Source organism: Molossus molossus, unplaced genomic scaffold, assembly GCF_014108415.1.
Source record: "Molossus molossus isolate mMolMol1 unplaced genomic scaffold, mMolMol1.p scaffold_m16_p_15, whole genome shotgun sequence".
NCBI lineage: Eukaryota > Metazoa > Chordata > Mammalia > Chiroptera > Molossidae > Molossus > Molossus molossus.
Window position 1 is genome coordinate 33145387 of NW_023425350.1, and position 144179 is coordinate 33289565.

General features: G+C 39.1%; 1 pseudogene; it reads right to left on the reverse strand.

Annotated features, from left to right (window-relative positions):
* Positions 1-11643: 11643 nt before the first annotated feature.
* Positions 11644-77049, reverse strand: LOC118631155 (annotated as a pseudogene).
* Positions 77050-144179: the final 67130 nt, after the last annotated feature.

A 144179-nucleotide genomic window follows, 5' to 3' on the forward strand; every position in this document is an offset into this window, starting at 1 on the left:
ATCTGAATCCAAGACTACTCTACCCAGCAAGGCTATCATTCAAAATAGAAGGTCAAATAAAGAGCTTCCCAGACAAAAAAAAAAAGGCTAAGGGAATCCATTAGCACCAAACCAGCACTGCAAGATATGCTAAAAGGACTGCTGTAATTAGTAGAAGAAATAGGAAGAAAAATATAAGCATACTAAACAAAAATGGCAATAAATAAGTACATATCAATAATCACCTTGAATATAAATGGATTGAATGCTCCGATAAGAAAATGTAGGCAACATTCCAAAATATATAGAGTACTCATACAGCTCAACAAAAGGAAGACAAAGAACCCAATTAAAAAATGGGCAGAGGAACTAAATAGATACCTCTCCAAACAGGACATACAAATGGCTAAGAGAATTATGAAGAAATGCTCAACATCACTAATCATCAGAGAGATGCAAATTAAAACAACAATGAGGTATCACCTCACACCTGTTAGAATGGCCGCTATCAATAAATTATCAAACAACAAGTGTTGGCGAGGGTGTGGAGAAAAGGGGACTCTAGTACACTGCTGGTGGGAATGCAGACTGGTGCAGCCACTACGGAAAGCAATATGGTGTTACCTCAAAAAATTAAAAATTAAATTGCCATTTGACCCAGTGATTCCACTTCTAGGAATATACCCTAAGAAACCTGAAACACCAATCAGAAAGAATATATGTACCCCCATGTTCATAGCAGCACTATTTACAATAGCTAAGATCTGGAAACAGTCCAAATGTCCATCAGTAGACGAATGGATAAAAAAGGTAAGGTACAGCCCTGGCCGGTTTGGCTCAGCGGTTGGAGGGTCGGCCTGCGGTACAGAGAGACCCGGGTTCGGTTCCCGCTGGGGGCACGTACCTCGGTTGCAGTTTGTCCCCGGCCCTGGTTGGTCGTGCGGGTGGCAGCCACTCGATGTGTCCCTTCCCGTCGATGTTTCTCTCTCTCTCTCTCTCTCTTCCTCTCTCTCCCTCCCGCTCTATCTGAACAAAAAATGGAAAAGTGTCCTCGGGTGAGGATAAAAAAAAAAAAAAAAAAAGGTAAGGTACATATACACAATGGAGTATTATGCAGCTGTAAGAAAGAAAGATCTCTTATCCTTTGAGATGACATGGAGGGACCTGGAAAGTATTATTCTAAGCGAAACAAGCCAAGCAGAAAAAGACAAATACCACATGATCTCACTTATTTGTGGAATATAATGAACATAACAGTCTGAGGAATAGGGTAGACCCAGAAACACAGAAGTAGGGTACAGACTGACAACCCTCAGAAGAAGGGGTGGTAGGGGGAGGGAAGAACTTATATGCATGTACACATAACCAATGGACATGGACAACAAAGCCGGGATGGGGTGGGGGGATGGGGAGGAGGGTGTCAATGGGGTAAAAAAGGAGAAACATCTGTAACAAAAATAAAATAAAAACAAAATAAAAAAACTAGAGTACAATATAATAATCAGGTTATTGAAATTAATAGTCAAGATACAGAACATTTCCATCACCACAACATTCCTCATGTAGCTCCAGCCACTTCTTTCCCATCCCCTCATGTAACTCTTCTTAACACTTCCTTAACTCCTAGCAACCACAAATCTGTTCTACATTTCTATAATTTTGTCATTTCAGGAATGTTATGTAAATAAAATCATGGAGTATGTAACATTTAGAGATTGGCTTTTTTTCACTCAGTGTATCTCTGTAGAGATTCATCCAAGTTGTTCCATGTATCAACAGCTCAACCCAAGTATCAATCAATAGACAAGTGGATAAAGAAGTTGTGGTACATATATACAACAGAATATTACTCAGCCATAAAAGAAAGAATGAAATCTCTCTACTCACATCAGCATGGATGGACCTAGAGGGTATTATGCTAACTGAAATAGGTCAGTCATAGAAAGACAAATACTATATGATTTCACTTAGATGTGGAATCTAAAAAACAATCAAGGAACAAACCGAATTGAAACAGACTATTAGGCACAAAAAACAGACTGATGGTTGCCAGAGGGGAGGGAGTTGAGGGACTGAATAAAAATGGTGAAGTGATTAAAAACTAAAAGTTGGTAGTTACAAAGTAGTCACAGGAATGTAAAGTACAGCACAAGGAATTTAGTCAATAATATTGTAATAACTAAGTATGGTGACAGGTGGGTACAGTACTGGAAAAATCGGGGGGGGGGAGTACATTTTGTAAAGTATAAGATTGTCTAACAATTATACTTTATACAATATAATATTAAATGTAAACTGTAATTCAAAAATAAAAGAATGTGCTATCTTCAAAACAATAGCTCATTCCTTCTTATTGCTGAGTAGTATTCCATGATATGAATGTACCACATCCATATTTTTTTGACCACCTATCCATTGAAGGCCATTTGTGTTCGTCTAGTATTGGTCTATCATGAATAAAGCTGCTTCAAGTATTCATGTGCAAGTTTTTGTGTGAGCATAAATTTTTATGTCTCTGGGATAAATGCCCAGACAATCGCTTGACTGTATGGTAGTTGCATGATTGAAAAAAAAAAGAAGTTGCCAAATTATTTTCCAGAGTTGGCTGTACCATTTTGCATTTCCATCAACACAGTATGAGAAATCCAGTTTTTCCACATCCTCATCAGCATTTAATATTGTCACTATTTTTTGTTTTAGCCATTCTGTTAGGTATGCAATAATATATCCTTGTTGTTTTAATTTGCAATTCCTAATGGCTAATAAAGTAAAACATCTTTTGATATATCCTTTTTAGTAAAATTTCTGTTCATGTCTTTTGCCCATTTTCTAAATGGATTATTTGTTTTTCTACTGTTTTTTTTTTTTTTTTTATCCTCACCCGAGGACATTTTTCCATTTTTTGTACAGACAGAGTGGGAGGGAGAGAGAGAAGGAAACATCGATGTGAAAGGGACACATCGAGTGGCTGCCACCCGCACGACCAACCAGGGCCGGGGACAAACTGCAACCAAGGTACATGCCCTTAGCAGGAACCGAACCCGGGTCTCTCCGGACCACAGGTGGACGCTCTAACTGCTGAGTCAAACCGGCCAGGGCTCTACTGTTGTTTTTTGAGAGTTCTTTATATACTATAGATATTGTCAGATATATGTTTTGCAAGTATTTCTTCAAGACTGTATCTTGGCTTTTAATCCTCTTAACAGGGTCTTTCACGGAGCAAAATTTTCCATTTTTATAAAGTCCCACTTATCAACTTTTCCTTTTCTGGATTGTGCTTTCAGGGCCCTAGGATGGGGCTATGTTATTGTCTAAAAGTTTTTCATCTTTTCAGTCCTTGGCTAGAGTGAGCAAGCTTTTGTTGGAACTTTTTATGCCTGCACTTGTAGGCATTTCCATATCGCCATCTTCTTTAGCATTCAGTTTGAGATACATGAGACAAAATAAAATTAAATAAATAAAAAATCAGGGAATTCGCTACTATGTTATCCCTTGGGTCCTGAGGTCCCTATTCAGTTTGCCTTCTTTCTACCATTCAGAGTTCTTATGTTTTTATATATAATGTCCAGAGTTTTTAGTGAAAGAGTAGGGAAAAGTATATCTACTCTATCTTTCTCAAAGCAGGAGTCCTGTATTTATTTTTCATTAAGGATTTAGGGATAAAGTCTGATAAAAAAAATATGAGGCATCAGACTTTTATTTTTACTGATTTGTTTTGATAGTAAGGCCTTTAAAGTCAAAGACAGATCCACTGACCTGGGTATACATGTAGAGGATTTACAGTCCAATTAGGCATGAGTCAAACCACAAATAAATAGGAAAATGTGTGTGTTAATGCAGGTTAAGAATGATTGCCTTTTAGGGCAGGTTGAACTGTTATATACAGGATGGGACAAAAGTAAGTTTACAGTTGTTTGTGTGGAAAATAATACAATAATTAAAAAATAATACTACAAGAATAAAGTCTGTGTTTCATGTACTCACAACTGTACACCTACTTTTGCCCAACCCTGTACACACTGAAAAAGTGCCATGAGTAGAGCTCTTGGAATCAATCTGGGAAGGCTGCTTAAAGGAAATGATGTTTCAGGAGTTGCTTTACAATGTGGGGAAAGGGTTTGCCAACTGGACAGTAAAAAAAATGCAAGGTATAGTGTTTTCCAGTACATTTTGGATTTCAAGTCTAAAGTTTCATTTATATGTTTTTATATTTTCTGCTAATCTCCTCATTTTGTTCATGTATTTTTCCTTACCTTCTTAAAAGAGTGGAGCATATTTATAACAACTGTTCTCTGTGGAAAAGGTACAGAGTGGGCAATGGACTGTGGAACAGCTTTGAGGTGAGTCAAGGGGGGTGATTAGAATGAAAAAATGAGAGAAATAAGTAAAATCAGAGTCTTGGAATTTTTGAGATAGAAGAAACTGAGAGATCATCTAATCCTATCTCTTCATTAAAAATGGTAAGTGGCAAGGTGCCGAGGATTGCATGCACAGAGGGCCATTTTGCTTATTGCAAATATTGCAGAATCATTTGAGAATATTTTATAGACACAATACCATTTATCCCTAAATATTTTAGTTTGTCTTTCCTAAGAAAATTTATATTCTGTTATATAATTCCCATACAGTCATCAAATTCAAGAATTTAATGTCGATACAATACTATTATCCAATATCCAGTACATATTCAAATTTTAACAATTTCTCTCCTTTGTACTATTATTGTTATATATTTTAATATATGTGTTATACACCCAATAATATAGTGTTATAATTATTATTTATGTAATCATATTTTAAAATAAATTAAGAGAAGAAAGAGAACATATATTTTGTACAATACACATTTACAAAAATATATTTCTTATATATTTATTTATTATTTCTATTTACTTACATATTTACCATTTCTATGCTTTTCATTTCTCGCTATGAATTTGATTTAGCATCTGGTATAACATTTTTTCAGCCTGAAGGACTTCCTTTAGTGTATCTTGTATGACAGGTAGACTAGTAACACATTCTCTGAGTTTTTGATCATCTGGAAATGTCCTTATTTTTAGTATTATGGATATAGCATTCTTGATTAAAAGACTTTTCTTTCAGCATTTTGAGTTTGTTACTCTACTGCCTTCTGGCCTCCATTATTTCTGATGAGAAGTCAGTTATTATTCACATTTTTCTTCTCTTGTTCATAATGAGTCATTTTTCTTTTTTGATTTCAAGATTTTCTTTTTTTATTCCTTTGGCTTTCAACTTTTTGACTATGATGTGTCTAGGAGCGAATCTCTTTATCATACTTGGGGTTTGTTGAAATTCTTGGATTTGAAGATTAATGTGTATCATAAAATCTGGAGAATTTTTAGCTATTATTTCTTCAAATGTTTTTTCTGACCCTCTCTCTTCACCTTCTGGTGCTCATATTACTTAATGCTGTCTGTCCCAAAGGTCTTTGAGGCTCTGTTCATTTTTCTTCATTCTTTTCTTCCCTCTATTCTTCATATTGGAAAATTTCTATTAATCCATCTGCAAGTTCATTGATTTGTGTTTCTGCCAACTCAAATCTGCTGTTAAGCCGATTTAGGGAATTTTTTTATTTTAGTTACTGTACTTTTTCAACTCTAGAATTCCCTTTGGTTCTTTTTTTAAATAGCTTTTATTTCTTTATTGAGATTCCTTGTTTATTAGACATTTTAATATTTTCTTTTAATTCTTTGAGCATAGTTTTCTTTAACATTTGAATATATTTATAATAGCTTCCTTGAAGGCTTTGTCTGTTCAATCCAATATCTGGACCCATAAGGTAAATTTTTAAGAACTTATTTTTTAAACATATTTTATTGATTTCAGATAGAGAGGAAGAGAAATGGAGAGAGAGAAACGTCGGTAATAGAGAAACATTGATTAGTTATCTCCTGTATGACCCTGACCAGGAATTGAACCGGTAACCTCTCAGTGCATGGGAAGACCCTCAACTAACTGAGCCACACTGGCCAGGCTACTTCTTTACATTTCTCATAATTTTTGGTTGATAACTGGGTATTTTCTATGATATTTATAGCAGCTCCATATTTTGATTTGTTTTCTTTCATTTGTCTGAATTTAAATGTAGAATCTTTCTCCCCCATGAGTTGCAGGCCACTACTGATGTCTCTGCCCAGATTTTTATTCTTATTTTCATTTTTCATCTTGGCTTATGATAGGTCATCCTGTATCAGTATAGTCTTGTGGTCAGCCAATAATTTAAGTAGAGATGTTGCTCAAACTCCTTGAGTCCATAGGCTTTAATCACCCCTCTTGCTGGCTTATCTATATGTAGATGGAGATGTGGGTACATTCAACTGTTAGCCAGTTCTTAAGTGTGCTTAGGCCTTTACTTTTTAATGGGCTCTCTTGGGTCCCCTCTATGTATGTATGTAGTTTCCCAGTCACCCAGGCATAGGTGGAGGGCTAATTTAGCCTTTCTCCAGCTCTATCATTTTCAGGATCTTCTTGTTAAATTTCTGCCTGATCTGGCAGCTTGCCCCAACTATGCTCACAAACTTAGGCTAGCAGAGTTGTGAATTTTACCTGTTCATTTCCTATCAAATTTTCTTTCTTTCTTTTTTTTTTAATTGACAATGCTGCTATGGCTTTTTCTTCCTGCCCCAAGTCTAGTCTGCTCTCTGTGGCAGCAAAGCTGCTAGTTTTTACAACCTGCCTTATCTTTTTAAAACTACCATTTTCCAGCAATCAATGTGGGGGTGGGAGGATAGGTGTGGACCAGGCAAGAAGGCCACAGTATCCTGTTATTCTTATCTGAGGTTTCAATTTTTAAAAAATTAATAATTGCTTCTCAATTTGATGTTTGCCTTTGGTCATTTTTCAGGGTATTAAAATGGTTATTTTTAAATATTTTGTCCAGTTTACACTTGGTTTTTGAAGAGAAGATTCACATACTTCTTTCTGTCATAGCCAGAAGTCCATGCTTGCTAATATTTTATTGGATGCCTGACATTGTGAATTTTATATTGTTGGATTTTGTTTATTTCTTTAACTAATGTTGGATTTTGTTCTGGTGCACAGTTAAGTTACTTAGGATCATTTGGATTATTTTGAGGCTTGCTTTTAAGCTTTGTTACATCAGGTCTACAGTAGCCTTTAAACTAGGGCTAATTTAGTGCTACTACCAAGGACTTTTTTTCCCCCCGAGGACTCTTTCTAATGCCTCATGTATTATGAGGTCTTTCGTACTCTGCTTGGTAGGAACAGGAACTATCCCTAGATCTGTGAATTTTTCTGCCTATTCCTTTCAGGTGGTTCTTTCCCTGAACTAGGGTTGCTTTCTCTTACTCATGCACAGATCAGTAGTCAGAGACTTGATGGATCCTTCTGTAGACTTTTGGATCTCTCTCTCTCTCTCTCCCTCTCTCCCCTCTAGTACTCTGCTCCACAACTTCTATCAATCTTACTTCCCTGAGCTAGATCTCTATCTCTGCTACCATAGACATGTACTGGCAACTCTTTCCAGGCAGTTAGCTAATGCAATTGTAGGTCTCACCTTGTTTGTTTCTACACTCTCAGCAATCACAATCCTGTACTACCTGTCTGAAAATTGTTGTTTTATATATTTTTGTTCATTTTTCTAATTGCTTTGGGAAGGAGAATAGATCTAGCCTCTGTTATTCTATCTTGGCTGAAAGTGAAAACTGAAGGATTTTAATCAAGAGAGAGAAGTGATTTTATTCATGATTTAAGACACCATGGTAGCTTTGTAGAAATGAATTACATGGGACAAAGCCTGGAAAAAGAGAGATCAGCTACGAGGTTTTAGTAACTGTCTAGGGCAGAGATGAAGTTTGCTTGGTCTAAAGAAGTTGTGGTTATTGAAATAAAAAAAATATATTTTAAATGTAATTTGGACATAAAATAGATAAGATATTTGTATGTGGGAGATTAGAGAAAACAAGAATGACTCTTGACTAACAAGCCCAGTCAGTTTTCATTCCCTATATCCTTTTTTAAACCCATAATTTGGCTTCTCATTCCAATATTACCACTCTGTCCTTTGAGTCCAATCTTGTTCCCATTTCTTGCTTCCTTCTCTGAAAACAGAACATTAATGGTCATCTTTCAACTATGGAAAAAATAATTTATTGATTATGTACCTGGTGGGCATTGAAGACCCATTATAGATAACTTATTCAGTGACCCATGTCAAAGAGGTCCCAAGAGCAGAAGAGAACTTCAGAGAACCAAGTCGGGCAGGCTGTGTAGGATCCACTGTTATAATCTGAGCAGCAATATTTCTGGCAAACACATGAAGATTCAAAACAGGTTTCATAGGGCAGATTTCTTCTGTTGGTTGAGGCTATAGTTGGGGGAAACTCAGAGCCACGTGGCTGGCCCTATCCTGGGGCTCACAGTCATAGCAAGCATACCTTTTCTACATGTGAGGGGTTGTCCTGTTTATCTCAGGCACCCAAGGCATGTGTTTAAAAAAAGAGTAATTCCCAGACATTTAGCTGGAAGCTTTGTCATGTGAGATCCTACAGCATGGGGGTCCAAAAGGCCGTGGAGATATAAACCTCTTTGTGTCAATGCTATAAATGAAGTAACTCAGTCATCCCTGAGGACTGGGCAACAATTTGGGAATGAGAAGGACTGGCTGACTCTGGAAGTCTCTGTACTCATTTTGCAGGTCCTCTAGTGCCATACAGTTAAACTCTGAATTATTCTATATTTAATTAGACTATTGTATTCATTTCCCAGGAGCTTCCTTTACAAAGTACCACAAACTAGGTGGCTTAACAATGGAAATTTATTGCCTTATAGTTATGGAAGCTAAGAGTTAAAAATCAAAGTGTTGACAGGGCCATGCTACCTTTTATAAAAAGAAAAACTATTCACAGACTGGTATATTTGCCCTATTGGACCAATTATGAAACACCTTCAAATGAAGGACCATATTTTCATCTGAAATCTGTAGGGGAGAACCCTTCCTTATCTCTCTAGCTTCTGGTGTTTTCCAGAAATCTTTGGTTTCCTTGGCATATAGATGCATCACTCTAAACTTTGTCTCTTTTGTCACATGACAATAGTCTTTCTGTGTGGTTCATCTCTCTGTTTCTTCTCCTCTTATAAGCATGCCAGTCATATTGGATTAAGGGCTCACCCTACCACAGTATGACCTTGTCTCAACTAATTGCATTTGCAATTACCTTATTTCCAAATAAAGTCACATTTTGAAATTATAGGGAGCTAGGATTCAACATATATTGATGGGGGACAAAATTCAACCCATAAGAACCACTTTTAAAGAAAGGGACTGCGTCTTATACTTTTTTCACTCTAAGGAAACTTACCTTGGGGCAATCAGCAAAGTTTCCTACTTTGGAAGAATGTGAAAAAAAGAAAGACTCTCAGTTAAAAAAGAATGACACTGAGAGGTCCAAAACAACAGAGGTGTAGGAGGACACTGAACTTGTCCCCTCCCATGACCAAACTGAAATATATATGTATATAGAGAACATTTATTTCTGAGAGACAACTGAGGGTTGAATAAACAGTTTCTGAGCAACAACCATGAGAAAGAGACCAAATAGAGAAGGCTGTGAAACTGTAGGAACTCTCTAGGAGCTGTGGGAATTCTCTGGACCAGAGGCGTTGGTAACCACCATTGTTTATTCCCCCTCCACTTTGATAGGGTGAGCAGGAGCTTTATTTGGTGTTTTGGCCTACCTGCAAGATTTCCACAGTGCATTTCCAAGCCACACTGTCTAGAACTCATTTAATCTCTAAACAAATGGAGCAAGCAGGATCAAAAGGAGATCACCACATGCACCTGTCTTCCCTGCCTGGAGTTGCTCCAGCCCTGCAAGCAATGCCCCAGGCATTGTAAGTGCCTAACCAGTTCCACCTGGCCTGCCCAAACTGCCTGTAACACACACTACACAAAAGTTATTGCTACACAAGAGCACTTTCTATATAACAAATGAGAGAGAGAGAGAGAGAGAGAATATAGAGAAGATTGGGATGTACAAGAGGTCTCTGGGAACTTTGGGAATTTGGGGGGTTAGAGGTACTGATGAGTCCCACTGTATATGTCCAATTCTACCTCCATACAGTGGGTGGGAGCTCTATCCAGGTGCTCCTGCCCACCTCAGTGTTGCAGTAGTGCATTCCCAGACACATTGCCCAAACCTATTTCAGTTCTGAGGAATGGGAGCAAGCAGGATAAACAGGGCACTACTACACACAGCTGGCCTCCATGCTCAGAGCTTCAGCTTGGTAGGCCAGTGCCCTGGACACCATAGGCTCAAACAGGCTTGCCAAAACCACCTGGTCCACACAGCCTACACCAGTGGTTCTCAACCTTCCTAATGCCGCGACCCTTTAATACAGTTCCTCATATTGTGGTGACACCCCAACCATAAAATTATTTTCATTGCTACTTCATAACTGTAATTTTGCTACTGTTATGTCTTAGGCAACCCCTGTGAAAGGGTCATTCGACCCCCAAAGGGGTTGCAACCCACAGCTTGAGAACCGCTGGCCTACACAGAGGCTGCTTCTACAAAAGGCAACTTTTTAAAGACTAGGAGAGATATCTATTTTGTTTCATATAAACAAATATAGAAAGTCAAACAAAATGAAAAGAGAAGAGTATCTCTCAAATGAAGAAACAACAAATTTCCCCAGGAGAAAAAAACCCTAAGGAAACAGGGACTAGTAATTTGATGGATAAAGAATTCAAAGAGCCAAAGCTCAGCTGTTAGAGTGTTAACCTGTAGACCAGAGAGTCACAGGTTTGATTCCAGTTAAGAGCATGTACCTTGGTTGTGGTTCAGTCCCAGCCCCTGGTTGTCGTTGTGCGGGAGGCAACCAATTGATGTGTTTCTCTCACAGCAATATCTGTCTCTCTCTCTCTCTTTCTCTCTCTCTCTCTCTCCCTCCCCCTATATCTGAAAATAAATGGAAAAATATCCTTGGGTGAGGATACAAAAAAAAAAAGAATTCAAAGAAATGGTCATAATGATGCTCACCAAACTTGAGAGTGGAATACAGGAACTTAGGAGAACTTCAATAAAGAGTTAAAAAACATAATAAAGAACAAAGCAGAACTTAAGAATATATTTCGTAACTGAAATAAAAAATACTTTAGAAATAATTAACAGCAGATTAGCTAATACAGAAGAATAGATTAGCAACCTGAAAGACAGACTAGTGGAAATCAACAAATCAGAACAGAAAAAAAAAAAAAGAGAGAGAGAGAATAGTTTAAAGATCTCTAAACTAACATCAAGCACACAAACATTCATATTATAGGAAAACAAGTAGGAGAAGAAAGAGATAAAGGAACAGAAACTTTATTTTAAAAAAATAATGGCTAAAAAACTTTAGCCATAATAGAAATGAAAAGAAGGTTGGGATGGCAATATTAATTTCAGATGAAATAGACTTTAAAACAAAATATGTAAAAAACCAAAACAACAAAAAAACAAAAAACACACACAAAGAAGAACATTACATACTCATAAGGGGTCAATCCAAGAAGAGACTACAACAATTATTAAGTATCTATGCACCTACGTACATAAAACAAATATTAGTGAACATAAAGGAAAAAATTCACAGTAATACAATGATAGTAGGACATTTTATTTTATTTTATTTTTTTAGTTGTCAAATGATCTTTAATTGAAATATTTTCCTTTGTGAACTAGTGGGGCATTCTACCGCATTACTGTTGATATCATGAGGGTGGTGGCCATCAACATTGCAGCTCACAGATTGGGCAATCCCCAGGATCTCTTTATGGTTCCAGAGAGTTTTCTAGCTAAAGATTAGTGACACATTTGTCAATCAATGTGGACAATCTCATAAAAAGTAATATTTCCACTGTGCTTAATGTTTCTTTTTGCTTCTTTCTGTATTTTGGCAGTTCTTTGAGGGCTTTGATGATCAGGGCATAGACAGAAGGTACTATCTCAATCTGGACCTGGCTGTTCTAAATGGTCAATTTCATTGTAATCCTCAGACCTTCCCAATCACTGTTTGCTTTGACAATGTGATCATCAACCTCTTTTAGAGACAGACCCAAGGGGTCAATCTTGGGGACCAGGGCAGATGTGGCACCAACTTTCCCACCGTTGCACCTCAGTTATATGACTTTGATCTTGCTGGGTCAAACTTTGGCAGTATGGTAGAGGTGGCTGGTGTCAGATGAACAGGATTCAGGATAATGGAAGAAAGTTGCACCGAAGCCTCCTTGAAGCCAAAAGCCAAAAGCATATATAGGGGACTAATACCCCACTTAAATTAATGGGTAGATCATCCAGAGAGAAAATTAATAAGGAAATGATGGCTTTAAATGTCATGTTAGACCAGATTGACTCAATAGACATTTATAGGACATTTGTTCCACAAACTGCAGAATACACTTTTTTTCCCCAAGTGTGCATGAAGCATTCTCCAGTATAGATCATATATTAGGCTACAAAACAAGTCTCAGTAGATTCAAGAAACTTGAAATCATAAGCATCTTTTTCAACCACAATGGCATGAAACTAGAAATCAACTACACGAAGAAAACTGGAAAAAGCACAAAAAATGTGGAGACTAAACAATATGCTACTAAACAACAAATTGATCAAAAGATATATAAAAAAACTACCTTGAGACAAATAAAAATGAAAGTATAATGTTTAAAATTTATGGAATGAAAAAAAAGCAATTTTAAGAGGGAAGCTCATAGCCATAAAGGCCTACCTTAAAAAAAACAAACAAAAAAAATCTCAAATAAGCAATCTACCTCTACACCCAAAGGGACTAAAAAAAATAAAACAAAACAAAAGACAAACAAGAAGAACCCAAAACAAAGTAAACTGAAAGAAAGAAATAACACCAGAACAGAAATAAACAAAATAGAAATATAAAAATAATAGAAAAGATCAATGAATCTAAGAACTTATTCTTTAGAAAGATAAACAGAATTGACGAACCTTTAGTCAAACTCATCCAGAATAAAAGAGCTAAAATAAAGTCATAAATGAAAGAGAAGTTACAACGAATACCACAGAAATACAAATAACCATTAAAGAACACAGCAAACATTTATATGACAACAAATTAGACAATCTATAATAAGTGGATAAATTTCTAGAAGCATATAACCTTTCAAGACTGAACCAGGACCTATCTTTTATAAAGTATTTTAAAATATAAAAGACTATTTTAAACTCATTCAACAAAGCCAGCATTACCCTGCTACCAAAACCAAACAAAGACATAACAACAACAACAACAATAACAACAACAACAACAACAAAAGATACAGGCCAATATCCTAAATGTACATAGACGCAAAAATTCTCAACAAAATATTAGCAAATCAGATCCAATAACATATTAAAAGAATAATACACAATGACCAAGTGGGATTTTTCCTAGGCATGCAAGAATGGTTTAAAAAGAATTAATCAAAAGGATACTTCACATACATGAAGGATAAGAATAATAAGATCATCTCAGAAAGTGACAAAATTCAACATCCTTTTATGATAACAACTCTTAACCAAGTGGGTATAGAAGGAAAATACCTCAACATAATAAAGGCTATATATGATAAACCTACAGCTAATATACTCAATGGTGAAAAGCTGAAAGCTTTCCCTCTAAGATCAGGAACAAGACAAGGATGCCCACTATCACCACTTTTATTCAACATAGTATTGGAAGTCCTAGCCACAGCAATTAGACAAGAAAATAAAATAAAAGGCATTTAAATAAATAAGAAAGAGCCTGGCCAGTGTGGCTCATTGGTTGCATGTCGACCCATGCACCAAGAGGTCACCAGTTTGATTCCTGGTCAGGGCACATGCCCAGGTTGTGGGCCCAGTCCCCTCTGGGAGGCATGCTGTAGGTGGCCAATCAATGTTGTCTCTCATTGATGTTTCTGTCTCTCTCTCCCTCTCCTTTCTTCTCTCTCTAAAAATCAATAAAGAAAAAAAATTTTAAAAGAAAGAAGTAAAACTTTCATTATTTGTATATCCATGATACTATACATAGAAAACCCTAAAGACACCACCAAAAGACTATCAGAACTAATAAATGAATTCAGTGTAGTTGCAGGATACAACATCAATATACAGAAATTTCTATACACCAATAACAGATAAAAAGGAAAGAAAAATTTAAATCCCATTTACAATTACTTCAAAAAGCATAAAATACACAGGAATAGATTTAACCAAAAAGGTTAAAATACCTGTACTTTGAAAACTATAAGACATTAAAGAAAAAAATTGAAGAGGATATAAATAAATGGAAGGATATACTCATGGATTGGAAGGACTAATATTGTTAAAATGTCCTTACTACCTAAAGCAATATACAGATTCAATGCAATCCCTATTAAAATACCAATGGCATTTTTCTCAGAACCAGAATAACTAATCTTAAAATGTATATGGAACCACAAAAGACCCCAAATGTACAAAAATACTTTGAGAAAAAACAAAGTGGGAGGTATCACACTCCCAGATTTCAAACTATACTACAAAGCTACAATAATCAAAACAATATGGTACTGGCATAAAAACAGGTATATAGATCAATGGAACAGAATAAAGAGCTCAGAAATAAATTCTTATTTATAATCTATGACAAAGGAGAAAAAATACACAATGAGGTAAAGACAATCTCTTCAATAAGTGGTCTTGGGGAAACTGGACAGATACATGCAAAAAAATAATATTAGACTACTTTCTTACAACATGTATAAGAATCAACTCAAAATGGATAAAAGATTTAAATGTAAGACCTAAAAATTATAAAATTCCTAGAAGAAAACATAGGCAGTAAACTCTTTGACATTGTTTTTAGCAATATATTTTTTTAATATATGTCTCCTCTGGCAAGGGCAACAAAAGAAAAAATAAACAAATGGGATTACATCAAATGAAAACATAGTGAAGAAAACCATCAATAACTGGTGACATCTCAGTGTGTGGGGTGATGCTCAACCAACTGAGCCACACCAGCCAGGGCTATACATTTTCATTTTTATAAATGCTTCTAGGTAGATCTTGATATATTGTTTCACAGGATAAGTAACTGAATATTTAATAATTGTGTTTGTATTTAGCTTTTATTAAAAGTACCATAATACCAATAGAACCAAAAAAAAGAAAACCATCAATAAAATGAGAAGACAACCTACTGAACGGAAGAAGGTATTTGCCAATGATACATCTGATAAGGAGTTAATATTCAATATACATAAGAAACTCAGACACCTTAACACCAAAAGAACAAACAATCCAATTAAAAGATGGGCAGAGGAACTAAATAGACACTTCTCAAAAAAGGACATACAGATGGCCAATTGACATATGAAAAGATGCTCAATGTCATTAATCATCAGAGAAATGCAAATTAATACCACAATGAGTTATGTGTCTCAGTTTTGGGTTATTTATGTGTGGTTACCATTAAATGGTTTATGAAAAAGAAAGTTTCATATAAAGATTTTTACTCCCATGGGTACTGTATTCATATAGAGTTGTCACCTCTTGTTTCCATGCATCAGAGTGAGAGTCTGTGGCCAGGTTGCCCCTGCCCAGGCCCCAAGACTACCTGACTGAGGATGCACCCCCAGGACTACCCGGACCTCTGCAGGGTTGAGATTTTTTAATAAAAAAAAAACCTCAACTCTAATACACACACACACACACATACACACACATACACACACACACACACACACACACACACACAGAGAAATTAAGTTTTATAATTAGAACTCAAAATTCCAAAATGGAAAATGTAAAAGCTGAGAGTCTAAGTGTTCCCTCTCCCTGGGTCTGGCCTCCAGAAAGGGTAGTCCTGAATGCCCTCAGGTCCCACAGCTCAGTTCTTTCTCTTTTTCTGTTGTAAGTCTCTGTGGGGATGGGACAGGGTCTAATTTTGGGTCATAAGCCAAGAAGTGGAGAAGAAAAGAAAGGAATGATAACAACTTGCTCTGCATGGAGAATGGGCTAGGACACATAACTTTTAAAAAAAGGAAGTAGAAGAAAAAAGTATGGAATACCACCAAACAAAAACAACAGACAGAAACACAAAGGAAAAGAACCAATGAAGACAGAGCTACCAGAAAACAAAAGATAAAATGGCTATAGGAAATCCTCCTATATCAATATTTACCCTAAATGTAAATGGACTAAATTCACCAACGAAAAGGCATACAGTGGCACATTGAGTCAAAAAACAAAACCCAACTATATGCTGCCTTCAAGACACACATTTAAACTGCAAAGACAAAGACAGACTCAAAGTGAAAGGGTGGAAAATGATTCTCCAAGCAAATAACATCCACAGAAAAGCAGGTGTAGTCATACTTATATGTGACAAAATAGATTTCAAAGACAACAAAGGTAACAAGAGACAAAGATGGATATTTTATAATGATAAAGGGGACACTATATTAACAAGACATAACACTTCTCAATATATATGCACCCAATCAGGGAGCACAGAAATATAACAAGAAACAGACCAAAACACAATCTTAGCAAGGGACCTAAATACTCCATTGACAGCTCTAGATAGATAATCCAAACAGAAAATCTATAAAGAAATATCAATCTTAAATGACACATTAGACCAAATGGATATAATTGACATTTACAGAGCCTTTCATCCCAGAACATCAGATTATACATTCTTCTCCGGTGCACATGGAACATTCTCAAGGATAGACCAGATGATGGGGTTCAAAACTAGCCTCAACAAATTTAAGAAGACTGAAACCATACCAAGCATTTTCTCTGACCACAATGCTTTGAAATTAGCAATAAATCAAATGCAAAAAGGAAGTAAAACCCCCCCACATATATATGGAGGTAAAATAACATATTACTAAAAATATGACTAGGTCAAAGGGGAAAGAAAAGGTGAAATCAAAAGATATATAGATACAAATGAGAATGATAATATGACATATCAAAACTTCTGGGATGCAGTAAAAGCAGTAATAAGAGGAAAGTTTATATCATTACAGGCCTATCTCAAGAAACAAGAAAAATCTCAAGTAAGCAACTTAACATTACATCTTAAAGAACAAGTAAAAGAACAAAAGTATCCCAAAGTCAGCAGAATAAGGGAAATAATAAAAAGTGGAAGAGAATTGAATGGAGAACAAAAAGATTATGTAAAAATTAATACCACAAAGAGCTGGTTCTTTGAAAAGATTAATAAAATTGACAATCCACTGGCTAGATTCACTAAGGAAGAAAGAGAAAAGACTCATATAAACAAAATCAGAAATAAAAGAGAAGTTATCACAGACATCACATAAATACAAAGGATCATACTAGAATACTATGAAAGACTCTATGGCACCAAATTCAATAACCTAGAAGAAATAAATAAGTTTCTAGAAATATGTAACCTTCCTAGACTGAATCATGAAGAACTGGAATATCTAAATAGACTGGGAAGAAATTGAAACAACCACCAAAAACCTCCCCAAAAATAAAAGTCCAGAACCAAATGGCTTCAATTGTGAATTATACTAAACATTCAAAGAAGAATTGATACCTATCCTTCTCAAACTCTAAAAAAACTGAAGAAGAGGCAATACTTCCTAATATATTTTATGAAGCCAACATAATCTTGATATCAAAACCTGGCAAGGATAACACAAGAAAAGAAAACTACAGAACACTATCTCTAATGAATACAGATGCAAAAACCCTAAACAAAATACTAGCAAATCAAATACAACAATACATTAAAAAAAAAACACAAAAAAACACATCACAATCAAGTGGGGTGCATTCTAGGCCCACAAGGATGTTTCAGCATATGCAACCTTCCAATGTAATACACCACATTAACAAAACAAATGATAAAAATCATATGATCTTATAAATAGATGCAGAAAAAGCATTTGATAACATACATCATCCACTTATGATTAAAACACTCAATATTTTAGTATAGAAGGAAAGTACCTCAACATAATAAGGGCCATATATGACAAACCCTCAGCTAATATACTCAATGGTTAAAAAAATGAAAGGCTTTCCTTTAAAATCAGGAACAAGACAAAGATGTCCACTCTTATTCAACATTGTACTGCAAGTCTTAGCTAGAGCAACCAGGCAAGTGAAAGAAATAAAAGGCATCCAAACTGGGAATGAAGAAGTAAAGGTGTCACTTTTGCAGATGACATGATTCTTTATATAGAAAACTCTAAAACCTCCACTATAAAACTATTAGAACAATAAAAAAAAAAAATACAGCAAAGTCGCAGGATACAAAATCAATTTACAAAAATTCACTACATTCCTATATACTAACAATGAAATTTCAGAAAAAAAATTTCTTTTGCAATTACAACAAAAATAATAAAATACCTAGGAATAAACTTAACAAAAGATGTGAAGGACCTATATACTGAAAACTATAAGGCAGTATTAAAAGAGATTGAAAAAGACATAATGAAATGGAAAGATATTCTGTGTTCATGGATTGGAAGAATCAACATAGTTAAAATGTCCTCCATATTACCCAAAGTATTATACAGATTTAATGCAATTCCCATCAAAATCCCAATGACATTTTTTAAAGAAATAGTACCAAAAATCATCAGATTTGTATTGAACTACAAAATACCTCAAATAGCCAAAGCAATTCTCAGAAAAAAGAACAAAGTTGGAGGTATCACACTACCTGACTTCAAATTATACTATATATTAACAATAATCAAAACAGCATGGTACTAGCAGAAAAACAGACACACATACCAATGTAACAATACCAATTTAGACTCCAGAAATATAACCACATGAATATGGACAAGTAGTATTTGACAAAGGAGCCAAAAACATACACAGAGGAAAGAAATTCTCTTTAATCGATGGTGCTGGGAAAACTGGAAAGCCACATGCAAAAGAATGGAACTAGATTACAGTTTGTCCCCACGTAAAAAAAAAATTCAAAATGGATCAAAAACCTAATATAAGATCTGAAACAATAAACTACATAGAAGAAAACATAGGTACTAAAACTTATGGACCTTGGTCTTAGAGATTTTTATGACTTTGACCCCAAAGGCAAGGGAAATAAAGGCAAAATAAATTAATGGAACTATATTGACCTAAAATGCTTTTGCATAGCAAAAGAAACCACCAACAAAACAAAAAGGCAACCAATCAAATGGGAGAAGATATTTGCAAACAACAGCTCTGACAAGGGGCTTATATCCAAAGAACTCATACAACTCAACACCAAGCAAACAATTCAATTAAAAAATGAGCAGAGGACCTGAACAGACACTTCTTCCAAGAAGATATACAAAAGGCTAACAGATATATGAAAAGACGCTCAACTTTAATTGCAAATTAAAATTGCAATGAGATACCGCCTCACACCTGTTAAAATGACTATTAACAACAAAACAGGTAATAATAAGTGTTAGAGAGGTTGCCCTCATTCACTGCTGGTGGGAATGTAGACTGGTATAACCACTATGAAAAACAGTATGGAAGTTCATCAAAAAATTAAGCATAGAATTCCCATATGACCAGCAATTCCTCTCCTGGGTATCTATCTAAAAATTTTGAAAACATTTATTCTCAAAGATATATGCACCCCTATGTTCACTGCAGCATTATTCACGGTGGCCAAGACATGAAAACAACTGAAGTGTCCTTTGATAGATGATTGGATAAAGAAGATGTGGTACAGCCTTGGCCGGTTTGGCTCAGCGGTTAGAGCATTGACCTGCGGTCCAGAGAGACCCGGGTTCGGTTCGCGCTAAGGGCATGTACCTTGGTTGCAGTTTGTCCCCAGCCCTGGTTGGGTTGTGTGGGTGGCAGCCACTCAATGTGTCGATGTGTCCCTTTCAGGTCGATATTTCTCTCTCTCTCTCCCACACCCCCCTCTCTCCCGCCCCCCTCCCTCCTACTCTATCTGAACAAAAAATGGAAAAATGTCCTCAGGTGAGGATAAAAAAAAAAAAAAAAGATGCGGTACATATACATAATGGACTACTACTCAGCCATGAGAAGAGATTAAATACTGCATTTGCGACAACATAGATGGACTTTGAGAATATTATACTAAGTGAAATAAGTCAGTTAGAAAAAGCTAAGAACCATATGATTTCACTCACATGTGGAATATAAAACTGAAACTCATAGACACAGACAACATTATAGTGGTTACCAGAGAGAAGGGGGATAAGGAGTAGTGAAGGATAAAGGGGGTTAAATATATGGTGATGGAAGATGCTTTGACTTTGGGTGGTGGGTACACGATGAAATGTACAGATCATGTATCATGGAAATGTACACTTGAAACCTATATATTTTATTAATCAATGTTACCCCAATAAATTTAATTTAAAAAATCCACAATGAGATATCACATCCATCTGTCAGAATGGCTATCTCCAATAAATCCACAACAAGTGTTGGTGAGGATGTGGAGAAAGGGGAACCCTCATGCACTGGTGGTGGGAATGCGAATTGGTGTAGCTACTGTAGAAAAAGTATGGAGATTCCTGGGGGAGAGATAAACCACAGAACTTATATGCATGTATGCATGAACAATGGACATGGACAACAAAGCTAGGGACAGAGCGGGGAGGGACAGGGAGGGGGAATCAGTGGAAGGAAAAGGAGAAACATCTGTAACAAAAATAAATTAATTTAATTTTTTTAAAAAGAAAGAAAATAAATAAAATGTAAAAAAAAAAAAATATGGAGATTCCTCAAAAAATAAAAAAATAGAGCTGTCATATAACCCAGCAATTCCACTTCTGGGTATTTATCTGACAAAAACAAAACACTAATTTGAAAGATATATGCACCCCTATGTTCATTGCAGCATTACTTACAATAGTCAAGATATGGAAGCAGTCTAGGTGTCTGTCACTTGATGAATGATAAAGAAGATATGGTATACATACACACACACACAATGAAATATTACTCAACAATAAAAAGAATAAAATCTTGCCATTGCAACAACATGGATGGACCTAGAGGGTATCATGCCAAGTGAAATAAGTCAGAAAAAGAAAGACAAATACTTTATGATTTCACTTATATTGTCATCTAAAAACAACAAAACTAATGAATAAATAAAACAGAAACAGACTATAGATATAGAGAACAAGCTGATGGTTGTCAAAGGGGAGGAGGATGGAGGGAAGGTGGAAAAATAAAGTTACTGGCAAATTGCCCTTTCTGCATTCACCAATTCTAAAAGGTGACATTTGTCCTAGGGACCACTCTTTATTTTAGGGGGGCCACTGCAGTGAATTATTTTGGTTATCCAAAGAAAAACAAGTACCTGTACCTTTTTGGGGGGAGTGGGGGGCCTTGATTAAAAATAAGTAAGTAAATAATAAATAAACAATAAAAAAATTACACAAACCATGTAAAGCAAAAACATTAATTTTAATTAAGTAATATTTTGATATTAATTGATATGTGTTCTTCCATAATTCCCTTATTTATCTTATGGCTCTTTTCTCATTCTTGATCTATGGATTGTCTAACTGAAGCTTGTCACAGAAAAATCAGAAAACAAGAGTGAAATATTGCCTTTTGAATTTTAAAAACTTAGGTCCAGAAGAAGTCAAAAGATTTAGGATAATATTTTGTTAATCAAACCAGTTCTTTCCTTATCCCTCCTTTCCACCTGATGTTAGATAGAGTCTACAGAACTGGGGGAGGAAGATGAGAAGTGTCTGAGAGGAAGCAAAAATTATTTGTTTCTGAATAGGCTCGAACCTAGGGTTCAATATCTGGGGGCAGACTTCCGGTCAAGATGGCGGCATAGGTAAACGTGGTATCGCGTCCTCCCACAACCACATCAAAGTTACAACTAAACTACAGAACAACCATCATTCAAAACTGCCTGAAATCGAGATGAATGGAAGTCCTACCACTACGGAATTAAAGCAGCAGCCACATCCAGACTGGTAGGAGGGGCGGAGGCGCAAGGGGTGGAGGCACGATGGGCTGGTCCCACACCCACGTGTGGCGGATAAAAATCAGGAGGACACCTCAGCTGGGAAGGTCCTCCCTGAGGACTGAGGGGTCCCCGTCCACACCAGGCGCCCTGCTCAGGGTTCCAGTGCCAGGAAGAGAATCCCCATAACTTCTGGCTGGAAAAACCAGCAGGAACTGAGGCTCAGGGAACCTGAAGGGACTGGCAGCTCCTTAAAGGGCCCGCGCACAAACTTATCGGACTCTCTCCCTCTAAGCTTGGAGGGGAGGCAGCTCGAGGGGCACCAGAGACATAGAGGGGAGAACTGAGCTGTTTGGCACTGGAGCGAGGACTGGAGAGGGGGCTTTCTCTAAGACAAACGTGCTGTCAGAGGCCTTTGTTCCTTTGGTGAGTCCTTCCCTGGGGCGGCAGACACCCACCATATCTGGGACTCCAGCAACCTGGCTCACACTGGTAGCCCTGCCCTGGTGACTCCCTGAGGCCCCGCCCCACCCCACCCAGCTTTCAGGCCCACCCAAGCTGTTGCCGCTTTCTTAACCATAGGATTGGCCTGTCTTGGATCCTGCTTCAGGTTTTTTCTAAATTCTTTCAAACGAGCAGCATCTGGTCTCAGCTAGCCCCATACCGCTCATTAAGTAATACGCAGAAACAAACACAGGGAGGCAGCCAAAATGAGGAGACAAAGAAACAGGTCCCAAATGAAAGAACAGAACAAAACCCCAAGAAAAGAACTAAGCGAAATGAAGATAAGCAACCTAACAGATGCTCAGTTCAAAATACTGCTTATAAGGATACTCAATGAACTCAGTGAGAACCTCACAGAACTTAGTGAGGGCCTCAAGAGCATAAAAAAGAACCAGTCAGAAATGATGGATGCACAGTCAGAAATGAAGGAGGCATTAACTGAAATAAAGAATAATTTACACAGATTCAATAGTAGAGTATGTAAATCCAAGAAGCAAACCATCAATTTGGAATATAAGGAAGCAAAAAACACCCAATCAGAACAGCAAAAAGAAAAAAAAAATCCAAAAAAATGAGGATAGTGTAAGGAGCCTCTGGGACAACTTCAAGAGTGCCAACATTCACATCTTGGGGGTGCCAGAAGGAGAAGAGCGAGAACAAGAAATCGAAAACCTGTTTGAAACAACAATGGCAGAAAACTTTCCTAACTTGGTGAAGGAAACAGACATACAAGTCCAGGAAGCACAGAGAGTCCCAAACAAGATGAACCCTAAGAGGCCCACACCAAGATACATCATCATCAAAATGCAAAAGATTCAAGACAAAGAGAGAATCTTAAAAGCAGCAAAAGAAAGGCAGCTAGTTACCTACAAGGGAGTTCCCATAAGACTGTCAGCTGATTTCTCAAAAGAAACTTTGCAGGCCAGAAGGGAGTGGCAAGAAATATTCAGAGTGATGAAAAGCAAGAACCTACAACCAAGATTACTCTATCCTGAAAAGCTGTCATTTAGAATCGATGGCCATATAGTTTCCCAGACAAGAAAAAGTTAAAGGAGTTCATCACCACCAAACCGTTATTATATGAAATGATGAAGGGTCTTTTTGAAGAAAAAGATAAAATATATGAACAAACAAAATGGCAATGAATACATATCTATCGACAATGGAATCTACAAAGTGAACAGGCAGACAGAAACATTCTCATAGATACAGAGAACATTTTGTTGGTTGCCAGATGGGAGGGGGATTGGGGGAATGGGTGAAAAAGGTGAAGGGATTAAGAAGTACAAATTCATTGCTAGACTGACAAACCTCAAAGGGAAAGGGGTTGGGGGGGTGTGTGTGTGTGGGAAGAAATAAACCAAAAACTTATATGCATAACCAATGGACACAGACAATAGTGTGGGAAAGGGCGGGAGGGGGGCTGGAATGGGGAGGTGGGAGTCAATGGGGGAAAAATGTGGAACATCTGTAATACATTCTACATTCAACAATAAAGATTTAATTAAAAAAAAATATCTGGAGGCAGTGAAGGAAATAAAACCTTCTTCTGATAACTGTGGAGATTGACAGACATCCCTCGCCACTCCGCACTTTGACTTTTGTGGCTTCACTCTATCATGTTTTTTTTTAATACTGTACTATATTTTGAAAAAACCGCGATGGAGTGAAACCGCAAAAGTCGAAGCACGAAGCAGAGAGGGACAACTGTGTATAAGTAAAGAATCCTACTTCACAGACATTAATTTATTGCGGTAGAGTCTGAAACTGATTAACCTCAATTAACGAGGGCCAACTATAGAAAAAAAAGGTTGTACCTTACTTCCAGGAAGGTCATAGGACTTGTCTAATTTTCCTGTCTAAATGAGATAGAAGTGCAGCTGAATGTTTCCTGTACATCTGGGTATTTCCTATACATCTGAGATAGAACCAGACTGGAGGGGTCTGTGGTCAGAGGCTAAGAATGGCTTTTTTTTAATCCTCACCTGAGGACATTTTTGCATTTATCTTCAGGTAGAGTGGGAGGGAGAGAGGGAGAAAGAGACAGAGAGAGAAAGACATCGATGTGAGAGAGACACATTAATTGGCTGCCACCCACACGATCCCAACTGGGGCTGGGGACAAACTGCAATTGAGGTATATGCCCTTAGTGGGAACCGAACCTGGGACTCTTTGGTTCATGGGCAGACATTCTAACCACTGAGCCAAACTGGCCAGGGCAAGAATGGCTTTAAGACTGGGAACCAACTGAATGATGGACATCTCAACAGATGCATGCCAGAGTCCCCTTATCCTGTCTTCTTTACCCTCCACCCCTAGAGCTCAAGTCAACCCTAAGGATGGGTCCCTGAATTGATGCATTAGGATTTTACTCCTATGTGGAATGAGGCTCATAAAATACATTGTTTGGTTGTTAAAAAATAAAATTTATTTCTTTCAACCCTTTATTTGTGGTCTGAGATTTATTTCAGCTACATGAAGAAAATGATCATTCTAAACATGCAAGCTGCTTCTTATTTGTAGGGGGGCAATGGGAACTGAAACTGTTCTCTGGGCAGCCAGGTACTCCCAAGTGTGACCTTGGCATTTTCCCAGACTACAGAAATTATTGCTGAAATCTCAATGATTGGGCCTTTGGGAAGGAGGGAAAGGGAAGTGGAAGGAGTGGGTGGGGGTGGGGGTGTGTAATTAAACCACAGTTATATTTTAAACTTTGAATTTATTGTTCTGAGAGTGATTCTGGCCCTTTTAGAGGGGAAGTTCTGAGCAGCTCGGAAACTTAATGTACCCAGTTGTTGCTAAGAAACAAGTGTGCTTAAATTGTGGTATCAGTGTCACCAGCTCCTGCTCAGAAGGCAAAAAGTACAGGAAAGATATAAAATCATCGGAAAAGAGACAATTCAGTGGGATAAGCCATGGGTTATCACTGAAAATGATCTCATCTCTGAAAATATATAACCTCACGTTTCAAGGTGTTTCATAATTGGTCCAAAGAGGTACATATGCCAGTCCCTGAATAGTCGTTCTCTTAGATGGAAGAGAAGTGAAGAGAAAAGCTGGAAGAAAAAGAAGAGAAAAAAGTGAGCAGAAGTAATCTGGAATAAATGACCTTGTTAAAGGACATTTTGGAGGGGAGGTCAGAGTCAGAATGAGTCTTTGGAATTAGACTGAGATTTGAGTGTCAGTTTTGCTACTAACAAATGATCTTGGGCAAATTTTTCATCACTCTATGCCTGGAGTTTCCCATCTATACAATGGGATATGTTATGTGAAGACCTCATGAATTTTGCTATTTTGGCTCTTAATGTATATTTTTAAATTGTTCATAATATTCACTTTTATTTCAATAACCCAATGTGGCTGGCAGTCTAATGTGGTCCCCAATGTTCCCCACTTCCTGGTATTCACACCTTTGTGTAATTCCTTCCTAGTAGGTTGGACTTCCTATATTTGGTTATAAAATGACTATGGCTTCTGTCTTTGGTTCATTCTTTCTCTTTCTCTCCGTTTCTCCTTCTCTTGGATAGCTTGAACTGAGGGAAGTATGCTGCCATAGTGTGAGCAACTCTATGGAGATGCTCATGTGGTATGGTGAGGATCTCAGGACCTCAGTTCAACAACCCAGAGAAACTGAAGCATGCCAGCAACCAGGTAAGTGAGTTTGGGAGTGGCTCCTTCATCCTCCATCAGGTATTAAAATGACTGTAGTCCAAGGCAACAGCTTGGATGCAATCTCATGAGAGACCTTAAACTAGAGGTGCCTAGCTAAACTACGCCCAGATTCTTGACCCATAGAAACTGTAAAATAATAAATATTTATTGTTTCCAGTTTCTATATTTTAGAATAAGTTGTTATGCAGCAATATGTAACTAATACATGGCTCAAATCACCTCATAGTGGGCCAATACATTCCCAAATCCACCTTGTGGTTATTTTCCCAATTCCAGAATGCTTAAGTAGAATAGACACACTCAGCAACTGGCAGAATCCCCACAGTGGTTCTCTGACACATGGAATGCAGACTCTTATGGTAGGAAAGACCAAGTGGAAGCCACTAGAGCTATATCTACCTAGAAAATCATTAAACCAAAAGAAATACTGTATTCTTGGAAGAACTGTACAGATTAGTGCTCCTTGAAAGAACCTGAATCTTGGGATTCAACCAGAATGACAATGGACTACCACAAACTTAATCAGGTGGTAACTTCAATTGTAGTTGCTCTCCAGATGTGGTTTTGTTGCTGGATCAAATCAACACATTTCTGGAACATAGCTATTAATCTGGAAAATGCTTTTATATATGTGCCTGTGGTAAAGACCATCAGAAGCAGATGGCTTTCATCTGGCAAGGCAGCAAGACACCCTTCAGTAGGATGCCCTTCACTGATATCTAGTCTGCAAGGACCTTGATTGCTCTTCTTTTCCATAGGAGATCACACTGGTCCATTACACTGATGGCATTATGCTTATTGGACATGGTAAGCAGAAAGCAGAAACTACTGTAGATACATTGCTAAGACACTTGGGTGCCTGAGAGTGGGAGATAAATCCCACAGAAATTCAAGGACCTGCCAATTATATGGGATATGAAGAGATTTATATTCTAAGATGAAGGTCAAGTTGCTGCATTCTGGTTCCTCCTATTATTAAGAAAGAGGCACAGTGCCGACTGGGTCTATTTGAATTTTGGAGGAAACATATCTCATTTGGTCATGCTACCTTGACCCATTTACTGAGTGACCTGAAAAGCTGCCTGTTTTGAGTGAATTCCAGAGTAGGCTCTGCAACAGGTCAAGCTGCTCTGCAAGCTGTTCTGCTAATTGGGCCATATGACTCAGAAGATATGATGGTACTTGAAGTATATTAGTGGTGTATAGATAGGGTTGCTATTTGGAACTTTTAACAGGCTCCTATTCCATAAGTGAATCACAGTACAGACTCTTAGAATTTTTTTTAGCAAAGCCATGCCATCCTCCATGGATAACTATGCTCCTTTTAGAAGCAACTTTTGGCTTGTTACTGGGCCTTAGTAGTGACCAAATGCTTGACCTGGAGCTCCCAAGTTATCATATGATCTGAGCTGCCCATTGTGAACTGGGTATTATCTGACCCACTAAGCCATAAAGTTGGTCATGAACAGCATAATTCCATCGTCAAATGGAAAGTGGTATCTATGAGACTGGACTTTAGCAGGTCCTGAAGGCAGAAGTAAATTGCATGAGGCAATAGCCCAGATGTCTATGCCCCTTACTTCTGATACATTTCCTTTCTCTCAATCACACCTATTGGATATGGATTTGCTTTTACTGCTTGTCTGTTTACAGTGATTTTGTCAAAACTACCATTGTGAACTGAACGAATACTTTATCCAAAAACATGGTATTCTTATCACTTCTGACCAAGGAACTCACTTCATAACAAGTGAAGTGAAGCAATAGGCCCATGCTCATGGAATTCACCATAATTCTGAAGCAATTGATATGATAGAATCGTGTAATCATCTTTTGAAGGCTCAGTTATGGCACCAGGTAGGCAGCAACACCTTGTGGGCCTGAAGCAAGGTCCTTCAGATTGTGGTAAATGTTTTCAGTCAATATCCATTAAATTGTTTCTCCCGTAGTGAGATTCACAAGTAGAAATCAAGGGAGTAGAAATGGAAGTTGTTGCTCTTATTACTACCCCTCATGATTCACTAGTTCAATTTTTGTTTCCCATCCCAACTTTAGGATCTACTGCTCTAGAAGTCTTAGTTCCACAAGGAGCAATGCTTTTTACCAATGGACACAACAATTATTCCATTGAACTGGAAGTTGAGACTGCCACCTGGCCACTTTGGGCCCCTAAGGCCACTGAATCAACAGGTAAAGAAGAGATTTACTATACTGTTTTGGTAATTGATGTTGTCTATCAAGGGGAAATTGAGTTGCTATTACGCAATAAGTATGTCTGGAATACAGGAGATCCTCCAGGGCAAATTTTAGTACACCTGTATTTTGTGATTATTAAGTCATGGAAAACTACAACAATCTCGCCCTGGCCAGTTTTGCTCAGTGGTTAGAGTGTCAGCCTGTGGTCCAGAGAGACCTGGGTTCAGTTCCCGCTAAGGGTGTGTACCTCGGTTGCAGTTTGTCCCCACCCTGGTTGGTCATGCGGGTGGCAGCCACTCCATGTGTCCCTTTCACGTTGATGTTTCTCTCTTTCTCTCTCTCTCTTCCTCCCTCCCCCCACTCTATCTGAACAAAAAATGGAAAAATGTCCTAGGGTGAGGATAAAAAAAAACTACAACAATCTCCAATTCAGGTTGGACTGCTAGTGGCCCAAAACCTTCAGGAATAAGATTAGAAATTAGAAAGAAACTGCAACCACTTGCAGAAAAGAGGACTATGATAGTTATTAATATTTTCCCTTATTTTGTTATGGATATGTTTGCATATATATTAACCAAAAATATTTTATTTATTCCTTCTCTTTCATTTTCTTATCTAATATAAGATGTGCTGAGTGTAAGTAATATATCTCAATATTTAATCTATACGATATCAAAGGGTGACATGTGAATTAGATGGAAGGAGAGTAAAGGTCACTCAAATTAAAAAAAGGATTTTTCATTCTCATTTGATAAAAAGATTAATACAGGGGTTGGCAAACTATGGCCTATGAGCTGTCTATCTGTCTTTGTAAATAATGTTTTTTTAAACACAGCCATATTCATTCAGTTACATACTGTCTATGGCTGCTTTCATGCTACAATGCTAGCACTGAATAAGTGCAACAAAAACCATGTGGCATGCAAAACCTAAAGTATTTGCTATCTGGCCCTTTAAGAAAAAGTTTTTGTGAACCCTGGGTTAGCATGTTTCTGGTTGTATGGGCATACTTGTATTGTGTTAGGCAGAAGAATGACTTGGTTATTATCTTTATTTGGAGATTAAAGGTGGAGATATGCACTGGTACCAAGTTGACAAGAGATGGATTATGGTGGCTTTGTAAGGTGTCACCTTGGCTAGGCTGAACTACATTTCCCAGGATTCCCTTTCCTGTATATTTCCAGTTAGGCTGGACCACAAGAGAGATTCTCCTGGGCAATTTGGAGAGTATAAGTGAAGCAATAGCCATTTTATAACTAACATACAGTGTCTGCTGGCTCTCCTTTTTGGTGTGGGACAGTGGCCAAAATTGGAATTGCTCCATCTTCTCTTGGATCCTCTTTCAGCTTCTCTTACTTTTCATTCAGAGGAGTTATTAGATGTGTTCATTCCTGTTATGTTTACTATTGATTGCTAACATGTACTCAGTGTGTGTGTGTGTGTGTGTGTGTGTGTGTGTGTGTGTGTGTAATTCTGTGACAAAGAGCCCAGGCTTCTACATGACTGAGGTCAGAGGCAAGAACTGACATAGATTTCAGACTGTCCTCACATGCTCCAGCTTGTGCTTGTGGGTTCCAACTTGTTCTTGCTCTTTCCACTTTATATCCTTACTGCTGAGAACTTCAAGTTGCAGTATAAGACACAATTACAATAGCCTTACAGATATTGTTTAAGCAACTTCCATAGCTGCATAAGGTCAAATCTCTGTATATATGAATAACAAATTCATATGTGTATATATATTTCCTAGGGGATCAACCTCTCTAACTAAACCCTGACTGATAGACCCAATAATCATTTATAAAGGTGTTTAAAATTTTCAAGTAGGTAGATTTATTTATTTTTTGCTATCCTTCTGTTGTTAATTTTTAAGTCATATTGCATTTCGGTCATCGAAAGTGTTTGCATGAACACTGCTTTTTGTTTTGTTTTTGAGTATGTGAATATTTTCTATATGACCTTATACATGGTTAAGCATAACTATTTCAACATGTTTCAGAACAATGTGTAATCTCTGTTAAGAGCAAAGTTCTATATAACTTGTTAGTATGCTATATAAATTCTCAATAAACCTAGCTAATTTGTGTCTATTTGGTCTGTTTTAGAGAGAAGTATGTTAGCATCCTCTAATATGATAGTGACCCTGGTCAATTTCTCCTTGTAGTTTTAGCTTTTTTGCTTTATACATTTTTGAAACTATATGGTTAGTTGCCTAAAAGTTCATGATTGGTATAGTTTCCTGATAGAATTTACATTTTATCAAAATGTAATATCCCCAGGAGAGTACCATGCTGAGGAAGTACCAGTCAGAGGAAGACAAGTATTACATGTGGAATATAATCAACAAAATAGTAGGGAACAGACTGACAAACCTCAGAAGGAAGGGGGTATGGGGGCAAGAAGAGATAAACCAAAGAACTTATATGCATATATGCATAACCAATGGACACAAACAACAGTGTGGTGAAGGTGGGTGGAGGGCTTCTCCTCTCCGGAACAAGGTGATGGAAACTCCAGGGAAGAGACGCCTCAGGCTTGGACAGATCACCAGGAGAGTATCATGCTGAGCAAAATGAGCCAGTCAGAGGAAGACAAGTATTACAGGGAAGAGGATGTCAATGTGGGGGAAAAGGAGGGACATTTGTAATAGTTTCAATAATAAAGATAAATTTAAAAAAAGAAAACACCCATTTTATCCCTTTTAATGTTTTTATACTATATTAATATTTGCCATTACTACTTAAGTATTACTACTCAAGTTTATACTTGAGATAATATATAAAGTACTTAGTTTCATGCTTGAGCAATAATATGCAGGCAATAAGTGGTAGCTGCTGCTATTATTATCATTATAATAATTATTATTCTGTGTCCCACTGTGTGCAGGTTGTCTTGCCTCTTTGGAAGAAAAGAGGGGAAAAAAAGGCTGAAGGATTCCTGGCTAAGAAAAAAGGCAACTGCCTCTCAGGCACTGCATAGTGATGCTTAGGGCTTCTCCTCTCCTGAACAAGGTGATGGAAACTCCAGGGAAGAGAGGCCTCAGGCTTGGACAGATCACCAGAAAGTCTGCCAATAAAGTTCTTCTCAGCAGCCAAGAGAATATAGCAGAAACAGATTTTCTTGTTGGATTTTGGCTTTTCTGTTTTGAGGCCCAGCTGAAACTAGGAAGAAAAAAAAGCAAAACAAGGTCAGACCCAGTAGTAGATGTGTTCCTGTGGTTGGAAGATAGAATGATCTCTTCAGAAATCCTCTTGGATTTTGGCTCATACAAGCCTATGAGAACAATGCCCACTGCAGTGATAATTCTCCACCTTCAGTGGAATTCTCAGCTCTGCCAAATTTATCTAAGGTTCTGGTCTTACTACCCCACTACCCACACCTTATCTCTCAGGTCTGTCCTGTAGTTGGGCCCATCTCTGTTTTATTAGATGCCCTCATTTCTGTTGTGATGTTCACTACTGATTGCTAACATGCACTCAGTGTGTGTGAGTGAGTGCGTGTGTATGTGCGTGTGTGTGTGCGTGTGTGTATGTGTCTATCTTTGGAACCCAAAAATCAGGGCAGCCTTGCTAACTGGCCACTTGATTGCTTAAAATCCCTTCACCCTAAATCCCTTCCTCCACCTGTCTGAAAATTTTCACTCCTCTTTACCTTGCTACCTGAAATTCACAGAATCATAAAAGGTTAAAGTTGTTGTTGTTTTTTATCCTCACCCGAGGACATTTTTGCATTTATCTTCAGATAGAGCAGGAGGAAGAGAGGGAGGAAGAGAGAGAGAAACATCAATGTATCTGAGAGAGACACATTGACTGGTTGCCACTCACACGACCCCAACCAGGGCCAGGGGCAAACTGCAACCGAGGTATTTGCCCTCCTTCGCGGGAACCAAACCTGGGTCTCTCTGGTCCAGGGGCCGACGCTCTAACCATTGAGCCAAACCGGCCAGTGCAAAAAGTTAAAGATTAAAGGTGCCTTAGAGATTAATTAGTCCAAGCATCTCATTTCACTGAAGTGGGAAGTCGAGTTCAAAGAGGTGAAGTGATTTGCCCAAAATTACACAACTAGTGAAAGGCAAGGTGGGACTAGAATTCAGCTCAGAGCCACTGTGCTAGGAAATGAGATTTGATGGTGGGATGGTTGCAATCTGTGACTCCAAGATGCTGGATGTCAAGATAAGCCTAAGTAGAAGACTAGGACGAGGTTACTTTAGGCAGCGTGGAGTGTCTAGGAGTGGGAGAAAGTGGGTTCCAACAGGTGGGAATGGATGAAGTGGAGCAGGCACACAGTCTCTGCTATTCTGGCCCTGCTACTAACCACACAACATACTTTGAATAGTAAATCCCAAGTACAGCAGCAGCACAGCAACAATAATTAGAACTCTATTCTATATAGTGTTAAAAACCCTTTCATACATATTATGAGCTCACCCCATGAGAAGTAGCTGTAAGTATTATTCCTATTGTAGTGAAGATAAAATCAGGGCCAAGAAAAATAAGAAAATACATGGAAAATAGATCATCTTCCCTGGCAGGTTTGGTTCAGCAGTAAGAGCATTGGCCTGTGGACCAGAGAGTTCTGGATTCGGTTCCCGCTAAGGGCACCTCGGTTGCAATTTGTCCCTAGCTCTGGGTGATGACCACTCGATGTGTCTCTCTCACATGGGTGTTTCTCTCTCTTTCCCTCCCTCTTTCCCTCCAGCTCTATCTGAAGATAAATGCAAAAATGTCCTTGGGTGAGGATTAAAAAAAGAAGAAGAAGAAAAGAAAATAGATCATCTGCTTTTGGGAGCGCTAGGTATGCTGATTGTCTGTGATCTGTACTCACTCCCCCTCCCTCACTAAGAAAATCACAATTTTGTTCAGGTTTCTCTGCTCCCCTCACATCTATGTGCCTTGGGGAAGATGACCACACCCCAAAGTTCAAGGGATGAGCTTGACTGGTTGAAGGTAATTCCATCTCCCTGGCAGTGACTGGTTTGGGAAAGGGCATGCTAATTGGGCCATTGATTCGTGTGTGTGTGTGTGTGTGTGTGTGTGTGTGTGTGTGTGTGTGTGTGTAGGGTATAGTGTTCAGGAAAGCCTTTCTTTACTCCTCTGGGAGAACACTGAAGCTCTTTTCCTTTCCCTCTAGATGGGAATGTAGAATCATGCAGTTCCAATCACTACAGGATCACAAAGCAAGCCAGCTCCAGGATGAAGCTGACAGAGACAGCTAGTCAGAGAAGTAGAAAGAATCTGAGTCGATTAGGATCTCATTGAGGTGCTGAAGCAACCAAATTTAAAGCTTGCCTTACTTTTGGACTTGTGATTAAATGAACTAATATATTTTCTTTAGAGACCAGGTTGGGGTAACTTTCTATTACCAATAGTTGAAAGTATTTTATAATAGGGACAGGGGATGGATTTCATGGCTGAGAATAAATTCATTTTATTTCTGTATGGAGTGACTCTGCTGGTCTTTCTGATACATTTAAATATTCCTCTTTTCAATAAATATAAAGCACAGTATTTTTCTTATAAATTCTCTAAATATACTGTGAGAGTCAGCATTCCTATATGGCTTCCAAAGGATGCCAGCTTTGAGCCAGACTAACTGTATTCAAATCCTGATTCCATCGCTTCCCAGCATGTGACCTTAGGTAAATTAATTAGCTTCTCTGTGCCTCAGTATGATCAACTGCAATGCTAGGTTAGTAATAATGCCTACTGTATACAGTTGTTGAGAGGATTAAATGTATTGATTTATGTAGAGAGCTTAGAAGTGTGCCTATAGAGTAAAAACTCAAAACATTTTAATGTCTTTATTGGGAAAAGTAGAAAGAACAATTCAATAATTATTATCCATAATATATACTACTAATAATATATACTAATATTGTTCTGGTATATTTGTTAATATATTAACTGTCATGTGCCAAACATCTGAATAGGTACTTTATGTATATTTTCTCTCTAATTTAGATAACTCTGTGAAGTAGTATAGATTTACTTTATTTCCAGATGAGGAAATCGATGTTCACAGAGGCTAAATGTGACCAAGTAACAGCCAGTGATTTCAGAGCCAGGATTTGAACCCAGTTATAACTCCAGAACCATTCCACCATGCAGCTTCCCAGAGCACCTCTTAGTAAATCATCTTGGTGGGGGACAATGAATTGAGGGGCAGAAGCAACCCTCAGCAAGAGCAAAAAAAAAAAAAGAGTGCAAAAGAGAAAGTAAGCCACAAAAGAAGTAGACGTGTTTGGAAATGTTGGAGAAAAGCTTTGACCCATATTGAAGCTATCCCCAAACTCTGTGGACAGAATTATAATGGAAGACGGAGCAATACTTTGTCTGAATGATGTTTTACAGGTCTGAGGAGATGGAATGCACTGTGGATTCTTTGAGAATGGAGTAGCAAGGAATAAGTGAAGGGGTAGAATTAGAAATTCAAATGGCATCTGATGAAATCACTTTTGACTCCATAGTTATTAACCCCAAGTTGGCTCATTCCTCTAAATCTCGAGCTCCCTCTCTAGTGTACTATATATTAAATGCCAGAAATTATTGATCTCTCCTTTCATACAGCTAGTACATCTTCTCACCACTGAAATGGAAAGAAGCAATAAATGCTGAATAAGATGTTTCTTCTGGAAAGACCAATAGTGAATATATTCCAAAGATGAGGCAGGAGTGATGAATATCTTTCTGAAAAATGGAGACCTGCTATAGGAAGACCTGCTCTGGAGGACCTGCTAGGGAATTTTTTTACTTGAAGAGTTCACCTAGTCACATTCACTCAAATTATAAAATGAGAATGGTATTTGCAAGAATTTAGAGCAATCTCTAAACTCCTTTCTACTTAGAATAGATTATTGCAACATGTTCCAGATAGCTCTTTGGAGCTTCATTTGAAGACCCTGACATATCCAAAGCAAATCTCTGCCTTAAAAGTTGTATTGGTAGAGTTATGTGATATTCTTTGCAGAGAAGTATTCATTTGATGAGGAATTGGGGAAAGCTTTTACATAACAACATTATTGCAGTCCTTTGCAAAAATGTTTGTAAATTCTGGCTTCTGTCCTTGGTTAGCTTAACATAATTAGCAGTATAGAAGGTAAGGCTTGAGGTTTAAATCAACTAATAGGAATGGAAGAATGCAAGGCTAACAGAGTCCAAGTCCTAGACTTAATTGCCAGAAACAAAGTGACTGTGGTTTCTGAATAGGCCACAGGCCAGTAGTAATCAGAATGATCTGATCTACAGAGGTCTTTGGTGTTGGTTAATTGTTCATGGGATTCCTGGGGTTGAAAGAGATGGGCAGCCTGCTAAAGCCCTATTCGATTTGCAATTTTTCAAGATAAGTCTGATGAATAAGAGTTTGGCTTACATTACCCCCCAAATGAGCCACAGTACCTCACCTGATTTTTAGAACTGCATGAATTTACAATGCAGAGCTCCTAGAGTGAAAATGTGGTCAATTATGCATGAGGGTGGCATTTACAACAATGTCACAATAACAAACTGTGAATCTTCCTTCTTGTTTTTACCCATAGATCTGAAACCAACTTAGTTGGTAAATGTGATCAAGAGAAAGGAAAACACTCAAAACATTCAGGGACTCTTCAACACTGATCCTGCACTTACATTAATTTTTTCTTGGGACCCAGAACCACATTAGTATTGAGACATATAGGACAGCTATTAAATGGAATTTTGACCCAGTGCACCTCATGGTAGGTCCTGTGGGATCCCAAACTCTCTTCCTATGGTTATTTACTCATTACCTAAGAACACAAATAGAATTAGACAACATAAGAAACTGGAAAAATTCTTAGGTTAACTCCTTGCCTCCGGGAATATGGGCTACTATAATAGGAGGAACAAAGTATAAGCTCTGGAAGCACCCCCTAATTAGCAAAACACTCACAGAAAAGCAATATTACCTTATGACACCTATCACTGCTTAGCAATATATTGTACAAGAGTTTGTATATGGTCTCTTTTCCTCCCTAGAAAGCAATTTTCTTAAGGGTAGATGTTTTGCCTGTCTTGTTCACTGTTCTACCCTCAGTACTAGAACAATGACTGGCACATAATAGGTGCTCAATAAATATTTATTGACTAGATGAATGACTAAATTTCTGAGGGAATTTCATAAATCAGTGCATTCATCAAAGATTTGAAAGATACAGGTAATTCCTACCACATTCTCATTTCAGGAAGATGGATGTGTCCTGGAGTATAAAAGTGGATTAATCAGGCAGTATTTCCAACTGCAACTTTTGTTCAAAATGTCATGTTCTTACTGTAGGAGCAAATTAATACTACTGGCACATGGAAAATAGCTAATAATCAAGGAAAGGCTTTATACCCGCCTACCCAGCCAACATATATAAACACCTGAGACAGGTTGCTTTTACTTGGCAAGGACAACAGTACAACTTTACAGTCTTACCTCAGCTGTATGTTAACTTTTGGCTGCTGTACCATATTTGCTACACTGAACCTTAACCATCTCATTATCCTATAGGACATCATTCTTGTTTGCTCAATTGATGACATCATGCTTATAAGACTGTGTATTAGTTAACTATTGTTGCAAATCAAATTACCCCAAAATTTAGTGGCTTAAAACATAAATACTTATTTATTTATCATGGTTTTTGTGAATCAAAAAATTCAAACAGGAGAAAGTAAGGAAGGCTTACCTCTCTACCCTGATGAGTGGGGCCTCAGCTGGAACAATCTGAAGGCTTCTTCACTCATGTCTGGAAATTGATATTGGCTGTTAGCTAGCTAGTTTCCCAGGATAAGCGGGAAGGAGAGGGGAAGGGAGGGAGGGAGGGAGAGACAGAGAGAGAGAAATTTGCCCTTGAGGTGCTTACAGCCTAGCTAAACAAATGGACATTAAATGTCATTTCAATTGTGATGAGGGCACATCCTAAGGTGATTTAGTTTTGTCTAAGTAATCAAGGAAGACCTCCTTGGGGAAGTGACATTTTAAACTGAGATTTGGAGAATGATTAAGAATTAGCCAGGAGAGAAAAATAGGTGGTGCAAAGGTCCCGAGATATCAAGACCACTGAATTTCCAGAGGGGCAGAAATGTTGATAATGAAGTGGATAGTGAGGTTAGATGAAGCTGGGAAGCTAGGTAGGGACCATACCACCCTGAGTTTCAGAGAACACATTAAAGATGGAGACCCATATCTGTAAGTTCTCAACAACAGTTGTTTACAAAAACTGCAGAGAATGGGTTAAAGAGGGACAAAGTAGATGTGGGTGCACATTTGGGGGAGCACTACAGGAGTCCAGATGGAAAGGTGATGGTGGCAGTGAGAGATCATCAGGACAACAGATAGGATTTGGCCAATGACTGTGGACAGATGACAGAGGAATCAATGAACACTGTCCAAGGGGCAGATTTTTTAGTGGTGATGGTGGGTGGTATGGGTAGATTATTCATTTTTCTTTAGATATATGGAGAATTAGGTACCTGTGAGATATCTAAGCAGAAATGTTGAAAAGGCCTGGAACTCAGAGAATGGGCTGGGCTCTGAAGGTAGCCATGTGAGTCTAGACATACACTCTGGAATTAAAGTTCCCGAATGAATGAGATGGCCAGGGTGAGAGTGTAGTAAAGTCCAGGGAATCCCAACATTTAAGGGGCAGGGAGAAGTGGAACCAGCAAAGGTCCAGTGAGGGGAGAAAGAAAACCTGGAGAGTGCAGCATCTCTGAGCCAAGGAAATGGTGTTTTTAAAGGAAGCATTAAGTGGAATTACTGTTTTAATTAGAATAATTATAATCCTTATGTTATAGGAGTCTTGTGAGGATTAAATGAGATAACATACACAAAAGATATTTTAGTAATTCACAGAGACTTTCAAATGTTGGGTATTCTCCTTAAGCAGAGGAATGGGAATGCATGGGCTAAGGGTTTGGAAAGAGGAGAAGGTGGTTAGGATGTTTCTAAAGTAATTTCCTAGTACCTAATGTATCTAAAGACAAGTTACAATCAATTATTGACATCTTGGGCCAGCCAATCTTTATACAGTGCAGTGTAATTTTGGAAACCAGAAAAAACTCCCTTCCTCTATAAATAAATAAATAAATAAATAAATAAATAAATCTCTACCTGCTTAATATTGCTTAAAAATCCCTTTCAGGGAGACCTACAAAATCATTTCTGTCTATGATACAAGGATTTTTTTTAAATCCTCATTCGAGGACATTTTTCCATTTTTTGTTCAGATAGAGTGGGAGGAAGAGAGAGAGAGAAACATCGATGTGCAAGGGACACATCGAGTGGTTGCCACCCGCACCACCCAACCAGGGCCGGGGACAAACTGCAACTGAGGTACGTGCCCTTAGCGGGAACCGAACCCAGGTCTCTCTGGACCACAGGCCGATGCTCTAACTGCTGAGCCAAACCGGCCAGGGCTATGATACAAGGTTTTAAAATGAAAATACCTTGGGCAGTTAACATAGTAATGTCAAGGAGATAATTAAGTATAATTATGTTATCAGATTGTTGTTGTGTTTTTTTTAAACTTTAGGAAGGCACCCAGAACCAGGAAGAAGCAAGGAGGGGAAGGAGGGTTGGATCACTGAGGGGGAAATAGGAGAGGTAGAAGATATCCAAGGCAAATTTCACTGACTCCTCAGTTTCACAATTTTGCTTCAGGCAGCATCTGTTTATCTTCACATCTTTCTGGGAAAAATACAACTTTTGTGCAAATGTATGTTGTCCATCCAAGTGACTGGTGCTGCTGGCCCTTACCTTAGCAGAAACTATGCATCTTTCCTATGTATTCCACAGGAATGTATTCTTCTGTGGCAGGTGTAGGTGACCTAATGTCTAGAATCTAAATTCAACAGATTCCCAACGCTGCCCCCTTTAGGGTGCAGGTTACTGTGTTGAACCAGTGCAGGAATCACTAAGGCTGGCTCTTCAGAAATGGTGCACCTGGAAACTAATCCTGGGAAACTGACCTCCATTTTACCTTCTCAGGAAGCACTCAGTAATGTGCTTGTTGTTAGGTTATTTGTAGGCAGGTTCTAAGCTAGTCTCCACAACAGAATGAAGGACTAACAGAGTAATGATAACAGAAAGGGAACTCCTGAAGACACTGATGTGCTCCTCCGACAATCTGGTGGTTTTACAGCATGGACATCAGGGCACTGAGGGCCAGGAAAGACCTTCTGAGGGTTGGAAGGCTGTTAAGTTTCCTTCTGTATAATCTCTCTAATCAGCAGTATCCTTTGTCAATGTGTCTGAGGCTATATCTGTCAATCACTGTCACCACACAATCAGGCCTTTACTATATGCAACTGTTCCTTTTCTGGGGACCACCTATGCCCTTGCAATACATAAAATCCATAAAGCTATTTGTTACAATGGGGTTCTAAATAATTAACTGAAGATAGCCCTTTAATTAAACTCAACTACATTTACACTTACTAAGTACCCACTAAGTGCACTCCAACTGGAGGCCAGAGGAGCTGAACACTTCTTGACCTCAAGGGGGCTTGTCACAGTTGCACTGAGAGATACCAGGCTCAACCAGCAACCCCTCTTCCCATGCTACAGTTCTCCCCACACATGTTTCTTTCCTGATGCCCACCTCATCCCAGGTCCTGGACTTGAGGCAGGTCTGCTGAAGAAACTCCAGGGGGCCTCAGGCTCATTCTGACTGCTGATCTACTTCCTGCCTGAGCTCAGCTCTGGTAACCAGATGCTGCTGCTCTCTCCTCTGTGCCTCGGTACTGCCTTGGATTCTGCCTACCATCTGCAGGACAAGTCTCTGTTTTTCCTCATTAGGAGAAATGCCATCATTTATCTCTTCTCTTTTTTAAATTGATTTTTAGAGAGAGAGGAAGGGAGAGGGAGAGAGAGAAACATCAATGTAAGATAGAAACATCAATCGGCTGCTTCCTGCACCCCCCTACCCCCACACTGGAGGTTGAGCCCAAAACCTGGGCATGTGACCTGATTGAGAATTGAATCAGCAACCTTTAGGTGCATGTGAGAACACCCAATCAACTGTGCCACACTGGCCAGAGCACTATCATCTCTCTTTCTTTTTTTTTTTTTGCAACAACTTTTATTTTATTTATTTATTTATTTGTACATGCTCCTACTGGGAACCGAACCCAGGACTCACTAGCCAACACTCCAACCGCTGAGCCAAACTGGCCAGGGCCCATCATCTCTTTATACCACTCTGTTATGAACTGACCCCAACACACGTTACATGCTGTGGTGCCAGTGTGGACCTGGCCCACCCTGTCTGTCACACCCTGCTCTGCTTGCAGACTGAACTTCGGGCACCTGTAGCTGGGTCTAGATCGCTAGTATATGTACCTGCCCTCCTGTTCCCATTTCTAGTGAAAAGACCTCATTCTCAAATTTTCTCCCTTAATAATCAGTGCTACCCCATTTTAGTTAATCATAGATGTGCAGTTGTCCTTGAGATGTGTCAGGAGAAAGGGAGTAAGAAGAAAGAACAAAATAAAGACAATGTGCAGTGGTGGACACATGAAAGTGAATGATTCAAAGTGAGAATATAATGGGTATTTTGCTGGCCCAGACCTGTGTATTCCAGTAGGGGAGTTAATCATTCAATCATGAGGGCATATTGTTTCTCAGGACGTAACAGTAAGGTAAGAAGATAGGGAGGAGGAATGGCAAAAAGCTGAGGGTCTTAGCTAAGAAACAAAAAACAGTGTCTGGCAAGTTGTACACTAAATTCCAAACAAGTAAAAAGGATTATTTCACCCATAGATTGGAAGAATTTTTGTCCCATAGACACTTGAAATGCAAGGTTAAAATTAGAATTTGTTAGCCTTTCTGCAAGTTTTTGGAAAAGCAAAAATAAACAGTAAGACCCCCAAAACAGAGCATGGAGTAGAAGGCATTATTGCCAGTATCTTTGTGTCATTTGTCATTCATATATGTGAATAGATGGAGTGTGTGTTTTAAACTATCTTGCCCAAACCAGTGATCTCGTGTATATGACTCAGCCCATCAATGACCATGGATGGTGATGGTGGGAATTTTTTGTTACAGAGTAAATAAAGAATTTTTTCCTCTTTAGTCCTATTTCACTTTGTTCTCTTTATCAAATACTTTGGGTATTTGATTCTTGCAACTCATGAGTTCCTGTATATTCATCTTCAGAGAAAATTCACAGAAGAGATTTGCAAATGGAAAATAATCTGCTAGTATTTCCCCTCCTTTTTGGCACAGGAATAAAGTGAATGTTCTGACAAATTCTTCTTTTGCTTTGCTGACTGTTTTGCCCAATATTTGTCTTCAGCAATTTTATTGCAGTTATTTTTTTCTCACAAAGAAATAAGTTTCTTTACATTTAAGAGGCACAAATTGTTGCTCCCACTTTTCAAAGAAGATGTGGTGTTTCCAGATTTAGAAAGACACTTTCAGCTGCCAAGCTCTCTAGACCCAGCCCTGGCTTAACAAGGAATGTTTCTGTTTTTCTTAGGCATAGAAAAAAAAGTAAATTTTTTTACTTTTGAAAGTCTTCAAATTATTTAAGTATCATTCAGTTTAGTGTAGGGGCCAAGAGAGGGAAGACAGTTACATGAAAATCTGGAGGAATGAGCTAAGGTTGAGGACATGGACTACACTACCAAATACTGTGCCTGGCTTTGCACAGATTGGTTAAGCCTCTGAGTCTCTGTTTCCTTGTTGGTGTAATGGAAAGGTTGAACTATATAGTCTTTGGAGTCTATTCTAGTTCTAAATTTCTGTGATTTAATATATTATTCTCCTCTATTGTTACCTAAGGTTTTATATGTGTAGACTATGCTTTATTGTAATGAAGTGGCCAGAGACAATGGGAATGTATTATTAGACAATTTTTGACTGTTGAGGCCATGGGGGGTGACAAGTGGTTAATACTGGGACAGGAAATGACACAGTTTTAGGTGGGGGTGGGAAGGGGTAGGGAGAGGGACTTCCTCTCCTCTCTGGTAATCTGATCTGACTGCTCATGGAATAAGTCTGGTTTGGGGTATATCTTGCAGCTACTTTGGAACATTTACTGTCCTGGTCACCCAGGTTCCATGGCATTTCATAGAAGTGGACTTGGGGTGTGTAATGTTTCCCTAAAGATCTGTAACACTGGTGTCTGAAGCACCCTAAGTTGATGAGGCATTGGGAAGAAGAAGTGTTCTTATCCTCCTGCACTCTCAGAAACCACTGCCAAATTGGCAGTGAACTTTAGATCCAGTGGTGATTCCTCAAACAGGACCAGTAACCAGGTTGCTGGCTTTGGTGGCAAGTTGGCCCCACCAACCTCAAACTCTCTCTGCCATAGACCTTGGCCACTGTAGCACTTCTTTTGGCTAAAGAGTTTGACGGACTTTCTATTTTTAGCAGCTCTACAGTGAAGCCACGGCTGGAGCAACAATGGTGGAGGATGGTTTCTTCTGGCAGACAGAACGATTTTTCTTTGAAGTGATTTGGTTAAGCATCCATGGGCTTCTTGAATATGTCACAGGCAGGAAACCGCAGGAGAGGAGAATGGATTTCCTGCCCTTGGAATGGGAGTGCAGAATTTTATTGACTTGATTATAAAGAGATATCTTATTTAGAGCAAGTTGATGAAGTAGAACATTTCAATTATACCTTTTTTTAAAGTTTTTCCCACAGAAAAAAATTATTCCATAAATGCTTATGGACTGAATAAATGGATGAACTGATATCAAATAAAAACCAAACATAAAGGAGTTCTGTTGGCAATTAGCTGTTTGTCTTGATTAATCCTCTAAGGTGGGGTTGGTATTCAACAATGGGTGGAGTTTCCAAAGGGTAGGTGAAAACTGGCCTATTTCTTTACTTGGAGGTTTTGATTTTATTCCTTCATTTCTGAGCAGATGCCAAACAATATGAAACCTCTCCTTCCTTCCTTCTTTCCATTTTCTCTCTTTTCTATTTCTATTCTTTATCTTTCTTTCTACAAACTTAGTCTTCCACGTTTTATTTTATTTTTTTAATCCTCACCTGAGGACATGCCTTTTATTGATTTGAGAGAGGGAGGGAGGGAGAGAGAGAGAGAGAGAGAGACAGTAAGAGAGAGAGAGAGAGAGAGAGAGAGACATCTATGTGAGAGTAAAACATGGACTGGTCACTTCCACGTGCACCGACTAGGGATCAAACCTGCAACCTGAGTATGTGCCCTAATCGGGAATCAAACCCATGACCTTTCAGTGTATGGACGACACTCTAACAAACTGAACTACACTGGCCAGGGCAAGTATTCCACTTTTCTTTTTTTTTTTTTCAGGGTCTCCAGAAGTGCAGGTTTATTGGGAATCAGCCTGCCGGACTACCTCTAAGGAGAGAGTAGCAACCGGTTTGTACAGACTAGGGATTTTTAAACTTAGGGCTGGGGGGCTGGTCGTTCAGCTGAGGAGACGTGGTCATCTTTGGTCAGGGGCAGGGGTCTCCTGAAACTTGTTTTTCTTGTCGAGACTGTTTGCAGTTTTGGGTGGGTTAGGGTGGTTCCATCATTCAGTTCCTCCTGACTGGAGTGATGGGTTTTAATTTTCTGGAATGAGAGGCTTCTGGTTCGGCAGGTAGGAGGGGGTCCGGGACAGGTTGGAGCTGGCCAGTCAATCCAAACCACAGTCCACCCAGGATCTGGAAGTTAGCCCGGGTGAGCTTCTGCTGTCCACTGCTTCCCAGGTAGTAAGGGTGGTCTGTGCTGGGGATCGTCCAGGCTACCAAGCTCCCGTTCCCGGGTTTTGGCACCATTATGTAAGAACGAGGTGGAACGAGGCAGTGCAGGGTCTCCAAAAGTGCAGGTTTATTGGGAATTAGCCTGCCGGACTACCTCTAAGGAGAGAGTAGCCAAGTCTTCCACATTTTAAAACAATGGTCAAAGGACAGAAGGTTAGCATTGAAGGAAACAAATCAATTTCTAGATTGAGCCTGGGAATATTTCTCTGGGCACCCTCCCCCAAACACCCCATACACATCTTGAACCTGAGATGGTAAGCAGGCCAACAAATTCTAAGACACTCATAATCTCAGTCTAATAAAACATTCAAGTTCTTAGGGTTGCTTGGGCACCATACAAAGGGAGTTCCAAATGAAGTCTCTTTCTTAAAGGTTATCTATTCCCATATAACTAATTACTGTGAAATTTAATGGCTTGAAACAACCATTTTATAATATTTCACTATTTTGTTGGTTGTAAATTTGGTATTTTTCAGTTGAGTGATTCCTCTGCTCTACCTTGGGTTGCCTGGGATTGCTCAGAGTATTCAGCTACAGCTGGTCTGATCTGGAGGGTCCGAGGTGGCTTTTCTCACATTCCTGGCACCATAGTAAGAACGGTGCTGGCTGGAAGGTTGGGTTGGCTCTTCACATACTCTCGGGGCCTTTCCAAGTGGTCTCTCCAGTAGGGTACCCAGGGCTTTTTATGTGGCTACTCAGGGCTCCAAAAGAGCAAGAAAGAAGAAGCTTGTTCCCTTAAAGTCTCAGAACTAGTCTCAGAACCAGCATAGCTTCTTTTTCACTGTACTCTGATGGTTAATATTATCATCGATTTGACTAGGCAATGGGATGCCCAGATAGTTGGTTTGACATTTCTATGGGTGTCCACGGGGGGTGTTTCTGGATGAAATCAATATTTGAATTGGTAGACTGAGTAATGGAGATTGCCCTTCCTAATGTGAGTGGGTACCATCCAATCCACTGAGGACCTGCATAGAACAAAAAAAAAGAGGAAGGGAGAATTTGCACTCTCTGCCCGACAGCTTGAGCTGGACATTGGTCTTCTCCTGCCCTTGGACTTAGACTTACATCATCAATGGTCCTGGTCCTCAGGTCTTTGGATTTGGAATGGAATTTACACCACTGGTTTTCCTGGATCTTCAACTTGAAGATGGCAGATATTGAGACTTCTCAGCCTTCATAATCATGTGAGCCAATTACTTATAAATCTCTCTCTATATCTATCTATCTATCTATCTATCTATCTATCTATCTATCTATCTATCTAGATATATAGATATCTATACACACACACACACACACATACATATATACACATATATAATTAGTTTTGTTTCTCTGAGAACATTAACTAATACAACTGTGCCAGCTCAGAATCAAGGGGAGGAAAAATAAAACCCATTTCTCTATGGGAGGATTGTCAAATAATTTACAGCCATCTTTAACCCACCACAGGGGCTTATAAATTGCACACTAATAATGCACACAGAACTGGGATTTCCCTCTGTTGGAAATCAGAAGAATAAGGGTCTATAATTCCATGTGCTGAGGGATACCTGGCATGGAAACATGGATACACTGAATCAAAACTGTGACTACCCTGATGGAATGGAGCCAAGGCCTGAGAGACAGTAGCTGCTACACTAACATCTGCAGAAGATTCTGGTTCTAATAGCTGAAGTTAGGAAGAATTTTAGAAGTGTAATCCCTAGTATAAAGCTGTTGGATGATTTTTATTTTGATCTCTGAACTGCATTTTCTTATGTTGGCAGTGACAGAGAGGAATATTGGATCCTTAGACTGAATTATTCTTTGGTGTGATCTTGACTCCTTCATTTCATTTTATACTGCTAATTCAACTTCAACTTTTGATAAAACTAACAGACATAAGAACTCACAATTATAGAATGACTGACACTGTATATGTTATCTCCAGTCCGTCCAGTAACTGTGCATGTTCTATGTGCTAGCCATTTTGCAACTGAGGGAAGAGTATCGCAGAAAGGTTACAGACGCAGTTCAAGGTCATTCAAAAAGTGGCATATTGCTATCTGAACCATGGTCTTCTTGGTTCCAAACCCTCTTTCCACTACCCCATGTGATCTTTGGAAAAGCAGAGAACCTTAGAAAATATCCATTATATACTACTTGAGAAAGCACAGAGCCAACGAGGCTGGACTGAGCAGTCAGCAAGAGGTCCACACAGCTCAGTATTGCACCCAGCTGCCACCCTCACTGAGGCAACTGTTAAGGCACCAAAGTGCCTTCATTCCAGCCATACCTCTTTGAGTAATCTTGATATATGCATAAAAGTGCAGAGTGATTTGTCCTTTTTCAGAAATGTTTTTTTAAATAAAAGATTTCTTTACAAAATTCCTTTGAACAGATAGTCCTGCTAGGATATTTAAGGATGATTCAATATACAAAGAACTGTGTCGCTCTGGCCAGTTTTGCTCAGTGGTTAGAGCGTTGGCCTGTGGTCCTGAGAGACCTGGGTTCAGTTCCCGCTAAGGGCATGTACCTCGGTTGCAGTTTGTCCCCAGCCCTGGTTGGGTTGTGTGGGTGGCAGCCACTTGATGTGTCCCTTTCGCGTCGATGTTTCTCTCTCTCTCTCCCTCCCACTCTATCTGAACAAAAAATGGAAAAATGTCCTCAGGTGAGGATAAAAAAAAAATATGTAAAGAACTGTAAAAAATAATTACCTTGATATTATTACTTCTTCACAATACTTCACTGGGTTAGTCTGGGTCCTTGAAAAAGCTGAAGTGAAAGAAACTACAGGGGAGGTTCCTGGTAAAACTGGGAGAGTCATCAGGCTTCAATGTAATCTGACCCTGAGTGAACGGAAGTGGGTAGAAGTGTCCTAGACAGCTGTACAGTCTCAGGAAGGTTCAGTACAGCATCTAGGGAGTCCTCGAGCCAAAATTGGTCATCAAAAGAATCCATATCTTCTAAAAAAGGGCCTCTCTCAGAATTCCTGCTTTGCTCGATTATTGGCTTAAAGGAGCCGATAGATGAAAGAGTGTGGCAGTCGGGCCATTGGTCAGTTGAGCTGCCCATAGCTGGAGGCCTATGAGATGCATTCTCATGGCTGTCATGCTAACTGTATTCTGAACATACATAAGTGCTTAATAAATGTGTGGGGGAACATGGTCTCCAAAGCAGTCTTCTAGTACTCTGTGCATTTCTTACTTCTGAACTTTTACTCAAAATTTCCTCTACTTTGCTTGCTATTCTCTTCTGTATCTACATTCAGGAACCAGCTCAGATTTCACTTCCGAAAAGCTTGCTCCAATCTTCACTGCCTGAATTAATCTTACGAGTTCTTCCTTTAGGTACTCATGGCACTATCTATATTTTATCATTGGATCTAATATAGACTAATGCACACTAGGATTCCTTATTTACATATATGAGGTCCTGGGGACCAAGGGTCTTATTCACCCTCAACCCTCGCAATCTAGAACATAATAGGTGCTTAATAATTAGTTGTTGAATTTGTTGATATTCTTGCAATAGGATGTACCAGGATATATCTTTAGGAAGAAGTGGTAGTACAGTTCTGCCCAGAATCTCTTACAAGAACCTCGAATAATGTGTCACAAACTAAACCCCTTTTCTGCTCTCTAAACATACTTCATGTTTGCTGTCAGTGTCCATCATCCATGCTCTAGGCCTTAAGCCAGACAACCTCAGTGTTTGCCTAGGCTGCTGCCCTGGGTCACACCCAGTCTTACAGGTGCTACTTCAGCAGGGTCTCCCTGTTCTTTTTTCCATCCCTAAAGTCTCCATCCTCTCTCAGCTAGACGTTTGTAATGACTTCCTTATGGCCTGTTCTGATATATGGCCTCCCCATCTCCAAGCCTCTCCATTGTCCCCATGTCAGGGCTGGGACTAGGGTGCAATGACTGAGGTGCCAAAGGCATAAAATGTAAAGAGACACTACTCTCAGGAGCATGCAGGTGCTGAGGGTGAAGTCCCCCTTACATTTTACTCCACAGGTATCTCATTTCACTTCACTCTAGTCCTGGGCCTGCCCAGAGTCCACTGGTGATAATGACTTTCCTTTACTGAAAGTCCCTATAGCAATCTTGATTGCAGTGGGTCTCAACCATGGCTGTGCATTGCCTGCAGACTTTGGTGAAAACACAGACTCTTTGGCCCCACCCCAGACTGAATCAGACTGGTAGTGGATAGGGTTCAGGAATCTGCATAGCCAGTTTTGGGAACCACTGGCTCATAGGACCAAGTTCAGACTCTTGAATAATATTTATTGTTCCTCCCAATCTGGCACCTGCCTGTGTCTGGCTTCATTTTCAGTCAGTTTCCTACTGGCAGGCACCCTATCGGCCAATCACGGCAAACCACTGATTGGACTCTGAACTTTTGTGTCTGCCCTTCTGCCCTGAATCTTTGTGTCTGTGTCTTTGCTTGGGTTGCTCCCTCTGCCCAGAATGCTCCTCTTGCCCTTGCCAATTTCCCTAGACAAAATTCTACTCATTCTTCAGGATCCACTTCAAATGCTATCTCATCTCTGAAACCTTATTTGGATCTTTTTTCCTGCCCTTTAATAGAATTATTCTCCATCTCTAGTCTCAGCAGCACCTCTCATACTGTGTCACATTACTTCTATGAGGGCCACCTCCCTGCCCAGGGCCTGGGGGTCAGGAACTGCTTATTTATGATGAATCTCAACACCTAGCACTTGCCTGGAGCAGAGTGAGCATCTATTAGCTGTTTGCTGAACTGAATAGGAACAAGTACTAAGTAGTTGAATTTAACCTTTCGACAGCACCTAACATAATGTCTTAAACATAAGTATTAAAAATATTTGTTGAATGAATAAATACATGAACAACAACAACAAAAAGAATGAATATAGGCCAGAGTTTATCATCACAATTTATATACTTCTAGGGAACTTTTGTATTTTTTGATGTCACATGGGAGAGCTCAAATATCAGTGTGCATAAGTTAGAATAATCTGGGATGTTATCAAATATTCAGACGCCTTTCCACACTCCCAGTAGTGCTGATTCAGTAGGTCTGGGTGGAGTCTAGAAATCTACATTTGTTACAAGCATCTTGGGTAATTCTGAGACAGGTGGTCCACAGACTATATTTTGAGAACACTGGAGGAGACATTTGGTGTACAACAGGTGGTGTTCATGTATGGAAGGATTTTCAGATGAGCCATCTTGAAGTTCAACCCTTAATGTCAAAGATATTATGGAGTTGTCTCAGGAGGATGTGTTCAAATCAGCAGGGCTGATGTGATATCTGATGAGCATTCATACTGTGGGAAGGCCATTCTCGGGACAATCATTGGATCCTGCAATAGCAGAAAAATTGGTAGGTCCTGAAAGCTTCCCCTTAGTTGCAGAGACCCTTGTTTTCTGGTTCATGGCTGCTCTCTCCTGCTCTGATACAAGGTTTGGTTTGGAAACCCTGATTCCCTATACTGGCTGGGTCTGGGTATCTCCATGGCTTCCTCCTATTCTCTTTTTTTTTTTTATCATCCTCACCCGAGGACATTTTTCCATTCTTTGTTCAGATAGAGTGGGAGGGAGAGAGAGGAACAGAGAGAGAGAAACATCGATGTGAAAGGGACACATCGAGTGGCTGCCACCCGCACAACCAACCAGGGCAGGGGAGAAACTGCAACCGAGGTACGTGCCTTAGCGGGAAACGAACCCGGGTCTTTCCGGACCGCAGGCCGATGCTCTAACCGCTGAGCCAAACCGGCCAGGGCTTCCTCCTATTCTCTAGGCCCAACTTCTATGGTGGTTCTCTCAGGGTTCTTGCCTTCATCACCATCATAATTCCTCTAGTGTCACCTCCAGAGGGTGAATAGGGTGGGTTAGGTAGGAGGAGGCTGGGAAGACAGCTTACAACTCTAAGTCCTGGTCTGAACTCTGCCATTAACCATCCACCAGACTTACCACAGGCCACTTAACCAAAGTCATCAGGCACTTACTAAGCACCTGCTATGTAAAAGGATCCCTCAGGTGTGAAGTCCCTTGCAGTTCTAATTGCCCCAAATTGAATGTAAAGTCAACCAAATAAAGCCTATTTTAAAAATATATACTTTTTAATTGATTTTTTAGACAGAGAGGAAGGGAGAGATAGAAACATCGATTTGAGAGAGAGAAAAATTGATTGGCTGCCTCCCACATGCGCCCCACTGGGGATCAAGGCCACAACTCGGACATGTGCCCCGACTGGGAATCGAACTGGGACCTCTCAGCGCATGGGATGAAGCTCAATCCACTAAACCGCACCAGCTGAGCAAAGCCTATTTTATTTTAACCTTCTCTTGAGGACCAGGAACAGAAATGTCCTCTCAGAACATAAGCAACTGGAGCCCTGGCCGGTTTGACTCAGTGGTTAAAGCATCAGCCCTCAGACTCCCAAGAGTTGTAGGTTTGATTTTGGTCAAGAACACATACCTGGGTTGCAGGTTTTATTCCTGGCCCCATTTGGGGTCATGTGGGAGGCAACTGATATCTCTCTCTCTCTCTCTCTCTCTCACTCTCTCTCACACACACACACACACACACACACACACACACACATACGCACGCACATCAACGTTTCTCTCTTTCTCCCTTCTTCCCTTCCACTATCTCTAAAAATCAATAGGAAAATATCTTCAGGTGAGGATTAACAACGACAAAAAAAGTAACGAGAATATTGTTGCTGGGAACGTGAAGCCCATTTTTCCTCTGAAAGATCCCTTGAGAGAGTTAATGATTAGTCCTCACCCTCCCATCTGTTCCCAGTGGTTTTCTAGGTTCTATATGGAGATGAGAGAAGCATTAGACTGGGCCAGAGAGAGACTTCTGGGTATATAGAGCCCACGAGCAGAGCTTCCTATGTTCTGGGAAATCCTCAGCCAATGAAACAGTTCTGAAGATGTAACGTAAATGTATAGCATGACTATACTTAATAATACTATATTGCATATTTGGAATCTTCTAAGAGAGTAGATCTTAAAAGTTCTCATCACCCCCAAAAATGATTTGTAACTCTGTGGTGATGAATGTTAACTAAACTTACTGTGGTAATTATTTTGCAATGTATGTGTCTTTGTGTATGTATGCTACATATCATGATATATATATATAAATATATATATATATTATATATATATATATATATTTCAAATCATATGTTGTATATCTAAAATTAATACAATGTATTTGTCAGTTGTACCTCAATAAAAAATAATAAACTGTGCAAAGACAAGTAAAGGACAAACTGGAGGAAAAGTACAACTTATATCATAAGAAAAGAGGGTTCAGGAATCTGCATAACCAGGTTTGGGAACCACTTATAAACAAAAAGTACATATAAATCAATAAGAAAAATGTGAACAATGAAATAAAAATGAACAAAAGTAACAGAAGCAAATTGCAAAAAAGTGCAAGTAATCAGTAGGCAAGTGAAAAATTGCACAATTCATTAATAAATTTAAAAAATGCAAAATAAAACAACTTAGAAATTTTTGCTTAGGTTAGAAAATAATAAAAAACATTGAGTATGGGTGAAAAATGAAAAACTAACACTCTCATAAATTATTGGTGAGAATCTAAATTGGAGTAATGTTGAGACTTCCGGTCAAGATGGTGGCGTAGGTAGACGCAGTATCGCACCCTCCCACAACCACATTAAAGTTACAACTAAACTACAGAACAACCATCATTCAAAACCGCCTGAAATCAAGCTGAATGGAAGTCCTACAACTACAGAATTAAAGCAGCAGCCACACCCAGACTGGTAGGAGGGGCGGAGGCACGATGGGCTGGTCCCACACCCACGTGTGGCGGATAAAAATAAGGAGGACATCTCGGCAGGGAAGGTCCTCCCTGAGGACTGAGGGGTCCCCGTACCACACCAGGGGCCCCGCTCAAGGTTCCAGTGTCAGGAAGAGAAGTCCCCATAACTTCTGGCTGGAAAAACCAGTGGGAACTGGGGCTCAGGGAAGCTGAAGGGGCTGGAGCCCCAGGCAGCTCCTTAAAGGGCCCACACACGGACTTACCGGACTCTCTCCCTCTAAGCTTGGAGTAGAGGCAGCTCGAGGGGCACCAGAGACATAAAGGGAAGAACTGAGCTGTTTGGCACTGGAGCAAAGACTGGAGAGGGGGCTTTCTCCAGGACAAACATGCTGTCAGTGGCCTTTGTTCCTTTGGTGAGCCCTTCCCTGGGGCGGCAGACACCCACCATATCTGGGACTCCAGCAACCTGGCTCACACTGGTTGCCCCGTCCTGGTGACTCCCTGAGGCCCTGAACCACCCAACTTTCAGGACCACCCAAGCTGTTGCCACTTGCTTAACCATAGAATTGGCCTATATTGGGTTCTGCTTCAGGTCTTTCCTAAGTTCTTTCAAACAAGCAGCATCTGATCTCAGCTAACCCCATACTGCTTGTAAGTAATACACAGAAACAAACACAGGGAGGCAGCCAAAATGAGGAGACAGAGAAACAGGTCCCAAATGAAAGAACAGAACGAAACCCCAAGAAAAGAACTAAGCGAAATGAAGATAAGCAACCTAACAGATGCTGAGTTCAAAATACTGCTTATAAGGATGCTCAATGAATGTAGTGAGAACCTCACTGAACTTAGTGAGGGCCTCAAGAGCATAAAAAAGGACCAGTCAGAAATGATGGATGCACAGTCAGAAACGAAGGAAGCATTAACTGAAATAAAAAATAATTTACATAGATTCAATAGTAGAGTACGTAAATCCAAGAAGCAAACCATCAATTTGGAATATAAGGAAGCAAAAAATGCCCAATCAGAACAGCAAAAAGAAAAAAGAATCCAAAAAAATGAGGATAGTGTAAGGAGCCTCTGGGACAACTTCAAACATGCCAACATTCACATCTTGGGGGTGCCAGAAGGAGAAGAGCGAGAACAAGAAATCGAAAACCTGTTTGAATTAATAATGGCAGAAAACTTTTCTAACTTAGTGAAGGAAACAGACATACAAGTCCAGGAAGCACAGAGAGTCCCAAATCAGATAAACCCCAAGAGGCCCACACCAAGACACATCATCATCAAAATGCAAAAGATTCAAGACAAAGAGAGAATCTTTAAAGCAGCAAGAGAAAGGCAGCTAGTTACCTACAAGGGAGTTCCCATAAGACTGTCAGCTGATTTCTCAAAAGAAACTTTGCAGGCCAGAAGGGAGTGGCAGGAAATATTCAGAGTGATGAAAAGCAAGAACCTTCAGTCAAGATTACTCTATCCTGCCCTGGCTGGTTTGGCTCAGCGGTTAGAGCGTCGGCCTGCAGTCCGGAGAGTCCGGGGTTCGGTTCCCACTAAGGGCATGTACCTCGGTTGCAGTTTGTCCCCGGCCCTGGTTGGTCGTGCGGGTGGCAGCAACTCGATGTGTCCCTTTCACATCGATGTTTCTTTCTCTCTCTCTCTTCCTCTCTCTCCCTCCCACTCTATCTGTACAAAAAATGGAAAAATGTCCTCAGGTGAGGATGGAAAAAAAAAAAAAAAAGATTACTCTATCCTGCAAAGCTGTCATTTAGAATCGATGGCCATATAAAGAGTTTCCCAGACAAGAAAAAGTTAAAGGAGTTCATCACCACCAAACCATTATTATATGAAACGATAAAGGGTCTCTTTGAAGAAAAAGATAAAATATATGAACAAACAAAATGGCAATGAATACGTATCTATCAACAATGGAATCTACAAACAAAATGAACAGGCAGAACAGAAACATTCTCATAGATACAGAGAACATTTTGTTGGTTGCCAGATGGGAGGGGGTTTGGGGGAATGGGTGAAAAAGGTGAAGGGATTAAGAAGTACAAATTCATTGCTAGACTGACAAACCTCAAAGGGAAAGGGGTTGGGGGGGTGGTGGAAGAAATAAACCAAAGAACTTATATGCATAACCAATGGACACAAACAATAGTGTGGGAAAAGGCAGGAGGGGGGCAGGAGTGGGGAGAAGGGGGTCAATGGGGGCAAAATGAGGAACATCTGTAATACATTCTACATTCAACAATAAAGATGTAAAATAAAATAAAAATAAATTGGAATAATGTTTTTGAAAGAAAACTTGAAATCTACTGAAATTCAAAAAGCCCTTAGGATATTATAGGTTAAATTGTGTCCTCCCCACACAAAAATGAAATATTAAAGTCCTAGCCCACAGTTCCCCAATACTTTAGAATGGGACCTTATTTGGAAATAAGGTGGCTGCAGATGTAATTAGTTAATATGAGGACAGTCAGGAGTAAAGTTGGTGCTTCATCCAATATGACTGGTGTCCTTATAAGAAGATAGCCATATGAAGACAGATACATACAGGGAGAACACCATGTGATGTTGAAGGCAGAGATTGGAGCGATGCAGCTATAAGACAAGAAACACTAGAGATTGCTAGAAAACCACCAGAAGCTAGGAAAAGGCAGGAGGGGCTTCCCAAGAGGTTTCAGAGGAAGTATGGTCCTACAGATATCTTCCTTTTGATTTCTAGCCTTCAGAACTTTGAGACAAAAAATTTCTGTTGTTTTAAGTCACTCAGTTTGTGGTACTTTGTTACAGCAGTCCTAGGAAACTAATACAAAGAACAAATTCCATATTGAAAAATTTATTCTACCCAAATACTCACTCAATTGAATGTATTCAAGGATATTCATTTCATTGTTGATTGTAATGTTGAAAAACTGGATACTACCCAAATATCCATCAGTAGAGGATTGCTTAAACAAATTATGATACTTCTTTAGTGGAATACTAAGTTGTAGTTAAAAGCAATAAAGTAACTAACATGTACAAATTCACAAGATAGTCAAGATAAATTGATAAATTGAAAAATCAAGTTGTAAGGTACAAGTACTGTATGATGCTAAAATTACCTTTTTAAATAGTCATAGAATAATATGTGTATAGAAGAAGACAGAAAAGACTCCAAAATGGTGGCAGACTGAATGGAAACTACACAGACCATGTCCCAGGACCAAACTGGAATTACAACTAAAATAAAGACAAATTAAAAACAAACAAACAAACAAACAAACAAACAAACCAGAAAAGCAGCTGGAGAGGACCTGTATAACCAGGGACAGAAAAGGGACACTAAATTGAGCCTGGTAGGAACTGAGGAGGCATGAGAGGGTGGGCAGGGAGCCCACGGACAGCAGCTGTTTTAGCTGTGAGCAGCTCCCTCGGGGTTAAAATCCCAAGCCGGCTCCACAGTGCAGAGGGCCATAACAGAGCACTAAATTAGCTACAGCCACTCACCTTGGGCTCCAGCAGAGGGAGGGCAGAATGAGCTGAAACTGTGTGGAGACTCACAGTTTGGGAACGTGGAGAGCAGGGAGGGCAATGGGAGTTTTGTGTTGAATCACTCCCTATAGAACAGTAGCCATATTACTCAAAGAACCCCGTCCCAGAGCCCTGGGAAGAAGCAACAGCTCCTCACTCAGAAATTTTTTTTTTAATCCTCATCTGAGGACACTTTTTGCATTCATAGAGCGAAAGGAAGAGAGGGAGGAAGAGAGAGAGAAACATCGATGTGAGAGAGACACATCGAGTGGTCACCACCCACACAACTCCAACTGGGGCTGGGGACAAACTGCAACTGAAGTACATGCCCTTAGTGGGAACCAAACCCAGGTCTTTCCAGACCATGAGCTGATGCTGCAACCACTGAGCCAAACCGGCCAGGGCCTCACTCGGAAATTTAACACCACCCAGCCAGGCCAAGAAATGCAAATTGAGGCCCATTAACAGTCAACAAACATCTGATCCACCCTCAGGAAATTCTCTTACCCTGAACACCTGAGGGATTTTTTATTCAGTTGAGGGCTACAACCCAAGGCTCATCGAGTAACTGAGACAAATACCCTCCAGGCAAAAAGCTAGAGGATAACTGAACCTTTCTTAGGCTTGTAAATCTACTCAGGAAAGTAAGACTTGACAGTGGTGTTTAACGTGGGTCCTCCCTCACTCATCCAAACCCAGTAGAAGTAGCCCCAACCAATTGAACACCAACATCCACAGGGAAAATTTGGCAGGCTCCAAAACCCACTGAGACAGCCTAAATGGTGAAACAAAGAAACAAATTCCAAATGAAAAAACAAGAGAACTCTACCGAGAAAGAGATAAACAAAATGCAGTTAAGCAAGTTATCAGAGGTAGAGTTCAAAGTGATGATAATGAGGAAGCTCAACAGCGTGAGTAAGGACCTCAACACCATTAGTTAAGATATAGAAACATTGAAAACTAACCAGTTGGAAATGAATAACATAGCAGAAATAAAGAACACATCAAAAGGAACCAATAGAGTAGAGGAAGCCAATGGCCAGATCAGTGAATTAGAAGACGGTGTAGAAAAAAATCACCCAATCAGAAAACCAAAAAGCAAAAACAATTAAAAAACAGGAAGACAGCTTAAGAGAATTGTGGAACAATATGAAAGGTAACAACATCCACATCATAGAAGTTCCAGAAGAAGAAGAAAATGAAAAAGGGTTGGAAAATATATTTGAAGAAATAGTGACAGAAAACCTTCCTAACTTGGTGAAGGGAAAAGGCATACAAGTACAAGAAACACAGAAAACCAAGTAAGAAGAACCCAAACAGGCCCACACCAAGACACATAGTTATTAAAATGCCAAAAATTAAAGACAAGGAGAGAATCCTAAAGGCAGCAAGAGATAAGCAACAAATTACGCACAAAGGAACCCCCATAAGGCTATCAGGTGACTTCTCAACAGAAACACTACAGGCCAGAAGGGAATGGCAAGGAGTAATCGAGGTCATGAAAAACAAGGATCTGAATCCAAGACTACTCTATTCAGCAAGGCTATCCTTTAAAACAGAAGGTGAAATAAAGAGCTTCCCAGACAAAACAAGGCTAAGGGAATATATTAGCACCAAACCAGCACTGCAAGACATGTTAAGAGAACTGCTGTAATTAGTAGAAGAAATAGGAAGAAATATGCAACCACAATAAACAAAAATGGCACTAAACAAGTACATATCAACAATAACCTTAAATATAAATGGACTGAATGCTCCGATCAAAAGACACAGAGTAGCTGATTGGATAAGAAATCATAACTCATATATATATTGTTTACAAGAGACCCACCTCACAACAAAAGAATCACATAGGCTGAAAGTGAAGGGATGAAAAGAAATCTTCCAAGCAAAAGGAAAGGAAAAAGGAACCGGGGTAGCAATATTCATATCCAATAAAATAGACTTTAAAATAAAGGCCATAACTAGAGACAAAGAAGGCCACTACATAATATTGAAAGGATCTATCCAACAGAAAGATATAACCTAGGTAAACACATATGCACCCAATACAGGAGCACCAAAATATATTAAGAGAACTTAAAAGGCGAAATCAACAGTAATACAATCATAGCCAGGGGACTTCAACACCCTGCAGACATCACTCGATAGATCCTTTAGACAAAAAATTAACAAGAAAACAGAGACTCTAAATGATGCACTAGGGCAAATGGATTTAATAGATATCTACAAAGAATCACACCCCAAACCTGCAGAATCCACATTCTTCTCAAGTGCATATGACATTCTCAAAGACAGACCACATGGCAGGACACAAATTAAATCTCTACAAGTTCAAAAAGTTTGAAATCATATCAAGCATCTTCTCAGATCACAGTGGCATGAAACTAAAAATCAATTACAGCAAAAACATTGAAACACATGAAGGCTAAATAGCATGTTCTTAAACAATGAATGGATTACTGAGGAGATCAAAGAAGAAATTAAAACCTCCCTGGGAACCAGTGAAAATGATCACACAACAACACAACATCTATGGAATGCAGCAAAAAGTAGTTCTGAGAGGGAAGTTCATAGCACTACAGCCTACCTCAAGAAACAAGAAAAATTTCTAATTGACTATCTAACCTCACAACTTATAGTACTAAAAAAACAAACAAAAAGAAAAACCCAGGGCAAGTAGAAGGAAAGAAACAGTAAAGATCAGAGCAGAAATAAACGACATAGAGGATAAAAAACAACAACAACAACAACAACAACAACAAAAACAATTCAAAAGATCAATGAAACAAAGAGCTGGTTCTTTGAAAACATAAACAAGATTGATGGACCCTTGGCTAGACTCACCAAGAAACAAAGACAGAGGACCCAAATAAACAAAATAAGAAATGAAAGAGGAGAAATAATAACTGACACCACAGAAAGGATCATTAACAAATACTATGAACAATTATATGGCAACAAATTGGATAATCTAAAAGCAAAATGGACAAATTTCTAGAAACACATAGTCTCCCAAAACTGAACCTGGAAGAGATAGAAAACTTGAGCAGACCAATAACAACTAAGGAAACTGAAGGTGCAATCAAGAGTCTCCCAGCAAGTTTCATGGGGAATTATACTGAACATTCCAAGAAGAACTAACATCCATTCTCCTCAAACTATTCCAAAAAATTCAAGAAGGAAGATTTCCAAACTTGTTTTATGAAGCTAGCAAAATTCTAATTCCAAAACCAAAAAAAAACAAAAAACACTACAAAGAAAGAAAACTACAGACCAATATCCCTGATGAACATAGATGAACATAGATAAACATAGATGCCAAAATCCTTAACAAAATATTAGCAAATCAGATCCAACAATACATTAAAGAAATTATTCACCATGACCAAGTGAGATTCATTCCAGGCATGCAAGGCTGGTACAATATTTGCAAATCAACAAATGTGATACACCACATAAACAAAATGAAAGGTAAAAATCATATGATCATATCAATAGACACTGAAAATGCATTTGACAAAATCCAGCACCCATTTCTGATAAAAACACTCAGCAATGTGGGAATAGAGGGATCATATCTCAACATAATAAAGGCCATATATGAAAGACCTACAGCCAACATCATACTCAATGGGAAAAAACTAAAAGCATTTTCCTTAAGAACAGGAACAAGACATGGATGCCCACTTTCGCCGCTCTTATTTAACATAGTACTGGAAGTCTTAGCCACAGCAATCAGACATGAAGAATAAATAAAAGGGATCCAAATTAGAAAGAAGGAAGTGAAACTATCATTATTTGCAGATGACATGATATTATATGTAGAAAACCCTAAAATCTACTTGACTTAATAAATGAATTTGGCAAAGTAGCAGGGTACAAAATTAACGTCAAGAAATTGACGGCATTCTTATACACCAATGATGAACTCACAGAAAGAGAAACTTTTAAAAAATCCCATTTACCATTGTGGCAAAAAAATTAAGATACCTAGGAATAAACTTAGCCAAAGAAGTAAAGGACCTGTTTGCAGAAACTACAGGACATTGAAAAAAGAAACAGAGGAAGATATGAAAAAGTGGAAGCACATACCTTGTTCATGGATTGGAAATTTTAACATCATTAAAATGTCCATACTACCCAAAGCAATCTATAGATTCAATGCAATCCCTATTAAAATATCAATGACATATTTCACAGAACTAGAACAAATACTTCAAAATTTTATATGGAACCAAAAAAGACCTTGAATAGCCACAGCAAACTTGAAAAAGAAGGACAAAGTAGAAGGGGTCACAATACCGGATATCAGGTTATGCTACAAAGCCATTGTAATCATAACAGCCTGGTACTCACACAAGAACAGGCATATAGATCAGTGGAACAGAACAGAGAACTCAAAAATTGACCTGACATTATGCTCAATTAATATTTGACAAAGGTGGCAAGAGCATACAATGGAGTAAAGAGAGCCTCTTTAATATATGGTGCTGGGAAAATTGGACAGCTACATGAAAAAAATGAAACTAGACTATCAACTTACACCATACACAAGAATAACCTCAAAATGGCTAAAAGACTTAAATGTGACTTGTGAATCCATAAAATTCCTAGAAGAAAATATAGGCAAGCCCTGGCCGGTTTGGCTCAGCGGTTGGAGCATCGGCCTGTGGTACAGAGAAAATATAGGCAACATTCCAAAATATATCGAGTGCTCATACAGCTCAACAAAAGGAAGACAAAAAATCCAATTAAAAAATGGGCAGAGGAACTAAATAGATACCTCTCCAAACAGGACATACAAGTGGCTAAGAGAATTATGAAGAAATGCTCAACATCACTAATCATCAGAGAGATGCAAATTAAAACAACAATGAGGTATCACCTCACACCTGTTAGAATGGCTGCTATCAACAAATCATCAAACAAGTGTTGGCGAGGGTGTGGAGAAAAGGGGACTCTAGTACACTGCTGGTGGGAATGCAGACTGGTGCAGCCACTATGGAGAGCAATATGGTGTTACCTCAAAAAATTAAAAATTGAAATTCTATTTGACCCAGTGATCCTACTTCTAAGAATATACCCTAAGAAGCCTGAAACACCAATCAGAAAGAATATATGTACCCCATGTTCATAGCAGCATTATTTACAATAGCTAAGATCTGGAAACAGCCCAAATGTCCATCAGTGGATGAATGGATAAAAAAGCTGTAGTACATATACACAATGGAGTACTATGCAGCTGTAAGAAAAAAAGAGCTCTATTCTTTGAGATGACATGGAGGGACCTGGCAAGTATTATCCTAAGTGAAACAAGCCAAACAGAGAAAGGCAAGTATCATATGATCTCACTTATTTGTGGAATATAATGAACATAACAGTCTGAAGAACAGGGTAGTCCCAGAGACGTGGAAGTAGGGTACAGACAGGCAATCCCCTGAAGAGGGGGTGGGGAGGGAGAGATAAACCACAAAACTTATATGTAAGTATGCATAACCAATGGACGTGGACAACAAAGCTGGGGACAGGGCAGGGAGGGAGGAGGAGGAGGGTGTCAATGGGGGAAAAGGGAGAAACATCTGTAACAAAAATAAATAAATAAATAAATAAATAAATAAATAAATAAATAAATAAATAAATAAAAAAAAAAGAAAGAAAGAAAGAGAGAAAGAAAGAAAATAAAATAAAGAAAATGTAGGCCACAAAACTTTAGACATCACACATGGCAGAATTTTAACTGATACCATGCCTAAGGCAAGAGAAACAAAGGAAAAAATTAATGCATGGGACTACATCAAACTAAAAAGCTTCTGCACAGCAAAAGAAACAAGCATAAAAATGGAAACAAAACTCACTACATGGGAGAGCATAACTGCCAATAATATATCAGATAAGGGGTTAATTTCCAAAATATATAGAGTGCTCATACAACTATCAAAAAGAAGAGAAAGAACCCAATTAAAAAATGGGCATTGTAACTACATAGACACCTCTCCAAAAAGGACATACCAATGGCCAAGAGACATGAAAAAAATGTTCAACATCACTAATCATCAGAGAGATGCAAATTAAAACAACTATGAGGTATCACCTCACATCTGCCAGAATGGCTGCTATCAACAAATCATCAAACAGCAAGTGCTGGCGAGGGTGTGGAGAAAAGGGTACTCTAGTACACTGCTGGTGGGAATGCAGACTGGTACAGCCACTATGGAAAGCAATATGGTGTTACCTCAAAAAATTAAAAACTGAACTTCCATTTGACCCAGTGATCCTACTTCTAGGAATATACCCTAAGAAGCCTGAAACACCAATCAGAAAAAATATATGTACCCCTATGTTCATAGCAGCATTATTTACAACAGCTAAGATCTGGAAACAGCCCTAGTGTCCATCAATAGATGAGTAGATAAAAAAGCTGTGGTACATATACACAATGGAACACTATGCAGCTGTAAGAAAGAGAGAACTCGTATCTTTTGAGAAGACATGGAAGGACCTGGAGAGTATTATGCTAAGTGAAATAAGCCAATCAGAGAAAGACAAATATCACATGATCTCACATATCTGTGAAATATAATGAACAAAATAAGCTGATGAACAAAATAGACACAGAAAGGAATATGGTTCAGACTGACAAACCTCAAAGGTGGGAGGCGGCCAGGGTGGGGAGGGATGAGATAAACCAAAGAACTTTTTGCATGTATGCATAACCAATGGACATAGACAACAATGCTGGGGGGCTGGAAGGATCAGGAGGAGGCTGTCCGGAGCGGGGAGGAGAAACATCTATAACAAAAATAAATTAATAAAAATGGGGGGAAAATCCTTTAAAAAAGAAAGAAAAAAACATTGATGTACTTTTTCCCAAGTAGTTATCTGGTAGTGGAGATGGAGATAAAATGCTCTCTTCTTCATAGAGCATTTAATCAAGGCCACCCACAGTCTAGATGTTTTAGAATTCTCCCATTGAGCCATTTACTCACCAGCAGAGAAAACAGGAGGATAACGACTAAAAGAATGGGGTGCTAGGTGTGACTTCATTTGTGGCCCCTCTCTTGACATAAATGGGCAGTGAGGGGGCTCTACACTGGGACTTCTCCAGTCCTCTTGTAGACTGTGCTCTAACTAAGCTCAGAAATGGTTGGTTAGGGTTCAAAATAATGTTTATGAAGCTTAATTACAATGTAGCACAAAAACAATTATGCAAATCATTAAAAGAGGTGGATCAACTTTGTTATAAGTGTTTCTTACCTTCAGGAATGGCTCTTCATTCAACTATGCTCAACTTCCAGAATTTTCTAGCCATCTGGGCTGCTTTAACCATCTCACTCCAGAGAGGAGAGAGAGGAAAAGAGAGAGAGAACATTGTCCCTAAAAAACATTTCCTTATCAGAATAGACTTACACAAAGGTAGGGCCATGGCAGAATGGTTAGAAGTGCTATAATTAGGCCAAAATGTATGTGCTACATTCCCCATTACTTCCTTGTTCTAGAACTAGAGCTAAGATTTCAGTCAGGTAGAAATTAAGTGTGCAATTCACTTTTTCTTCTCTCTCTGTCTCTGTCTCGTTTTTTAAAAAGCTGGTAACCAGCATTAAAGACAATGTGGTGGTATCCTTATAACTAAAATATAGCTTCATTTCTGCTCATGAAAATATGTAGTCAATTAGCCATAATGTGGTCCAGACTCCCTTTGATATTCTAAAATAAAAACATTCCAAGTTATTTACTCAAAAAGAGTTGTTTCTAAGCACACCCAGTAGCTGCTGTTTTTAATAATGCTGCTTTTAATGGGTGTGGGGCATTCTGGGTGGAGGGGAATATGTAGCTTAAAGTTCTGAATTATTATCACTGGATTTTTGGAGTAATAATATAAGAGCTTACAGTTAGATAGAATTATTACTGAATAGTGTTCAATCGCACGTATTTAACAATTTTTGTACTCCTTTCTCTTTTCAGGCTAGGGAAGAAAAACAGGTGAGAGATCCCTTCCAAGGACACTTTTCTCTGGAAATTCTCCCCACAGGAGCAGAGAAGGGAACTAACTGCCTTTTATATAGCATTGTCTGAGGAATAGTTCTCAAATGCTTATTCGTGGAAATGGCAGGGCCATATGCCCAAGAATCTCCTGGAGAACGTTAATTACAAAATTCCTGGCTCCACCCTGATTTGGAGGGAGTAGGGGTAGGGTATGACGGAGGTACAGGTGGTAACCACTAATTTGGAAAGCAAGACTTCTCATTTATAGTTAGATGTCTGGGCTTTTTAGCATTTTCCTGCTGTGTGACTTTCAGCAAATCAATCAACTTTTCTGAACCTCACATTAGTCATTTATAATGTGATGATGTATCAGTAAATTCTACCCCAAAGAGCTGTCTTGAGAATCAAATGAGATTGTATATATAAAAGCACTTATTAATCTGCCAAGTACTTTACAATTTTGGCTAAACTTAGATATTTAAATCCTAGTAGAATTTGTGTTAAGTGATTTGGGAGATAAAAAAGAACAAACATATGGTTTGGGAGGAGTTTTCAATCTATGTGGAGAAACAAGGTACAAGTGAAATGGCATAAAAACTACATCTAACAGCATATTAAACCACCAAAAAAGCCTTTTTAGTGTGTACTGTGGTCTCTGGGCTAAGGTAAATCATATTAGGTGACTGAGAAGTATAATATATAACATGAATATTTTTCTGAAAAGGTTTCCAATTTTGGTGGAGAGAAGAGTTCCCTCTATATTACACAAGTAATGAAAAGACAATATATTCAAAATAATGTCTAAATTATATGGTCCTGCCTATATGGGTTGCTATAGAAAACTCTGAAGAAAGAGGAGTAGGAACTGCTGTAGTCCAGGAGGAGATTGAACTGAAGCTGAGCTTGGAGTTAGAACAGCAAAGAGGAAAGAGAGAAGGTCATTGATCAGAGGAACAGCAAAGGCCAAGCATAGAGGCAGGAATAAACATGGGGTAATACACATCAACAAGGTGGGAAACATTACAGAAGACCTTAAAAGCTCGGCTGCAAAGTTTGTAGTTTGAGATATCTGTGCATATTTTGTCTACATGAGAAGGGCCTGTCTACATACCTACCCTTGAAACTCTAGAACTATGCTGTCCAATATGACAGCAACTAGCCATGTGTGTCTATGGAGCACTTGAAATGTGGCTAGTCTGAATTTAGATATGTTTTATGTATAATACACATACTAGATTTCAAAGATTTTGTACCAAAAAAATCTCATTTATGTTTTATATTATTTGTTGAAATGATAGTACTTATAATGTATTGGGTTAAATGTCATTAATGCCTGTGTAAATACCTGTTTCTTCTTTGTTGTTCTTAAATGTAGCTGTTAGAAAATGTAAAGCTACATATGGAAGTTCCATTATATTTTTATTAGATAGCACTGTTCTAGAATGTCAGGATGGACTTTAAAGAATCTTATTTACACAAAGAGCCAACAGACACAGGAACCCTGGGAGCAACAGGGAGGCTTGGAAGTAAATGGTTGGGGAAATGCCTAGGAAGCCAGAATTAACAGTAGTGCATTCTCTCACCCCCACATCCACACCAGAGCAAGGTATGGATGCACACTCAAGTAGGAGAGACTCAATGCAGTTGGACTTGGCTCTAAAATAGTACATAAAGGTCTATATTAAGGGATATTTTTGTGTGTAACACTGAGAAGAACCATTAAGAAATTAAGAGCCCTGGCCGGTTTGGCTCAGCAGTTAGAACGTTGGTTAGCAAACCAGAGAGTCCCCAGTTCAGTTCTCACTAGGGGCATGGACATCAGTTTCGGTTTGTCTCCAGCCCTGGTTAGGGTCATATGAGTGGTAACCACTCGATGTGTCTCTCTCACATCGATGTTTCTCTCTCTCTCTTCCTCCCACTCTCCCCCCAGCTCTATTGGAAGATAAATGCTAAATAAATAAATAAATAAATAAATAAATAAATAAATAAATAAAATGTCCTTGGATGAGGATAAAAAATAAAATATAATAAAAAGAAATTGAGAGAGCAAGTAATGTACAAAAATTGTAACAGGAGGACTCAATTGTAAACAGGAGCCATAAAAGTCATCGATTGAGAGACAGAAACCTCCCCAACTTCAGGAAAATATCGCTGGCCACATGGGCATGGACCCAGGGAGCTAGACAGCCCTTGGGTAGAAGAAAGAAGGGTTGGGTTGGCTCTAGCTATCAGGCAGCAGAGTGGAGACCAGCAGCTCTGACCAAAAAGAGCAATATTCTCCAAGGACAACAGGTGAGCCCCCAGAGACCAGGAAAGAGAGAGTTTTCTAGCAGTTTGTTTGGGCCCAGAGCCTAAAGTAATTTCTACTGGTACATCTATATCTATGTATCATCTCTATCTCTGTCTCTGTCTCTATCTACTCATCTATCTATCCATCCTGATATCAGGGGGAAAGATTTGCTCTCTGTAATATGACTATGTTCTAAAGAGTGAGTTATGTTAATGAAGAGGCCTTTGTTTTTATGACCATTTTAATGGATATGTATATACAAGTTTAGGGGAGAATCTAAGCCCATTTCCTTTCTTGCCTTTCCCCTAGTCCCCTGCTCCACCCTCCAATCCAGGGTCTGGATGTCTTTAGCACTACAGTTTCAGAGTGAGAGAGAAACTATTATGCCTAATCAGGTGAGAAAAATTTGGAGGAGTGGTGGGCAGAGAGGAGGGAGAGCAAAGGGGAAGAAGGGCTGAGGAGAAAGGAGAAAAAGCCCTTCATTTTGTGATGTGATCCTCTTCTTATAACCCCACCAAAGCTTAAGTAAATTCTACTAAACTGACCAAAATTTGGCATGAGTGAATTTCTTGGAAAAACCAGCAGAGACTGAGTTTTGCCTCTGGCATAATCTGGGGAGAAACATACAGCATATTCAAAAGCACAGCCAGACCTCAAAATGTAAGTCCCACTGTTCCATTTTATATCAGGAAGTGAGGCAGAGAAAATATTTTTTTTTTAAATAAAAAATTTGGAGTTTAGAGATATAAAAATTGTGTCCAGGGATAGCCTGTGGGAGGAGCTGGCCTTATCGGCCTATTCTCATATTCTGGCCACCTGGACCAGGTCAGAGAGCTCAAAGGAAGGCCCTGTCTCTGTAGGCTGTGCTGCGTTAAGGCACTGCTATCTTTCTGAGAAGGAGCATTCAATTTTTCCAAAGCTCTCTAATCTCATCCTTAATTTTTTTTTTCTTCTTTTGGTTATAGTATAGCCTTAGTTGGCTCAAAGACCATAACATTAAAGACTGAGAAGTAAAAGATGCCAGGTCTCCAGACTTAAGTATTAAAGCTGCTTCAGATGCAGGAATTGGGGGAAGTGGAGGAGGGCGGAATGATCAGAAGAGGGAGCCAGGGAAAATGGGAGGGATGGGATCATGACACTTGCTTTCCTGTTCTCCTACTCATCTGTTAGTATTGGAATGAGTAGGCTCTGGAATTCAGCTGAGCATTGGATTTTTTTTTCCCTGTTTCTTTTTGGGCTCCATGTGTTAACTGAGGATTCCCACATAGAGCTCCTTGGCCCCTGAGCCAGCTCTGCAGCTGGCAGTGTGCATTTCTGCCTGGTGTTGGGGAGGGAGTGGGCGGGAAAGAAGGACCTCAGGAAAGGGGAGGGCTCCTCAACAGAGGACCTGAAGTCCTAATGAAGCTCTCTCTGTCTGAGTCAACCAGCAAAACTGTGTTTACTCCAGCAAGAATCACCTTGGCAACCAGCAGAACCAAAGGAGTCTTAGTTTTTAGGAGTGTATTATGATGGGGCAGCTTAGAGACATAAATTCTGTAGGTGCATGTGTATATGTACAGACAATGCAGTGTATATTTTTTCATGTGGTTGGCTCTACTGATTTTCAAACTAAAGAAAAAACCATCAATCTGACATAGTGAGATTTTTTCAGGTTATTTCTTGATTGCATGTAACCATGCTACCCAGCCCTCGATGATATGCTGGGTAACACTGAAGATATGATGAATACAGTTTGAGAATATGGTACTGTAGTCAGTGTGGAACAGGCAAAGGTGAGAGGTGTCTGCTGATAGTTGCATTTTCCTAGAGCGTCAGAACTTCCTGGGGTCATCATGGATTTAGGACCTGGCATCAGCTCATCAGGTCAACCAGATACAGTTCTCTCAAGAGTAATCAGGTTCCAAGGTTCCTAATTATCAGACTTATACTTATTTTTCAATAACAGTTGCCAATAGTACAACCTAGGCTTTTTCCAGAAGGAAGGAAAGTAAAAAATAGCATTAATTCCAGAAAATTCTTTGATAAGCACAGGGTAAAAGGAGGTGAGTTATCCCAAAAAATACTGATACTTTGTTATAACAACTATCTCCCTATTAGAAGACACCAACCAAATGGCCAGTAACATTCACTTTGGGGCGTTTTTTGCTCCTTGTCAGTACTAGAACACAAAGGCAAATACTCACTTTGGGACTTTCCCCCTTAGATTACTTTCTCTTTTTTAGTGGTCCAAGGAGGAAGGCCAGCGCTAAAGTAGAACTAATGGGTATATAGCCAGTAGATATTTAGAATATAAGAGTCAGTTAGACTAGGTGAACAATTGGATGAGAAAAAAAGAGTGATATACTGATTTCTCACAGGTGAGAAGATGGGTAATTATGCCACTAACTGAGATAGAAATTATGTAAGGACTCAAAGACAAAAAGGAGAGGAGGCCTTAGCTCACAAGAGATTCCAAATTTTATTTTTGTAAGTTAGAAAGCTAATGGATGAGAGATAATCGACTACAGAGTACAGAAAGTTATGTACCTCAGAGTGGAACACTAAGAAGAAGTGGACAAAACTTGCAGAAATCCACAAGGACTGTGAAGGCAGGGTTGAAGTGTGACCATGAGAACAAGAGAATTGGTTGAAAGAATAGTTGGATCCTCAGTTCCACTCCCTGTTTCCACTTCCCAAACTCTGACAGCTGGCATAATGCCATCTCCATAGGAGATCAGAGGATTCTTTTCTGGAGAAACAGCTGGCTCCCTACCTGATCCAAGTACAACGGAGCCTATGAAGCCTACCAGTCATTAAGTGTCATATATATTTAATACATATTACTTTTATTTAGAGCAGTTTTAGGTTCACAGTAAAATTGAGCAGAAGATACATAGATTTCCCATAAACTTCCTGTCCCCACATGCATAGCTCTCCCCGTTATCAATATCCCACCTCAGAACAGCACGTTTTTTACAGTTGATGAACCTACATTGATACATCATAATCACTCAAAGTCCATAGTTTACATTAGGATTCACTCCTGGTGCTGTACATTCTATGGGTTTGGACAAATTTATAATGACATGTAGCCACATTATAGTATCATATAGAATATTATCACTGTGCTAAAAATTTTCTTGCCCTGGCCGGTTTGGCTCAGCGGTTGGAGCGTTGGCCTGCGGACCAGAGTACCAGGTTCGGTTCCCGCTAGGGGCACATACCAAAAAAAGAAGAAAGAAAAAAAAAATTTTCTGTGCTCCACTTATTTATCCTTTCCTTTTCCCAAACTTTGCCGTGGCAACCACAGATCTTTTTTATGTCTCTATAATTTTGCCCCTTCTAGACTCTATTATAGTTGAAATTACACGGTATGTAACCTTTTAAGATTGGCTTATTTCACTTATGCATTTAAGGTTCCTCTATGTCTTTTCATGCCTTGCTAACTCATTTCTTTTTAACCTGAATAATATTTCATTGTCTGGATATACCACAGTTCATTCACCTACTGAAGGACATCTTGGTTGCTTCCAAATTTTGGCAATTATGAATAAAGCTGCTATAAATATCCATGTGTAGGTTTTTCCATGGACATACGTTTTTTTTGTTTTGTTTTTTTTATCCTCACCCGAGGATATTTTTCCATTTTTTGTACAGATAGAGTGGGAGGGAGAGAGAGGAAGGGAGAGAGAGAGAGAAACATCGACGTGAAGGGACACATCAAGTGGCTGCCACCCGCACGACCAACCAGGGCCGGGGACAAACTGCAACCGAAGTAAGTGCCCTTAGCGGGAACCGAACCTGGGTCTCTCTGGACCACAGGCCGACGTTCTAACCGCTGAGCCAAACTGGCCAGGGCTGGACATACGTTTTTAACTCCTCTGGGTAAATAAATACCAATAAACATGATTGCTGGGTTGTATGGTAAGAACATGTTTAGTTTGTAAAAAAACACCAAACTGAACTGTCTTCCAAAGTAGCTGTACCATTTTGCATTTCCACCAGTAATAAATGAGAGTTCCTGTGGGCTCCACATCCTTGCTATCATTTGAAGTCAGTGCTCTGTTGACCATTCTTTTTTTTACCACCCATTTTGCCCATACTCCCACCCTCTACTTCTGCAACCACCAATCTTTTTTCTGTATCTATTTCATTTTTAAAAAATTTTTAGATTCCAAATATGAGATTATACAGTATTTGTCTTTCTCTAATTTATTTCACTTAGCATAATGCCCTCAAGGTCTATCCATGTTGTTGCAAATGGTAGAATTTCTTTCTTTTTCTAACATTTTTTGTATCTATTCATCCATAGATGGACACTTAGGTTGTTTCTGTGTCTTAGCTATGGTAAATAATCTTCAGTGCACATAAGGGTGCACATATCTTTTCAAGATAGTGGCTTCATTTTTTGGATAAATAACCAGAAGTGCAATTGTTAGATCATATGGTAATTCTACTTTTAATTTTTTGAGAAAACACCATACTGTTTTCCACAATGGCTGCATCAATTTACATTCCCGACAATAGTGTACAAGGGTTCCCATTTCTCCACATCCTCCCAAAACTTGTTATTCCTTGTCTTTTTGGTAATAGCCATTCTAATAGGTGTGAGGTAATGTGATTTTGATGCGTATATCCTTGATGATTAGTGATGTTAAGCACCTTTTCATGTACCCGCTGGCCACTTGTCTGTTTTGTTTGGAAAAATGTTTATTCAGATCACTTGCCCATTTTTTAAATTAGATAGTTGGGTTTTTTTTAGAGTTGTATGAATTCTTTATAGATTTTGGGTATTAACCCCTTATCAGACATATGATGTTCTTCCATTCTGTAGTTGCCTTTTCATTTTGTTAATGGGTCCTTTGCTATACAGAAGTTTTTTAGTTTGATGTAGTCCCGTTTGTTTATTTTTGCTTTAGTTGCTTCTGCTTTTGGTGTCAAATCCAAAAATTAATGTCAAGGAATTTACCACCTTTATTTTCTTCTAGGAGTTATATGGTTTCAGGTCTTATGTTTAAGTCTTTAATCCATTTTGAGTTTATTTTTGTGTATGGTGTAAGATAGTGGTCCAGTATCATCCTTTTGCATGTGGCTGTCCAGTTTTCCAAACACCATTTATTAAAAACACTATCATTTCCTCATTGTATCTTTTTGGCTCCTTTGTCATAAATTAATTGCCCATAAATGCATGGGCTTATTTCTGGACTCGCTATTCTGTTCCATTGATCTATGTGTCTGTTTTTATGGCAATATGATACTGTTTTCATTCCTATAGCTTTATAATATAGTTTGGGCCAGTTTCATCTGTCTATTAAAACAGGGGTATAGTGGTATCTCACTGTTGTTTTAGTTTGCATTTTCCTGATGACATATAATGTGGAGAATGGTTTTATATGCCATTTGTACACCTTTGGTGAGGTGTCATCAAAGGTCTTTGGCCCCTTTTAAATTAGGTTTTTCTTTTTTGAGTTATAAGAATTGTTTGTATATTTGGGATAACAATCCTTTATCAAATATGACTTTTCAACTATTTTTTCCCAGCCTGTAGCTTCTGAATTTATTCTCTCTCTCTTTTATCTAACTTATCTTTATTGTTGAATGTATTACAAACGTCCCTCTTCCCCAATCCCGCCCCCCTCCTGCCTTCCCCATCCTATTGTTTGTGTCCATTGGTTATGCATATAAGCATAGTTCTTTGGTTTATCTCCTCCTGCTGTCCCTCCCCCCTTCCCTTTGAGGTTCATCAGTCTAACAACCAATTTGTACTTCTTAATTCCTTCATCTTCTTCACCCATCCCCCCCAACCTCACATTTGCAAGCAACACAAAGTTCTCTGTATCTATGAGTCTGTTTCTGTTCTACTTGCTCAATTTTTTGTAGATTCAATTGTTGATAGATATGTATTTATTGCTCATATTTTTTTTTCTTATTATTCTTCAACAAGACCCTTCAACATTTCATATAACACTAGTTTGGTGGTGATGAACTCCTTTAGCTTATTCTGTCTGGGAAACTCTTGATATGGCCATCGATTCTAAATGATAGCTTTGCAGGATAGAGTAATCTTGGTTGTAGGTTCTTGCTTTTTATCACTTTGAATATCTCTTGCCACTCCTTTCTGGTCTGCAAAGTTTCTTTTGAGAAATCAGCTGACAGTCTTATGGGAGCTCCCTTGTAGGTAACTAACTGCTTTTCTCTTGCTGCTTTTAAGATTCTTTCTTTGTTTTTAACCTTTGGCATTTTGATGATGATGTGTCTTGGTGTGGGCCTCTTTGGGTTCATCTTGTTTGGGACTCTCTGTGCTTCCTGAACTTGGATGTCTGTTTCCTTCACCAAGTTAGGAAATTTTTCTGTCATTATTTTTTCAAATAGGTTTTCAATTTCTTGCTCTCTCTCTTCTCCTTCTGGCACCCCCATGATGCAAATATTGGTATGTTTCAACTTGTCCCAGAGGCTCCTTATACTGTCCTCATTTTTTTAAATTCTTTTTTCTTTTTGCTGTCAAACAATTCAGTTCTTTCCCAAATGTCTCTGGTGCCTTTCAAGCTCCCTCCCCAATGCTGGAGCCCAGAGGGAGCAAGTCCAAGTAAGTCCCTATTCGGGCCCTTTAAGAGGAACTGCCTGGGGCTCCAGGACCCTCAGCCTCCCTCAACCTCAGTTCCCACTGGTTTTACAACCAGAAGTGATGGGGACTTCTCTTCCTGGCACTGGAACCCTCAGCTGGGAGCCTGGTGAGGGACAGAAACCCCTCATTCACAGCCGAGGTATCCCTCTTGATTTTTATCCACCAAACACAGGTATGGGACCAGCTTGTCTGCACCCCTGCCCCTCTTACCAGTCTTGATGTGGCTTCCCCTTTAATTTCATACTTGTGGGACTTCCATTCAGCTCAATGTCAGGCAGTTCTCAATTATGGTTGTTCTGTAGTTTAGTTGTAATTTTGATGTGGTTGTGGGAGGAGGCAAGACCGAGTTTACCTACACCGTCATCTTGACCAGAAGTCTCTATTTATTCTCTTGACAATGTGTCTCACAGAGCAGATTTTAAAAACTCTAGTGAAATCCAGCTTATCAGTTCTTTCTTTCATGAAGCACACCCTTTGTGCTGTATCTAAAAAGTCATTGCCAAGCCCTAGGCCATCTAGGTTTGCTTCTATGTTATCTTCTAGGAGTTTTATGGTCTGTGCTTTACAATTAGGTCTGTGATCTATTTTGAATTAATTTTTATGAAGGGTGTAAAGTCTGTGTCTAGATGAATTCTTTTGTGCATGGATGTCCAGCTGTTTCAGCACCATTTGCTGAAAGAACTATCTTTTCTCCATTACATTGTCTTTGCTCTTTGTCAAAGATCAATTGACTCTGTAGGTCTATTTCTGGGCTCTCTATTCTGTTCCATTGATTGATTTGTCTATTCTGTTGCCCATACCACACTGTCTTGATTACTATAGCTTTATGGTTAGTCTTGAAGTTGATTTGTGTCAGTCTTCCAACTTTATTTTTTTCCTTCAATATTTTGTTGGCTATTCTAGGTCTCATGTCTCTCCATATAAACTTTAGAATCATCTTGTCAATATTCACAAAATAACTTCCTGGGATTTTTATTGGGGCTGCATTAAATCTATAGATCAAGTTGGGAAGAACTGATGTCTTGACAATATATTGAGTCTTTTTAGCTATGAATATGGAATATTTCCCTATTTATTTATCTTCTCTGATTTCTTTCATCAGAGTTTTATAGTTTTTCTCATATCACTCTTGTACAGATTTTGCTAGATGTATACCTAAATATTTCATTTTGGAGCATGCTAATGTAAATGGTATTGTATTTTTTTTATTTTAAATTCCACTTGTTCATTTCTGGTATATATGAAAGTAATTGACTTTTGTAAATTAACCTTGCATCCTAAAACTTTCCTATAATTGCTTATTAGTTCCAGAAGGTTTTTGTTGATTCTTTCAGATTTTCTATGTAAATGATCATGTCATCTGTAAACAAAGATAGTTTTATTTCTACTACATATAAATATACTTATATATATATATTTTTTTCTCTTCTTTTTCTTTTTGTCTTGTCTTACTGCATTAGCTAGGACTTCCAGTATAATGTTGAAATGAAGTGGGTGAGAGAGAGGACACCCTTTCTTTTTTATCCTCACCTGAGGACTTTTTTTTGCATTTATCTTCAGATAGAGTGGGAGTGAGAGAGGGAGAAAGATAGAGAGAGAAACATTGATGTGAGAGAGACACATCGAGTGGCTGCCACCCACATGACCCCAACTTGGGCCGGGCAACCAAGGTACGTGCCCTTAGCAGGAACTTAACCCAGGACTCTCTGGTCTGCAGGCCATCGCTCTAACTGCTGAGCCAAACCAGCCGGGGCAGGACACTCTTTCTTTGTTCATGGTCTTATTAGGAGGCTTTGAGTTTCTCACCACTAAATATGTTAACTATACATGGGTTGCAACCAATCAGTGTTTTTCTCTCATATTAATGTTTCTTTCTCCCTCTCCCTCTCCCTCTCTCTCTCTCCCCCTCTCCCCCACTCTCCCTTCATCCCTCCCTTCCTTTCTCTAAGCATATCCTCAGGTAAATATATATTTTTAAATGTATATATGTACACAGTTTTAAAAATCAAGCAAATGTGGCTGGTCCGAGTGCAGTGGTGTCTTAAAAATCAAGCAAATGTGCATTGACTTTTTTTTTCTCCAGGACCGGGCATATGACCAAACCAGAGCCAATGAAATACAAGTAAATCTTTTGCTGAGACTTCCAGAAAAGAGACTTTTACCATTTTTAACTGCCCTTTCCCACTCCAGAATGACCTAGAGTTCCTATGGTGACAATTCTTTCTATAGTGGCTAATCTAATCTAGTCTAGTGTGGTTCCAACCTAATGGATTTAATATGAAAATAATCAACTGAACATTCATCCACCTTGTTCCCAATCTCTGGTCAGCTCTGTGGAAGATATAAGACAAGAGAAAGTTATGATCCTTTTTGTTCAATGATCTGACAACTTAATTTTGGAGACAGGACTAAAACACATAAAATGGGCTGTGGTGGCTGTGCAGGACTGAAAAACAGCTACACACCTGTTAAAGGAATCATATTTAAGAGCTGGCAAAATTCTGCCAGCACCAATGTTCTCAAATCCCTTCACAGCCAGCCCACTGGGAAGGGAGTATGCTTGTCAGAAAAATACAGATGCTTTAACATGTGCAAACCCAAATTTACTTGAAAGTGGAACAAAAAAGAAAATATTAAAAGTTAGAGTCTTGTGTCTAACAGAAATGAGTATAAATGTTCATCAAAAGAATGGTACACTTAAAAATGGTTAATAAGGTAAACTTTATGTCATATGTATTTTACCACAATAAACATTTTTTAAAAAAGATATATACTAGAATGTTCAGAGAAGTACTATTTATGATAGCCCTCCAACAGACAATTACCCAAATATTCACCAACTGTAAAGAGGACAGATGTTTGTATATTCACACAATGGAATACTATACAGCAAGTAGAAAGAACAAACTATTGTTACATGTAAAACCATGATGTTTAATGAAAGAAGCCAGAGACGAAAGAGTACATATTGTATGATTCTACACATAGTAAGTACACAAATAGACAAAGTCTAATTTGTGATGTTGTAAGTAAAGCTAGCTTGAACTCTGGTGGGAAGGAGGGGAGGTTAATGACTGGGAGAGGGCATGAGGGGCTCTGGGATACCGGCTGTGCTCTATTCTTGGTTTGGGTGCTGGGATGTTTAGCCTGAAAAATCAGTGGGCTATATGCAATAATGATGTGCATTTTATACTATTAAAGAAATTGAATTAATAATTAATAACCTTCCAAAAGTTAAAACAATAAAAAATTTAAAAATAAAAAATTGGTTTCTATATAACTTCTACTTTGTTTTACACATGTGGAAAGGGAGGCTCAGAAAGGTTAAATGATGTACATGTTGTCACATGGTTGTCAAGAAACAGAACTGAAAATGACCAAGGTGTGGGGGCTGCAAGTTCTGTGCACTTTCGTCTACACATCAGAGTAATTGCTGGTTATTTCCCTAGAAGAGTTCACAACATTTTCAATTTGTTTGTGTTGTTTTTCAGAAGCACAGTTGGAGTGGGTAGTGGGAACCAGTGCAGAGGGCATGTACTCATGATCAATATATGTAAAGTACCCAGCCCAGAGCTTACACATAGGAGAGCCTTAATAAATGCTGATTCTCTCAACACATCCCCCTTTCCAGGGAAATGAAATGTAGAGAATGTTGAGGAGTGCTAGTAGCTGTGCAGTGGATACTGTTCACCCTAGAACAAACTGACCAGGCTGCAGCCTCAGGTTTATACTGACGCCTCTTATATCTATCACTAGGGCAAACTGTCCTGGGAGTGGGCATGTGTGTGTATGTGTGTGTGTGTGTGTGGGGGGGGGGCTTCTGATGTAAGTTTAAATTCCTTGCTATTTGTAGAGCAAGTGAGAAACCGAGCTGGGAAGCCAAAATATGGGATAGACTTAGTGTAAGAAGAGGAGTCCCCTACCTCAATGAACATAGAGTTCATGTGTCTGTATGTAAGGAGTTGGGCTCCTTTGTGCAGTCTCCACCGGTCATTCTTTTTTTTTTTATCCTCACCCAGGACACTTTTCCATTTTTTGTTCAGGTAGACTGGGAGGGAGAGAGAGGAACACAGAGAGAGAGAGAAACATCGATGCGAAAGGAACACATCGAGAGGCTGCCACCCGCACAACCGACCAGGGCCGGGGACAAACTGCAGCCGAGGTACGCGCCCTTAGCGGGAACCGAACCGCGGTCTCTCAGGACCGCAGGCCGACGCTCTAACAGCTGAGCCAAATCGGCCAGGGCTCCACCGGTTATTCTTGATGGTCACTTATTTCATGTCCTCTGAGCCAGTCTGGGCAGGGTGGATTGTATGCATTGATTCCTACTTAGATACAGAAAACCCTGTACTCTGAGCTCCTCAGCACTCTTAGAAACCTGTGTTTCTAGAACTGGAAGCCAGTGTTATATCTTTGCCAAAGGGGCAGTTTTCCCTGGGAGTGTCCCTGCCAGCCATTGATTTCACATCGTGGCAGCGACACCTAGTGGCCATATGTGAAAGTTCAGCCCGCGCCCCCCTCCCCATCTTTCCCCACCCCCTATTGGCTCTGAGAGTCAGGGGGAGGAATTTAGGGAGGTTCCAGACACTGCCTTTTACACACAGCTTCTCCCAGTCCTTGATTCCTATGCTGCCAGTTCTGCACAACTCAGCCCTTAATCACATCCTGTCCTGGGTTGCCCTCTGTTTCATGTGTAATCATTTAAAATCATTTGTCTCCCCAATCAGACTAACGTTTTGAGGTTAGGACTATTGGAATCACATACTTTTCGAGTTGGTTGGGAATTTAGGGTCCTCTAATCTGACCCACATGTTTTCGGGATGGGGAATGAAGATGCTGAGGGATGAGGGGAAATACCTAGCTACTTAAAAGTGTAGTTTGGACAAGAGCCCAAATCTCCTGAGCACTCCCAGTTCAGTACTGCCTGTGGCACCATGCTATTTCTTTGTGTCACTCAGAGTGCTTGCACACAGTAGGCACCTGACACACAGTCAGTACTCCAGATGTACTGCCTGATTGACAGATCGTCATCCTCAGCACTCAGCTTGCCAGGAAAGTGAGTTTTCAATTGTCATCTGGGCCATCTCCCACTTCTGTACCTCCTGAGAATTCTGATCAATTCAAGGAGCCACTCTTGCCACAGTTGGCCACTGCCTTTTCCATTTATAAGACATACAATATGGATTCAAGGGAAGAGAAAATGAAGAGGAGATGCACAATGGAAAAAAGACCCCAATCCCAGCATCCCTTCAAAGCAAGTGGCTACAGTATGCTGCATAGGCTCTAGGTCGGTGCTTATTAGACTTTCATGTGCATCTAAATCTAGAAATCTTGTGGAAACACACATTCTGATTCAATAGGTCTGGGGTGGGCCCTGAGATTCTGCATTTCTAACAAACGCCTAGATGCTGCCCTTTGAGGGCAAAAAATTCAGGTAACTACCCCTACCCCAGCCCAGGGCCTCTGAGAGGGCCAGTGGTCCAACCTGAGCCTCTCTCTCCACCTCAAGTCTGCTGTTGCCCCTCTGACCCGGGCTTCAGGGAAAAGGGAAAGGAGCTATGAGTACCATGAGCCCTTGATGAGTTATTCCAAGTCTCTTTCTTCACCCCATGCCCCACTCCCCCCACAGATCCTGCCCTCAGACAGTCTGAGGTAAGATTGAACCTGACTAAAACACTGCACAGAAAAGGGGGTATCGACTTGCTGTTGACATGCCTTACAGTTTTCCTGAGCAACATTCCTCCTTGGCTGCCATTTTATGTCTGAGTGCTATGATATTCCTATAAGCCATAGAGTTCTCTTTTTAATTATAAAATATATTTTAATTTATATAGTTTAGCTATATATGTTTATATAGTATACATATTTTCATTTTTACTATTCTTTTCCTCCCACTAAGCACACACAATTCATTAATGCTAAATTAAAGAAGAGAAGAAATGAGAATTAAGCCATTACTCTGTGACCAATATTATGATGAGTATCTTCATGCATATTAACTCACTTAATCCTCACAATGCCCCTGCAAGACGATATTATTATTTTATTTTATAGATGAGAACAATGAGGGAGGTTGGGCAATTTATACCAGACCCCCCAGCAAGCATAGAAACCCAGATAAGTTAGAATAAAATGTTTCTTTTTACTATAATGATAGTAAGTACTAACATTTGCATTGTGTATACCATGGACCAGACACTGCTCTAAACACATACACTGACTCATATAACCTTCGTATCAACCCTATGATATAGAAAATATAATCACTTCCGTTTCACAGATGAAGAAACTGAGGTACAGAAAAGGCCAAATTACTAGCCTAATATCACACCTCTAATTAGTGAGATTTTAATCCAGAGAAGTACTCTCAACATCATTCAATATTGCCTATAATTTCCTACCAATTTTTAAAATCTCACAATTGAGTGGAATCTCCTCTCCCATTGTGTATCACCCTTTTCTTATTCAGTGTATACAGTATCCCCTAGAAAGTCCCCATTTACCACATCAGTAAACGCCTACATATTCATTTTCCAACTGGGACTGCTTGGGCTTCAAACTGTCTTTGTACCCTGAGAAGCCTGGGATCTCCTTGGAGAACCCCCTTCTCCATTGATTGGAAGTTGAAGGAGTTTGGGGAGTCATGTGCTTCTCCATCGACTCATCACTCTGTCCCACTTGTCCAGCAGGCCAAAGACAAAAAGCAAAACTATGAGGCTGGCTGGCAAACTGAGTAGGACTGGCGCTATCAGAGTCTACTTTATAGACCGGGGGTGGGGCACATCCAGTCCGCGGGCCATATAAGGCCCATAAAATCATTTGGTCTGGAAACTCAAAATTTAATAAATCTAGTTTTTTCACAGCAACATAAATTATATTATGTGAATCATAATAATAACATATTTTTCTTTTTTTATCCTCACCTGAGGGCATTTTTGCATTTATCTTCAGATAGAGTGGGAGGGAGAGAGGGAGGAAAAGAGAAAGAGACATCGATGTGAGAGAGACACATCGAGTGATTGCCACCTACATGACCCCAACTCGGGTCGGGGACAAACCGCAACTGAGGTATGTGCCCTTAGCAGGAACCGAACCTGGGACTCTTTGGGCCGACACTCTAACTGCTGAGCCACACCAGCCAGGGCAATAACATAATTTTTGAGGGACAAGCAAGGAACATCCCTTATGGGATTGAAAAGACACATATGAATACATGATGGGACATACATGTATGCTTCTTGTCGGGTGCCTGCAGCCCATCTGCCTGTATTGCAGTAACTCAGAGGACAGTCAGTGCCAGGCAGGCTGGGAGTATACACATTGTGAAAGTGTTAACACACTGTGGCAAAACTACGGCGATCCGGTGATGATGAGATGCAATGAGATGATTTCTCGAAACGTTGATTACATTGCTTTCAATGATTAACTGTCAACACAGACGATAACTCCAATCCAACCTTTATCCACACATCCATGATCAACAATCTTCAAAAAAACTGAATCTCAGATGAAGATTAAGGAAATTACAGTATACAGAAAAGACCTCAAGAGTCTATAATACAAACATTGCATATGTTCTAAATCCAAGGTGCAGGATTAGAACAGCGATCAAAGCAAAATAATCGCATCGCTGGCAACACACACACTGGATAGTTATTAACACTTAAGTGGTGTGGCATCCTACAAATGGTGACTACAAAGAAGAGTTGATGCAGAATGTTGATCTTCCCAAGAGAAATGGACAAATGATTATTTTTTTGTTGAAGTCAAAGGCAAACCTATGTACCTAGTTTGTGGCGATGGGTGAGCAGTAATGAAAAAAAATCTGGAGTGTCATTACAGCTCAAAACATGCTAAACTCAATGAATTGGGAGGCCAAATATGTTTGGATAAAATCAATGCTTTTCAGTGGAGTTTAGAATCACAACAAGCCACTTTCACTAGGCCTTGTTGTGACAGTGACAACATTATTCAGACGAGTTAGGTAGTGAGCAAACTAATCCAACTAATCTCAAAGAAGCTGAGGCCTCTTGTAGAGGGAGAGTTTGTGAAAGAGTGCTTGGTGGCTGCTACAGAGTTGTTAGTACCAGACAAAGTAAAATTGTTTTAGAGTGTTAGTTTGTTTCAGAGAACCCATCTCAGATCAGATTACTGATTTAACATAAGATATTGAAAAAACACACAGAAGGATTCTACAGAAGATCCCAAATGTTTCCCTCTGGCTTGTGATGAGACAACAGACTTAACAAATACTACCCAATGGCTGTTTTCGTTGGTGGGATAACTGCAGAGTTTGACACACGAGAGGAACTGCTGTCACTGAAAGCCATGCATGGCGCTATAAGAGGTGATGACTTGTTTCAGAGACTTGTTTTATCAATGAAAAAACTTGAGCTAACACTTGAAAAATTAAGTGGCCTTACTACAGATGGAACTACAGCCATGGCTGGCTTGCAAAAAGGGTTAATTGCATTTGTCAAGAAAGAACTGATTTGTCTCAGTCTTGATCCAAGTGATTTAATTATGCCACTGCATCATACACCAAGAAAGTCTGTGCACAGTCGTTGCAGCTCAACAATGTGATATCAGCAGTAGTGTCACGCATAAATTTTGTCAAAAGCAAAGGGTTTAACAGCCACCAGTTTAAGGAGTTACTGAATGATCTGGACTCTGAGTACAGTGATCTTGTTTATCACTGTGAAATGCGGTGGCTGAGTCACAGGAACATGCTCATGAGGTTTTATGAACTTCTGGATGAAGTCAAGCAGTTCATGGAGTTGAAGGGAAAACCTGTCAGGAAACTCAATGATAGCAAGTGGCTGTGTGATTTAGCATTTATGGTGGACATTAACAAGTATCTCTCAGAGCTGCACATCAAGCTGCAGTGCCCCAACCAGCTTTTTAGCTCTGTCCTTTCATTTTTTTTTTTTTTAATCCTCACCCGAGGGCATTTTTCCATTTTTTGTTCAGATAGAAAGGGAGGGAGCGAGGGAGGGAGAAAGAGAGAGAGAGAGAGAGAGAGAAACATCGACTTTAAAGGGACACATGCCACCCGCACAACCAACCAGGGCCGGGGACAAACTGCAACCGAGGTACGCACCCTTAGCGGGAACCAAACCCGGGTCTCTCTGGACCACAGGCTGACGCTCTAACCACTGAGCCAAATCGGCCAGGGCAGCTCCTTCCTTTCAAACACGAAATCATTTGAAGCTAAATTAAGGCTGTGGAAAGTGCAACTCAAAAGAAATAACAAGTGTATTTCCCCACTCTGGAAGGACGAAAGCCTTCTACCACACTTGAATATGGTGGTGACTATGTGAAACTAATTGAGGCATTTAATGAAAGATTCAAGGATGTGAAAAGTAAACAAATGGAATTGAACATCTTTGCTACACTGTTCAATGTGGAACCAGCTGATGTGCCAGATAACCTACAACACAAAATTATTCAGCTGCAAAGCGATGATGAGGGAAAGCTAGGTATAACCACCTCCCACTGCTTGAGTTCTATAAACGTTACATAAGCAATGATGAATTTCCCACTTTGAGGAGACATACATTGAAATATGCATCTGTGTTCAGAACAACTTATTGCTGCAAGCAGTTCTTTTCAAAATTTATCATCGCAAAGAGTCAACTGACGCAAACCTGGGAAAGCAGTTGCAAGCAGCAACATCATGAATACCAGCTAACATCACCCACCTCACCAAAGAGAAGCAGTTCCAGTTATCACATGAGGGGTAAGTTGATTAAATGTTTGACAAAATAGAGCAGGCTAATTTTTAAGTTGATAATTTTGTATGTTATATGATGTTATAAATATCCTAATGGCCCTTGGCAGAAAAAAGATTCCCCACCCCTGTAACAGACACAATAAATGTTGGGTGTGCACCCAGGGCCCCTTCCCTACTGACTGGGAATGTTTTGTCACTTTGTAGTATTTTTTTAAAACTTATTTTCTGTTTATCTATCATACTTCTGAGTATTGTTTTTCCTACCTGAAGGACTAGAGAGTAAAGGTGCCTTCATGTTTCTGTGTACACGGAGGTTGCAGTCTTATGTACCTGTCCCAATTCTTCCCCTTGCTGTGTGACTAACAAACAGTTATTTGAACTTTTTTAAACCTTAGTTTCCTCACCTGTAAAGTGGGGATAATGAGATCCATTTCAAAGGATTGCTGCATAGGAATAATGAATTTAAAGTACCTTGCTTATCATAGGCACATTAAAAAGTCGCTATTGATTCATTCCTTCTTTCTGAGTGGATGAACAAGTTGAATGAATATAAGGGAAGGTTGAGATGGCTAACCTGATACCCCTGAAACCATCAAACAACTCCTTTAACTTAAAAAAAAAAAAAAAGTACATTTAGAAATGCATTTAGAAATGAGCGAGAACTGGGTAAATAGAGAAGAACATTACAGGTTATATGGGAAGGCTTCATTTTTAATGGATTGTGTCCTCAACTTAATAGCTTTGCTGAGGCCTAGGCTAATTCAGTAACTGATGGCGGACAAGCCTCTCAAATCCTCCTTTACCTTGACCCTAACCCAGCTCCAAATTCAAGCCCAAGACTTTCCATGGGAGACTTCCAGCTACAGGACAGTTTTCTTTTTTGAGGGTGGGGGGAGCACATACTGCATTCTATGAGTAAAGCAAGGAAACTTATTTTGTCGTTGCTTTTGGAGAGAAATATAAGTTATTGAAGGAACTTAAGGTATTGTGGTAATATGAGTGCACCTACTGATAAGACCAAAATTTTTTTTGAAAGAAAGAAACAAAGTTTGAAAGTAGATAATGGTTTTTCTTGTCTCTCAAAGGATAATAGACATTGAAATAAGATGGTTGTTTTTATTGGCCTTTTTTACGCTTGTTGTGTTTAATGAATGGGATATTTGTCTTGAAACCAATTTATTCTCCAAATCCAGATACATCTGGTTTACTGATTGTAACATCCCTGTTTTTCTTTTAATGGATTGTGTTTGACTTGTAAAAATAAAATACAATTAACATCATACCATGTGATCAATGCAATGAGCATATGACTCTTACATTTTAAAACTTCTGGGACTGAGTTTCTAGTGCGATTACAATGGGCCATAAAAATTGGTGATGGAAACTAGTTTCCCAAGTTAGGGTGTCTATTTACTGTCTACTGGCATCTATGACACTTTGGAGTAAGACAGTAATCATCTAGCAAGAAATGACTACTGTTGACTCATCAATTCATGAACTTTGCACTAATTACAGTGCCTCAGTTTCCCTGTTTTATAAAATGAAGTTGTCACCTGCCTGCCTCTCTGGAGTGTTTGGAAAGCCCAAGGAGATAATAGTCTTTGAGTGCTTTGAAAGAATACATTATAAATGCTAAGTAATAATAGTAATAATAATAATAAGGAGTCTTTAATAACAGGAGTCCTTTAATAATACTCATCAAGTATAATAACATTACTAACCAGTAGGAACAAGACAGAGTGCGTCTCTGGCTTCTTAATCATTAGTTTATATCATGGGAAATTGGTAATCGGCAGTCATTTGGGTTGGGGCTCTGTCTCAAGAGGCAGGATCCCTCAGTGAGGCACCTGGTCTTTCCTGGACTCTCCAGTTAACACTTGGTTGCCTTTAGGAAGACATGTACATGCAATTGGGAGAGGAGGATTCAGTGGCATAATACTTCAACAACTATGAGCAGGGAACATGATTTTGAATTTCTATCACTAGCTGGTTGGAGAAAGAAGGAAAGGTACTTTGGGACCCAAGAAAGTTGTAGGTAGGCTTGAGGGTCTGGCCAATGAGCCTGTGTGGCGACTCAATCCTGCCACAAGATGGCGACAATCCAGCTGGAAACGCCTGCTCGGGGTGGCCCTGTAAATTCTTGGGAGGGGAAGGGGCTTCCTCCTTCAAACACAAAGAAGGGATCTTTAGAGCTGGGAAGAGCCGGTTGGGTGCTCTCACAGCGGGGATTGGGAGCCTTTGCTGCGACAAGATCTGCCCGGACAAGAAGAAGGAAGGTGCTTTTTCACCCCCGTGGGCTTCGACTTCAAGGACTGAAATACTTGGGGGATTTTGTGCAAAAGCAGCCGAGAAATTCCAGGTTTGACTCCTCCCTTTGCCCTGAGGCTGTCCAGACGCTTCCAGGACCAATGACACGACATTCCCAGGATTCCGGCTGGGGGAGTGGGTGCTTCCCTGGGTGGGGTGCGTTCTGTCCAGCAGTTCGCCCGTCCTCCCCGACCCTGGACCGTGTGGACAAGTGGTTTGGACCTGGGCTGGACAGGGCAAACCCTTCTTGCCCGACCTCTGATGCCCCGTTGCCTTTGGGGCTCAGGACCCCCAGACTTGAGCACTGGAGAGCGTTGAGCTCGTAGGCTCTGAGAGCTGGCAGCAGCCACAAAGGCGCTCCCTCTCCTGCCGCACATTTTGCCTGGGAAAAGGTCCACAGGCCATTCTGGGCTTGGGAAGGAGGTATCTCTTTGTTTTCTTTTGTTTCGTTTTGAATGTAAGGAACCACCACACCCACGTTTGCCTCTGGCTGGAATAAACTTTCTTTGAAACGGAGAGCTGTTAGGAAACACACAGATTCCCATCTCCATGGTGTAGGGACAGAGATTACAAGGGTAATATATGGGACTCTCCTGGGCTGCAGACCCTGAGCCTGGCCAGCCTGACCTCCATCTTAAAACACTTGGCCTGACTGTGGTATCCTGGGCAGATCCCTGTGCCTCCAGCCCAGGCCCTGGCCAGCATGAGAAGCTTGGGAGGGAAGCCCAGAACAATGGGGGTCGCTGGCCCCAGCCTTGCCTCAGACTTCCACTTATCTGCCCACTTTTCTGGGGTGTGGGAAGGGAGTAATAGTAACAGTGAACATCAACTGTACATGTGCCACATACAATTACCGTATTTAAGCCTCACACACCATTATTATCCCCATTTTACAGATGAAAAAACCAAGGCTTAGAGATGTTGAGTAATTTGCCCAAGGCCATACAACTCACATAGTGGGGCTTTAATTTGAACCCAGAGCTACATTTCTCCAAAGCACCAGACTGTAGCACTGGGAGAAAACTGGGTCCAGTATAAAGACATACGTGGTGCTGTTTGTGTTTACACCCGAGGCAGGCAATCAAAGATATTTAAAACTTTTTGTCTTTATTTATTTTTTTATCCTCTTTTTTTTTTTTTTTAAATCCTCACCTGAGGACATTTTTCCATTTTCTGTTCAGATAGAGCGGAAGGGAGGGCCGGGGACAAACTGCAACCGAGGTACGCGCCCCTAGTGGGAACCAAACCCGGGTCTCTCTGGACCGCAGGCTGATGCTCTAACCGCTGAACCAAACCGGCCAGGGCTAAAGTCTTTGTCTTTATTATTATTATTATTTTTTTAATCCTCATCCGAGGACACTTTCCCATATTTTGTTCAGATAGAGGGGGAGGGAGAGAGAGAGAAACATCCACATGAAAGAGACACATTGAGTGGTTGCCACCCGCACGACCCAACCAGGGCCGGGGACAGACTGCAACCAAGGTAAGTGCCCTTAGTGGGAACCAAACCCGGGTCTCTCTGGACCGCAGGCTGATGCTCTAACCGCTGAGCAAAACCGGCCAGGGCTAAACACTTTGTCTTTAAATGTGTGCTGTAGAACTGGGCTAGTCTAGCCTGCTTTCTTTCCTTCCACAAATGTTTACTGAATGCATTATTATACACCAGTGACTTTTCTAGACATTGAGACATCACAGGGAACAAGGCCGACCACACATACTATGTGAACTAGGGGAAGTCCCTTAATGTGCTAGTTATTAAGCTATTGACTCTCACCCCACCCCACCTTCTGTCTGTGGCTGTGAAATGCTGCAGCTGGGGCTCTGCAAACCGCCTTTTTCCTTTGCTGCTGCTTCTTGTTAAATTCTGCCAATAGGGGCGCTAGAGGGAGACTCAAGGCTGGAGGAGGAAGAAGGACACATTATTTTCACCCCAGCATCCGCAGTAAGATCTGGTCTCCAGTTCCTTCAGCACCCCTATGCAATATCATCATACCACCTTAAATGTACCAGCATCAGGGGGGCAGCTGCCTCTTCTCTGCAGTCTAAGCCCCTCCTCTGAGTTCTCAGCTTTTCATAACCTAACCTCTTCCCTTTGTTACTCAGTCCTGGGGTGATAGCTGCTTTCTCCAGTTACTACCTCTGTTACCTCAATGACCCACCCCACCCCACCCCCCCTTTCAGTTCTCCAATACCTATAATGAATGGTGTGCTGGTAAATATTTAACAACCAGCTTTCTAGGAAAACAAAACCAAAAAGAAACCTGATTTGTAATGAGTGATTTTCACAATATTAACCATTCACCATGGATAATTTTCAACTACCAACATGGAATCACTGAACTTCACAAGCTGGTACAGTTCAGTACAGAAATGCCTGCAACCAATCCCCTATAACAAGTTCTCTTTGTTGAATTACCTAGTTTGCTTTCTGTTTTCATAACTGAGACCTAACTGATAACACTTAAGCTTTTGAGCATCTTTTTTTTTTACTAGAAAATGAAACTACCATTTCTTCCATTTAACTCACAGAGTTGTTGGGATGATATGAAACAATACAAATAAAATACTCTTTAAAAATTTGGGACTATAACAGTTCCCAGAGATTTCTGCCAGAAGGATGTGAAGCTGGGATGATGAAAGCAGACAAACTACATCAGTGACAGTTCACAGAGGTGTCCCGGGTGCTTATAGAACCCAGGATAACCTCAGACCAGGTGTGGAGCCTAATGACTCAGATTCAGAGAAGTGGTCATTCTGGTAACTGTGTTATGATGTCACAATGTGTGGCAGGGTTGAACTTTTACACATTGCACTACTCTGTTGTACAAAGGAAAGGAAACTTCATTTTTCCATTAACTGATCTAATTTTCCCCTCAAGTTCCCAAACCACTGAGTAGTGACAGAAGGAAACAAAATTGCAACTTGCCAGTATCTCCATTTGTACCATTTAATAATCTATTTTGAGTTACCCAGAATTTTCATAAATGCTCAGTTCTCCCCAATTCTTTTCCCACTCCTTTCCAAGATGACATTTGGGGTATGTGGGAACTTATATGACTTCACGACACCAGGAGAAAAGAGATCTCAGATCCACATGTCCTCTGCTTCCTTGCTCGTCTCTAGTGTGTCTCTTGGACTGGCCTCTTCTAGTCTTTTTTTTTTTAATTCTCACCCGAGGACACGCCTATTGATTTTAGAGAGAGGGGAAGGGAAAGAGATGTGGAGAGCAAAAAGAGACAGATGTGAAAGAAGCATCAATTGGTTGCCTCCTGTATGCACCCTGACTGGGGATTGAACCTGCAACCTTTTGGTGTACAGATGTTGCTCCCACCAACTGAGCCATACCAGCCAGGGCTGGCCTCATATAGTCTTTTGTCTTTGGCTGGCACCTATACCTGGAGCTTGAGGTTTCAGACACATCTCTCTGATTTTTTTTAAAAAGCATTACATACTGAGGTTTTTTCCTCCTGACCCCAGATTGACTACTCCATCTAGCCTCTTTGTGTCATCTTACTAGTGCACTTGGGACCTTCAAGACACACAGGCTGCAGGAAGCCAGGTATACTGCCTCTGCTCCCTGGCCTTCTCTGAGACCACACCATCACTCCCCTTTCCTGTGGATGTAGATAAGCTAAAGGCTGGGCTCCTCCAGAGGCCTGCAGCCTCCCCAGGTCATGCTTGGGAAATGGAGTTACCAATTCCAGCTAACTTGGGCTCCCAATGTCTAACTGATGTCTCTATAGTCTCCTCACCTTGAGATTCATCAGGAAAAAGAGCCTAGAACCCTGGTATTGGCATCTGACCATCTTTATCTCCTACCTCCCTCTGGATTTACCTCTGTCTCTCCTTTCCCAAGCTTCTACCTCTTCAGAGTGAACAATGCTCACCATGGCCTTCTATCCTTGGGGACATCAAGCCTCATGTTTAAATGACTGAACGAGTATTTTCTCTACCCTATATAAGAAACTCTGGTCTGGGTTGATAATGGGAGCCTCAGTTAAAGTAGACACTATGGGTTACAGAGGATGAAAATACATTGATTTAGTACTCTCAGAAATATTGTCTACATTAGATATGTATACTTCAATACAACAATCAACAAAAATAGAATACAGTAACAATTCTGACCATATGTTACCAATAATACAATACATTTTTATAGCTAAAAAAAGATCCTTGACTTCTCTGCTTACTAAAGTCATGCATGCTTCATGTAAAACAAATAAACAAGATAACCTAAAATATAATTCTAAATGTTCGATGAAAGGAGCAGAGCTTTTCAGTTACGGTTTGGCCAAAGGCCACTGCTCATAAAATGGTACAGCTTACAATGAGATTCTTCTTTCAGAAGGTGCCAGGGTCTGTTCAGCGGCTAACTAGGCATGGTTCCTTCTAAGCCACCTGGAATCTTCTCACTTCCTTTTGAGAGACAGAGCCCAGTAAGAATATTTTCCTCTGAGTTTGGAAACTACAAGCTAGAGAAAAAGAACATGGCCTGGCGACCAGGCTGGAAGGTGGTATGTATGAGGAGTAGGGGAATCGTGATGCAATGTTCAGTATGAAATAGGTGTTCCTGGAGCCAACCTGGATTGGATTTCCAATGGGGCTTCTGCCATGCCTTCCTTTATGAGTACGAATGCATTCTGGTTTGTCTGGGTATGTTCTACAGTGTTTGTAGACATTTACAGAATGGGGTGGGGACATATGCACTAATGGTGTCTCTTCTCAGTTATAATTAGCTGGAAGTAAGATGGGCTGCTGGGCCCCAATATAGTACAAGCATCTTCTACTTTCTCTTTCATTCTCCCATGTGATCCTCCTGTGGCAGATAACTCTATTTAACAAATGAAAGAATGAAGGCCCATAGCAGTTGAAATGACTGTCCAGATCTCTCAGAAACTAAAAAAGCAGAACGAGGACTACACTCAAGGGTCCCAGTTCTCAATCCAGGGCTCTTTTCTCTATACCAGGTTTCCCCTGTAAGGCAAGTGAGGGAGAGCCAACTGATTTTCCTTCAATCTCTTTCCAAGGCTGGTGTTCCATAGTAGAGCTGACGCTTGCCAGCCAGTGTGCTGCTCTGACCCAACCAGAGAATTCGTGTAGAAATCACAAATGTCCAAGTTGGCCTTTTGAGTTGTCCCCCGTTACAGATGACAACGCTGAGACTAAGAAAGGCAAAGTTTTGATCATAGAGGAATCTGAACAGGAGAACAAAAGAGGTTGCACATGCTCAGTTTGGGGGTCATGGGATGATTGTTGCAGGTGTGGGGAATGAGCAGAGATAAAGAACAGAAAAGCCAGTGATTGAAGACAGGATTCCTGGGCTGTTAGTGTTCAGGGGACAATTTGAGGGTCAAAATCCATTGAATATTAAATCGGTAACTTAGCAATGTCCCTCATCCTAGTCTACAGCTCCTACCTTCTTTCCCCACTGAGCTCAGGGGGTTATTTCCTCCAAGGAGGAACTTTAAATATTTGTAATCTTTGTAATAAAGACCTTGATAAGCTTTTATTTTCTATTAAAAAATTTTTTTTCTTTATTGATTTTAGAGTGAGAGGAAGGAAGAGGGAGAGAGAAATAGAAACATCAATGAGAGAAAACATCAATTGGCTGCCTCCTGCATGCCCAGCACTGGGGATTGGGCCTACAACCTGGGCATGTGCCCTGACCAGGAATCAAACTGGCGACCTCTTGGTGCATGGGTCGACGCTCAATCACTGAGCCACACTGGCTGGGCTGATAAGCTTTTAATAGCCAAAGGTATGAATCAGTAATTATTAGAGAACTTCTTCAATTTCCCTTCAAATAATACTACCTTCTCAAATTCTTCTGGGAGTGGGAGTGTAGGAGGATACATGGTAAAATATTTTAAAAATCTAGTAACACACTTACTTATAAGTCCATCCCTAGAGCCAGTTATGAAGTTAATCTGAGAGGAGATGAAAGGATTGTTCACAGCTGAATCGGACTCCTCTTTTATAATGTTCTGTTTTATTCTGGGCCAGGAACATCAGCATCACCTGGGAGTTTGCTAATAATGCAAATTCTTGGGCCCCACCCCAAATCTACTGAGTAAGAAACTGGAGTGGAACTCAACAATCTGTGTTTTAATAAGCCCTCCAGGTAATTTTGATGCTCCCTCATGTGGTTCTTAGTCTGGCCTATATATTGCCATCACTTGGCAATATTTTATAAATCTTCATGTGCAGGCCCTACTCTAGAACATCTACATTAAAAATTCTGAGAGTGAGACCTAGACTTCTGCATTTTTATAGTTCCAGTGTGCAGCCAAGATTGAGAATTAATGCTGCAGAGATTTTTCCAGAAAGTGATAGTATTACTTGGTGGCTATTTTACTTATTTATTTGTTCCACAATTAGTGAGCACCTACACTGTACAAGACCCTATTCTTCTTACTGTTTGAAGAAACATAAGAAGTAGTCATTTTCCTCAACAAAGTCATCAAAGCACATATTTTAGTACAGGGAGCCCCAAAGGTTGGCTTGGGGGAAGAAATGGGCAAATCCTCATCTACACCTACTTCCATTCTTTGACATCACCAAATGCTGACAAGAATGTGGAGCCACAGGAGCTCTCATTTATTGCTGGTGGGAATGCAAAATGGTACAACCCTTTTGGAATACAGTTTGGCAGTGTCTTATAAAACTAAAGATTATTTTTTTACCATGTATCCAGCAATCATACTCCTTGATATTTACCCAAATGAGATGAAAACTTATGTCCATGCAAAAAACCTGCACAAAATTGACATAGATGCATTATTCATAATTGCCAAAACTTGGAAGCAACCAAAATATCCTTTACTATGTAAATGAATAAACTGTAGAACATTGATACAATGGAATACCATTCAGTGAAAAAATAAATGAGCTATTGACATTGATCCAAGGTAGGTATACAAATGAACAATAAGCACAAGGAAGGATGCTCAACATCAGTAATTATTAAGGAAATGCAAATCAAAATAAAAAAGAGGTATCATCTCACACCCATTAGAATGGTTACTATTGAACACACACACACACACACATACACACACACTCACACACAGAAAATAGCAAATGTTGGTAAGGATGTGGAGAAATTGGAATCATTGTGCACTATTGATGGGAATGTAAAAGTGCAGCTACTATGGAAAACAGTATGGAAGTTCTTCAAGAAAGTAAAAATAGCCCTGGCCGGTTTGGCTCAGCAGTTAGAGCATCAACCTGCGGACCAGAAAGTCCTGGGTTTGGTTCCCACTAAAGGCACGTACCTCGGTTGCGGTTTGTCCCCGGCCCCAGTTGGGGGTCGTGTGGGTGGCAGCCAGTCAATGTGTCTCTCTCACATCAATGTTTCTCTCTCTCTCTCTTACCCCCTCTCTCTCCTGCTCTATCGGAGGATAAATGCAGAAATGTCCTTGGGTGAGGATAAAAATAAAATTAAAAATTAAAAAAAAAAAAAAAAGAAAGTAAAAATAAAATTACAATGTGATTCATCAGTTATTCTACTGGGTATGTATCCAAAAGTATTGAAAGAAGGGTCTCAAAGAAATATTTGTACACAATGTTCATTGCAGCATTATTTACAATAGCAAAACAGGTGGAAGCAACCCAAGCAAGTGTTCATTGATGAATGAAGGATAAACAAAATGTTATATATAGATAAAATGGAGTATTATTGATCCTTAAAAAACAGAAGGAAATTCTGGCATATGCTACAACATGAATGAACTTTGAAGACATTATACTAGGTGAAATAAGTCAGTCACAAAAGGAGAAATAATATAAGATTCCAGTTATATAAGGTACCTAGACTAGTCAAATTCATAGAGACAGAAAGTAGATGGTGGTTGCCAGGGGTTGAGAGGAAGGGAGAATGAGTTATTTAATGGGTTCAGAGTTTCAGTTTTGCAAGATGAAAAGAATTCTGGAGATTTGTCTCACACCATTGTGAATGTATTTAACACTACTGAACTGCACACTAAAACATGGTTAGGGTATGCCCAGCCAGTGTGGCTCAGTGGTTGAGCATCGACCCATGCACCAAGAGGTCGCCAGTTTGATTCCTGGTCAGGGCATATGCCCAGGTTCTGGGCCAAATCCCCAGTGCTGGGCATGCAGGAGGCGGCCAATCAATGTTCTCTCTCATCGATGTTTCTATTTCTCTCTCCCTCTTCCTTCCTCTCTCTCTAAAGTAAAATTTTTTTTAAAGTTAAAAAAAAAAAAAAAAGATTTACCCAAACTAAACTAGAATCCCAATTCTTGAGAGAGAGTAGGAAAGAGGGGAACATAGTGGAAAGGAAGCCGGGAAGAAGGGAATAAGAGAAAGATAGGAGAAAGAAAGGTAGAAACAGGGAGAGAAAGAAGACAAAGAAGAGAATAAAAGAGGGAGAAAAACTGATTGTCCCAGAACCGATTTAGGTGATTTACCACTGGTCCAATCATCTATGGCCAGAGGGAAGGATCTTGAAGTGTAAACTGGGCTCTTAGGGGTCCATCCTGATTGGCAAAGACAGCAGTTAAAGGAGATATTATGAAATAAGCAAATATGCTAAATTAAGATTTCTATTATAAGAGGCAAAATATAGCCCTTGATTTTGAGGCTAAAATGTACTCGTTGACCTTGGCAAGAGCAGTTCCTACGGAATGGTATCAACTGCATTTGGTTTGTAGTGGATGGAGAAGTAAGGATAATGTATAAAGACAAGTCCACAGTAAAGGGCTTCAGAGAGAGATGGTATTGGGGGTTTTGTTTGTTGGTTTGCCTGTCTGTTTGTTTAGCCCTGCAAAAATTAAACATATTTATATGCTAATTGGAAAGAGTCTTTAGAACATAGCAATTATGTTGGCATCTTCATGAACATGCAGAATCCCTGACCCTACTCTGAGGATTTGAATTCATCAAGCTAAGGGTAGAGTCCAGGCACATAATTTTTGGGACCCACTGCAAAATGAAAACATGGAGCCCCTTTAAAAGCAGTAAAAGTGCTTTCCTTTCTTCTCTGGTCTATCTCTTCATCTGCATTGTGTTTTTTTATTGTTGTTATTTAGTGTTTCACTCCCTCAGGCATGCGAATACTTGCTGGGCAAGTGCAGAACTCATAATGCCCAAATGCTTGGGGGTCTGCACTTGAAAAAAGTGCTCAATATCATTAGTCATCAGAAAAATAAAAATGAAAGCCACAATTAGATACAACTACTCACCCACCAGAATGGCTAAAATTAAAAAGACTAACCATACCAAGTGTTGCCAAGAATGTGTTAGGAGTGTAAATTGGTTCAACAACTTAGGGAACTTTGACAGTAACTACTACACCTAAACCTACCTTATGACTCTATATAATTCAACTCTATATAATTGCTCATGCTCATCAAAAGAGATGCATCAGAATATTCATAAACCTTTATTCACAATAGCCCCAACTGGAAACCCTCAAATATTTATCAATCAGGAAGATGAATAAATATAATGTGTAATATTCATAGAGAACTACACAGCTAAAAATAAATTAGCGGCTTATATAATAACATTTATGATTGATAGTCATAGACATTCTGTTGAACAAAAGAGGCCAGATACAAAGAAAGTTCATACTGTATAATTTCATTTATATGAAGTTTAAGAACAAGCAAAACTAACAGGGGATGATAGAAACCAGAATCACGTATACCTTTTTAGGGGTAAAGACTGGAAAGAGGGATAAGGGAAGCTTCTGAAGTGTTGGAAATGTTCTATATTCTGGTCTGGGAGGTGGTTATGGGTATACACAAAAAAAATTTCTTTAAGGTGAACATTTATGATTTGCGCACTTTACTATATGTAAATTATACCTAAAAATAAATAAAAGAAGATACTCCACTGTTTAGTTTAGCTGGAGGTGCTGCAACTCTTGAAGGAAAATGACTCAAAGGAAGATTCCAGTATGGGTTGAATTATTGATAAATCATGGTGGTTACTGATAATGGGGCATTGTAGGGTGATATTCACATCCTCTGGACTCATAAGTCTGGGTGACAAAAAACTGCTTGAACTCACTTGCTGCATGACATCCTGAATCCTGTACCCTCTCTCCAGAAGAAGTTGGGGTGGGGGGAAGGGCCTTTCCCTGACATCAAAAGGTGTCCCAGAAGGACTTATAATACTCTTGCACAGTTTTCCTTCTTTCCAGACCTGAGCGATGAAGGAAAGTGTGAAGAGGTGTGGGATTGGGGATCCAGAAGGTGAGCATATTAGCATCTGAGGTCTGGGAGCCATTTTTATGAGAGGTGAGTGCTACTGGTCATTTCTGACCTTTTTTTAAAAATTTAATTAATTTTATTTTTGTTACAGATGTTTCTCCTTTTACCCCACTGATTCCCCTCTCCCTTTCCCTCCCCACCTTGTCCCCAGCTTTGTTGTTCATGTCCATTGTTCATGCACACATGCATATAAATTCTGTGGTTTATCTCTCCCCCACCCCACCCCTTTTTCTGGGGATTGTCAGACCCCACTTCCACGTCTCTGGGACTACCCTGTTCCTCAGACTGTTATGTTCATTATATTCCACAAATAAGTGAGATCATATGATACTTGTCTTTCTCTTTTTGGCTTGTTTCACTTAGGATACTTTCCAGGTCCCTCCATGTCGTCTTAAAGGATAAGAGATCTTTCTTTCTTACAGCTGCATAGTACTCCATTGTGTATATGTACCACAGCTTTCTATCCAATCGTCTACTGATGGACATTCGGGCTGTTTCCAGATCTTAGCTTTCGTAAATAGTGCTGCTACAAACATGAGGGTACATATATTCTTTCTGATTGGTGTTTCAGGCTTCTTAGGGTATATTCCTAGATGTGGGATCACTGGGTCAAATGGCAATTCAATTTTTAATTTTTTGATGTAACACCATATTGTTTTCCATAGTGGCTGCACCAGTCTGCATTCCCACCAGCAGTGTACTGGAGTCCCCTTTTCTCCACACCCTCGCCAACACTTGTTGTTTGATGATTTGTTGATGGCGGCCATTCTGACAGGAGTGAGGTGATACCTCATTGTTGTTTTAATTTGCATCTCTCTGATGATTAGTGATGTTGAGCATTTCTTCATATGTCTCTTGGCCATTTGTATGTCCTGTTTGGAGAGGTGTTATTTAGTTCCTCTGCCTGTTTTTTAATTGGATTCTTTCTCTTCCTTTTGATAGTTGTATGAGCACTCTCTATATATTGAAAATTAACCCCTTATCTGATGTATCATTGGCATGATGCTCTCACATAAATGCCTTTCCATTTTGATGACTGTATCTTTTGCTGTGCAGAAGCTTTTTAGTTTGATGTAGTCCCATGTATTCATTGTTCCTTTGTTTCTGTTGCCTTAGGCATTGTATCAGTGAAAATTCTGCTGTGTATGATGTCTGAAGTTCTGTTGCCTACATTTTCTTCTAGGATTTTTATGGATTCATGAGTCACATTTATGTCTTATATCCATTTTAAGTTTATTTTTGTGTATGGTGTAAGTTGATGGTCTCATTTCTTTTTTTTTTTTTTTTTGCATGTAGCTGTCCATTTTTCCCAACACCATTTATTAAAGAGGCTGTCTTTACTTCACTGTATGCTCTTGCTACCTTTGTCAAATATTAATTGAGCATATTGCCTTGGGTCCATTTCTGGGTTCTCTGTTCTGTTCCACTGGTCTATATGCCTGTTCTTGTGCCAGTACCAGGCTGTTTTGATTACAGTGGCTTTGTAGTATAACCTGAAATCTGGTAATGTGATCCCTCCTACTTTGTTCTTTTTCATGATTGCTGTGGCTATTCAAGGTCTTATTTGGTTCCATATGAACTTTTGAGGTATTTGTTCTAGTTCTGTGAAGTATGTGGTTGGTATTTTGATGGGGATTGCATTGAATCTATAGATTGCTTTGGGTAGTATGGACATTTTAATGATGTTGATTCTTCCAATCCATGAACAAGGTATGTGCTTCCACTTTTTTATATCTTCCTCTATTTCTTTTTTCAATGACCTGTAGTTTTTTGTGAATAGGTCCTTTATTTCTTTGGTTAAGTTTATTCCTAGGTATCTTAATTTTTTTTGCCACAATGGTAAATGGGATTGTTTCCTTAGTTTCTCTTTCTGTGAGTTCATCATTGGTATATAAGAGTTCCATCAATTTCTTGACATTAATTTTGTATCCTGCTACTTTGCCAAATTCATTTATTAAATCTAGTCAATTTTTGATGGAGTCTTTGGGGTTTTCTACATATAATATCATGTTATCTGCGAATAATGACAGTTTCACTTCCTCTTTTCCAATTTGGATTGCTTTTATTTTTTCTTCCTGTCTGATTGCTGTGGCTAAGACTTCCAGTACTATGTTAAATAAGAGTGGCAAAAGTGGGCATCCCATTTCTGAGCTTCTTTAACTCAGGTCCCCATTTATATCCTAGAAGGCTGATGGCAACTATGAGAATCTGAACAGGAAGAAATGAGATACATATGAAGTGGTTTAAAGATTCAAATAAAACAGCCAAATAATCAAACATCTATTTACATTTCATGCAGAATAAAAATACTGAGAGTTGAATTTCCCCATTGTTTTATGTCTCCTGTCTTTACAGAATGTGGGAACAATTATGATAGAAATTGGGAGTTGGAATAAGGAAAGAGGACAATGGAGGAACTCTGTTACTGTTTCCTTTTTCTCTCATCACAAACCCTGAGGGTTTCTATGGCCTGGATATGACCAAGTTCATCTTTGACCTAAAAACTCTAAATTCTACATCCTCAAGGGAAAGTGGAGAATGGATAAAATTATGCAGATTCTTTGTGAAATATATCTACTTCATGAAAGGTATTTAAGACAAAGGTGGGGCTGCATACTGGCTGGTAAGATTCCTTAAGCATCCATGATGTCCTCCACAAGCAGGCAAGCTCACAAATTTGGCCCTGGCTTCCTCTCTAGACTGGACTTTTCTTTTGAATTTTTGAACTTGGATAAAATAAAACATTGTCAGTGAGCCGTCTTAGTCTGCTCACTCCTTTTAGGAGTGGAAAGTTGGTTCCAGCCAGTCATGAACTCTGGAGAGAGATTATGAATGTTTCCTTTGAGAAACAATATTAGCCTTAGGTTTGCTTCCAGCATGTGTTTTGGGTTTTCTCCCAGAGGCTTCAGTGAGGAATCTTGGGTCTCAGAGGTGAAAACAAAAAACAAAAAACTGAGTTCTGCAAAATCACGATGGATTGAACATTGTATAGTTAGTTTTGTTGCTATAAACATAATTTTTAAAAATTTCAAGTGTTATTGCTTTTCCTCTCATGAAAATAATGTGGTTTTATATACACATACACACTGAGGGGTGGGGGGTAGTGTTCAGAACAAGATGTTTCTCATTCCATTTGTTTCAAGCAATAACTCAGAGGCTCTGGAGAAAATAAACCATACATAAATAGTAGAAAACAGACTGCATCTTGTTGCTATGGCAATGCCCTACTTATATCACATTAAGCTGATTCATGTCTTTCCTCACCTCACTGTTAATAAATTATAGTGACTGATGACAATTAAGCTGGTGAAACAGATGACTTGGACAAGTTGCCATCCAATTAATTTGTCATCCAACCATGAATAGCTTATTGGGTGTTGGGATTGGGGGAAGCTACCTTTTATCTAACAATGTATTTCTTAAGTTATTTTTATTGTCCTTTTTTTCACTAAAAACTATACAGTAAATAGGAGTTTCAGGTTTAGATAATGGTTGTTTTCTGGCTTCTCTGTAAGGCTTATGACTTTTGTGGAAGAAATAAAATGCACATGAGCAACGGAGCTTGGAAAGTTCCCTTGTATCTTTTCCTGTACCCTAAACCTCTTCAATCCTATGTGTTTAGAGATTTTAAACAATTCTCCGTGCTTTAATTCATAAATAACCTTACAATCCACACACACACACACAAAGTAAGAAAGTTAAAAAACAGACAAAAACCAACTGGGTTAAAAGACAGACAACGAACCAGGGAAAATGTTGGCAATACATATACAGGTAAGGAACTAATTTTATTAAAAACAAAACAACAAACCAAAAAAAGCCTCTTACATATCAAACAGAAAGCCAACCAAACTAACAAAACAGTGAATAGCCCACTAGAAAAATAGCCCAGAGGATATGAGAATTAGTTCACTGCAAAAGAGAGACCAATAGCCAACAAATATCTAAAAATATGCCAATTTCAATCATCATTAGAGAATTTGAAATAGCAAAGAGATGCAAATTTTTTTCCATGTTAGATGAGGGAATGTTAAAAAGCCACATGCTATGGAATTGGATATGTTAGGGAAATGGGCCCTCTCAGACACAGTTTATAGTAGCAAAATTTGGCATAACTTTTGTGGAAATAAGTGTGGTTGTACTTATCACAATTTAAATACATATACCCTTTGACCCAGAAGTTCCACTTCTACGAATGTATTTATAAATATGGTCACATAAATGATTAAAAATATTTTCTCTTCTGGCTGGTGTGGCTCAGTAATTGAGCATCAACCCATGCACCAAGAGGTTGCTGCTTCAATTCCCAGTAGGGACACATGCCCAAGTTGTGGGCCCAGTCCCCCAGTGGGGGCCATGTGATGTCCTCTTTCATCAATGTTTCTAGCTCTCTCTCCCTCTCACTTCCTCTCTCTCTCTGAAATCAATAAAGAAAAAGAAATTTTTTTTTAATGTTTTCTCAAGGGTTTTCATTGCAACATTAATTATAATAGCAAAACAAAAACAAACAACAAAAAATCTCAATCTGTACAGGACTTAAATGCCCATTAATAGATGACTTGTTAATAAAATTGTTTCATTCATACTACAAAGCTATTTATTTATTTATTTATTTTTTTTTTTTCCTCACCCGAGGACATTTTTGGATATTTTGTTCAGATAGAGTGGGGGGGGGGGGTGGAGAGAGAGAGAAACATCGATGTGAAAGGGATACATCGAGTAGTTGCCACCCGCACAACCCAACCAGGGTCGGGGACAAACCGCAACTGAGGTACATGCCCTTAGCGGGAACCGAACCCGGGTCTCTCAGGACCGCAGGCTGACGCTCTAACCACTGAGCCAAACCGGCCAGGGCCTACAAAGCTATTTAAACAGGTAAGAATTTGCATTTACAGAAAGATATTAAGACTATAACAAGTAAAATGGCAAAGTTTCGGAACTATATGTATAACATGATTCCATTATATGTTAAAATATAATAAATATATAAACATTATTATATAATAGAAAATGCTATTATATACATTGAAAATTTCTAGAAAGAGCCACATAAGTAATCATTGCTGTTTCTGTGGAGTGGAAATAGACAGCAAGAAGGCACGAGATGAAAGGTATAGGTTAGGAGACACAGAAATTGAGATAACTTTCACTTTCCACCCTTCTGCACTGTATTAATTTTTTTTAACATGAAGATATATGACCTTTATGATAAAAAGCCTTTAAAATTTCCAGAGAAAAAAAAGAAAAAATCACACACAACACATTGGAAGTAAGAAAATAATAATGGTGACATATCAGGAGTAGCACTGGAAGCCATAAGAAAAGAGAATAACGCCACAAAATTAATTTCTACTTAGAATGTCATGTTCTGGAAAACTGAGCATGAAGACATAATAAAGATATTTCCAGACATACAAAGTCTCAAAACTTTTCACTCTCAAATTGCTGTTTCCAGGAAGCTGCTGGCATATATGTTTCATCAAAAAGAAGGACTAAATCAAGAAAGAAGACATGGAAAAGCAAAGCAGGGCACCAGGGAAGGAAAATAATAAAGGGATTCCCAGGTTGAGAGCTGTGCTGCCCGCCAGAACACCAGAGCAAATGTGCCAGAGGAACATGGAAAGGGAGCTTATCCAACAGGGTTGACTGTGTAGGAAATTGTAGTGAGAGGCACTCTACAGAGCCATTGGGAAATATTGGAAGACTTAACAGTAGGTTCAGGGAAAAGAACATGAAGCAATGAATCTTGTATCTTCTAAGAAAAGAAATGTAATAAGCATATACTACTCAGCTCAGCAGTGTACAAGATTTATTTAACATAAAAATGATTATGGATTAAAAAGAAAAGACATAACTATTTTGAGAGAATGGAGAAAAGAGAAGAAAGAACTTGAAAGTTAAAATCTTCACCTACCATAATAGAAAAATAATGGATTATATATAAATTGATGAATCAAGTGAGAGAAGTATACATTTATTATTTGGAAATATGGTGACAAATAACAGAAGAAACATCAAGTGGATGCCTTTGAAGGTTGCATAGGCAGGGCAGTGACGATAGTGATTAGTGGATTTTTTAAAAAATATATCACTTGTGGTACTGTTTGACTTTATAAACTACATGAATTAAGTAATTTGCACATCTAAGTTTTTGACACTTTTGAAATGACTTCATCCCTAGTTCAGTGCCTATGAGGCCCTGAGTAACTGATATCTTAAAATCAGCTGACATGTTTAAAGAGTCTTTTCTACAAAGTGAGAAGAGCAGAGAAAATGTGTTTATTATCACATTCATTTTTATTTAACTTTCTAGATTTAGCCTTCAAGAGATTGATTAAGCCCTCAACACTTTATCACTTTATATTCTTATTTTATTTAAAATGTGTTTAACCCTAGCCAACATGGTTCAGTGGTTAGAGTATCAACTGCAGGCCCATTCCCTGGCCCTGGGGGGGATACATATGGGAGGCAACCAATCAATCTCCCTCTCTCTTTCCCCCTCCTTCCCTTTCACTTTCTCTAAAAAAAATCAATAAAAAATATCCTCAGGTGAGGATTAACAAAAATAATAAATAAATAAATAAATAAATAAATAAATAAATAAAATGTGTTTAAGGTCATACTAAAAGATGGGAAGTTTATATAACTGCAACACCAAAACTAGAACATTGCAGGGAAAATATCAGTATCACTCAAGATATAGACATAAAATCCTAATTTATTACAGGAAATTAAATGTAATAGTATGTTAAAAAGATAAATATGCTTTGAGCAATTAGCATTATTCACAGAATGAAAAGATGGCTAAAAGTTAGGAAATATATTAATGTAGCTTACTATATTAATAGATTACATGAGAAAAAAACCAAGTACTCATTGAGATCGGTACAGAAAAGAGATTTGGCAAAATTTAAAGTCTATTATTAATCAAAATTAAACTGGAACTACATGGAATTTTGTTAACTTGAGGAAAGAATTTTTTTTCAAAAACTAGTAACAAATATCACATTTTATGGTGAACTACGGTGACATTCCTCAATTTCTTGGGGAAGAAATTGTTCCATTAACATTTGGAACAAGACCAAGAAGATCAGGGGAGTTATTCAACATTATTCTGAATGCCCTTGTCAAAATAATAACAGAAAAAAAGAAAGTAGAAGATTCAATTATAGGAAAGAAAGATATAAAGTTGTTATAATTTGCAGTTGACATGATCAACTATTGAGAAAGTACAAAATAATTAACTGAAAAACCTAGAATTAAAATGAAAATTTAAGCCCTGGCCGGTTTGACTCAGCGGTTAGAGCGTCAGCCTGTGGTCCACAGAGACCCGGGTTCGGTTCTCGCTAAGGGCATGTACCTTGGCTGCAGTTTGTCCCCGGCCCTGGTTGGGTCGTGTGGGTGGCGGCCACTCGATGTGTCCCTTTCACATCGATGTTTCTCTCTCTTCCTCTCTCTCCTTCCTGCTCTATCTGAGTAAAAAATGGAAAAATATCCTCAGGTGAGGATAAAAAATAAATAAATAAAATAAAATAAAAGGAAAATTTAATAAAAAGTCGTTACTAGGTAACTATTTCCCTACCAATTTTCACACGTCACCAATTAAAAAATGTAATGAAAAATATCTGCATTCATAATAGCAACAAATATGGTAAAATACCTTTGATAAACAGAAGTTTAAAATATGATTCCTCACTTAAAAATCTCACAGAGAATGTAGCAAAATGTAAACAATTGGTAAAAAAAAATATCTTGTAGCATTCTTGCAACATTTTTATATTTAAAATGATATCAAAATAAAAAGTTACCAAAAAATTCAAGAGAAATAAAAAAAAAAAGGACAATACTAAAAGGAAAATGAGTGATCTGGACACACAAATGGAGACACTATCTCACATCCCTAAGCAAGATTATAAAAATAATTAGGAGTAAAAGACTGATCGATAGAAGGCATATCTAAGTCCTAAAATGGGAATCATAAAAGTTTCAGAAAAAAAGAAAAAGAAAAGATGGAGAAGATGTAATTATGAAATAAACAGAGAAAAAACTTTACTGAACTAAAAAAATATTTTCAGATTATAAAGGCTCACAAAGTAGCAGGCAGAATTCATAATAAAGAAACAAACCTGATGCCATCCTAGTGAAATTTCTAAACCACAGGGATAAATAAAAATCTTACAAGCTTTCAGAGATGTAGTTGTCTAAGTGAAAAGATAATCAGGCCAGGTTCAGATTTCTGCATTACTCTAGATATAGTAAAACAACATTTACAGACATTTGAAGGAAAAGGACCACAAAATCAATTTTCCTATTCTGAGCCACTTTATCATTTATATGAAAGCAAAAGACAGATATTTTTCAAACATACAATGGCACAAAAAATATATGGACATATACTCTTGCTGAAGAAATTGCTTGAAAAGTACTTAGTTAAATAAAATTCAAATTCAGAACAAAGATCTCAAAATAGTTAGAAAAAATATATAAGAAAAAGTGGTAAGCCATAAATTAAGCACAATTTATCATTAAATCTAAATGGATGATATTGCCTTAGTTGGTGTGGCTCAGCGGTTAGAGCTTCGGCCCTCAGACCAAAGAATCCTGGGTTTAATTCCAGCCAAGAGCACATATCTTGGTTGTGGTTTGTTCCCGCCCTGGTTGGGTCATGTGGGAGGCAACCAATCCATGTGTCTCTCTCACATCAATGTTTCTCTCTCTCTCTTCCTCCTTTCCTCCCTCCCACTCTATCTGAAGATAAATGGAAAAATGTCCTCAGGTAAGGATTTAAAAATAAATAAATAAATAAATAAATAAATAAATAAATAAATAAAGCTAATGTGGTTGCAAACTACTGTGTAAGGATTAAGATTCTTGAAGACAGAAGAACCATTCTCTAAGGAAAGATGTAAAACAGTCTTTTAAAAAAGTATTATTATTAAATATATTTTAATTGATTTTTAGAGAAAGAGAGAGATAGAAACATCAATGTGCACAAGAACCATCTATCGACTGCCTCCTGCATGCCCCATACTGGAGATCGAGTCCATAACCTGGGCATGTGCCCTGACCAGGAATTGAACCAGTGACCTCTTGGTTCATGGGTAAAAATATTCTTAAACTAGAATTCTATATTACTTTAAGAAATAAAAACAGAAATAGGAGCAGGTGAGAGAATGAAAGAGATGAAAAATTAAAAGTGTTAAAGAGTTTCATCTTACTTGTGGGAAGCATAGTTACCAGTTGATCAACCTAGGAAAATTAAGGAAAGGTAAAAAGAGAAACTATAGTAAATGTAACTTAAGATGAAAACATTAAAACTTATATACGTGAGTTGAATTCCCCGTAAAAATACTCAAATATGTTGTTTAAAAGAAATGTAACAGGAACAAAATGATAAAGGTGGAAAATAAAGGAAAGAACCAAATAGATCATGCAAAAACAAAGTGTATGGCTTTAAACCTATCCCCTCAAGAAGATATTTTGAAGTCCTAACCCTCAGAACATACTTTACTTGGTACCTCAGAATGTGACCTTATTTGGAAATAGGTTCTTTACAGAGGTAATCAAATTAAAATCAAGTCATTAGGGTGGACCCTAGTCCAATATGATTAGTGTCCTTATAAGAAAGTGAAATTTAGACACAGACACACACATGCACAGAGGGAAGACGGTGTTAAAACAGCCAGGGTAAAGATGACCCTAGGATTAGAATGATGTATATACAAGTCAAAGAATGCCACGGATTGCTGACAAACACCAGAAACTAGAAGAGGCAAGAAAGTATTCTCCCCTAGAGCCATCAGAAACAGCATGGGATGGCTGACACCTTAATTTTGGACTTCTAGGCTCCAGGAACTGTGAGACAATAAATTTCTATGGTGTTAAGCCACTGAGGTTTTGATACTTTATTAGGCAGCCCTAGGAAACTAAAACACAAAGTAAGCAAGAGTGCCTAATTATCATCTGATAATATAGATTTCAAATTCAAAATCATTAAATGTGACAGAAATGAACATTTTATAGAGATAAATAATAGAGCTCACAAAGAAAATATAACATTTTTTGTTACCAAACAACACCACAGAAAAACATTTATGGCAAAAATGCCCAGAAACAGAAAAACTTGATAAAACTACTATTAAATGGGGAGGGGTAACATTGCTCTTAAAGAATTTAGCAGCTCGAATTGACAAAAAGTAGGTAAGGAATAAATAGAACTTGAATAAGATAAGAAACAAATTGAAGTTGCTAATGAAATCATACATTTGCACCCACAACTATGTTAAAACTATATTGGCTACGTTAAAACAAAACAAAACACCTGTAGCTTCTTTATATCTTACAATGATCTAATCTTCCTCACAAACTCTTCCTGACTGGGCACTAAAAGGACTAGTACTTATGTTTGCTAATTAATGGTATCTCAGTCATTCTTGGGTCTTTGGTCTCTTTTGGGTACATACTCAGAGTTTCAGATTTTTTCTTCCAATTCCTACCACTCCCAAGAGGGTGTCTGTTATACAGCAGTGGTGGCTTGGATCTGTGTGGACAGGAACTGGTGTTGTCTTCAGAGTCTCCAGGTTTCTGTAATGAGGTCCCTGGTCCAACTGGTTAGGAGGAATCTACTGCCTAAGGCTATGGCTGGTGGCCTCACTATCTTTCTCTGGGCCCTGGTGACTCTCCTTGGGATTTGGCAGTCACGGCACACACACGCCTCCAAGTCAAACCAACATCAGACTCCTAGCTTTGGCCTACCTGCACCTCTGTGGTAGGGTCAGCTCAACCCTCACTTAATTAATTAATTAATTAATTAAATTTATAGCTGCTTCTCCTTTCCCCCCCATTGACATTCTCCTCCCCACTCCCATCCCTCCATTCCCCCTTCACAGTACTGTTGTCTATGTCCATTGGTTATGCATATGTCAACCCTTATTTTAGAAGTCATCCATCCACTCTGGGGATGTATGGGAACTTCTGACTCCCTTTCACCCCACACAGATGTTGAGGGAGATAAAGAGTCTAACTTGTCTAACTTCACCACAGAACCATACTTACATTGTAACAGTCTGGCTCTTCCTCATATGATGATAAGGAGGACACTTTATGTGGCAGACACTTCCAAGAGTTCTAAATGGAGGGACAGGCACAAGTCCACTCTCATTCCAGGTTTACCGCCATGTTCTCCCATCAGGACCTATATCATCCTCAGAACTGCTCCATCCTAGATTTCAGCCCGGAGGAAGGTGGTCAGAACACAGATCTTTCCCCTCTTCCAATACAGAAGACAAGATCAAGACAGAAAAAGTGATCTCCTAGAAGGGCTTCACAGATTGAGTTTTGTCTACCCATGGTTTACTTAAATTCAGCACACAAATCCCCAGGCCTGGATTTGGAAATGCTAATAAAACCTGAGTAATTTGGAAAATCCTTTTATCTCTGGTGAAAGCCTGATTTCTAAGAATTTGTTTTACTTCAGATTTTAAAAATCCTATTTTGGTGATCAAAAGCTGAACACAAACTACCACTTTCTCTTTTTATCACTGCTGTAACTATCCAAATTCCCACATAAGGCAATGGATTACTCTGGAGAGTAGAAGGCAAACACACATATGGAAATGTAAAAGAGAAAAAGCACATAAAATGCATAAATGTTATCCCTGTTTATACAGGGTTTCCATAAACAGAGAAAACACACTCTTTTCAATTGTTTACAGAATATCTATAAAAATTGATCATGTACTTGGCTCAAAGAAAATCTTAATAGATTCCAGAACATAAAGAGTTTACAGGCCAAATTCTCTGACCACAATTTAATTAAGTTGGAAATCAACAGAAGAATATGGAAATATAACAAAACAGAAACAGAAAATTAAAGAATGCTTTTCAAAATATCCTCTCAGTCAAAGAGGAAATAAAACCTGAGATTACTATTTATTTAGACATTAACAAAAATTAGCAATTTATAATAAAACTTATGAGAATTGGCTAAAGTTGTATTCAAAATAAAATTTATAACCTTAAATATCTTTATAATGTTATAAAAGAAAACAAACAAATGAACTGGACTTCTATTCTAGTAGTAGAAATATCTAGATATTTTCTAGTCCCTGGGAAAAAGAAAAAGAAAAGAAAAAATACCTAAAATATAAAATTTTAAAAAATGTTTTAACTATTCTTAAAATTATTCAACAGGACTATAGAATAGCAAGGAACAATCAGGCCAAATATCTAAGTGAAAGGAGGGCCTCAAAGACTACTAAAGTCACTTTTGCCTCAAGAACATTTGATTATTATGAATTTCTTTGTATTTATCATCCCATGTGCATTCCAGGGACTTGGAGACTCATTAATATTCTTGAATCTGTACATTGGTGTCTGTTATCAATTCTAAAAAAATTATCAGAAATTCAGTATTGCTTCACTTTCCTTTCCTTGAGTGTATCTGAGCAACAGAACCAACAGGATGTGTGTGTGTATGTGTGTGTGTAGAGAGGGAGGGAGGGAGGAAAAGAGAGGGGGAGAGAAAGACAGAAAGAGAGAGAGAGAGAGAGAGAGAGATATTGAGATTTATTTTAAGCAATTGACTCAACAGGCTGCAAACCCAGGGAAGAGCTATAGTCTGTGTCCAAAGGCAGTCTGCTGGTAGAATTCTTCTTGCTTGAAGAAATCAGTCTATTCCTATTAAGATTGTCAACTGATTTGATGAGGCCTATCTACATAATAGAGGGTACTTTGCTTTACTCAAAGTCTACTGATTCAATTATTTCTCTCTTATAAAAAATACCTTCACAGAAATATCTAGAATAATGTTAGTCAAGTTGATACATACAACTGACCATCACATTATGGAACTTTATTTAGGTACATTTTAGACCTTACTTTGTCTCACTCCATGTCTCTTTCTCTTTTATATATTTCATATCTCTGTTTCTTTATGCAAATTTTAGGATAATTTTTGTGACCTACCTATTGCTTCACTAATTATCTGTATCTAATCTGCTGTTAAACTGATTCATTTAATTTATAATTTTAATTATCAAGTTTTCTTTCCATGAGGCTTATTTGGTTCTTTTTCTAATATGCTTGGTCATTCCTTGTTTTATTGTTCTTTATTCATTTACCATACCCTTCTTTTATTCTCTATTTGTTTCTGATACTTCCTCTATCTGAAGTCTTTGATGATCTGCTTGTGCTAACTCTAGTTTCTGCTGGCTCTCAATCAAGGTGTCTTGTTTTCTTTGTATTTTGTGATTTTTGATTACATATTATGTTTTACAGCATCTTATCCCTGATAATTTTTTGAGGCCTGGAATGAAGGTAGATTTCCTTTTGCCAGGTACCCAAAGACATATTCTGTATAAGAAGATTTTAAGCTAAGTTCTCAGCTTGACCAGTAGACAAAGTGAATTCAGGCTATAAACCTTGAGTGAGATTTTGTTTGCCTTTTTTCACTTAGTAGTAAGGTTTGAGGCAGAGAATTTTTCCTACAGTCATCTGGGATAAGGAAAGGGAAGAATAAGTTATTGCTTGCTCCTCATAGCTAGAATAAGGGTGAGGCTTTTAATGTCCTAGTTTCATTAGGTCTCATAATAGGTCCCCCTTCCCCAACTCTTGGGGTCTCTGGACTTTGTCTCTTTTTTCTAGTACCTATGAAGCTATAAAAACTAAAGTTCAAATTTACCCAGTTCAGCAAGTGTCCTCAAACAGAAAAATCAATTTGATTGCTCAGCTTATTTCTCTGGGTTCTTTTACTCTTTATCACTTAATTTTTGGCCTGAGTATTCCTTATTTTCTTGCTAGATCACTAATGCATTTTTAAAAAAATGATTGTAAATTTTATTGTGTTTTATTTGTTTTCACATGAAGCGTTGACCAGGTTACGTAGTTTGCTTTAGTGCTGGAAATGAACATCTTTTCTGTAGGTATATTGACATAGGTGATTAAGCTACAGCTTTTTTACTTTTGGGCAAATCTTTATTCGATTTCCAGGTATTTCCTGCTTTTGACTTGGGAGACAGTCTGTGTTTTAATCCAGCTTATTCAGAACTCAAATCTATTATGTGTTTTTTTTATAAGATTAACTCTCAAATAATGACTTAATTTTTAAGTCCCTCATGTTCTGTTGGGCTTAGGGGCACACAGCAGCAGAGCTGAGTTATGATTGACTATATTGACTCTTTTCTCCTTGCATCTTTGTGAATTGTTTTGTTACTTGAAAGTTTGCACATTATTTAAGCTGAGAATGGTTTTAAAAATATACAGAATGAAACAAAGTAACAATATGCAAATGGTTAATTGTATAAACGGAAAATGTAGGTCTTTGGTACCTGTTAGGACACCAAAAGTCATGAATTTGTCATGAGTAACCAAATATGTAAGTTCCACCACAAGATATATCCTCTGTGAATTAAAGAAAATTATTACTTACATTTTACATTCCTTCAAAGTTTTAAGAGTTTCTAAATATAGGATTAGAGTCTTGTATAAAACTATTAAGATAAATAAACTAAAGTAAACCTATCTTATTTGCATAATGACCAAAGTAACTGTAACTGTAACATGGTCTAAAACTATAAAATCCATTCTATGCTGATGAGCCTGTGATTGTGGTTGTTCAAAAGTGTTGTGACAGGGTATTCCAAAATGGTAGCATAGTGAATGGAAGCTACATAGACCATCTCCCAGGACCAAACTGGAACTGCAAATAAATGAAGACAAATCTTCAGGAAAAAGCAACAGAAAAGCAGCTTGCAAGGACCATATAACCAGGGACACTGAATCGATCCTGGTAGGATTGCAGAGATGTGAGGTGGGGGTGCCTGGAAGCCCACAGATAGCAGCAGTCATAGCTGTGAGCAGCGCCATTGGAATAAAAGTCTCAAGCCAGCTAAACAGTGCAGAGGGCCGGCACATAGCACTAAATTAGCCACAGCAACTCACCTTGGGCTCTGGCAGAAGGAGGGCGGACTGGACTGGAACTGTGTGGGGACACTCAGGATTTAGAAGGCACTCTGAGCTTTTGCTGAGTAGTGCCCATGCAGGACAGTGACCATCTTACTCCTTCCCAGGGCTCTGGGGAGAGGCTGCAGCCCCTCTCCTAGAGATTCAACCTCACCCAGGTAGGCCAAAGAAATGCAAATTGAGGTTCATTAACAACCAGCATCTGTCCCACCCTAGGGAAATCCTCTTATGCTGAACACCTGAAGGAGTTTTTCATTCAACTGAGAACCTAAGGCTCTTCAAGTGACCAAGACTAATAGCCTCCAAGCAAAAAGCTAGAGGATAACTGAACCGTTGACAGTAGTGTGTAACATTGGTCCTTCCACACTCATCGAAACCCAGTAGAGGGAGCCACAAAGAGCAGAAAACCAATGCCCACAGGGAAAATTTGGCAGGCTCCAAAACCCACTGAGATAGCCAAAATGGTGAAACAAAGAAACAAATCCCAAATGAAAAAAACAAGAGACCTCTACTGAAGATGAGATAAATGAAATGCAGTTAAGCAAGTTATCAGAGGTAGAGTTCAAAGCCATGATCTTGAGGATGCTCAACAAAAAAGAAACAACCATCAAAATGGAAAGGGAACCCACTGTATAGAAGGGCATAATTGCCAATGATACATCAGATAAGGGGTTAATTTCCAAAATATATGGAGTGCTCACACAACTCAACAAAAGGAAGACAAAGAATCCAATTAAAAAATGGGCAGAGGAGCTAAATAGACACTTCTCCAAACAAGACATACAAATGTCCAAGAGATATATGAAGAAATGCTCAACATCACTAGTCATCAGAGAGATGCAAATTAAAACAACAATGAAGTATCACCTCACACCTGTCAGAATGGCTGTCATCAACAAATCATCAAACAACAGTGTTGGTGAAGGTATGGAGAAAGGGGACGCTAGTACACTGCTGGTGGGAATGCAGACTGGTGCAGCCACTATGGAAAACACTATGGTGTTACCTCAAAAAATTAAAAATTAAATTGCCATTTCACCCAGTGATTCTACTTCTAGGAATATACCCTAAGAAGCCTGAAACACCAATCAGAAAGAGTATATTGTACCCCCATGTTCATAGCAGCACTATTTACAATAGCTAACATCTGGAAACAGCCCAAGTGTCCATTAGTAGTGAATGGATAACAAAGCTGTGGTACATATACACAATGGAGTACTATGCAGCTGTAAGAAAGAAAGATCTCTTATCCTTTGAGATGACATGGAGGAGCCTCGAAAGTATTATCCTAAGCGAAACAAGCCAAACAGAAAAAGACAAGTATCATATGATCTCACTTATTTGTGGAATATAATGAACATAACAGTCTGAGGAATGGGGTAGTCCCAGAGACGTGGAAGGGGGTACAGATTGACAATCCCCAGGAGAGGGGCTGGTGGGGGACAGATAAACCACAGAACTTATATGCATGTATGCATAACTAATGGACATAAACAACAAAGCTGGGGAAGGGGTGGGAGGATGGGGAGGAGGGTCTCAATGGGGTAAAAAAGGAGAAACATCTGAAACAAAAATAAAATTTTAAAAATAAATTAATAAAATAAAAATTAATAAATAAAAAAGTGTTTTGACAGAGGAGAATGACAAGTCACAGGAGATTAGCAAGATCTTCCTGCCCTTCTGAATGAATTTCCAGCATCAGAGTTGGAAGAAGTATGGAAATAGAGGAAGATCCAAATATGAAAGAAAGCCAAGGATCTACCTTGGAAGGCATTATTAATGTTGGTAAGTACTTCTTTTTTTTATCCTCACCCGAGGACATTTTTTGTTCAGATAGAGTGGGAGGGAGAGAGAGAAAGAGAAACATCGACGTGAAAGGGACACATTGAGTGGCTGCCACCTGCACAACCAACCAGGGCCGGGGACAAACTGCAACCGAGGTACACACCCTTAGTGGGAACCGAACCTGGGTCTCTGGACCGCAGGCTGATGTTCTAACTGCTGAGCCAAATCTGCCAGGGTGTTAAGTACTTCTTTAAAGAATAACATGATTGACAATCGGCCTTTGTCTTCTTTGCAACTCTATCCATTTCCTGGCAGAAAGATAACTACATGTATTTCCGAAACAAAGCAGTTGCCTTTGTATATAGGCTGACTTCCTGCGTGTTGACACTTCTATACTAAGACCTGTTTTCTGCATGAATTTCTTTAGTTTGAGGGAGGGTCAGCTTAAGCCACCTCTTCTTTTATTAACATCACATTATGTAGATTGTTGAATGATCTTTTACTTTTGGTGTTTTGATTGCAGCAGTAGAAGCTACTTCACCTATTGTTTCATAGACATGCCTTCTCCGGAGTCCCATTTCTGTGAAAGGAAATTATTTCCAGTGCATTTATTTCCTCAACTACTAGTTAAAGGTGTTTCATATGTCACTAAAGTTTTATTTCTCACTCGAAAAGTAGTTATGCCATGGCTCAGAAGTTGCTAAAAGTCTTATCTCTCTCTCTCTCTCTCTCTCTCTCTCTCTCTCTCTCTCCCCCCCTCTCTTTCCCTGTTTATAGAGTACATAAGAGAATCATCACATCCTCAACCTCAAATAAAATGGATATTTTGACAATAGGCTATAAATACCTTAAAAGTATTTTCTAAGAATAATAATTTTATTAAATTTATTTTTAACCTTTCTTCAGCAACACTAGAACTGGAAACTGTCTTTGTAGGGCTCTTTACACACACACACACACACACACACACACACACACACACGAATTATTATACCTCTTGTATTTACAGCATGTACAGTTGATGAAGAACAGCAAGACTGCATTGAGGTGGGGCTGCTGGGCAGCAGGCAAGGCACACCTCCTGTGTAGTAACTCAGATATCCCAAATTTGTGGCAATGTATTCACATATGTGCTCTCACAAGATTGCAAGGTTCTAACTATAATGAAACTTTAGGGTCACCCAAAGATAGTCAAGCCAGAAAACATTAAGTCTAAAAATGCCAGGCATTTCCAGACATATGGAGTTTACGAGGAATTCTATGAACCTTCAAATAACTGGATCTCAGAGTTAACATTTTACATAATTCACTATATTTCTTTTCCATCTGTTCAAGTCTACAGAGAGCAAATTTTATATTTGCTCTAAGAAAGAAACTGGAAACTTAGTTCATTGAAATTTATCTGACATCAAATATCAAGACCAACCAGGAGAATTGTTAATTTGCTGCTGAGACCTTTACATTCATTGGCTTTTCTTCTCAGAGCATTAATTCTGAATACAAAAGAATTCATCAAATATCTCTGCCAGTTTTTATAGTTGCTTTTAAAACAAGTTTTCCTTCTTAGAAATAGCTCTCCCGAGTAGTTTGGTTCTTTCCAGAGATCAGAGAAAGAAGAAGAGTTTAATATGACTTGTAAAATTATCATATATGTGATATTTTGGGAAGAATTTCAGGTATATAGAGTTATTCAGGCCCTGGTTGTTCAGGTCTTTTGGGTTTTTTTGTACTTTTGAGGGAAAACACCTTTCCTGATCACTCCACTGCAGGAGGTGAGGCAAGGGAAAATATTCAGTAAAGGTATTATCCTTTCTCTTTGTCAAAGTTTGCTAAAAGGAAAAAACTTTGCTCAATAGCATGAATTATGGACTCTAGGATATTACAGTGACTCTAGGATATCAGAGGAAATCTCTGGATACATATGAAAATTAGTTTTAACCTTTAGAACTTTAACCTGTGTTTTGCCCTTCAAACAACACATACATAAAAATTAATAATGGTTAAATACTCAACTAATACCCACATAATTTAGCAAAGGTAATTTCTACTATTTCAAGAAAAAGAAAAAGATTTTTTGCTTTTTAAAAATCTATATTTTATGGTTATTCCAAAGATAATCTTAAACCGTGGTCTAGTTATGAATGCTACATTTTGGGGAAGAGGGAGACAGTAATAACACTGTATTCGTTTGGGTAATAGTAAACCTCAAAATCTTTATAACAAAGGTTTTTTGTTTTTTGCTCTTGCTACATGTCCACTCTGGGTCAGAGGGGAGGGTAGTGGGACGGTTGTGGCTCTGCTTCACCTTAATCTCACTCAGGGACTCGGGCTGGTGGAGACTCCACTATCTGGATATTGTTGGTCACTGTGGTAGGAGGACAGGAGATAAAGAACACACCAGCTCTTGAAGGCTGCCCAGAAGAGACATGTCATTTTATGTACATTTTATTAACCAAAGCCACATGGGCATTCTTCAAGATGGGTTGAGCCTAGAAGGAGATGAGAACTGGATATTAATGAACAGTAGTTGTGCCTACTCTAACTGTTTCCATTTCTTATAAGCCTTTCAACTTTTTGTTTTTTTGTGTGTTTTTTTTTTAATCCTTGTGAGGACATTTTTGCATTTTTTGTTCAGACAGAGCAGGGGGGAGAGAGAGGAAGAGAGAGAGAGAGAGAGAAACATCGATGTGAAGGGATACATCGAGTGGTTGCCACCCACATGACCAACCAGGGCCGGGGACAAACTGCAACCGAGGTACGTGCCCTTAGCGGGAACTGAACCCGGGTCTCTCTGTACCGCAGGCCGACGCTCTAACCGCTGAGCCATACCTGCCAGGGCCCTTTCAACTTTTTGAAACATTGACACATACAATGAAGAAAGTACTTGGCTACCAAAATGTTTATACTCCATTCCCATCTATAGGACCAGCTTCAGAGCATGCAACCTGTGCAGTTGTACAGGGCCCCTGCTCAGAAGGGTCCAACATTGGACTTTAATGCTTTGCTATAGCTGTTTACAAATTCTTAGTAAGTTTATCTTTGAACTTGTATTCTTTTTTTTTTTTTATCCTCACCCGAGGACATATTTTTTCCATTTTTTGTTCAGATAGCGTGGGAGGGAGAGAGAGGAAGAAAGAAAAAGAAACATCGACGTGAAAGGGACCCATCAAGTGGTTGCCACCCGCACGACCAACCAGGGCCAGGGACAAACTGCAACTGAGGTACGCGCCCTTAGCAGGAACCGAACCCGGGTCTCTCAGGACCGCAGGCCGATGCTCTAACTGCTGAGCCAAACTGGCCAGGGCTGAACTAGTATTCTTAAATGAAGTCCAGCATAACAATGGAGCATGTTTGTGAACAGAGGAACTATGCAATATACATGCCACCCACCACTGTTCCTTATTACTTCATCTGCATATAGCATTTACAATGCCCCCTGATTCCAGAAGTCCAGTGACCCAGTGGGAGATCAGTGAAACTCAAAGCAAGTACCTACAATGTAACCATGTTATGTGAGCAAATAGGGTTGCTGACAGCTCCAAGAAGCTATCTGGACTTGTTCTGAATGCAGAAAGTAGGCAATGGTCTAAGAAACATCAATTATTGAGGACCCCAATCATTTCCTTTCTTATTCTGTTATTTCCCTGTATTGGCTCAACACTATTGCTGACACAGAAGGAAAAGGAAATATAGGGCAACCCACAGCTCCTCTTCTTTTCAGTCTTTTCTTATTTATCGAAAGAAGGTGGAGAATGTTGATAGAATGTGTGCATATGAAGATGTGAAATAAAAACAGTTGAGCACAGCCTGTGTGGCTCAGTGGTTAAGTGTCAACCCATGCACCAAGAAGTCACTGGTTTGATTCCCAGTCAGGGCACATGCCCAGGTGTGGGCTGGATCCCTAGTGGGGGGCATGTAGGAAGTGGCCAGTCAATGTTCTCTCTCATCAATATTTCTAGCTCTCTCTCTTTCCCTCTCCTTTCCTCTCTCTCTGAAATCAATAATAATAAAAAAAATTTTAAAAACAAACAAGCAAAAAAACAGTTGTTAGTTTTGTGCTGTGTTTCCAGCATTTTGTTAGACGAAAATACATATACATGCATGAGCTATGAAATACAGATTATATAATTTTAGTGATTCTTCATATGAGTTAAATGCTTTGTATCTGAAACAACAATGTGTAGTATAAAGATGAATAGTAAATTTTATGTTAATAATTTTAAATTTTGCTCTCTCCTTACTTGAAATTACTTAAAATAGTAAATAAAAAACTCATGACAGACTTCCGGTCAAGATGGCGGTATAGGTAAACGCGGTGTCGCGTCCTCCCACAACCACATCAAAGTTACAACTAAACTACAGAACAACCATCCTTCAGAACTACCTGAAATCAAGCTGAATGGAAGTCCTACAACTATGAAATTAAAGAAGCCGCATTGAGACTGGCAGGAGGGGCGGAAGTACAACAGGCTGGTCCCACACCCACATGTGGTGGATAAAAATTAGGAGGATACCTTGGCTGGGAAGGTCCTCCCTGAGGACTGAGGGGTCCCCGTCCCACACCAGACGCCCCACTCAGAGTTCCAGTGCCAGGAAGAGAATCCCCATAACGTCTGGCTGGAAAAACCAGTAGGAACTGAGGCTCAGGGAGGCTGCGGCTGCTGGAGCCCCAGGCAGATCCTCTTAAAGGGCCCACGCACGTACTTATCGGACTCACTCCCTCTAAGCTTGGAGGGGAGGTAGCTCGAGGGGTTCCAGAGACATACAGGGAAGAACTGAGCTGTTTGGCATTGGAGTGAGGCCTGGAGAGGCAGCTTTCTCCTGGACAGACCTGCTGTCAGAGGCCTTTGTTCCTTTGGTGAGCCCTTCCCTGGGGTGGCAGACACCCACCATATTCGGGCCTCCAGCAACCTGGCTCATACTGGTTGCCCTGCCCTGGTGATTCCCTGAGGCCCTGCCCAACCCAACTTTCAGGACCACCCAAGCTGTTGCCAGTTGCTTAACTATAGGATTGGCCTGTCTTGGATTACGCTTCAGGTTTTTCTAAATTCTTTCAAACAAGCAGCATCTGGTCTCAGCTAGCTCCATACCTCTCATTAAGTAATACGTAGAAACAAACACAGGGAGGCAGCCAAAATGAGGAGACAAAGAAACAGGTCCCAAATGAAAGAACAGAACAAAACCCCAGGAATAGAACTAAGCGAAATGCAGATAAGCAACCTAACAGATGCTGAGTTCAAAATACTGCTTAAGGATGCTCAATGAACTTAGTGAAAACCTCAGCGAACTTAGTGAGGGCCTCAAGAGCATAAAAAAGGACCAGTCAGAAATGAAGGATGCACAGTCAGAAATGAAGAAGACATTAACTGAAATAAAGAATAATTTTCACAGATTCAATAGTAGAGTAGGTAAAGCCAAGAAGCAAACCATCGATTTGGAATATAAGAAAGCAAAAAACACCCAATCAGAACAGCAAAAAGAAAAAAGAATAAAAAAAAATGAAGATAGTTTAAGGAGCCTCTGGGACAACTTCAAGCATGCCAACATTCACATCTTGGGGGTGCCAGAAGAAGGAGAGAGAGAACAAGAAATCGAAAACCTATTTGAAACAATAATGGCAGAAAACTTTCCTAACTTGGTGAAGGAAACAGACATCCAAGTCCAGGAAGCACAGAGAGTCCCAAATAAGATGAACCCTAAGAGGCCCACACCAAGACACATCATCATCAAAATGCAAAAGGTTCAAAACAAAGAAATAATCTTAAAAGCAGCAAGAGAAAAGCAGTTAGTTACCTACAAGGGAATTCCCATAAGACTGTCAGCTGATTTCTCAAAAGAAACTTTGCAGGCCAGAAGGGAGTGGCAAGAAATATTCAGATTGATGAAAAACAAGAACCTACAACCAAGATTACTCTGTCCTGCAAAGCTGTCATTTAGAATCAATGGCCATATAAAGTTTCCCAGACAAGAAAAAGTTAAAGGAGTTCATCACCACCAAACTGTTATTATATGAAATGTTGAAGGGTCTTTTTGAAGAAAAAGATAAATATGAACAAACAAAATGGCAATGAATACATATCTATCGACAATTGAATCTACAAACAAAATGAACAAGCAGAATAGAAACATTCTCACAGATACAGAGAACACTTTATTGATTGCCAGATGGGAGGGGGGTTGGGGGAATGGGTGAAAAAGGTGAGGGGATTAAGAAGTACAAATTCATTGCTAGACTGACAAACCTCAAAGGGAAGGGGGGTTGGAGGGTGGGAAGAAATTATTTTCATATGTGCATAACCAATGGACACAGACAGTAGTGTGAGAAAAGTGGGGAGGAGGGGGTCAGTGGGGGGAAAATGAGGAACGTCAGTAATACATTCAACAAACAATAAAGATAAAAAAATTTTTTTTAAATAAATAAATAAAATCAGTAAGAACAACAACAAAAGAAACTCATGACAAATCAAGAAAAAGACTGCAAAAGTAAGAAGTTTTATGTTCTAGTGCCTTTAATGACACTCCTTTTTTTTCTTTTTTCTTTCTTTTTTTTTTTTTTTTACTGTTTTATGAACAAGGTGCCCTGCATTTTCATTTTGCTCTGGGTTCTGCAAATTATGTAGGTGACCTTTCTTACCCAGAAGTCCCAGAAATGCAATGCAGGGATATTAATTTGAGGTATAAAGTAGCAGAACCCATTCTTCAGGGTGAAAATACAAAGTGAAAAAGAGAAAAACACAAAATGCTTTGGTTTAGAGGGGAGGGATGGCAGGCTTTGAACCACATCCACCTGCCCTCTCTATCCCCATATCTAGGCAAATTTTTGGTTGGCACTGGGTTGTCTCTATGAAACTCCTAGAATTCCTCAGAGCACAGTAGGAAAATCTCTGATCCAGATGGTTCACTGAAGTTAAGCAACATACCTCAACTCCTCATTGTTAATCTGGCCCTCGTCTGCTCCCTATTGCTACCCAGATTAGCTAAATAATCTGAAGGTGTGAAGACCAGTTGATAATCCTAGTACATTTGTGAATACTCTAATCTTAAAATGGGGGTGGTAATCCCTACTTCGAGGAATTGTATCAAGGACTGTAACTAAGTAAATACTCAATAATTAACAGATACCATTTTATTGTTATTATTATTATTATTTATTAACACCCAGAGTTTCAACTTCCATAGAAATTAGTGAAGACTAGTAAAACTTTTGTTAATATTTTTTTAGAACTTTATTTTGTTTTTAGAACTCTTTTAGATTGGGGGTGAAAATATTTTCCTCTTCCCCTCTAGGTTCTTTTGGCAAGTTCAATAATTAAATCGACATAAGGTAGATTAATAGTAGAAAAACAAATTTAATTATGTACATACAGGAACCCCTTAAAAATATGAGACCCCGGGGCAAGTCAGGCAGTTGAGGTTTATATGCCATCCTGAGCTAAGGAATGGGATAAGGACGTAGGGCTTCCAACGGAAGGAGGGTTAATTCACAGGAAGATAAGAACATACGTTTGGTAATAAGATATTTGCTTTGCCATATGTAAGAAAGAGGTGGAACGAGGTGGTGCAAGGTCTCCAGAAGTGCAGGTTTATTGGGAATCAGCCTGCCGGACTACCTCTAAGGAGAGAGTAGCAACCGGCTTGTACAGACTAGGGATTTTTAAATTTAGGGCTGGGGGGAGGGTCGTTTAGCCAAGGACACGTGGTCATCCTCAATTGGTCAGGTCTGGGGTCTCCTGAGTTCCCGACTGGTCGGGGGCTGGGGTCTCCTGAATTCTTGATTGGTTGGGGGCTGGGGTCTCCTGAAACTTGTTCTTCTTGTCAAGCGACCGTCTGCAGTCTTGGGTGGGTCAGGGTGGCTCCATCATTCTGTTCTGGTTCCATGATTCCATTCTGCCTGACTGGAGTGATGGGTCCTGGAATGAGAGGCTTAGGGGAAAGGTCAAATGATAAGAGTGATGGGCCTTGGTTTCCTGGAATGAGAGGCTTAGGGGAAAGGTTAAATGATAAGAGTGATGGGTTTTGGTTTCCTGGAATGAGAGGTTTAGGGCAGCAATATGGAAGTTAAAAGCTAACACCATACAGATAGTCATTCAGATTAAAAAGTCACCTCTTATAATAGGTCCTTTTCTGGGCTAGGCCTTCTATATCAATGCTTTTAGGTAGCTAAGGGAGAGGATGTTTTTCTTGAAACTGCTAGGTTTTGATTGCCTTAAACTCTAAACAGTCCATGTGCCAAAGTGGCACATTTCAGGAAAGCTTGTTCTGAAACCCTTCAATTACACATAATACAAAATTTACCATCATAACCATTTTAAAGTGTATAGCCCAATAGTTAACTAGTGTTAAGTACGTTCACATTGTTGTGCAACCAATCTCCAATTTTTTTCATCTTGCAAACCTGAATGTAAATATTGCCCACATTTGGGAATGTTCATCTGATCAACCTTGACAAAGGTAGAAGAATGGAAAGGGTAGGGAGTAAAGAGGAGGGAAAGGCTGAACATAATTAACCTCCTGTTAAAACAAGGAGGTTAAGAGATACTCACAGTAGAACAATAAATGGAGGTCCATGTAGATTGTTTGAAGTCAAAGATACAGCCAGTGGGGAAACTGAAAATTGTGAGGAGGGGTTTAGGGGTATAGGTAGGGTAAATAAATGAGCTGAGTCTCTATTTGACATAGCAATAAGTCAACAGACACCACCTAAGGTTCATGAATTAAGAACAGTAGTGTAAACATAATTGAAGATATAGAGATCACCACCAGAAAAAATAAAACCTCTGTGGGTTGGGATTATTGTTTTAGCCAGACTGAAATAATACTTCTACAAAATCAAATTTGTGGAGTGTTTTCCTTGAGCACCTTATTGCAGGCCAGTCTTGTACTGGGTGTGAGAGGAGACACCGGCCCTGATTTCCAGGACCTTAAAGTTCAGAGGCACAGGCTGAACAATGACACCTCAGAGAAAGAACAGTACGAGACAAAACATGAGAGGCAGCATGCAGAATGGGCTGAGGTATTTGGGAGGAAGTGTGAGTTAATTCAGACCCCAAATGTTGACTGCAAAGATGTCAAGCTGAACTTCCTGGTCTCCCAGCCTGCCTCTTAAGAAGGGCTGCTGCCCTCTACCCTTTTTGTATCCTCATCCCATTACCAGTGAGGGTACAAAAGGTGACCCATACCCAGTAATTTGATGGAATATATTTGATTCATGGCAGGGAAACTCAGAGAGAACCCATTCATACCTAGCTCATAGTGACATGTGATAGAAAGAGAGAATGCTGGATGGCAAGCTGATTCTGTAAAGAACAAGCACATGAACTTGCCCCCTGGATTTTAAGGGAATGGCAAGAACTATCTGCTAATAGATAACCACTGCATTGTATAGATAACCATTGCTTTGTGTACACAGAAACTGATTGTTCCCTCAGGCATAACAGCTAACTGCAAATATCTGCTTCTGTACTGCTTGCTTGCTCGCATACCCTTAACCCAAATTTCTTAACAGGGGCTAAGACAACTATATAAGCAACCCACCCCTGGGGCTGCTCTCTCCTCTGTGTAGGATGGGACAGTTGCCGCACAGCTAATAAAGCTCTCTTAATTTGAACCCAGTTCGGAGTCTGAGTCTGGTCTGTCTAGTTGGTCTACAACAATTCTAAGGACAATAGTCAATTACTTCTTTAAATTTTAGGTGTCAAAAGGCCAAAAATTTCTCTCTCTCAGGTTTACAGGATATTCAAAATTACTGTTATTCAAGGTACAACTACAACTCCTGCTGCTACTCTTAATATAGAGGTTATGGCTCTTAAAATAAGGCTTATCTGCCCTGGCCGGTTTGGCTCAGTGGTTAGAGCGTCAGCCTGTGTTCCTGAGAGACCCGGGTTCAGTTCCTGCTAAGGGCACGTACCTCGGTTGCAGTTTGTCCCTGGCCCTGGTGGGTCGTGCGGGTGGTAGCCATTCGGTGTGTTCCTTTTGCATCGATGTTTCTCTCTCTCTATCTGTTCCTCTCTCTCCCTCCCACTCTACCTGAACAAAAAATGGAAAAATGTCCTCAGGTGAGGATAAAAAAAAAGAAATGTCTATTTATATATTCTTCCAATACAATTAAATTAGATTCTGAACATGCCTCACAGTGGGTTTGCATTGCAATTGCAGTCAGCATTGGAGACTGTTCTGGTTGGAAAATGTGGTCCTCTGTGGTTCAGTGGCTTTCTGCTTCTACTCCAGGAGTACAGGATTCTTTGCCCAGTATGAGGACCCTGGTGCTCAAGCCCAGTCAACCTAGGGGTCCCACACAGTAACTCTGCTGGCTTTCTGCTCTTGCTCCTTCTTCAAGGTCAGAGAGATTCTTTGTTCTTCCATCCTTACATTTATTCTGGAAGAAATCACTCTCCTCCCCGCTTGTGTTATTACCATTAAAGACTCTTTGCAAAGTCTTAGATTCATTTAGGATTTTTACAAAAGACAGGAAGAGCTCTTGTCTTAGAGCAGCTCCTGCTTTCTACTTACCTTTCTTGACAAGTTTCCTTTGTCAGTTCTCTTCTCTTCTTCCAGAAATCTCTTGAAAACTCATTGGTGGGCAACCTGCCCCTCCCATTCTCTTTGCTTTTGTTTTGATTTTTTAAATAGCACATTTGACTTCAAAGTGGTTTCAGGAGGGACAAGAAGCAAACTTGATACTTATTCTACCAACAAAAATTTTCATTGTTAAAATGATTCCATTGCTCTATAAAAGAGTTCCAGGCTGGATTCTTTGTGGGCAGTCCTCTACATGTACATATAGCATGCTTAATATACACATATATAAATTGAATATTAAAGAGGTGAATCATATATGTTATAAGAAAAGGTCTATCTGCAGCAAGAAAAACAAAAACAAACAAACAAAAAACAGAACAAAACAAAAAACCCAACCATATTTAATGTATCATTTTCTTCAGATAAAATCTTCAAATTATTACCAGCTTTCATGACTCTTGTCTAGCTTTGTTCTTTCCTTTCAAATACACAAAATACTGGCTTAAGTTCAATGAACATTAGATTACAGCTAAAAGTGTTTTGCTTTTGGCATGCTTAATAATTTCCATCTTTCCCATTATGTTGATTTTGAGATCTATGTTTCTTTTCAGTCTTGTTTTTTTCCCCCACTTAGCACTTAATTTATAAAATAAGAGCAAAATGTAAAGGAAGTATATAAATAATTGCAAAAACAGTGCTAGACAAGCAAAGATGAGACTCTGCCAAAATTAAGGCATTGATAGACTAGCAGTGCATGCAGAAACTTAAATGCTCATTCAACAGCTAATAAAGAAAAGCCTGAATTCAATGTACAATACTGGAGGTTTAGGAGTATCAATGTAAAAGGTAGCAAAGGTCAGGATGTAGAAAAGTTGAATGTCCCCAAATCAAGGAGAGCCTAAATATACTGAGTTACAGACGTATTTAAGAACAACCACTTGACATAAATGGCAGAATTTTAAGGAGGTATATGCAAAGTGGATTAATTTACAGTATTAAGATTTAGAGGAGCCCTGACCAGTTTGGCTCAGCGGTTAGAGCGTCGGCCTATGGTCCAGAGAGACCCGGGTTCGGTTCCCACTAGGGGCACGTACCTTGGTTGTAGTTTGTCCCCAGCTCTGGTTGGGTCATGTGGGTGGCAACCACTTGATGTGTCCCTTTCACGTCGATGTTTCTCTCTTCCTCTCTCTCCCTCCCACTCTATATGAACAAAAAATGGAAAAATGTCCTCGGGTGAGGATAAAAAAAAAAAAGATTTAGAGGAGAAAGAATAATTTTCCTTTTACTCTTCTAAATTATTCTGGCTGGTCTAATAAATAATATGAGACCAATTCATAAGAGAAAATGACCAAATTATTTATGTATATACATATGGGGGCTCCATAACAATATGGAATCTGAGGACAGTTGGGCAGTTGAGGCTTATATGCTATCCTGAGCTAAGGAGAAGAGGTGGGTGGTAGTTTGGAACTTCAAAGGAGAGAAAGGCAATTCACATGGAACTGAAAAAGCAAATGTTTGGTAAACAAACGTTTGCTGGGCCATCTTTAACAATGGGACACAGAGAGAACCTTGTTGGGTTCTCTATCACACACTAGTTCATATTAAACTATAGTTATCTATAATAATACAGCCCCCTTCTGGGATCAGATCCTCTACCTAAATCCTTTTAGGCAAATAGGGAGAAGGTCAAAGATTTTTCTGGAACCTTTTGTTCCCTGAAAATAACTCCCTTAAAATGATCGATATCTCTAAAGGCATATTTTTCTTTTATTACTTTTTTTATCTTTGTTATTGAAAGTATTACAGATGTATTCCCTTCTTTCCCCCATTAATGCCCTCCTCCTTGTTCCCACCCCCCTCCTGTCTTCCCCACACTATAGTCTGTGTCCATTGGTTATGTATATATGCATATAAATTCTTTGGTTTATCTCTTTCCCCTATCTCTCCCTCCCCCCATGCCTCTTCCCTCTGAGGTTTATCAGTCTGTTCCCTACTTCCATGTCTCTGGATCTATGTTGATGGTCAGCTTATTTTGTTCATTATATTCCACAAATAAGTGAGATCATGTGGTACTTGTCTTTCTCTGACTGACTTATTTCACTTAGCATAATACTCTGCAGGTCTCTCCATGTTGTCTCAAAGAGTAAGAGATCTTTCCGAAAGGTATATATTTGAGTGGCAAACTCTGTTTCCCCTCAAAGACATACCTTCCATTAACTGTTTATTGAGAATGAGGAAAATACATCTCTGGAATTACAATATAATTTGTTAAGTACAGGACTTTACACCTAGTAGTTGCTTGATAAATATTTGCTTTAACTGATATGTGCTAAAGAAAGATTATTTAGTCTATCCAGCACTTCTAAGGTGTTTACTGTAATGCCCAGCCCACTGACAAATCACCTCTGTAGTATAGTGGATCTGATAAAACAGAGAGGCTTCGTCCTCATCCAGGCTTTTGGTCCCTCCCTTCTAATCCAGGTGAAAATGGAAGTCAAGCCCTCCTTGTTGATCATGATTGTTACTATTTTACAGTGGGCTTTTTCAAAACACTAATTAACTTGAAAGATTATTGTTTTAGAAAGGAATGCTCTTCCAGCACCAGCAGCCTCTGCAGGATTAATCTCTTTGCAAAGCTTTTTATTGGCAAGAATTATCAGCTCCACGTACTGAGCCTGCAGAAACCCTGTACTGTAGCACTAATGGTTTTGGTGTAGCAGCACATGCTCATATAAGCTCTCCTACCGCTCCCTTTTATTCAGAGTGGCACTGGACTGCTTCTTCTCAAATAATGTAACAGAAACTGGGATTCAGGAAAAGGGAAGAATGATAGGGACCTTTACAGGCTACACTATCTGTTACTGTTTTGGGTGTTTTTAATGGGGTGGATTTTTACCTTTTTTTAAAAAATATATTTTTTTACTGATTTTTTTTAGAAAGAGAGGAAGAGAGAGAAACATCAATTAGAGAACAGCCTCCTGCATGCCCCCTAGTGGGGATCAAGACCACAACCTGAACATGTGCCCTGACCAAAATTGAACTTCGTGCATAGGACCATGTTCAGTCCACTGAGCCACACCCGTCCTGCAGAAGGAGATAAAGAAAGAAAGAAAGAGAGAGAGAGAGAGAGAGAGAGAGAGAGAGAGAGAGAGAGAAAGAAAGAAAGAGAGAGAAAGAGAGAAAGACCCATCCTCACCTATCAGTGAAGCCTAAAATTTAACCTATGGCTCTGGGGATATTGTGGAAAAGTCAAGGTCTGGCAACTGAATTAATCTCATTCTCCTAAGGAATATGGATAAAGAGTAGACATTTCATCTGAAGTTAATTATTTATTAAACAGAAAAAAAAAACAAAACTCTTCTCTTTAGGAAAATATGATAGTAAAGACCAGGGATGGAATTGTTTACATTACAAAAGGATTTACCATTGGATTTTTATGGGTGAGATTTCTGTACAATAAGGGAGTTGAACCTGATGATCCCAGAAATTAAAGCAGATATACCAGGTTCAGTACTGAGTTAGATTTTTAAGTTTTTATCTTTTCAGGAACCTATCCATTATGTAAAGTAAGATGCTTTTGACCTTCACTTTATGAATTCATTGAGAAAAATGAAGAAACAATCCAAAGTACACTTCAAATACTGTCCTTAGTTTTCCTGGAATCACAATGAAGGCACAACTGTTGAAATTCTACTGGGCAGTATTTATGGCTACTTTTGTGGCTATACTGTAGTGAAATAATTTGACTTAGAGATGTCTTGAATTTTCTAAATAAAGTTTTAACATGATAGCATCAGTCTCTCATAGTCCACTAGGCTAACATAGAACTAATAATCACGATGTTGATATTGATAATGATAATGATGATAGTTAAGGCTTATTGAGGATTTACTGAGTCAGGCACTATTCTAAGCACTTTACAAGTCTTTTTTCCTTAGCCCTTGCTACAACCCTATCAGGCAAGTATTCTCATTTTACTGATAAGGAAATTGAGGCTTGAACATGTACATAACTTACTTGTGGCTGCACAGCTAATTAGTGGTGAAGCAGAGTTCAAAACCAGATCTTGTACTTTGGATCCAACTCTGCAGTTTGGGGCAAAAAAAATTACCTTCCTGTCCATCTTCCTTGAGCTCATATACCCTCCCCTCCTTTAAAAAGTAAAATATAAGATTGCCCAGCCAGTGTGGCTCAGTGGATTAAGTATTGTCCCATGGACTGAGAGGTCCTCATTCAATTCTGGGTCGGGGCACATGCCTAGGTTGTGGGCTTGATCCCCAGTTGGGGGCATGCAGGAGGCAACTGATGTATCTCTCTCATATCAATGTTTCTCTCCCTCGCTAAAAAAAAAAAAAAAATCAATAAAAATGTATTTTAAAAATTTATAAAAAGTAAAATATAAGATTAAATAAAGTGAATTATTTCCAGGGTAGCAGTATGCTATCTCTATATATTTATGAGTATTCTCCTCTTTGCTTTTTTCTCTTATTGGGGCAGTTTTCTTTCCTCAAGTCACATAGAAGCAGAAACAAAGACTCAAAATGGAGAAATAAAGATCTGGACACATTTTTAATCTGGACGGGTGTTCTGCTCCCCAGACTGAAGAGGGGTGTAATGCTGGAAGATAGAAGACAGGAGGTAGAGAGAACACTCAGGAGATGTGAGGAAGAACCCCAAGAACCAGTATGTAGAGGAGTCTTAGTACCAGCCTCTTCTCTCAGTACCAAGCTCACCAACCAGTCACCTGTGACTATGTCACCTACATCCAACAACCAGACCCAGAGTGAGGGACTTGGATACCTTGTGTGGGATGGAGGTATTGAAAGAAGATTAAGGTGATAGTAAACAGAACCAAGTGAGAATTTCCCTGAGGTAAGGCAGGAGTAAATCATTTTATGGAGGCAAAACTAAAATAGTAAAAGCAGGTGGCTGGCTCCTTCTAATAAAGCTGTGTCTGAAAGAAATACTATGGAAGACCAGTTAGCTTTATCTCAGTCAGGTCTGATTTCACATTATCTCAATCAGAAATAACTAAAATCATAAAACATGCCCCATTTGGCAACCTGGAAGATATTTAAGGAAGGGTAGAGGTAAAAATATTTCCAAAGGCTGATTCCCCTAATAAGGAAGCCCTAGTCGGCCATGATCCCGATGCAGAAACCTTTGGGCTCTTTGCAGTTTGGCTCTTCTGTGGGTAAAAACAGCAGTTTCTGCCACTGCTGGAAAAGAAGGGGGGGTGGGGCATGTAGGAAGCGGCTGTCAGCCATTGCTTTAAGCTTCCCTCTGGCAATTGTATCAACTGGTTAGGAAGGAGACCAGCTCTGTAGACGTGAGGTTTCAGGGCCTCTGAGAATGGCTTTTGAGCACCAAAAAGATTACACAAAACTTACTTTATTTTTAAAAATAAATATTCAAGTTATTAAGGTTATAAAATAAAAACCCTACTTATAAAACTTTAAGTTCAGGTTATAAATTGTAATAGTCTATTACTCTAGCAAATTTGAATAATAACTCTGAAAGGTCTTTTAATTATAATGTTTTATTTTATTTATAAACTTGGTAAATTAAATTCCTTTAAATATTTCAAGTGCATTTACACATTTTAATGTATTCTCTTCTCTTTGAAAAGCTATAATTCTGACTAATAAGACTTTCCCAAGACCTTAAGTTTTATAAATCTAATAGTAAATTAAACTTATAACTATGGTGACTCTTAGGTTCTTTTGACTGTTCTTGTTAACAAACAGGAAAATTTCAACCTAAAATCACATTAGACCTGTAATATGTATTTTAAATATATATTTTATATTAGACCCATAAGATTACTTTGTGAGATAGTCTAAAGCCCCCAATTTTTAAAAACATGACTAGGACTAAAGACACCAAAATGTATAGATTATTTCTAATATTTTTATATAGTTCATATCTACACATAATTATAAATCTCTATTTCTAACCCACTCAGGAAACAAATATATCATCCTAAACAATTTTGACCTTCCCTTCCCTACAAGTATTGGTGAAGTCAGTTCATGGACCAGAGATAATGACTGAGGTTTGAGGGCTGAAGCTATAGGCTCCTGGGCAGTTTTTCTCATGGTCCCAACTGCCAGTCTGAACCTGTCTGCATAGTCCTGTCTTCAGAATTTAAAGAAGGATGTGGTCCTTGCATATTACATAATTCTTCATTACATTTTGCATTTCTTTAGTTCTCTAGATATTTAAATATCTTCCTGGCAAGTCTAAGGACCTCATGGAATTCTTTTTTTTTAATCCTCACCTGAGGATATTTTTCTATTTATCTTCAGATAGAGTGGGAGGGAGGGAGGGAGAGAGAGAAACATCCACATGAGAGGAACACATCTGACTGGTTGCCTCCCGCACAACCCTGATCAGGGCCAGGGACAAATTGCAACTGAGGTACATATGTGCCCTTGACCAGAATTGATCCCATGACTCATTGGTCTGCGGATGCCAGCTCTAACCACTGAACCAAACCGGCCAGGGTGGAATTCATGGAATTCTTTTCATGTATTTCCTATCTCCTAGAACCACACCATATATATATATATATATATTATATGCTAATAACTGATTCAATTCTGGCTCTATCTCAAGGCTTGATCTGACTGTGTGGTTACAACCACCTCCATGAACAGAAAACAAATGCTCAAAGTACAATATTATAATGGCACCAGCAGGAAAAGAGAGTTGTCCAATGACTGAAGGAAACAGTGTATGATCTGAAAGTTTTGTTTAAGTTTTTGGCAGACATGATAACTAAATAAAATCTGCAATCCTTAATTGGATACCAGATGGGGGTGGGAATGGGGGAGAAGTGATGGGGAGAGGTCAAGATTGGCATAAAGAACATTATTGGGATACTTGTTAAATTTCTTTAATTAGATATTTTACTGGGCTTATGTAAGAGAATATCTTTGTTCTTAGGAAATACACACTGAAGCATTTAGAAGCAAAAGAATATTAATTATGTCTGTAACTCTCAAATGAATCAGAAAAATCAATGTATACTTATAGAGAGTGATGAAGCAAATGTGGCAAAATATTAATAGTTGCTCAATTTTCACAAACTGGAGAATCATACTCAAGGATAAAGAGGTAATTTTTATTTGATTATCCATTATTTTTTTTTTTCTTTGTGATTTTAGAAAGAGAAGAAGGGAGAGGGAGAGGGAGAGAGAGACAGAAACATGGATGAGAGAGAACATCGATTGGCTGCCTCCTGCATGCCCCCCCACTGGGGACCTGGCCCACAACCTGGGCATGTGCCCTGACTAGGAATCGAACCAGTAACCTCTTGGTGCATGGGTTGATGCTCAACCCTGAGCCACACCAGCCGGGCTATCCATTATTATGTTAAAGATATTATTTTTAGCAGAATAAGACAGGCAGAAATACTGGATGAAATATTAATTCTGTCACTTGGACACTAGGCATCAGCTAGACTCATTATCTAGAGATTTTCAACTTTTTTAAAGAATAGTTGATAGATTTTTTTTTTTTTGAGAGAGAGAGAGAAATATCAATGTGAGAGCACAACATTCATCGGCTGCCTCCTGCATGACCACTACCAGGGAATAAGCCCACAACCCAGGTATGTGCCCTTGGCTGGGAATCGAATCGGCAACCTCCTGGTACATGGGATGATGTCCAACAACTGAGCCACACCAGCCAGCGCTCAACATTTTTTAAAAAACATACCTTACAATATCAGGACTTAGCACCTGTGCAGATATCAAACAAGGTTTACTGGGGGCAAACTTACACAGAGAGAAGAAACAAAATATTCATGATCCCAGGCCCTCATCCATCCACAGAGAGGTTTGCTTATGTGGCATAGGTGAACCACACACCCAAAACGGTTTCCAACACAGATTCCCCACCCCCACCCCACCCCAGGACAAGGAGCAGGCAACATTTATGTGAGTGTGTAACGGTGGAAGTTCTCTGTGAAAGAAGTGGCCTTGTGAAAAAGGATTTCTGGAGCTCAGATATTAATAATGGTCTGTTCTTCCCTTGAGTTAATTCAGACCTGCTGAGCCAGTAGTCCTAGTAGATACCCAAACGGGGAGGAAGTCAGCTTCCAGGGCTAGCTGAATTTGTCTTAGCTCTGAAAATGCCCAGCTAAAGGCAATGTTTCCTAATGTCTTTATGTCTTGATGTAGCCATACAACTAAGATGAAGTCACTGGATTTTGAGCAGAAGTGTTATTTGCCCCATGATGTCTTTAAAAGGAAGCTGCTTGGCCTCACCTTGCTTTTTATCCCTTCATACAGACTGGAATAAAGATGTGGTAGCCATGAGCCAGCTTCAACCAAGTGGATGAGGACATCATCAGGAGATAGAGGAGCAACCAGATAGAAGGGACCTGGGTACCTGTATGGCCGATAGAACAGAGCTGCCTACTGCTCTGAACCTGTAAGTCCAGACTTACAGAAAAGTGAAATAAACCTATCTTATCTAAGCTTCCACTATTTGGTCTTTGTTAAAGCATCCAAATCAATATTATAACTGATACAACGTATCTTCACATTACTGAAATAAAAGGTTCACAAAACAATATCTATTTTCACATCATGAGATACACTGTGATATTTTCTACTCTAGTCTGTTTCATTTTTTTAAATGCTGATTCCAATCTATTAAATCTCATAACTCATTAATGGGTGGCAATTTTCAGTGTCAAAACCACAAAATTGAACTCTGTGAAATTACTAGTTTTATAGATCAGAAACGCTCAAATATTGAATCAAATAGATGTCTATGAATCAAATAGTTATTGCCTGTTCAAGTTTATAGTCTCAAATGAGCAATAAAGTGATTTTGATCCAATCACTTCTCAAGCGATTCTGCAATTTCAAGGCATGGACTTGTATATGTTGTACATGTGCACGCACACACACATACACAGGGAATGAGGTCTTCAGTATAAGAGAGTTCATTTTCCTGGCACCTCTATTTACAAGGTTGCTTTGTGAAGCAAGTGATCAAAACATTAGAATGTTTACTTTATTAGTTTCTACAGCAAATATCCTACCTTTTACACTGGCAATGTCTAACTACATAATCTTTTTTGGTCAACTCTTTTTTTTTTTTGGTTAGTTTCTCATGCATTGTTAGATATATACTTGACAGTGCATTGCAAATATAATTGAAACTAATTGTAAAGTGGCAAGTCTTACAGAAGATACAGAACTTTATCAAATGAAAGAAAGTGAAAAAGAACTACTCAAACCACATGCAAAGCCACTGTCAGAGTTAGAGCAAGTAACAGATAAAATCCACAAAGTTGATAACAGAGAATATATAAGAGAAGCCCTTGGAATACTACTAAGGAATAAAAAAAAAAAAGAGCTACAGATATACACAGCAACATGGATGAATCTCAAATTATGTTCAGTGAAAAGAGCCTGGCACACACACACAAAAATTATATACTATATAAATTCATTTATTTGCAATTCTAGAAGAGTAAACAAATAATCTAAGGTGCTAAAAATTAGATCAGTGATTGTTTGGGAAGGGATTGCTGACTGGGCAGGTGCATGAAGGAGCTTTCTGGGGTGATGAAAATATTCTGTGTTGATATGAATTCTTAAAACTAATTGAATGGTACACTTAAGATTTGAGCATTTCATTATATATTAATTATATCTCAATTAAAAATTTATTTATATTTTTTGCATATTGAGAGAGAGAGAGACAGAGAGGAAGAGAGAGAGAGAAGTACTTGGGGACAATTGGTAAAGCCTCATATATATTTTTGTAAAAGATAACCCTTTTTATTTTATCCTCACCTGTGGACTTTTTTTTTGCATTTATCTTCAGATAGAGCAGGAGGGAGAAAGGGAAGAAGAGAGAGAGAGAAACATCGATGTGAGAGAGACATATTGACTGGCTGCCACCCACCCGGCCCTAGGGGCCGGGGACAAATTGCAACTGAGGTACATACCTTTAGCAGGAACTGAACCCAGGTCTCTCTGGTCCATGGGCCGATGCTTTAACCGCTGAGCCAAACTGGCCAGGGCAAAGATGACCCTTTTTATGGTCATACTGCAAAAGTCAAATAGGAATTGGTCTAAGTTATATCATACTATCAAACAATTTTGTCAGAAAAATTATACATCCTCTCCAATAAAAAACACTTAGTTTATTCTTTAAGAATTATAAGAGCTGTAATTATAAAGCACATTTTGTGAAATATAAATTAAAATACTCTTATACTCTTATAATTTTTATTTCTCTTTTTTTTTTTTGTACAGACAGAGTGGGAGGGAGAGGAAGAGAGAGAGGGAAACATCGATGTGAAAGGGACACATCGAGTGGCTGCCACCCGCACGACCAACCAGGGCCGGGGACAAACTGCAACCGAGGTACATGCCCTTAGCGGGAACCGAACCCGGGTCTCTCTGGACCGCAGGCCGACGCTCTAACCGCTGAGCCAAACTGGCCAGGGCTATTTCTCTTTTTAAAGATTTTCAACCAAATTTTGGTTCTCATATTAAGTGGACTCACTTTAAAATCAATTAATTCAACAAATATTTATTGAGAGCTTACCATGTGTCCAACATGGTTCTAAGTGCTTGAGATATACATCAGTAAACAAATAGAGGGAGGATCCCTGCCCCTGTGGAATATATATTATCATAGAGAAATAAGCAACACACAATCAATGAATAAAGTAAGAAAACAGATAAAATGAGGGAGAACAGCTAGAGCAAAAGCCCTGAGATGGGAGCATGCTTGATATGTTCAAGAGACAGCAACGAGGCCAGTGTGGCTGGGCAGAGAGAGCTGTAAGGGGTGAACAAGAAAGAGACCTGAGGAGGACAAGGGGCAGAATCATATGAGGGATTGAGGAATCAGGCATGGGTTCATCATACTTCTTATCCAATTACTCTTAGTAGGGGGTCATGTGTGTGTGTGTGTGTGTGTGTGTGTGTGTGTGTGTGTGTGTGTGTGTAAATATCTTTCACTCCACTTTAGAATTATTTACCTGATTGTCCTGTAGTCACCTCAAGCAAAATGTCCAAAACAGCTCTCTACCACTCAGAAGCACCTCTCCTCCTACATTTTTTGTCTCCCTTAAGAGCATAAACCTTTGCCCAATTAATCAAGCTAGAAACCCTAGTTATTTTTTTTCTTCCTTCTCTTCATGCCCGAAAGTCTACCAGTTCTACATCTGAAGGCTCTTGAAGTCACTTCATCCCATTTTCTCCATCTCCACTGCCTCAACCACCATCATTTCCTGCCTGGCCTCTTGCAACAATCTCCTTCCTGCCCTCTACTTTCAGTCTGTCCCCTCTCAGCTCCCAGATCAAACTATCCAAAAGCAAAGTCTGATTTCATAATTCCCTGGCTTAAAATATTTTGGTGGTACCTCCACTGGCCACAGGATAAAACCCTTGCTCATTAGGGAGCTCACAGACCCTCCTCCATCAGATTTCTGCCCCACTTTCTGGGTTTCACTTCCATTGCCCTTAGCTTTGGCCACCCCAGACATCGCACCATCACCAGGACACAACTTGCATTTTCATGCCTTTGTAGCTGCTATTTCTAAATCTTGAAATGCTTTCCCTTACTCTGTGATCACCTGTGCATTCTTTAAGAACAGGCTCAAGGAGGCTCTACTGCAACTTCCCCTTAACTTTCCCAGTCAGTTGGACTCTTCTCTCTCTGTTCCCAGCACATTCACATACACCTCTGACCTTGCCTTTATAATTATGAATGTAACCTCATTTCACCCCTGTAGGCCCCCATTTTCTAGCACAGGCCTCCAGGCTCTTGCTACCTCCCTGCATGTTCCTACCACATCACGACCACTCTTTCAGTTCTCCCCAGGAGCTCTAACACAGTCACAGTCACAGTCCATCACAGCCAATGCCACTGAGGGTCTGTGTTTTGTTTTCTGCTATAATAAGTACAGTCCACCCATAAGTATGGCAATGTATGTGTGGTGTGGCAGAACAGGGACTTGAACCAATCCCCAAGTCCTGAGTTCTATATGCTATCCCCCTCCCCACACAGATGTAGCTTTATATTTACGTATATATTTATGATTATTTAAAGTTCAAAAAAACCCCTGAACTATATAGACTATATAAATATGTATAAATATATACTTATGTATCCTAGAGTTATTTATATTTGCACATACCTACAATATATAAAAGGAAAGTTTCATTTTTAGAAAGTTGTTTCTGCATGACAAGATTTCCACCAACAGGTATTTATAGATCTGGATATCATTGTACACATATGTAACTATGTCTATTGCTATATGTATCTACTATAACTAATTTTAGAATCTCAGTACTTACTACTAATCAGGGACTAATCTACCTATATACATAAGTGTAATTATAGAGTTTCAGTAGGTACAGATAATCTAAAAATTGGCAGTCTTGCTATCTCTAGTCACCCATTCCCTAAAGAAAAGTCACTTCTCAGACAAATGGTGTTGTCTAATAACAGAGTGTCATTGTCTCAGCAGATTCGTGTCCCCTGTTCAGCTCCTCTATTTGAATTAGTGACATCCATGCATCAGTGAGGAGGCCCCTTGCTTGTTTTCCCTGGGGTCCTAGGAGATGATGAGAGGCTGTGCTGAGTGCTGGGCCAGTTCCCTTCAGTCCTTAGGTCCAGGGAGGGGGAGGTGGGGGGGTCAGCAGCCTAAGGCTCCTCCTCACACCTCCATTGCTGCTGTAGTCAGAGAGCTTCCAGGCTTCCTTTTGTGATCAGCAGGTCCTGGAAAGGCTGAAGCAGATGGCTAATTACCATAATGCGCAGAGCTTTTGAGGGTCCTGGGTGCAAACCCAGCCGTGACCAAGCCAAGAGCAGCTGCACCTAATGTAGCATGTGGAGCCAACATTAGGCCTTACCCACAAACCCATTCTGACCTCTCTAATGGGAAGCTGATGGCATGGTTCAGAACAGATGGCCAAGTGAAACAGGAGGGAAAAGCCCTCCTGACCAGCTGCAGTGTCCCTTTTCCAGCCTCCTAGCCTAACAGGTCAGAGCTGACATGAAGCTCATTATTCCCATTGTGTCTTTCTCTCATGGTGGTTATTCTCCAGGCATGCACAAATCTTTATAGTTCCATTCTTAGCAGTGCTAACTATTGTGAAATTTGGTTTCTAAACCAAATGATGCTTGCAGGAGTTGGGATTTGTCAGACAGACCCTTCCTGTTTTCTACCTTTTTTATTTTTATCCTCACCCGAGGACATTTTTCTGCTTTTGTTCAGATAGAGTGGGAGGGAGAGAGAGGAAGAGAGAAAGAAAGAAACATTGACATGAAAGGGACACATCGAGCGATTGTCACCCACACGACCCAACCAGGGCTAGGGACAAACTGCAACCAAGGTGCATGCCCTTAGTGGAAACTGAATCCAGGTCTCTCTGGACCACAGGCTGATGCTCTAACCGCTGAGCCAAACTGGCCAGGGCAAGTTTTCTACCTTTGACAAGCATCTCCCCACAGGTAAACATCCGGATGCCCCACTAACTAATTTAGCTCCCCCTGGTCACTAGAACCCAGCCTGAACTGGGAGAAATGTAAGAAGCTCTTGCCCAAACTCAGGATTTAATATCAAATCATACTAGATACTTATCTGGTATCGATTTTGGATATTTAGAGCTGAAGAAGAGATATATTATTGTAGCAGAGTGAAATAAAAATGTTAAAATCAGGATTCTCCTTCAAGATGGAATTGAATTTTTGACTAGGAAAACCCCTTAACATTAGTGTGGGGTGGTGACTGGGTAAAATGACAAAGGAGGTCCATAAAGATTTAAAGTTGTAAATTAAGTTAACAAACTGTTAAATTAAATGTGTTCCACTCTCCTAATCTGATGAATATTCCTTCTTAATAACCTGGAAGGCCAGGCTTGAATTTGAACATTATGTACTCCTCAGAATTCGGAACCAGAACTTAGTATCCTAGGGAGAATTGGGCCCCAACCCCAGCTCCTGCTCCATGAACTCGCCCCCATCCTTAGCCTTTCTTCCTACCTAAATTCCATCTCACATAGAGGGATTTTCTGGCACACACGTGAGGACGCCCTTGCCTTCACAGCCAAGCTTGGAATATACTCCTGCCCACAGCTAACTTAGAGACCAACGGTCATAAAGCCTAAAATATTTACTGTCTCATAGAGAAGGTAGGAAGGGGGACAAACTCTGGTCAGGTATGTCTCCTTGGCCAACTGTACACCTCAGACTATAGGTCGGGGACAAGCCCCTCTAAAGCATAGTACCCAGAGCTGGGGCCCCTCTTATTTGGGCATAAGAGCAGTGCTGCTTCTGGGAAGCCTTTCATGGTGAAAAAAAAATCTCATATCCCAAGGGCATGAGAAATTAATAGTAATTTGGGTGTCAGAGATGAAAGAAGGGAGGGGACTAAGCAATGTGCCAGAGCTGTGAAGAACTTTTAGATAAAATAGTAATGACATTTTTTTTTACCACGAGTTTTGTGCACGGTTGCAATATAACCTCCTCACCACCCCCCCAGACATTCACTGAAGTCTGCTATCCACCCAAAACTTGTATGACTTGTTTTGGCCTTGTAGGACTCAGTGGTGGTGAGCAGGAGTGGTGGTGAAGAGAAGGTGAAAAGAATCAAGGAGAGAGCGGATTCCAAGACTGGGTCTATAGAGTCACAGAGGCAACATGTATGAAGTGGCCAAATGATGCCCAAACAATTCTGCAGGAGCAGGAGTTGAAAACTAAAATTAATGAGGAACTTGGCCTTGGGACTTTTCCAGAAAATTTGAGGAAGATACTGAACTTCAAACAAATTGAGGAATGAGTCCATCTCTAAATGGCCGGGTGACCCTACTTATATTATAGCATACATTTTTATATCTAGATATTAAAACGTATGTCTTTTTGAAATATATAATATGTATTTGACATATGCAAAAGTAAAATCCTTTTTAAAATATGTCATTTTTGGTGACTCATCTAATATCTGATCCTCTTTATCTAGGGATCTCCCTTGCTCTTTCCAGACCAGGCTTCTGCTACAAAATGACCTTTATATCTGCATTAGAGTCATGATTTTACCTCTTTCTGAGAATTATTGCCACTCACTTCTGAACTGGAGTAAAGGTTTTTCTTATAGGAAACCTACCCCACCCTACCCCACTACACATGTAGTCTGCAGTTCAACTGCAAATAGCCTGTGTTCAACTCATCCTATGTCCTGAGCCTCATCATCCTCGAGGATCCTTCACATTGCTGTGGGCTCCTCCTTTATTTCTGGTCTACAGAGATCTCCCTTTCTAGCTTTCAGTGTTGACTACAAAACTGATGAGTATTTTTCATGTTTGGGTTGGAGAAGAGGGACTTATACCATCAGCTCAGCTCCCCCGTCTTTGATTAGAAGTCTATTCAACTGCATTTTTTAAATGCCCAGAAATTCCATCTTAAAGAAAAAAAAATGGATAAAGCAACATGCATAAAGCAATAGCACTATTTATAGCAGTGCAAAATTAAAAACTATTCAAATGTCTAATAATGGGCAATAGATAACATAAAATTTACTCAATGGTATATTTTGCAGTCATTTTAAGTGGTAATTATGAAGGCCATTTAGCAATATAGTAAAAAGAAAACAACAACCCCAAATCGATTGTATATAATAATTATAATTATATAAAAAAAAGATATAGAAAAAGAACTAGATGGAAATACCCCAAAACTATAATTTTAGGGTTATAAAATTTTGAATGATTTTTAAGCTTGATATTCCACTTATAAAATCACTATAATAATTCAATTAATCTACTAAATTAAGGTTTAATTAATTTAGTTTTAATTAAATGAAGAAATCAAAAACCCTAATTTTAAAGAATACATGCACTGCTATGTTCATTGCAGCATCATTTACAATAAACCAAGATATGGAAGCAAACCAAATGCCCATCAATAGACAAATGGACTATCTATATATATATAAATAGATAGATATAGATATAGATAGTGGACTATCACTTGGCCATAAAAAAGAGTGAAAATCTTAAACATTTGCAACAGCATGACTGTACCTACAGGGTATTATGCTAAGTAAACAAAATCAATCAGGGAAAGAAAAGCACCATATGATTTCACTTAGATGTAGAATCTAAAGAACAGAATGAATGAACAAACCAAATGGAAACAGACTCAAAGATACAGAGCACAGAGTTGGGGGACAGGGTTAAAAAGGTGAAGGAATTAAAAAGTAAAAATTGGTGGTTACAAAACAGTCACAGGGATGCAAAGTACTGTATAGAGAATATAGTCAATAATGTAATAAGTTGTATGATGTCAGGTGGGTACTGGAAATATCAGGGGGAACACTTTTTTTGTGTTTTTGTTGTTCTTGTTAATCCTCACCCAAGGATATTTTTACATTGATTTTTTTAGATAGAGTGGAAGAGATGGAAGGAAAGAGAGAGAGAGAAACTTTGAGACATATCAATTGGTTGCTTTGCACACAACCCAGACTGGGGTCAGGGATCAAATCTGCAACCCTTCAGTCCATGGGCTGATGCTCTAACCACTGAGCAAATTGGCCAGGTTTAGGGGAACACTTTTTAAAGTATATGACTGTCACCAGGCTGGTGTGGCACAGTGTTTGAGCATTGACCCACACATCAAGAGGTTGCCAGTTTGATAACCTGGTCACGGCAATGCCCAATTTGTAGGCCTGATCCCCAGTGGGGGGCATGTAGGAGGTGGCCAATCAATGTTCCCTCTCATTGATGTTTCTATCTCTTTCTCCCTCTCCATTCCTCTCTCTCTAAAATCAATTTTAAAAAAGTTATTGGAAAAAAAAGAATAAAGTGCCCTGGCCAGTTTGGCTCAGCGTTTAGAGCATCGGCCTACGGTCCTGAGAGACCTGGGTTCGGTTCCCGCTAAGGGCACATACCTCGGTTGCAGTTTGTCCCCGGCCCTGGTTGGGTTGTGCAGGTGGCAATCACTTGATGTTTCCCTTTCATGTAGATGTTTCTCTCTCTCTCTCTCTCCTTCCCACTCTATCTGAACAAAAAAATGGAAAAATGTCCTTAAGAATGAAAAAAAGAAAAATAAAGAAAGAATAAAGTATATGACTGTCTAACCACTATACTATATACTTGAAACTAATATAAAATATAAACTATAATTGAAAAACAAAATTTAAACTTAAAAATGCAATAAAATGGCAATAAATACATATCTATTAATTAAAAAAAACAAAAAATCTACTACAATAGTATAATTAAGTTGATTAACTAAAATTTAATTACTTTAGTTTTTACAACTATTAAAAGGTTTATAAAGAGAATCAACTTTAGGTCTGGAATTTTAAACAAGTTTAGAAAAACAGGTTTCATATATTAATGGCTTCACTAATTTAAAATGTGTACTGCCTATATACACTTTTTTATATCATTTTAATTTTTAATGTTTTTAATAAAAACATCATTGATAAATTTGCTTCCACTAAAGCAAAGTAAAATTATAATAAATTCCAGTTTTGGTATGAATATAATATATAAAAATACAATAATAAAGTTTAAATACATCTAATTTTTAATTCTTCAATATCTTTTTAACTACTTAGTCTTCTGGGAAAAAATTAACCATTAAAATAAATACATAAGAACTAATATAGAGAGACTTCCAGTCAAGATGGCGGCGTAGGTAAACGCGGTATTGCGTCCTCCTACAACCACATCAAAGTTACAACTAAACTACAGAACAACCATCATTCAAAACCGCCTGAAATCAAGCTGAATGGAAGTCCTACAACTACGAAATTAAAGCAGCAGCCACATCCAGACTGGAAGGAGGGGCGGAGGCAGACAGGCTGGTCCCATACCCACGTGTGGCGGATAAAAATCAGGAGGACACCTCGGCTGGGAAGGTCCTCCCTGAGGACTGAGGGGTCCCAATCCCACACCAGATGCCCCACTCAGGGTTCCAGTGCCAGGAAGAGAAGTCCCCATAACTTCTAGCTGGAAAAACCAGCAGGAACTGAGGCTCACGGAAGCTGAAGCGGCTGGAGCCCCAGGTAGCTCCTTAAAGGGCCCACGCACGAACTTATCGGACTCTCTCCATCTAAGCTTGAAGGGGAGGCAGCTCGAGGGGCACCAGAGACATACAGAAAAAAACTGAGCTGTTTGGCATTGGAGCAAGGGTTGGAGAGGGGACTTTCTCTGGTACAAATGTGCTTTCAGAGGCCTTTGTTCCTTTGGTGAGCGCTTCCCTGGGGCGGTAGACAGCCAACTATCTGGGACTCCAGCAACCTGGCTCACACTGGTTGCACCACCCTGGTGATTCCCTGAAGCCCTGACCAACCCAAATTTCAGGACCACCCAAGCTGTTGCCACTTGCTTAACCATAGGATTGGCCTGTCTTGGATCCTGCTTCAGGTTTTCCTAAATCCTATCAAACAAGCAGCATCTGGTCTCGGATAGCCCCATACCTCTTGTTAAGTAATACCTAGAAACAAACACAGAGAGGCAGCCAAAATGAGGAGACAAAAAAAGAGGTCCCAAATGAAAGAACACAGCATACCCCAAGAAAAGAACTAAGCAAAATGGAGATAAGCAACCTAACAGATGCTGAGTTCAAAATACTGCTTACAAGGATGCTCAATGAACTTAGTGAGAGCCTCAAGAGCATAAAAAAGGACCAGTCAGAAATGATGGATGCACAGTAAGAAAAGAAAAAGGCATTAACTGAAATAAAGAATAATTTACACAGATTTAATAGTAGAGTACGTAAATCCAAGAAGCAAGCCATTGATTTGGAATATAAGGAAGCAAAAAATGCCCAACCAGAACAGCAAAAAGAAAAAAGAATAAAAAAAAAATGAGGACAGTGTAAGGAGCCTCTGGGACAACTTCAAGCGTGCCAACATTTGCATCTCAGGGGTGCCAGAAGGAGAAGAGAGAGAACAAGAAATTGAAAACCTATTTGAAACAATAATGGCAGAAAACTTTCCCAACCTGGTGAAGAAAGCAGACATCCAAGTCCAGGAAGCACAGAGAGTCCTAAACAAGATGAACCCTAAGAGGCCCACACCAAGACACATCATCATCAAAATGCAAAAGGTTCAAGACAAAGAGAGAATCTTAAAAGCAGCAAGAGAAAAGCAGTTAGTTACCTACTAGGGAGTTCCCATAAGGCTGTCAGCTGATTTCTCAAAAGAAACTTTGCAGGCCAGAGTGGCAAGAAATATTCAGAGTGATGAAAAGCAAGAACCTACAACCAAGATTACTCTATCCTGCAAAGCTGTCATTTAGAATCAATGGCCATATAAAGAGTTTCCCAGACAAGAAAAAGTTAAAGGAGTTCATCACCACCAAACCATTATTATATGAAATGATGAAGTGTCTTTTTGAAAAAAAAGATAAAATATATGAACAAACAAAATGGCAATGAATACATATCTATCAACAATGGAATTTACAAACAAAATGAACAGGCAGAACAGAAACATTCTCATAGATAAAGAGAACATTTTGTTGGTTGCCAGATGGGAGGGGGGTTGGGGGAATGGGTGAAAAAGGCGAAGGGATTAAGAAGTACAAATTCATTGCTAGACTGACAAACCTCAAAGGGAAAGGGGTTGGGGGGTGGGAAGAAATAAACCACAGAACTTATATGAATAACTAATGGACACAGTCAATAGTGTGGGAAAAGGCTGAGGGAGGCGGGAGTGGGGAGGAGTGGGTCAATGGGGCAAAAATGAGGAACATCTGTAATACATTCAACAATAAAGATTTAAGAAAAAAAGAACTAATAGAAAGAGGCACATGTTTTACCTTTTACGTTGGGCTCAGTACTGTTGGAACCTATCTGTTAAAAATTTTTTATCTTTGGCTCATGAGAAATTTTTTGCATTAATTTTAATTTTTAAAATGTTGCATTAAAATATAATATATTTTGATTATTGAGTTTTAGGAGCTCCCTTTATTTTGCACCAGAAGTGTGTACCTAATTTTCCTCACTCTAGTTCTGGCCCTGAATCACAAAAGCCCTGTATCTGCTCTTGTGAAAACAAAACCTTCAGAGTTGAGTTGGTGACTACAAGTAGAAAAATATATCCTTTCAATCAGACTGGGACTGGGGAAGGACATAAGTTTGGGAATGTTTGCACATTACTAAAATCTTAAGCTGTGACATGTATACTGGGATTCCAAGACCCAATGAGATAGCCAAAATGGTGAAAAAAAATAAACAAATCCCAAATGAAAAAACAAGAGACCTCTACTAAAGATGAGATAAATGAAATGCAGTTAAGCAAGTTATCAGAGGTAGAGTTGAGAGCCATGATCTTGAGGAAGCTCAACAGCATTAGTAAGGACCTCAACACCCTGAGTAAAGATATAGAAGCACTGAAAACCAACCAAGTGGAAATGAAGATGACACAGCAGGAATAAAGAACACATTGAAAGGACTGAAGAACAGAGTAGAAGAAGCTGAGGACTAGATCAGTGAATTAGAAGACAGGGTAGAAAAAAATCAACCAATCAGAAAACCAAAAGGAAAAAGCAATTAAAAACCAGGAAGACACCTTAAGTGAACTGTGGGACATCTGGAAACATAATAATATTTGCATCATAGGAGTCCCTGAAGAAGAAGAAAATGAGAAAAGATTAGAGAATCTATTTGAAAAAATTGTGACAGAAAATTTCCATAATTTGGTGAAGGAAGAAGGCATTCAAGTTCAAGAAGCACAGAGAGCCCCAAGTAAGAACAACCCAAACAGGTCCACACCAAGACACATAGTTATTAAAATGCCAAAAATTAAAGACAAAGAGAGAATCCTAAAGGCAGCAAGAGATAAGCAACAGGTTACCTACAAAGGAACCCCTGAAAGGCTATCAGCTGACTTCTCAACAGGAACACTAGAGGCCAGAAGGGAATGGCAAGGAGTAATCAAGGTCATGAAAACAAGGATCTGAATCCAAGACTACTCTATCCAGCAAGGCTATCATTCAAAATAGAAGGTCAAATAAAAAGCTTCCCAGACAAAAAAAGAAGGCTTAGGGAATACATTAGCACGAAACCAGCACTGCAGGGAATGTTAAAAGAACTGCTGTAAGTAGTAGAAGAAATAGGAAGAAAAATATAACCACACTAAACAAAAATGGCAATAAATAAGTACATATCAATAATCACCTTAAATATAAATGGATTGAATGCTCTGATCAAAAGACACAGAGTAGCTGACTGGATAAGAAAGCATAACTCATATATATTTTGTTTACAAGAGACCCATCTCACAACAAAAGACTCACACAGGTTGAAAGTGAAGGAATGAAAAAAAAATCTTCCAAGCAAATGTAAAGGGAAAAAAAAGCTGGGGTAGCAATACTCATATCTTATAAAATAGATTTCAAAATGAAAGCCATAGCTAGAAACAAAGGTCACTATGTAATATTGAAAGGATCTATCCAACAGGAAGATATAACCTTGGTAAACATATATACATTCAATACAGGAGCACCAAAATATATTAAAAATCTTCTGGAGGACTTCAAAGGAGAAATCAACAGCAATACAATCATAGCAGGGAACTTCAACACCCCGCTGACATCACTGGATAGATCCTCTAGACAAAAAAATTAACAAGAAAACACAGACTCTAAATGAAGCACTAGACCAAATGTATTTAATAGATATCTACAGAGTATTACATCCCAGAACTGCAGAATTCACATTCATCTCAAGTGCACATGGGACATTCTCAAAGATAGACCACATGTTAGGAAACAAACTAAGTCTCTACAAGTTCAAGAAGATTGAAATATATCAACTTCCCAGATCACAATTGCATGAAACTAGAAATCAATTTCAACAAGAACATGCAAAGACATTAGAATACATGGAGGCTAAATAGCATGTTATTAAACAGTGAGTGGGTTGCCGAGAAGATCAAGGAATAAATTACAAACTTCCTGGAAACCAATGAAAATGTACACACAACAACACAAAATCTATGAGATGCAGCAAAAGTAGTTCTGAGAGGCAAGTTCATAGCACTACAGGCCTACCTCAAGAAACAAGAAAAATCTCTAATAGACTAACCTCACAACTTAAAAAACTAGAAAGCAAAAAAAGGAAAACCCCAGAGCAAGTAGAAGGAAGGAAATAGTAAAGATCAGAGCAGGAATAAATGACATAGAGGCTAAAATACAATTCAAAGGATCAATGAAACGAAGAGTTGGTTTTTCAAAAAGAGAAACAAGATTGATGGACCCTTAGCTAGACTCACCAAGAAACAAAGAGAGAGAACCCAAATAAACAAAATCAGAAATGAAAGGGGAGAAGTAACAACTGACACAACAGAAAGACAAAGGATCATTAACAAATACTATGAACAATTATATGGCA